Source organism: Dermacentor variabilis, chromosome 3 (genome assembly GCF_050947875.1).
Source record: "Dermacentor variabilis isolate Ectoservices chromosome 3, ASM5094787v1, whole genome shotgun sequence".
Taxonomy (NCBI): Eukaryota; Metazoa; Arthropoda; class Arachnida; order Ixodida; family Ixodidae; genus Dermacentor; species Dermacentor variabilis.
In genome coordinates this window covers 37,771,443-37,885,457 of record NC_134570.1, presented here as the reverse complement: position 1 = coordinate 37,885,457, position 114,015 = coordinate 37,771,443, and the positions used below count along the sequence as shown (strand labels likewise).

Below are 114,015 nucleotides of genomic sequence, written 5' to 3'. Positions count from 1 at the left end.
GCAAGCGCGCGTTTGTTATACGTGCCAGAAGCCGGGTCACTTTTCGGCGCAGTGTCCGGAAACAACACCAAAAGTTGTGTTTTTTTCAATAAGCAGCACTGACGAGAACATGAAGCTTCTCGAGCCTTACATGCGAGACCTCCTCGTGAACGGGAAAGAGTGCCGAGTGCTTCGCGATTCCGCAGCTACGATGGATGTAGTTCACCCGTCTTACGTAGAACCCCATATGTTCACGGGCGAGTGCGCGTGGATCAAGCAAGCCGTGGAAGCTCATAGCGTGTGTCTGCCGGTAGCAAAAGTGCTTATTGAAGGACCTTTCGGAGCGCTTGAGACGGAGGCGGCAGTGTCATCTATGCTGCCACCCCAGTACCCGTACCTATTTTCAAACAGGTCCGATCACCTCCTGCGCGAGAAGGGGCTTTTGTTTGGTGAAGCTAGTGTTCAGGCCTTAACCAGGTCGAAGGTTCGGGAGCTCGCTGCAAAGGCGGTAGTTGCGAGGCCGACGTTATCAAACAACGAAAAAGGGTCAGAGGCGCAGCAAGCTGATATTCAGAGCACGCCCGAACTGAATAAACTTGAGTCTGTAACGTTAAAGGCGCCAGATACTGGAGAGGAAACGCCCGACACGGGAAAGTTAGAAGAGCTATCTACTGATTTGCTCATCGCGCCTACGTCAGACGGACTTGATAGGTTGCTAAAAGTCAGCCGGTCGGCTTTGATAGCCGAGCAAAAAAAGGATGGCAGCCTGGAAAACGTGCGCTGCAATGTCAAAGAAGGTATCGCCAGGAAAACTGCGCGTTTTGTGGAAAGAGGTGGAGTCCTGTACCGGAAGTATCTAGACCGCCGAGGAGTGGAGTTCGATCAGCTGATCGTGCCTCAATGCTATCGTCAGGATCTGTTGCGCTTGTCGCATGGGGGTTCGTGGTCCGGACACCTAGGAGTTAAGAAAACTAAGGACCGTCTCTTGCAAGAGTACTATTGGCCAGGGTGTTTTCGGGACGCAGACCACTTCGTGAGGACATGTGACACTTGTCAGCGGGTGGGCAAACCAGGGGACAAATCAAGGGCGCCGTTGAAATTGGTACCTATCATAACGGAGCCTTTTAGACGGCTCGTTATTGATACAGTGGGACCTCTGCCGGTAACAGCCACGGGGTACAGACACATTTTGACTGTGATCTGCCCAGCGACAAAGTTCCCTGAAGCAGTGCCGCTTAAAGAACTCAGCTCAGTTGACATAGTCAATGCACTACTGTCCATATTTGCGCGAGTTGGTTTTCCTGCGGAAATCCAATCAGATCAGGGCACAGTGTTTACTAGCGCTTTGACGACAACTTTTCTCGAAAGGTGTGGGGTAAAGCTGCTACACAGCTCAGTGTACCACCCACAGTCGAATTCCGTTGAGAAGCTCCACTCCGTCATGAAGCGCGTGTTGAGAGCGTTGTGTTTTGAACATCGAACTGACTGGGAGCTGTGTCTGCCTGGGGTGATGTTTGCTTTAAGGACCGCGCCGCATGCAGCTACGGGGTTTTCGCCAGCTGAACTGGTGTACGGTCGCTCGCTTCGATCTCCGCTTCGCATGCTTCGAGAATCGTGGGAAGGTAGGGGCGACGACCCAGTCGTGGTGGAGTACGTGCTTAAGCTCCTCGAACGCTTAAGAAGGGCACAGGAGTTGTCAGGTGAAGCAATGACAAAGGCCCAGCAGAGGGCCAAGGTTTATTATGATCGGACAGCCAGGGCCCGTCGTTTTGAGGTGGGCGATGAGGTCATGATATTGCGCACATCGCTAAACAACAAACTAGACGTGCAGTGGGAGGGCCCAGCACGAATTGTTCAGAAACTGTCGGACGTTAACTACGTGGTAAGTCTGCCAGGAAAGCGGAAAGCACAGCAAGTTTACCACTGTAATCTGCTCAAACCTTATAGACAAAGGGAAGCAGTGGTGTGCATGATGGTAAACGTTCCTGAAGAGCTTCCGGTCGAGCTTCCGGGACTAGGCTCAGTGACGAACAGGGAAGACACCGGTCAAGTCATTAGTGACCTTATCAGTAAAGCACCGCTGTCGCCCGAGCAGAAAACCGAACTACACCAGCTATTACAAGAGTTTCAAGGTCGGTTCTCTGAGAGGCCTGGTAGGACTTCTGTACTTACTCATGATATAGAACTTACCTCCCCAGAGCCAGTGCGATCCAAGGCGTATCGGGTGTCACCCCGCCAGAGCGATATTATGGAGGCTGAGGTAAAGAAAATGCTACAGCTCGGTGTTATTGAGGCAGGTGAGAGTGATTATACCTCCCCTTTGATTTTAGTTGAGGTACCGGGCAAGGAACCTCGTCCTTGCGTCGACTACCGCAGGCTTAATTCCTTCACTAAGGATCAAATTTATCCGATCCCTAACATCGAGGAGCGCCTTGAGAAAGTTAGTAGCGCTCAGTTTATTTCCACCCTAGATCTTGTCAGGGGTTATTGGCAGGTTCCACTTACAGAAGAGGCTAGTAGGTATGCGGCGTTCATTTCACCAATGGGAACATTCCGTCCTAAAGTGTTGAGTTTTGGTTTGAAGAACGCGCCATACTGTTTTTCAAGCCTCATGGATAAAGTGTTGCGGGGACAGCAAGAATTCGCTTTACCGTATCTAGACGACGTAGCGATATTCTCCGCATCCTGGTCTGAGCATATGGCACACTTGCGGGCAGTGCTAACCCGCCTGCGCGAAGCGGACTTGACAGTAAAGGCTCCTAAGTGCCAGTTAGCACAGGCCGAGGTTGTCTACCTCGGTCACGTGATTGGTCAGGGTCGTCGCCGCCCCTCTGAAATAAAAGTGGCCGCTGTGCGAGACTTTCCGCAACCGCGCACAAAGACCGATATTCGGTCGTTCTTAGGTGTCGCCGGCTACTATCAGAGGTACATCCCCAGGTACTCTGATATCGCGGCTCCCCTGACGGATGCTCTAAGAAAGACAGAGCCTCAAACAGTCGTCTGGGACGAGACAAAGGAAAGAGCTTTTAGCGCCCTAAAGAGTGCCCTAACAAGCCAGCCTGTGCTACGATCGCCAGACTATACAAAAGGGTTCATTGTTCAGTGCGATGCTAGTGAGCGAGGCATGGGCGTTGTACTGTGCCAACGGGAAAAGGGAGAAGTAGAACACCCCGTCCTGTATGCTAGTCGTAAGCTGACCAGTCGTGAGCAGGCGTATAGCGCCACCGAGAAAGAGTGTGCATGTCTCGTGTGCGCCGTTCAGAAATTGTCATGCTATCTAGCCGGCTCGAGGTTTATCATTGAGACGGATCACTGCCCTCTCCAATGGCTGCAGACCATCTCTCCCAAAAATGGCCGCCTCCTGCGCTGGAGCCTCGCTTTACAACAATATTCCTTTGAGGTGCGTTACAAAAAGGGGAGTCTCAACGGTAACGCCGATGGCTTAAGTCGAAGCCCCTAACGTAGGAATCAGCCTCAAAATTGTTGGTTACTGATGTTTTTCTTCCTGAGGCAGGATTTTTTTTTAACATATTGCTTTTGTTTAGTGTTTCAAAGTGATGATATGCTTTCTAGTGCAATTTTTCAATTTGTGGACGCGTTCTGAGTGATGCTAGACTACTGTAAGGAACTAGGCAGTGGTATAAAAAGGGGAAAGAGCCTGGCAGGGCTTAGTGAGGGTTGTGCCGTGCTTGCTGACTGAGCGGTGGAGTTTCAGCGTAGTTCTAACGCTTGCCGGGAACGAGAACAAAAATGTGAACTCTCCCGAAGTCACTTTGCAGTGTCCCGTGCGAACCTGAACGAGAGAACGAGGCCTTCTCTGTGCGCTGCGCTCAAGAAACGTCGAGGGACGCCCGACTTCGGTTATGAGCATCATCGAGCGACATCCCTCCGGACAGCGGATGCAGTCCCCTGTCCATCGGGATCTCCTTTCCCCGGCGGGGCGGTCTGTTGCGTTTCGCCTGCGACACGTGGTTTTGCCGGCGCGACTGCGGCGGGGCGGCAGACATTTTGGCCCGATCGTCGTCGCCGCAACGCTCATCGCCAGGTGTTTCCAGGCGCGACTGCGGCGATGCGACCGCAAAGGATCACCCTCTCCTTCCAGTCATTGTGCCCGAACCAGGCGATGCGAAAGCAGGGATCATCCTCTCATTACAGTCATTGTGCCCGACCGGCAGCGCTACGACAGTGTGCTACGACATTGTGCTACGACATTGTGCTACGACATTGTGCTACGGCAGCGCTACGACAGTGTGCGTCACCATTAGCCCATTGTACATTCACGTGCTCGTCTATTGAGGGGTTCCTTCTTGCCCTCAACTGCGAGAGTATAAAAACAGCTGCCCCCGGATGCCAAAAGGGGGGCTCCGATTTCTTCTGCTGAGTAAAGTGCTCTCCCGTCTCTCTTCTTCGGTCAACCTGACCGCCAACTCTTTGCGATGTTAAAATAAACAAGTTGTTTTGTTGTTACCAGTCGACTCATGCTTTGCCGGGACCTTCGGATGCTTCCAGTTGTACCCCAGGCCGCCAGGCCAACGCTACCCTTGGGGCTTGCGACCCAGGTACAACCACGGGCGTCAGCGCCGAGTTCCCAACAGATCGTACCAGCGGTGCGATCCAAACACCTGCCTGCGCCACAGCACCATCGCTACCGGCATGAGCTCGTGGTTGCTGTCTTTCGCCGAACGCTTGTGACGGCTACCCGTTCGCGCCCGTTGCTAATAAATCTCTTAGCTATATATATATATATATATATATATATATATATAATTGCATCGCGATCACCAGCAATCTCCTTTCATCCTCTCTGCTTCATGCAATAGAAATAACCAAATACTGCTACTACGAGCACGTGCAGTGAGTGAGTGAGTGAGTGAGTGAATAAACTTTTATTTGGTCCAGCAAAGCGCGATAAAACGCGCACCCGGCTAATCCCACGACGTGACTGACAGATATAGTCTGCTGGCCCGATCGCGGGCGCTCTGGACGGCCAGGATTTGGTCCTCAAAGACAGGACTTCGCAGGAGCGCGTCCCACTCTTCCTTGGTGAACTTCGGGCCCAGCGACCCGCACTCCCAGAGCATATGAGGCAACGTAGCAACCTCACCACAGGCCACGCAAGAACAATTCGGATAAATCTCGGGATATATGCTATTAAGGGACGCCGGATTTGGGTACGAGTTCGTTTGCAGAAGTCTTAGTGTGACCGCCTGCGGCCTGCTTAGCTTGGAGCGAGGCGGGGGGAAAATCCTTCTCTCTAAGTAAAAGAATTTAGTGATTTCTCACACACAACGAAATCACGTGCAGTGTCTTTCGTTGGTTTATATGCACAGAGGGAAAGAAAGCCTCTTGTTTACACACACACACACGACTTCCTCCACACGCTTGTGATCTGCGCCATCTGAGCTGAATGATGAGCCGTACGCTGTTTACATGTACCACGGTCTCTGAATTGCAATACGGCACCGCACGGTATAATGAATATACGGCACGGTATATATTTCAGAATGCTTAGTGTTACATTCATTCTTCCACAAATTTATTCGCGTGGACATTTAACATTTATTCCTATATGCACAGGAAACTGCGTAGAACATTCAGTTAGATTAATCTTGGCACAACATTTATGCACCAGCTCCTCTCCCAATACTTAAAAATTAGATTCTGGGGTTTTACGTGCCAAAACCACGACTTGATTAATGAGGCATGACGCCGTGGTGGGGGACTCCGGATTAATTTTGACCACAGGGAAACCTTAACGTGCCCCCGATGCACGGGGCCCACGAGCGTTATTGCATTTCGCCCCCATCGAAATGCGGCAGCCGCGATTCGCTCCTGCGACTTCGTGCTTAGCTGTGCAACACCATGGCCGCTAAGCCCCCGTGGCGGGTCTCCCCAATACTTAATTAAGCAGTATACATGTTTCGGAAATTAACAGCGCCAAACAGACGAGGACGAAGGAAAAGAACACGACACTAGCGCTGGGGTAGCGCAGTGCCGCGTTCTTTTCTTTCGTCCTCGTGTGTATGGTATGGTATGATGAACTTTATTTAATGTCCTGAAGATCAACCCTTAGGTTGACGCAGGCGGCTCCCACGTCGGGACAGTAAGGTTTAACTTTACCGCCGTATCATGGGCCTTCTGGACGGCCTGTACTTGATCGAAAAGACCTCCACTGTGTAGGACTCGCTGCCACCAGTCTCTCTCCTTGTCACAGTCTGTGAAAGTCACAGGACACTGCCAAAGCATGTGATCCAGAGTAATGATGCCATACACTTCTCGCAATTGATTGGTATCTCTCTTTCAGGATATATCTTGTTAATAAAGTTTGGACTTGGATAAGTTCCTGTTTGCAACAATCTCAGAGTCACCGCTTGAGCTCTATTGAGCTTAGCGTGTGGCACTGGGAATTCCCTTCTGTTGATGTAATAATGCCTCGTGATTTCATTATATGTTAGTAATTGGTCCCTGTTCTCCTCCTGTATATTATTAAGGTTCTGGTCGCGTAGTGCACGGATAGTAAGTCCTCGTGCAGCTGCGTTAGCCATCTCGTTTAAATTCTTCCGAGATGGATCGACAGACCCCATGTGCGCAGGAAACCAGCGGATTTCGATCTCTTGGCTGTCCAACTCACCGATCAGCTGGGCAGCCCTTTTGGTTACGAAGCCATTGGTAAAGTGTCTAATAGCCATCTTAGAGTCACTGTAAATCTTCGTCCACTTATTATTCCTTAAAGCCAATGCTATCGCTACTTGTTCCGCGACTGTCGTGTCTTTAGTCATGATTGTAATAGCATCCCGAGTGAGACCATCTGCATCTACTACTACTGCCGTAAAGGCTTTCTTTCCTCTGACCCACGCAGCATCTACAAATGCCGCATGTTCTCTGTCGTGTTCTATCTCTTGCAGGAGAGCTTTGGCCCTTGCCTTTCGTCTTTCCAGGTTGTGCACCGGGTGCATATTTCTGGGGAAAGGAGTCGTCTTGATTACCTTTCTTATGCTATCTTTTAGTTCTACTGTGCCTTCACCTGAAATTTTGGATTCGGTTGGGCACCATCCTACCTCTTCTAGTATTGCTCTACCTGGCCTTGTTCCAGAGAGCCTCTCTCTGTGGGCAATTTGCTGAGCTTCAATTATCTCGGCTATTGTGTTGTGGAGCCCGAGTTTCATTAATTTGTTATCCGGAGTGTTAATCGGTAACCCCACTGTTGTTTTGACTAGCCTTTTAATTAATCTGTTCAACTTGTTTATCTCTGTCTGTGTCCAAGTGAGCATCCCAGCTACATATGAGAAGTGACACAAGGCGAAAGCGTGGACCAGTCTCATGGCGCTCTCCTCTCCCAGCCCTCTGTGTCTGTTAGTGATTCTCCTTAGCAGTCTTATTACCTCCACAGTCTTGCTTGTGATGTGTCGTATTGTTCTTCCATTTGCCCCGTTTGCCTCCAGGAATAACCCTAAGACTCTAATGGATTCTACTTGCTTAATAGATTCGCCTGCCTTCGTGGTCAGTACTAACCTGGGTTCTTCCTCGGGAACGTATCCCCTCGGTTTTCTACCCCTTCTTCTGTTCTTGAGTACAAGGAGTTCAGACTTATTAGCAGAGCATTTGAGTCCCATGCCTTCTAAAATAGACTCTACCTCATAAATGCTCTTCTGAAGTCTGCTTTCCGCATGTCCCATACTTCCTTCAGCGGTCCATATAGTCACGTCGTCTGCATAAATGGTAAAGTGAATGCCCTCTATCCCTTTTAGTCCCTTTGCCACTTTTGACATGGCCAGGTTGAAAAGCATAGGTGACAAGACCGACCCTTGTGGCGTCCCTCTGTCACCGAGATCCATCTTCTTTGATTTAATATCCCCGAATCTAAGGTGAGCTGAACGATTGCCAAGAAAGGTTTTGACCACTTCGTAGAGTTTTCTCCCCAATCCCAGTTCGGAAATCACTTCAAGTATTGCTCTATGCTTAATTCTGTCAAAAGCTTTTTCGACATCCAACCCCAAGAGAGCTCGAGTGTTTTTTGGTTTAGCTAATAGCAGTTGATGTTTGATTAACAACATGGCATCTTGTGTGGACAAGCCTGATCTGAAACCAATCAGATTGTACGGTAGGATGTCATTGTCCTCCACATATTTCGTTAACCTGTTCAATATGACATGCTCCATTGTCTTCCCTAGACATGATGTTAACGAAATTGGCCTCAGATTATCCAAGTTGAGTTGCTTGCCCGGCTTTGGTATTAAAATAGTACTGGCCGTCTTCCATTCTTCTGGATATACCCCATTTTTCCATAGGTCATTAATGTATGTGGTCAGATATTTTATTGAATCGTCGTCCAAATTCTTAAGCAATCTGTTAGAGATGCCATCCGGGCCAGCTGCTGACCTACTATTCAGATCATACAGTGCCGTGCGTACCTCACTTTCGGTGAATTCCTGATCCATATATTTGCATTCTACCCCTAAGTAATCGGGATAACTCACATCCTGATCTTCTTTCCTGAGAGGCAAGTATTTAGTAGCCAATCGCTCCATTATGCTCTCTGCGCTTGCAGTTTGACTCTCCTGGTGTACCAGTTTCGCCACTGCCGTACGTCTATTCGATTTAGTGCCTTTTTCGTTGAGCAGATGCCTCAGCAGACTCCAATTGCCTCCACGTTTTATCCTTCCGTCTAGACATTTACACACCTCATCCCATTTTTGTTTCTGCAAATATCGTGCGTGTTCCTCTATACTCTTATTGAGCTGAGCAATTCGTTTTCTAAGTCTCCTGTTTAGGCGTTGTGATTTCCATCTTTGTAAAATCGATTGCTTGGCTTCGATCAAATGCGCCAATCTACTATCAATTTGTTCAACCTCTTCCTCTGTCTCTATAGCCTTAGTTGCTGCATTCAAGTCGTCCCTAAGCTGACCCACCCACTCTTGTAGTGTGATGCGCCCCTTTCTATCTGTGTCTGCTCTGTCTTTTCTGATTTTTCTAAAGTGCTCCCAGTCTGTGTAAGTGAAATGCTTTACCTCCCCCCCTGTCGTTTCGACCATTATGTGTAGTATGTAATGGTCGCTTCCTAGGTCCGTACCAGAGTTGATCCAGTCTGCCCTGGGTAAGTTATAAGTGAAGGATAAGTCCGGGGTAGTGTCCCTACACGTGGAACTGCCACACCTGGTAGGAAAGGCTGGGTCCGTGATAAGAGAAAGGCCTAAATCTGTGGCGAGATGCCAGATTCCTTCCCCTTTTTTACTACTCCAGCGGTAACCCCAAGATTGGTGTGGGGCGTTGAAGTCCCCTCCTATTATGAGTGGCGCAGTTTTGGCTACCCTCATGGCCTTATTAAAAATTGCTCTGAAGCTCTGTCTCATCTCTCTGGGACTGCTATATATGTTGAGGCAGAACAAGCTTTGCGCTTTACCTCTGTGCCTTTTTAGGACCATTTCTATCAATATGTATTCAATTTTACTCGCCCCTAATTTTAGATCGTGCTCTATGTAGGGAATTTTCTTGTCAATTAGGGTGGCAATTCCTCTGCCTGGTTCTTTGCCTTTGCAGACCGAGTTGAAGCCGGACAGCCCGATCTCCTCCGCTAGAGTTTCCTGCAACATTATTAATTTCGGCCTATTTTCAACCGTTTTGATTATCTGTGCTAGTGACGCTCTTTTTTGCTGAAATCCTCTGCAGTTCCACTGCCACACACTAAGTCTATTTCTATTATCCATTATTATTGTCGCTGCTCCCTGACTTGCTACCCCCTGTCACTGTTCGCTTGACTGTACCACCTACCGCTCCTGGGGGTATTCTAGCGCTTTCTGCTTCCAAGGGCAGATATTCTTCATCCTCTCCTTGGGCCTCTAGCCTTTTCAACCTTTTCTCGGCTATTAACTTCCACTTCCATGTTTTATCCACCTTAAGGTTAACGCTGTCTACCGTGTCCTTTAGGTCCCTAATCGCATTCCTAATCTCTGCCAGAACCGAGCACATCGATTCTGCCTCCGGAACTACAGCTCTCTTTTTGGGCGCCGGTGTGTCTTCTTCCTGGCTGTTACTTCTACACACCGGCTTAGCTATTGCCACACTGCCGCTTTCTGTCCTCAACCCTTTTTTCATTTCCTGAATCTGCTGCTTAAGTTCTTCATTTGCTTTCTTTAGTGATATAACCTCTCTGATCAGCTGTTCTACTCTGGCATCATTACTTTGTTCCTGCGAGGCTAGCGCATCTGTGACTTTCACAGTACCTTTGACTTTCTCGGCCCAGGTCGCTCCTGGCTCCTTTTTCTTGTTTGTCTTCAGCTCCTGCTCCTTGAAGCGCACCTGCGCCTCCCGAGACCTGGAACGGTTTCGTCCCCTCGATGTTGAGCGCTGTCTTGATCTTGATGTGCTTCTGGAGCGTGAGCGCCTTCCGGCGCCTGGAGGGGTTGCCTTTGTCGGTTGGGCCGATTCCATCTCGGTCTCCACTTTGGAGCGTTGTCTTCTTCTTATTCTTACTACATATGGTATTTGGTACCGCTGCTTGCAAGCCCTGTCACCTGTGGGGTGATCTTCACCGCAGAACTTGCATTTGGGAGAGCAGATATGAGCCTCACCTGGGTCTTGCATACCACATCCCCTGCACTGCACAACATCAGGTGTTGGACAAACGTCTGATCTGTGTCCGATTCTTCCACATGCGTAACATACGTCAAATTGCTTCCTGTACAGATAGCACCTCACGAGGGTTGACCCATATTTGATGAAGTTGGGCACCCTGAATCCGTCGAAAAGCACAATAACCGATCCCGTAGCTTTGATACGTTGTGCAGCCAACGCCGTTGGGTTGTATTCATGCACAATCTTTTTCGTGATCACACTCTGACTGTCATTGAGGTTCACTCTTCTAATAACCCCCTTGCACGTAGAGTGGGGGGCTGTTTCATAAGCACTCACTTCATATTCTGCCTCCATGATCGTAATGGACTTGATTCTCACATACCTTTCAGCATGAGAGGAGTCCGGTGTACTAACCACCACAATATTCTGTGTGAAGTTGGGGCAGACGATGTCTTCCTTCGCTTGGTCTGCTGTAAGCCCGGCTGCCTCGACGACCGCTTCTCCAATAGCTGTGCTGACCTTGTTCAGGTTGAGGCCTCCTCGAGGCCTAACGATGATTTTCCTGTGCTCCTCCGGCAGTTGCGGCATTCTTGACGCCTTCACAATCCGGCGTTTGAGCTTGTCGGCCCCGGCAGCACCTTTGTTGGCGATCTCCTTTCCTTGTGATTCTTGGATCAAATTGGCGGCTCCACCAGCTCCCCAGGTCTTTTTCGCAGATCGCGATCTTCGGTTGGTGACCACCTGCCAACCCATTCTTTCCTCGCCGTCTTCCGTCTCCGAGGAGAGTTCGTCGTCCATGCGCATATCGGCCATGCCGGCTTGGCGGGCTCGCTAGACCTACGTGGCGTTAGGCCCAGCGTGGCGCCCACTTGCGATGCACAGAAAAGAGGCTATAGAAGTCCAAAAAATGCTGGCCCACCTTGTCCAAAGGTGTCCACCGATTCGGGTTAACCTCACGAATCCGATGATGAGCTTCAATGCGTGGTCCTGCCAAAAGTGCCGGGAGAATCATTCAAAAAGACGGAGCCGATGCGGGGCACGTCCGCTTTCTTCAGCTTCTTCTTCTTTCCTCTCCCCTCGTGTGTATTGCGCTGTTTATTTCTGAAACACGAATCACCACTAACTCGCCCAAGTTTCTCCTCTAGTAAGCAGGATACATAATTGGGTACCAGTGGCGTAGCCAGGAATCTTTTCCGGGAGGGGGAGGGGGGGCAAGAGGACTGGACAGGTGGCATCCTGGTACGTCGAAATTTTGAGCAGCAGTGGGGGGGGGGGGGATTGGAGGCACGTGTCCGGTGTGCCCCACTCCCGGCTACGTCCCTGATGAGCATTACACCACTCAAGATGTGTGCCAGGAGCAGCCTCGTCCATTACCAGAAAGCGCGTGAACGATGCATACATTTTGTGTGCGATATATGACAATATCTGACATATTAATGCATTGCCTCAAGAAATTTGAACAGATCGTACTCAGAAAATTGGCATGTAATTTATTTCGACAAAGGTAAGCAAATAATCTAGCCACAGACAGACCTACCAGCAGCAACGAAATTGGTAGGTCCGGGCAGGTGAGAAATCTGCGGTGGCAGGGGCATGAAATCACACTTTGACCAGCATGGGCGGAATGAGTTTTTCTGCAGCTGCTTTGTTCTCCAGCTTCTCAACAATGGCCAAGGCAAACTCAAAGGCTGTGCCCGGGCCACGGCTTGTAATCAGTTGACCGTCAATCACGACTCTATCCTCGCAGTACTTGTAGTCACCTGCAAGGTGAATTGTAGTAAACGGCAGCGGAAACACATTAGGGAGTTTTAGAATAGGGGCCCCAATAGTTTGGGGCCCCAAAGAGCTTTGCGGGTGTTAGCGTTGGGGCACGCAGGATTGAAGAGTTTTAGAATAGGGTTTTACGTTTGCGGATAGCGTCTTGCGCTGACAGCGCCACTACGGCGTCAAAGAAAAGCTATTAGAAATAATTAAATAAAATATACCATTTTATGATAGGAATAATAATTTTGACTTGCGTGTATTCGCATTTAATTACAATTTAGAGGCTATTCTGTAAGCAGCAAACAAGTTGCGCTTAGTTTTGAGCAAACAAAACTTTACTAGCCTTCACCAGCCTAGCTAAGCCGTGTTAGGCCTACGAGCCATAAAATCCACAATCGAATTCAAAATCAGCGGCGTCTAATGAGTCAATCTTCATAACACACGCTAGTTGAGAGAAAGCGATAACCGCAGTCACTTCTCCTAGCTTGCGAACTTCACGCGTTACCGCGAATCGAACCCAGTTTGGTGCTAGGTTAGAGCCGTCGCTTCGATGGGTGCCGCCATGTTTGCCGACGCAAAACTTTTGGGGCCGCTATTTGGGCTCCCGCTAAATCGGTGAAATAGCGTTCCCAACGGAAAACCCAAAGGCAGTTTGCGTCTTGCGCATGCGCAGTGGCTTCGACGCTATTTCTTTGGGGCCCCAAAACGTTTGGGGCCCCTATTCTAAAGCTCTCTATTAAGTGGGAAGATGAGAGAAAAAAAGCACAGGAAAACTTCATAGTCATAAGGGACCAAGTTCCTTGTTACCCACCCTTAGAAATGTCTTCTTTCTTGCTTGGGTGTGATGTGACTAGCTTTCCTTGACCAATGCCATGACTCTTCAGAGCAATAGGAGCTACATGAAGGTGAAAAAAAAAAGAAAAAAAAAAGGGAGGCCACCAAACTTGCATAGTCATCAACGGCACAGATTCCTGCATGGGTACTGCCCCATCGAGTTATCTACAACTGGGATAAATGTGCTGTCGATCAGTTTTTAGTTACAATTTGAAGGCTCGCAGGGTGAACAATACAGTATTTTGTGATGATGCGTCGATGTTTATAGCGCAAGGGCCAGTTATGGCCAAAGAGCGCCAAGACGGTACAACATTTTGCAAATTGTTCCTGTTAGCTGCCACAGTGCATAGGGATAATTTTATGGATATTACAGTAATCCTAACATGCGGCATCAATGTCAAAAGTTGATAAAGTGTTGACCATCTGACTGCTGTAATGTTCCTATTACAGACATTATAAGCTGTTGTTGCAAAAAAATTGGCAAATTTTTAACTCTGTCCTCAGTCTGTGGCTACGTCATTTTAACCAATGCAAGATCACCACGAATTCAGCAACTCGGTGGCGGAAGTTGGGGCCGGTGCATGAGCCAAATGGATGGCGGTGCATCCTATGAAGTTTGTAAATATGTCTTGTTGTTACCTGCACAAATTGCAGCAACGAGTCGTCCACTTTTTTCTTGCTCCTTCAGCAACTTGCCAACTGCTGGACTCTATATAGACAGTCATAAAAGTACACAAATTAATTGTGGATAACGACTGTGCACCATTTATAGTGAATGAATGGTGATTTTGCGATCCCGCAATGACAGTTTTCGAGACAATGTTCTCGCAAAAAGAGGGGTCACTGCCACTGTGGCCAGGTAATTCTTGTTAACTACTGCGAGCGAAAACACTAACAACGGTTCTGCCAAAAAAAAAAAAAAGTGCAGTGTAATACTTTCAAACAAACTGAGCCCATTCAACAAGCGACAGCAAAGGCATTTCACAAGAAATCTTCTCAGAGATAACGCGCGCAGGCCAAACGATGACCGATTAGGAAGGCGCATGCTCACCGCTGCCAAGCTTTCTGCTCCTTTGAGCCCGCCGGGTAGAACGATTACATCGTACGGAGCCTGCAACGCAGCTTGTTCCAAACTCATGTCGGGTACAACCACGACGTTTCGGCTGCACTTCACGGGGCTGGAGCCGGTGAGGCCAGCGATGTTAACGTCGACCTAAAAGGAAATACGACGCCACTGTGAACCAAACAAAAACACGACCGCAGAAAACTGACCCAGCCAGCGGCTTTACGTCGTAGTACAAGCGGTTTCGTGAAGAAAAACTGCAATACTCACGCCAGCTCTTCGCAATACATCGGCTGCGATAATCGCTTCCATCTCTTCCGCACCTTCGGCGAGGATGAGGAGAGCTTTTTTGACCATACTCGAATTTGAATAGTTCCGACGCCGGCGAGACAGCACACACGCACAACGAGAAAGCATAAAACTTGCTTTCGTTTTGAGACCTTGAGGGGCACATGGTTAGCAACTGCTTGTTTGTAAATCGACATAAAGTGCCGTTAAACTGTTACATTTATTGCAAGACAAGCACGTAAAAACAGAAATACACAGTCTAAAATAATAATTCAGGTAAAAGTATAATGCTACTTACGTCGCGTTGTGTTTGTCTGAACTGTTTTTATGATGATACAAATCAGAACAGCTGTTGCATGTTGTGTTTGTGGTTGGCTTCAATGTTGCGCGGTGAAGCAGCTCTTGTCTACTCACAGAATACACTTCCGTATTGAGGCTGAAACTGAAATTCGTCGCTGAATTTAGGCGAGCGAAACGATTGTTAGTCATGATGCGTGCAATTTAGGCCGTCTGGGAACAGCTGACTGCTGTATTATGCCCAGGATTAGGATCAGAGGCACAGTTCAAGCGTTACAGTACCGGGAAATTGGCATCGGGAAGTCTCCGTACAGGTCCAGTTTGAAAATACTGCGGCTACTAATATGTGACGTGAGTACGCTACAGCACTTCACACATTTTTTTTATGCTTTCGCGTACTTTCAGCCTGTAGTCGCTTAGTGAAAACAGAATCTTTTTTTCTGTGCGTTGCCGACGTTCTACTGCGCCAATGTGCGTGTCGCATCATGGAACGACAGCTCTAGCTGTAATCAATTTAGAACGCTGCCCGCTGTAGCTGAAATCCGAGGCTGTATATTCAGATTTATCTTTTCGCATCAAAAGCTAAGAGCATTTCTGTGATGTTTTTTGTCTTACGCCACGCAGCAACGTTCAACATTCACGAAGATCTGGGAAACGCATTCGAAGTCCCCCATTGCATTTGAAGAGTAAGCACGAAATAACTGGTTCTTTCTAGTGTCTGATACGTATATGTCTGGCTTTTAACGAGTGGCCGATGTTTCATTCTATTCCTCTAGTGGCCACATCTACCTTGACAACTACAGGACCTGCTTGGCTTTGTAAGTTTGTAACTTTCGCTTTCGTAATTAATTCAGCGTACTAGTCATGCCAAAGAAAAGCTTATTATTATTTTTTTTTCATATAACAGGTGTGGTATTAACGCCCTCCCAAGTCCACTCTACAAGCTCCCACAGGAGCCGAAAAACAAGAAAATCGAAGATGCTTTGGTGTACACAGGGCCACTGGTTAGTATTCTGGAGTGTGTGTAGTACTGCTTAAGTACATTTTGAATTTCAGTGCATCTATCTTATTTGCTGTACCTAGTCTACTCCGCGTAATGAAACACTCAAGACAAAAATGTATGTTTGATGGGTGCGTAACTGCATTTACATCGAGCTGTAGTGCTGTATTATGTTGGAAAGTTATGCCACTTTCGTCTGCCATACATATTCCGCCAATCGAACTTGAGAACACTGGCAAACAATAGCATTAGGGAGTTCTAGCTTTTGCACAGCCAAATTTTGGGGACACAAACTACTGAACATACACTCCTAAGCAAATGCAGATACTTTGGCTCGTATCTTGCCACACTCTTGAAAACGCTGCGCTCGCTACTTTCCTGTCGAGAATGCTATGTCTTGCTGATAACGCGCATGCTGTTCATGACTTGGAAGTACCGGGCTCGCAGCATTAAAGAAAGGAAAAGCGCACAAGGCAGGCGACGATTATTGTTGTGTGGCAAGCTTGTCTGGCAAGATACGACCCAAAGGGTGTAATTTAGTTTAAGAGTGTATAAAAGAAAGCAAAAAAAGTACAAAAAATGCAAGCATGGTGTGCAGCTTTGAGTATACAAAGGCACTTACGTGCACTATTTCTAAAACTCCCTATTGGCTCTACTGACCGTTATCGATGCTAGCAAAATTATTATAGCATCATATGGAATAACATTTACTCCAGTCTGCTATCATAGCTCAGATTAGATAACTTGTAGCTGCTATGTTTCTGCATAATTTTTCTTAATGACGCTTTTAGAATGTGCCATCTAGCTCATAGTGGCCTGGCTTCATTATTATCAGCCTATTTTATGCGCACTGTGGAACGATGTACTTCATTCCACTTATGACATTGTCAACTGCATCAGACATAGCCCATTATATTGCATTGGACATCTTACGTTCATTGCGGTTTGGTGTGCTACCAGCATAACCATAACATGAATGAGAAGATCTAAATTGGAACAGCTTTTATGCATGAATACATGAGGATGTGATGTGGAATTGGCTGAAATGCTGTCATGTGCTGTGATAAAGAAATGCAGTGACTCCTGCTAGTCCATTTTTAATTGTTGGTGTCACAGTTCATGCCTTTGGTACTAACATCACTGCTGCAATATGTCTAGCACCGATTGCCTAAACTGGCAAAGGACTGCCGGGCACTGTTCCTGTCACTGACGGCTGACAATTGGGTCTACTGCCATGACAAGATGAATGGCAAGGTCCATCAGGAAATCTACCTGGGATCACCCAGCCGCTACAAGTTCAAACACATCGACTGGGAGACTCATGGCGAAACCATCATTTTGCAGTCCCTGCATAACCACAGCCATCCACAGCTTACACAGCCAGTGAGTTGGGCTTCTTTTCTTGTTTGATCACTTCGGTGACATGACATCAACCTGCAGTAAGGTAGTATCTTTGGCTAGTTGGAATGAATGCCTACTTTGAACCAGCATAGGAAACGATGGTCACATAAAGAGAAGGGTACAAGATGAATGCTTGTCCTATGTTTGCTTTGTGCTGCCATCCTTTTTTCTGTGCCTATTCCGAGTGGATGTCGACCCATGCGAAACATTTGGCCGCATATTTAATTCACAGCCACAACAGCTGCACTTCAAATGGGGCATAATTTAAAAAGATAGAGAAGTTTAAGCGAAATAAACATAAGTGCCACATGGCTAAAATGTATTGTGTGCCAATGGAGGCATTGTAGACAAGGTGCAGTGTTATCTCTCTGGTCTCTGGTTGATTAATTTGCACTGAAGTCTCAATGAGAATAATTTTCGCATTACGCATGCTCAACTTATGCATGCTCAGCTGTGGAATGAGATAGCCACTGAATCATCATGCCAGGCAAGTCATAAGAAGCCAACAAACACTGACACTAAGGAAAACATAGAGGAAATTACTTGTGCTTAATAAATTAGATAAAGAAACGATAAATTAATGGAAATGAAAGTGGATTAAGAAACAACTTGCTGAAGGTGGGGAACAATCCCACAACCTTTGCACTTCGTGTGCAATGCTCTACCAATTGAGCTACCGCGGTGCCGTTTCCCCATTCACTTTCTTGGGTATTTATGTTTCCTAGTAGAACCCTGGGAGTGTTAGCCAGCGCCTCCACTCACAAACTTTGCCGGTCGACGTGGAACATCCTTTCTTGCAGCAGGTGTCACGAGAACGTGATATTTTTCGGTGAAGGCAACCGGTCAATAAACCCACACATGCTACCTGAAGGCATCAATGTTGCCGGATTCGAGACCCTTGTTATGTAATGAACGAGAAGAAAGGGGTTAACCGAGGGGCCCGATTTTTTGTTAGTCCTATCATAAGAAGCCAACAAACAGTGACAGTAAGGACAACATAGGGGAAATTACACCCACCGTGGTTGCTCAGTGGCTATGGTGTTGGGCTGCTGAGCATGAGGTCGCGGGATCGAATCCCGGCCACGGCGGCCGTATTTCGATGGGGGCAAAATGCGAAAACACCCGTATGCTTAGATTTAGGTGCACGTTAAAGAACCCCAGGTGGTCGAAATTTCCAGAGTCCTCCACTACGGTGTGCCTCATAATCAGGAAGTGGTTTTGGCACGTAAAACCCCATAATATTTTTTTAGGGGAAATTACTTGTGGTTAATAAATGAAATAAAGAAACAATACATTACTGGCAATGAAAGTGGATGAAAAAACAGCCGCAAGTGGGATCGTTCCCCACCTGCGGCAAGTTGTTTTTTCATCCACTTGCATTTCCATTAATTTATCGTTTCTTTATTTAATTTATTAAGCACAAGCAATTTTCCCTATGTTGTCCTTGGTGTCAGTGTTTGTTGGCTTCTTATGATATGACTAATAAAAAATTGGGCTCCTCAGTTAACCCCCTTTCTTCTCGTTCATGCCAGGCAAGTTGTTTCATTTGGTTCGGTGCCCCTAATTATGTCATTATTCAAAGACAACAGTGTGCATTTAGTGTGAATCTGCCAGAGAATACAGGTTCTTCAATTTTCTTGATTGATTATTGAGCATTTCAGTTCAGAAGCAAGGTTATATCGATTGCTGAGGATCGATTTTTGTTGTCAGCATACTTCAGACTGATGTTGAAAGGCCTGCACAGCTTCTGGTGCGGACATTCAAGAAGTTGTGTGTGATCTGCCTTGTGACATCTAGAGTTCACTGATGCAGTATTATAAATGTGTTCCACAATTAAAGCTGTACATTAGAAAATAACTGTATGAGAAATGTGCAACAGTAAGCTGTTATAATGATCACACTTTTGTTTTGGTTTAAAATTATGGATATGCGATTTTTCAAATGATCAAGTTATCTGCCTAATGACATTGCATTATCTGCTTAATGACATACCAGAGTTCTGTTTATCCATGTTGCAAGAGGCTTTGCTTTTTCATGCTTGTCTAGGCAGCAAGGAGCAAACCAAGGGTTCTGATCACCATAGCAGTGTTTGCCATGTTTCCCCTTCAGTTCAAAGGGATGTTGGAGATTGACAGAGCTGTAAGTTGCATCCCTTCAATGCTCCGTGTGCTTTGGTAGTGGTTGCCATACTCGACAACCATGCAGTTGAAGGACTCAATTATTTTTCATGTTCTCTTGCAGATCTTTGGAAAAGAATGCAACCATGCCAATGTTTCAGAGGGCCTTCTTATTGTTGGAACAGGCAGCACCTTGACTGGGGCAGTAAGATTGTACAACTTCAGGAACATTCTTGAAGAAGTGAGCCACTCTTTTTTTTTTCACAGTTTGTCATCATCACTTTTGCTTAGTGTCTAGAGTTCACTGGCACTGGAAACATTATGTTCAGGAAATATTTGTGTGGAAAATGTGCAGTAGTAAGGTATTGTAGCGATCATACTTTTGTTTCAATTTAAAGCTATAATGATGTGATTTTTCAAGTGGGACCTTGTTTCATATATTTAGCACTGGATATGTGAAAATAGCCTAGGTTTTAATATACATAGTCTACATATGCATAATCTACATATATATAGTCAACATATACATAGTATACATCCCACTTCTTTCGAGGTAGTATTGCTTTGTAATAATGATGCAAAAAAAAATAAATAAAGATGCTGGTTGTTAGAATAAGGATAAGTATTAGAATGTGCTACTTGGGCTGGAGTGTCAGAATGAAAACCTGTGCTGGGCATCAGTGCAAAATCCTAGCTTAAATAACTGTCAGCCCTAAGTTAATTTCTTGGTTGATTTGATTTATGTAGATCACATAGAAAAAAATAAAATAATTTTACATAATGCAGTTATAATTTGTCAGGTCACTAAGAGTGCGGATTTGTAATCAATGCAGGACATCGAGAGGATACGTACCTTAAAAAATATAATCACTTTCTCTTTCTTTTTCAGCATTTTGGCATTAAGCTTTAATGGTTACATTTCTATTGGTTCATTGATCAGACAAGGGTAATGACTACACTTGATAAGCTGCTGTTCTTAGAAGGTTACCTATGCGATCGTGGAAACTGTATCAACCCTTGGAGGCATATGCAGGATTTGAAAGATCCTATTTGTTTTGCCCTGTTTGGTTCGTGTGGCATCAAACAATTATCTGATTTTAAGTTTGATTTATGACTACACCATCAATTCCTCAATTGGAGAATTTGTTTGCACAACCTTTTCACAAATATGTTCAGTTGCTTCAAAGTAATAAAACTGAAGGTACTTTCTACAAAAATTAATGATGCTCATTGGCACCTCTAGAAATTCAGAAAACATTTTTTGGCAACATATAATATTACTACATATAGACTGTTGTGAAAAACTTTTTGTTAGCTTTTCTACCAAGTTTTGTGGCCTCTAACACAGCAGCCAGAACTTTGTCAAAATTACCAAAATTAATGTTCACCGCACATGCATTGTTCTTGATCTCAGGGTGTGTACACAGTTCTCAAACCCACTTTTCAAGTAATTTACCAACACGTGCCTTACACATAAGCCTTATGGTGAGCTCTACTGCTTTTGTTTTAAGCACTATATGCTGCTTAAAATTTTCGAAAAAGGTGTGGTAAGGGCATTGTCCAGCCAATTTGAGCTGGAAAAAAGTTGTTTTCATTTCAATTCATTACTTTTAAGGCCAATCACCAGGCATTACAGAGAGGGTGGGTTTAGATCTGATACAAAGCAAAGTTATATTACATGTTAATTTACAAAAGGTGACCAAAATGTGCCGTTTTGAATTTTGGAGGACCTGTGAGACAGGTGGTAGAAGGCGGGCAGGTGCTTCCAGTTGGATTTTGTCTTCAGAACAAGTTAGTTATTGTTCTGGTGAGTTAAATCAAAATTTGGTTTAGGAAGCTTTGACTGCCCTAAGGAGCTACACATAAGGGTGTAACTTGATAATTAGTTAATAAAGGTGCCTTACATAAACCAAGTTCATTCTGCAGAGATCCACAAGGTGGAGTAACTTTTGTGTAGTGCAATATTGCCGTGCACCTGACTGTAGCGGAATGTTGTAAGGAGAGTCAACCACTCGGGTCAACAGTATTGCAGGTGCTTTAACAGTGCAGCATTCCAGAAACAAAGCTAAGATTGCTGCTGTCGGACAGAGGAAATGGCTCACTCTTAGGAACTAATTACGAGGCTAGACAGACGACAGTGCAAGGCTGGAAAAATTCATGCACGACTTGGAGCTTCGTGTTGTTTATTTTGTTAATTAGCCCCATCGCTAGTTGACTTAAACAGAAATGGTTTATCTCCTATTTTGCTTTTATTTAATTCAACATCTCTTGTCCTTACATGCTTATCAAGTGAACACGACACGTGATCATTTGAAACACTGGAAGGGTGATCGTATGGCCTGACAATTCTTTTATTAAATTTTTGGTCCAGGCATGCATGTTTCCAGCTAAACTTTATCAGCCTTGCTCAGCGCTGGATGGTGCTAAAGTCGGAACCTATCCTGCTGGCCTACCTTTGAACTGCAAGCTCAAAGGTATGTATTAATTTTATTTGATCTTTGTCTGCACTTAACACAGTGAAAGGTATTGTGCTGCATGTTTATGCGACACACTGTATTTTGTACAGGAAGAAAAGCCTGCATTTCCCAGATCTTGGCAATACAGTGAACTCCCACTTGAGTGAACTTCAAGGGATGCAAGGAAATAGTTCACTTAACTGAAAGTTCACTAAACTGAATATTCACTAGAATATGGGACATCATAGGGCAGAGCAGCCATAGTGTCAAAAGCGTGAAGTACAATTTATAGAGTTATGTAAATCATAATATATGAAGTGCTTAACAGTTACGTTGCTGCCTATCTCATTTTGAAAAATAAGAAAATATATATAATTTTCATTTGTCCTGATGCTCTTAAAGTGCAAGAAATAACAAAGCTGTCCAGAGAGTCTGTCTCTTTGTGCACTTCCTCTGGCACAGCTTGTTGCTGAGACACGAATTCTTGAAACTTTCCAAGGCATCCTACAGCCTCCGCTAGAGTTACAGGATTTGAATCTGGCTCTGCCATTGCTTGTTCCTTGTCACACTCTTCTTCTTCGGGATGAACACTGGAAAGAATTTGCGGTTCTGATAGTTCAGCACAGGTAACGAACTCACTTTCACATAGTCTTCAAGCGAAGTGCTGCTGTCAACATTCAGCTGGTGGCAGACCCCTGTCCACATTCCGAGGTCAATTGCATCATTGCGCTGTTCTCCTTGCTTGCTTTCATCACACACGAGGTAAAGGCAGGATTTATGCCAGCAGTTTCTAATTGTAGCCAATGTTACGGGTATGCTGCTGGAAGGGTGATTTGGGGGCGGCGAGCATCACCTTTGCCAGCACTGCAGAGCGCAAAGCTTCTAGAACTGATTTTAAAAATGAGCCCATGTCCACTGATCAAATTTGGTCAGCTGAAATATTCACTGTTCAGAAATTCATATAACTGAAAGATTTTTGCATAGAATACATAGGAAAATTGCCGGGGATTTTCTAAAAAGTTCCCTGCAGGGGCGCCTGCGTCAGCGGGCATTTGGTGTGTGGCAACACCACGTACCTGAGCACACAAGGGTTGGATCTTCCCGCGTGCAGCCATGCGCGGCTTAGCCATGTCCGAAGAAAGGGGGATCCTGGGAGTTGAGCTGATGCCCGGTGTTCGGACCGTTAAGGCCCTCGGCGGAGGCAACACGCCTCTTTGGCATCTGCTTCACGTAGACGGCACCTGCAGACTGACCCACCTGGAGGAAACCTGCAGTCATCTTTTCCTGTCCCCCTCTTCAATCTTTTTTTCTCCTATCTTATTGCTTTTACTGTCCTATCATCTCTTCTCTTCCATCACTTCCTAATTTTCCTAGGCGGCTTAAGTTAACCTTGTGTATGTGCCCTCCCTTGGGTATAATATATTAGGTTATAGTGGCAATGTACGGTTGGCGCCTGCAGCCTTATGCGCTAAGTGCTGCAGCGTCCCCAAGTTGGGCTCCGTGGGGGCTGGCCGCCATTGCTGCCGAAAAAAAACTGAAGTACAATGGGAACATCAGCATTTCCCTACATACTTGATCGTCACCCTCAAAAGAGGGGATGCACCGATGAGCTAAGCACATGTTTCAACCGAACAAAAAAGACCTATCCAAAATTCCATGTTGTGCGCAGTGAGAACTGAAAAACAGGCCAGATTAATTTCACCATTCATATTTGCAAAATCTTAGACTGAAGCCTTAGGGTCAGGTTATAAAGTGACGAAAATGGCTAGTGGAGACCTTCTTCTTGAGATCCCTCAGAAACAAGAAGCTAGGCAGTCTTGTGACATTTGGTAATATACCAGTTTCTATTACACCACACTGATCAATGAATAGCTCATGAGGAATCGTGTTAGAGGCAAACCTCCAAGATTTGACAGAAGATAAAATCCTGGAAGGGTGGAAAGATCAAAATGTCACCAATGTAAAAAGTATTATCCTTAGAAGGGACAACAAAGAAATCCCTACCAAACATCTTGTCCTAACATTTGCATCCAGCGTACTGCCGGAAACCATCGAAACAGGATGCATCAGGTTAAATGTGCGACCATGTATTCCAAACCCTAGACGTTGTTTCCAATGCCAAAGGTTTGGCCATGGCTCGCAGAGCTGCCATGGTCAAATAACTTGTGCAAAGTGTGGAGTGCAGGGCCACCCCTCCGACAATTGCAGTAGCACACCTCACTGTGTGAACTGCAGTGGTGACCATCCAGCATATTCACACTCCTGTCCAAATTGGAAGAAAGAAAAAGAAGTAATAACCCTCAAAGTCAAGGAAAACATATCATTTAAGGAAGCCCGTAAGAAGTGCGCTCACCTTTCCACAGCACACCTTATGCTGATGCGGCGCATCGAGGGGCAGCGTCGCAGCGGTCAATGCCAAGTGCCCATCCCGCACGCAGCGAGCTGCTACTTTTGACTCCTGCTCCCAGGGTGGAAGTAGGTAAGCCTACTCCACCCAACCAGCAAGCAGGCCAGGCTACCCTTGGGTTGCTGACCCCACAAAAGTTATCTGCGGCAGGACTGTTAGCGGCCCCGAAGGCGGGCGCAGTCAAGGCTGCCTCGACCTCCCCAGCCCCTTCCAGCACTGGCAACAGCCAGCACAGCTCAGACCTAAAGGCAGCCCCATCGACCTCCGGGCTAGTGGGCGCAGGGGTCTCGCCCTCCGACACGGGACTCTCTCGCGGAACTTCTCGCTCGCAAGAGCGTGCGTCCGGCGCCTCACAAGAGGCAATGGACACTCCACCTGTCCTGATGGCGCAGCCTAAGGAGCGGCGAGGCTCCCTCAATTGGTCCAGAAAGGACAAAACCCACATCACAGGGCCTCGAAAAAGCTCTGTAATCCAAGGCACCACTTCCGTTTATGTACATGCAGCACCAATTTACTTTCAGTATGGATACACAAATTATTTAATGGAACGTCAGAAGTCTTCTTAGAAACCTTGATGATGTGCAAGAACTTATCCATGAACACAATGCAAAAGTGCTGTGTTTACAGGAAATGCACTTAAAATCGAAACACACAAACTTTCTCCGACAGTAAGTTACATTTTGCGAAGATGGCGATGATGCAAAAGCATCATCGGGCAGTGTTGCCATTGTAATTCATAAAAGCATAGCATGTGAACGTTTACAGCTACAAATGCTCCTTGAAGCAGTGGCAGTTCGAGTTGTTCTCCTAAACAAACTTGTCACCATCTGCTCACTTTACATACCCCCACATTAGCACTTACAAACATGAAATTCGGTCCTTTATAGATGAATTGCTAGGGCCTTATCTTGTCCTTGGCAATTTCAATGCACACAGCAGCCTGTGGGGTGACTCTGGTGTAGATGAGCGAGGTCGTCTTGTTGAACAGTTTCTTTTCTACTCTGGTGCATGTCTCTTCAATAAGAAGGAACCTACATATTACTGTCTTGCAAGCAGATTCTTTTCTTCAATTTACCTTAGCATAGTTTCCCCGTCTACATTGCCTGAACTTGAATGGGTAGTTACCAAAAATTCTTACGGAAGCGACCATTTCCCCATACTGCTGAGAACATCCAAAGAAAATAAATCTCCACCACAAGTTCCTCGGTGGAAGATTAATACAGCCGATTGGGAGAAATTCTGAACTATTGTTAATATCTCATGGGCTGACATGTATTCGTTAGGAATTGATGCTGATGTTGAGTATTTTGCAACCTTCATAATAGATGCCGCTTCTAAATGCATGTCGGAAGTAAGTGGTGTGGCATGCAAACGGCATGTCCCATGGTGGAACGACGATTGTGGGAACGCTCGTAGGAAACAGAACAAAGCGTGGGGGTTGCTGTGCGCTTCTCCCACTGCAGAGAATCTTATTAACTTTAAGAAAGTAAAGTCCCAAGGCAGGAGAACGTGCTGACAGGCCAGAAGAGAGAGTTGGCAAAAGTTTTTATTGGGTATCAATTTGTGTACAGACGAGGCCAAAGTCTGGAATAGGGTTAATAGGGTAAGAGGGCGACAAACATATTCACTCCCTTTGGTAAACACACAGGGCGATGATACCTTGCAAGGCCAGGCATACTCACTTGGGGAGCACTTTGAAAGGGTGTCAAGTTCAACTTTTCAAGTTCACAATTCTTTCTCAAATATAAATAAATAGGAGAATGTAAGGAATTCATAACAAAATGCCGACAGAATGAACCGTATAACCATCCTTTTAGTATTGCCGAGTTGAGAGCTGCCTTGATCGCATGCAAGAGCTCTGTACCGGCATCTGACAGAGTCATGTATAAAGTTATCAAAAACTTACACACTGACACACAAGTTACACTACTTGCACTTTTCAACATTATTTGGGCTGTCGGACACTTTGCAACCACATGGAAAGAAGCCATTGTGGTCCCTGTTTTGAAACAGGGCAAAGAGCCTTCCACTGTGGCAAGCTACCGCCAGATAGCTCCCAAAGTTGCCTTTGTAAGGTATTTGAAAAAATATGATTAATCGGCGACTCATCCATTTCTTTAAACTGAGCAAAATGCTTGATCCCTATCAGTGTGGCTTCAGAGAAGGACAGTCCACAACCGATCATCTTGTATGTATTGAAGGAAATATCCGTGATGAATTCGTCCTAAAAAATTTTTTTTATCCATATTCCTCTATATGGAGAAGGCGTACGATGCAATGTGGTGCTACGGAATCTTCAGAGACTTGTCTGAAATGGGCATCCGTGGAAATATGCTAAATCTAATAGAAAGCTATTTGTCCAATCGTACCTTCCGGGTAAAAATTGACAATGTACTGTCACGTCCATTTATGCAAGAAACTGGCATACCCTAGGGATGCGTGCTAGCTGCACACTCTTTATCGTGAAGATGACCATGCTTCATGCTTCATTACCACCGGCCATTTTTTATTCTATGTGGACGACATTCAAATAGGTTTCAAATCCTGGAACCTCGCAGTGTGCGAGAGGCAGGTACAGCATGGCTTGAACAAGGTGTCCAAGTCGGCAGGCACAAATGGATTTAAAATCAACCCTCACAAAAGTTCCTGTGTTATTTTTACGAGAAAGAGAGGCCTTGTTCCAGATCCTTCTGTAGAACTGTGTGGACAACAAATACCTGTCAACAAAGAGCATAAATTTCAAGGTATTATACTTGACTCCAGGCTCTCTTTTATTTGACACATTAAATATCTTAAAGGAAGATTTCTAAAAACGATGAACTTACTGAAACTTCTATACCACACTGCATGGGGTAGTGACAGGAAGAGTCTAATGAACCTTTACAAGAGCCTAATTCAGTCACGATTGGACTATGGTGTCATCGTATATAACTCTGCCACTCCGAGTGTGCTAAAGATGCTAGATCCTGTGCACCATCTAGGTATCCGCTTAGCCACTGGCACTTTCAGGACAAGCCCGATTGAAAGCTTGTACACAGAATCAGATGAGTGGTCACTCCACCAGCAGAGAACATACATCAGCCTCACATATTTTCTCAAAATACGCTCTAATCATGAACATCCATGCTTTAAGACCATTACCGATATGACATGTGCCATACTTTTCCGCAATCATCCATCTGTAAGACAGCCTTTCTCGCTGCGCGTGAGGGAGCTTAGTGATGAAATGCATGCCCCACTCCTCGAGCATCGCTTAATGCATCCAACCAAGCTCTCACCTCCTTGGGAGTGGCAGGTGGTAGAATGCGACATATCCTTTCTAGAAGTTACAAAGCACACTCCAGAGGTCGAAATCCGAACGCATTTCCTAGAATTGCACAAGCACTCGTGCACAGAGTTGTATACAGACGCTTCCAAGTCACATGCCGGGATGTCCTACGCAGCCATCGGTCCATCCTTCTCGAAATACAATGTCCTGCATCCAGAAACAACTATCTTTACGGCTGAGGCCTACGCAGTATTGTCAGCTGTGAAGCATATAAGGAAATTAAAATTCCAAAATGCAGTTATATATACAGATTCGCTAACTGTCGTGAAGGCAGTGATGTCACTCTGCAAGCACAAAAATCCAGTACTTAATGAACTCTATTCCTACCTGTGTAAAGCATATCTATCTAATCAGCACATCATTATATGCTGGGTGCCTGGCCATAGGGGCATCGAGGGTAACGCTCTGGCGGACGAGATGGCCACTTAATTGCATTGCTTGCTTCTAATCCTACCGCTGCTGTCCCTGTCACAGATCTTAAACCTTTCTTACGAAAGAAACTCTGAGATCATTGGCAACGCATGTGGGACGGAGAAACAAATAAGCTGTGCGTGATAAAGCCACAGTTAGGTTATTGGCCCTCCACAACAAAATCATGGCGAACAGATGTCCTATTCTGTCGTCTCAGAATAGGACACACATTTGGCACTCATAATTGTCTACTTACTGGAAATGAACCTCCAACGTGTGGTAGATGTGATGAGAGGCAGACCGACCTTCACGTTTTCCTAGAGTGTTGTTAGGGTGAAGCTAAGAGAAAGAAACATTTTCTTCTGGCATACCGTGTGTCCCTCTTCACCCGGCTATGTTTCTTGGCCAAGAATCGCTCTTTAACACCAAACCAGTCATCATTTTCTTGAATGATGTTATGTTGCAAGTTATAACTCCCATTAAATTTGTAGAGCATCCTTGTTCCAGAGGATGCCGCTGCGATAGTTGTTTTGCATAGCACATGCCTCCAGGTCCTTGTGTTTCAAGGGCTCTAACGAGGCAGTAGTGGTCTAGCCAGTTTTAGAATCTGATATAATTTATATACATAGTATCATTCTTTTGCAATGCACCTTAATGCTCGTTGTACACGTCATATGCCATTGCCATAATCTTATTACAGATAGATTTTATGCATTCTATAGCGACTATTTTTAAGGCCCCTTTGCAGCCGTGTCACATCAACTTCATAGAACTCATAACTACACGGCGAACCCATTACCACGACAGTGGCGCTCTTTCGCCATATATGGCCCTTGCACCAATAAACACCACATATTCATTCATTTATAAATGTTTGTTATTCTGAGGTATTTATTAAACTAATGTTCGTGCAACTGAGAGTTTACTGTATTTCACTTTCCTTGCCTTTCTCGTTGCAGAACCCCCTCCAGTTCTCTTTGAGGTTAAGTGCTCAGAGTTCATGCTACACTTTGGGTGCTACCCCTGGCATTACATCTGCAGCCCGCCATCAAAGGAAGGTGTCTTTCAGGTGAGGCGAGTGTGATCCAGTGTCTGGACATCTTCAGGAAAGTTGCTTTTCGTAAGCCTTGAAGGTGGGTCTTATTGGTGCTCGCCAGATAAAATCAGTGGAGTCTGATGAACTGGCTGAGAATGGACTCTTGGACTTTCCCAATTCAAGCACAGAGCCGGACTCCATTGCATTTCATCCTGATGACTCGGGAAGGATAGTCTACAACTCTTCGCATTTCATCAAGTAAGACCGAGGTGCATTTTGTGTAAGGTGCGTGATATTGTGCCACAATGCTATTATAAGCTATACCAATGCCATAAGTGACATTTAAATAGAGCTAAAGTAAAACTAATAGCCTATTAGTGCTACCTTGGCTCAGTTTAAATGTCAGTTGTGGCATTGGTATAGTTTGATAGCGGCTAATGAATTTGCCAATGCATTAGCAGTTGTACAGTCACCAGTAATGTCATTCTTGTGCTCAAGCCATCAATGTCCAATGTTACTCATTGAAAATATTATTGCATTTGAAGCTTTGTAAGTGTACACATGGTGGTCTAGATGTTTATTGTTTTAAAAATTTGGCCCTGAAACTTTTTTATTGAGCAAGCAAACGAAAATACTTTTGCAGTCCTGTCCCCAGTATGATCACGACAATATCAAATCACTGTCTGCCCTTGTGTAAAAGGGAACAAGTTGAATGAGGGTGAAATATGTCAAATTGGAAGATACAGAGCAATAGAGCACTTTGAGGATTGTTGCAGCAGAACTTGAGGAACACGGACACAGAAGGAACGAATAGACGAGGACGCAGCTGCACTGTCAACTGATTTCTTTATTCAAGTTCCCGCATCTTATTTATTTCGTCGCCGTATCTTCCCTCTTATCTATCTGAGGCTATCTCAAAAAGGTGACTTTCTTTCTTGTCAAGGCCACTGATGGAGTGCTTACACATTGCACTCCTGTTTTACTTATCTCAAGTGCCTCAAGAATCTCCTGAGTTAGCCTATCATCGTTCCTTTTCAGGACTTGCACTTCATGAAATTTGGGGGTGCATGTGCTTGCTTGGCTATCTTGTCCCTTCTTGTTCATTTCGCAATGTTTGCAGTGCAAGGCCAGATAGCTGCCAGGGGTCCCTGAAAGTGATGATGCGTGCTCTCTTGTTCGATCATTAAGGCATCTTCCTGTTTGTCCTATGTATTGTTTTCCACAGGACAGGAGCATGGTGTACATTACTCCCTTGATGCAATCGCAGTATCTGTTCTGGTGGGCGATCTGGCATTGTGGTTTCTTCTTTTCCTGGTTCACTTGTGCGTATATACCTTTTCCCATGTTCGGTGCTCAGCACACTACTTGGACGCCATGTCCTTTACCAGTCTTGATGAGATTGTGGGTCAGTCTGTGCACATATGGAATTTTTTCACATTTATTTTTTGCATTGTCATCTTCAAGTCCGCTTCTTCCTTCTTGTTTTCTTTTAATCTTCTCTACGGGGCCTTCAGCTATGCTACATACCATCGACACGGGGTACCCTGCATTCTTCAAATTCCATATGTGCACGGACTGACCCACAATCTCATCAAGATTGGTAAAAGACACGGTGTCCGAGTCGTGTGCTCAGCACCAAACAAGGGAAAGAATTAGCAGTGGCTCAGCTCGGCTATGCCAGGATATACGTAGCATGAGCTAAAATTGCCGCTTTGCTAGACGTTCGTCCCTTTGCTCCGGTGTCTCCGCAGCACGTTTAGCCTTCTTCTGTTGATTCTTCCTACGCTCAACCACTAATTACCAGGCAACTATTTTAGGATCCGATGAGTTAAGCTTCTCCGCTCTTCTGCACCACTGAGCAGCAGTTTCGCCCTCCTTCTCCATGGCTATACCACACTGGCAAACGCCCCGCTATATGTATACCCCCACTGATACCTCTGCGCATACGCACAAAATGAGAGGCGCTATCAAGCGGCTCCGGTGCAACATCAGACTTGGCTACCGCGCAACAGAGGCGCACAGCTGGGCACACACCGGTGCCAGTGCATCTGCCGCGGCTATGACGTCACTCCTCTGGAATGCGCAGACCGGCGAGACACACCAACTGTGAGCCGTGTGACGTCACTGCTCCTCACGCATGCGCAGCACGGCTCTATAGGAGCCACGCGAAACTGCTTAACCTCGGCCAGTATAGCTCATGCTACAAAAATTTGTGGACCAGGAAAAAGAGTGGACCAGGAAAAGAAGAAACCACAATGCCAGATCACCCACCAGAACAGATATTGCGATTGCATCAAAGGAGTAGTGTACACCATCCCCCTGTCCTGTGGAAAACAATACATAAGGCAAACAGGAACATGCCATAATGATCAAACAAGAGAGCACGCATCATCACTTTCAGGGACTCCTGGCAGCGATCTGGCCTTGCACTGCAGATGTTGCGAAACAAACAAGAAGAGACAAGATAGCCAAGCAAGCATGTGCACTCCAAATTTCATGAAGTGCAAGTCCTAAAAAGGAATGATGATAGGCTAACTCGGGAGATTCTTGAGGCACTTGAGATAAGTAAAACAGGAGTGCAACGTGTAAGCACTCCATCAGTGGCCTTGACAAGAAAGGAAGTCACCTTTTTGAGACTGCCTCAGATAGATAAGAGAGGAGATACGGCAACGAAATAACTAGGAGGGGGGTGGGAATTTCAATAAAGAAATCAGTTGACAGTGCAGCTGCGTCCTCGTGTAGTCGTTCCTTTGTGTCCGTGTTCCTTAAGTTCTGCTGCAACAATCCTTGAAGAATGAACCAACTAGCCCAGTTAAACACCCTTTTGAAATAGAGAGCTATTACTGACTTGTCTGACAGCTGTAATTATCTGTGACCATTTGTGATGCAAATGCATCACAGAAACTGTAGCTCTTACCTTTCTACTAACGTGCAGCAGTCCAGAAGGGAGGTAGGTAGAATTGAAGAGAGGAGGTAGGGAGAGGAGGCATAAAATGTGTAGAACCAACGTAACCAAGAAACTAGTGAATCACAGCCTGCCACTCTTCACTCGCAGTTCCCACGCATAGGAGGGTGGGAAAGGGAAAAGCGACATGAGGAGGCAAGGAAACGTTACTATTAGACACCACAGCAGTTGTGGACAAACTGGATACATTTAAAGAGGCCCTGAACCATTTTTTATCGAAGCGGAGAAGGGCATTTGAAGTGAAAATGGGCTATTTCAGAAATACTTTGTCGCAAAAATTACTTCAATGAATTCAGCAGAAGTGGAGTTATGTATTGGCAATCAAACACGGCCTGTACTGGGGTCCCATTGCTTCTTCAATACCTTGCACTGTGAAGGCTATGGCAGAGCGGGGCACGCCCACAACACTCCACCTTCTGAATGTCACCGTGGCGCGGTTCAAATTTCCTTTTGGATGTTAACATAGATGCCGCAACTTGCGACTTTGGTGCCTACGATGTGCTAAACATAAGCCAAACACGGTTGTCCACAGTGAGCCGCAGTACGTTTAGCCAGTGAACTCATGGTGGCACATCACAGGGGTCGCAGTACCTACACTATGTGGAAACCAACAGCTACCAATGGCAGCTGCATATGCGAATCCACTTTATTACTAAATAAAGCATCCAGAAGAGAATGAGGAACAGACTTTCATTGAAAAGATAGCGTTTGAGACAAAGGTGACTTTGCTTGCGAGCTCCATGCACCGCGTACGGCAGCAAAACTTGGCTGAGGTGTTCACCAGCGTATGCTACCCGCGGTCTGTGTTAGTTCACCAAGCCTAAGGGCTGGTTCAGGGAAGGTATGGTACAGTACAAGTCTGCTATTCCTGAAAAATAAATACCATGCATACAATGCAACTGTGGCATGGTGTGCAGTTGCAAAGCCGCATTAAAGCACCATAGTGCCTAGGCAACAATATGGCAGCAGTTGCACGTCAAATCAACACTTCTGTGCCAGCCAGGGTAGCTTTGTGGCTACGAAATGCACGAGGTCGCGTGTTTCATCCGGACCGCAGTAGCCACATTCTGACGGGGGCAAAATACAAAAACACTTGTGTACTTAGATATAGGTGTCCGTTGAAGAACCCCAGAGGGTCAAAATTAATCCAGAGTTCACCACTACCGCATGCCTCATAATTCGATGGGGGTTTTGGCACGTACAGCCCCATATAATTCAATGAATGTTTAACATTTCTGCCACACTGCGCAACAGCAGCAGTGCATGCAAATTAACATTTAACATCAACTCACCGATTTTTTTGTATTTGAGTGAACGCCAAAGAAATTAAACATTAGCCATATATATCACCGGTAATTATTGTCAGTCAAAGCAAACAGCATAGAAAGCTTCGCTTAGGTTGATTCCCACAGTGAATGAGATTCATATAATTTTTTTTATCCATGATGTTGCACAAACATATCATTGTTGTGGTTTGTGTGTGACATGTAAGATGCGAAACTTTGTGTTCACGAAGTTGATGAATGCACATTCGGTCTTGCGAAAATACTTCACTTGAATAAACTAACATTGTGCTGCTCTTTGATGTTTCTGTAAGGTTTTTACTTTTTCACTTATCTGTAAATTCCTTGTTACTTGAAAGGCATATAACCATAGATGGAGTGTCATTTGCTATCAGTTGCTTCCAGAGATAAAACATTAATTAATGGCACTCTAGGAGGAGCACAAATGACCACTTGTGTTCCTTTTTGCTAGTAGTAGTAGTAGTAGTAGTAGTAGTAGTAGTAGTAGTAGTAGTAGTAGTAGTAGTAGTAGTAGTAGTTCCTTGACTCCATGTACTGAGGTGTAGTAGTACTTGAAGTAATCAGGGTACTTATTCACCTTAATCTGTCCACTTTTTCCCTTTCTTTTTAGGGTTTTCCGGTTGATCACAAACAAGAAAAACAAACCATCGCTCAAGGAATGCTTTGAGATCACCTTTCGCGAGCAGCCAGCTCGAACTCGCGAGGAGACAAACAACAACAAGCCACCTCGACGCAAGTGCAAAACCCTATACGACATGCACAGCTCTCAGTGTGTAGAGGTAAGGGAATTTTTTTAATTCAATATTTTTACAAGGTGGCGTGGTCATTTGTTAATTTTAGAGACCCGCCACAGTAGCTTAGTGGCTATGGCATTGCACAGCTGAGATTGAGGTTGTGGGTTTAAGGCAAAACGCAAGAACGCTCCTTTACTTAGATTTAGGTGCACATTAAAGACCTCCAGGTGGTCAATACTCGTCCATAGTCCCCTGCTACGGCATACCTTATAATCATATTGGGATTTTGCTACGTGAAATCCCAAAATTTAATTTAGAGTTTTTTGCTATATGTATTGGGCAAAGAGTAGCAGTGAAGACAGTGCCTCAATGGAAACTATACTCAGTGGTGATTTAAGAATTTAATGTGAGCGCCTCCCACAACATTACAGTGCATGTGCCCTCTATGCATATGCGCTAGAAAATAAGGTTCCATTGAGACGCTGATATTGAAGGAAGTTCTTCACCTCTGTGACATCACGCAAGGGGTGCGAATGTAATTGGCTGGTGCATCTGTGCAAATTCTCTTTGAGTTGGACCAACTTGTGTTTTCCACAACATTCTTGTATTGTCATTTACTATAGGACAACACATGAATACCCCAGATAATTGAACATGCTGGTGCTTGTGGAGTGGTAAGCAGCTAACAGCTTCATATCATGGCATCTCTGTGCAGTGATGTGCCTGTCTTATACAAAACCAACCTAACCTTGTGCGTTCATGTTTGAAGAACTAAAAGCACAGCACTCCAGCGTGCTGTGATCTAAAATTGCCAGTGCTTTGTCTTCTTGCATTGCTTTGCTGAAATATTTTAAAGAGAAGCAACTTAAAGCGAGACAGGTTTGCCAAGGCATTTTGCTGACAGCATGCACCTGTGATCTAATTGATACCTTTCTGTCCTATTGTCTTAGCCAATGATCAAGAGTATGATATAATTCGCACACGCATAGAGAAACAAAGAGCTGCTCGATGAAGACAGAACAGCTGTTTGCACCAACAGTTTCCTTTGTATGCGCTTTTTTCAAACAGATAAAAGCTGAATACTTGCCTAAGCGTCAACTAAAGTATGGTATTATGCAATTGTATCTCAAGAAATTAGAATGTCACTTTGTACTGTCAGTGTTAATGCCACTCACTGGGTAATGCTCAAAGTTTGTAACTTATCCTACTTTATAAATTCAGAAATTTACTATTTTGTCCCGGTTACCTGAGAGTTTAGCTTTTCTACATGCTTTTGTTTCTATATGCTATAACTGCAGTACTTAGCGGATAAGTGGCATTTTTACATTGTAGAGGGGTATCGGGGGCGCAATACGATGATGTGCCTTGGCACTCCAGCAATGTAGCTCAATGGGCCATAGCACTCTGCACGCTGAGGTTGCCACATGCCTATTCAAAAGCCACAGTCTGCTTCAAGCTCAAGGAAACAATGGATGCCAGCAACTTGAACACTTGGAAGGCATTCATAGGTTTTGCTGCTAATGAATTCAAGCAGGCCAGCCAGCTTTGCAGTAGACCATTGAGTGATTTTTCTAGGAGAATGCAATAGTGAAAGAATGATTTTCACCTCAGGAGCGCCTACCAAAAGTATATTATTGGGAAACATTTCTTTTGGCAATCACTGTGCTGATTTTGATTAGGTTTGTAAGAGGTGAAATCTACCAACTGTAACAAGCAAATATTTTACAGCCACGCTGCTAGCCTCTTGTTGGTTGGCATTTTTCGCGTCCTTGTCCATTGGCAAAAATGTGGGCTGATCCTGGAGGTAGTGTAATACCGGGCCAACCCACAGCGGAGGTGGAGCAGGCTTGAACATGAACAGAGAAGGCTTTTTTAAGTATCAAATTCAGATCACTCTCTTGCAAGAATTTCATGAGAGCCTTTAGAATATCATGCCAATGACAATGGTGTGGCCAAGGTCCCAACTGAAATTTTTAGACAGAGGTTGATTGATGAACTTTGACAAAGGTTTTGCCGCGATTGTCATTACAGAGCATATTGGGGGCAGATGTATAAGACGTGTTCTGTAGTCTCAAGTATATTGCACTTGTTGCAGTTTGAACCGTCTATCCTAGATATTACCTACGACGCTATTACCTAGGACGTTATCCTAGGTAATAATAGTATGCTAGGTCATACTAGTATGCTAGATTATCCTAGGTAAAATGGTGTAAGCAACTTTTTTAGCTATCTACAACTTTCTCACTGAAGCGAAAGTCGAAAGCCAGGTGCTTAAAAAGAAGTTTAGGAAAGCCTCTGTTGCTTTGCGCAAAAAGGACATTTAAGAAATTTGCAGCCCAATTTGAAGTTGTCAAAATTTTGCTTCTTTTACTCTTTTACAGAAAAGCCTCTTGTCAGACGACTACGAGAATGAGCTGGAGCTGTACAGTGTGCTTGGCTTTGACCCAAGGGATGAGAGCTGCATGGGGAAAGTGGGTATATATGACAATGAGACGGGCCAGCGGATCAAGTCTTTCGAGCTCGGGATGAGCCTTGATGAGGTGAGTGACGAGCAATCATGGATCCAGGGGGATGTTCAGGTGTCCTGACTCCTACTCCCTCAAAATTTGTGTGCACAGTGTCAGCGCACAGTACGTGACAAACTAATGTTATTCTCAGCTGTCACTCCTGTTTTACCCTGGAGAGACAAGAAAGGCTTAATGATTATTGAAGAGAACCCACCAGCATGTAAAAAAAAAACTTGTTGTAAAGATAGCTGGCACGGATGTCAAAGTTGGCTCAAATTGCCAACCTACAAGGAAAAAAAGAAAAAAGGGAGAGGCAAAGAGGGAAGGGGCTGCAAGGTGGACATGGCACACCTTGGTGTTACGGAACACTCAGCAGGGTGTCCCTTGCTGTATGACCACTAGAATACTGGTAGTAGCCTTTCTGGCAGGCCTGTTTGGTGCCTGTAGAACGCATGTGAGTGGACACTTGGTGGACCTACCAAATGTACCTGTACGTTTTAGCATGAATGTCTGCTTTAGGTGAGTGGGAAAAAGTGGCCACCTCACTCAGTTATTATTATTATTATTATTATTATTATTATTATTATTATTATTATTATTATTATAAGCATCTGTGCAGTCATCATATGATCAATCACCATCTCAGTCAGACCTCCTGCTTGAACCATATGCTGCCTGCACTCTGATGTTTTGGTATTTTCTGCAATGCATAGTGATGTGTTTGTATTGCGTACTCAAAAAGCTTACACTAAGGAGTGAAATACATGCTCGCAATATTCAAACGACACGACAGACGAACCCTGTAATGCTGTTGTGTCTTGCTGTTGGACTACATATACGCGAGTGCGAGATTGCAAAAAAGTGCCCCTGTGCAAGCTATTGCGCGCCGTTTTACTCACTGATGGCAGTAAATGGCGGTGATGGCATATGCAACATCACGCCTCCTCGCTTGTGTGGGGTGATTTGAATTGCGCTGGAGGAATGTGAATGCTTCAGGAGTGATTTATTCTTAAACTAAGCATTTCCTGGCATAAGGCATGTGCTGTGAGATTTCTGGAATGGCAATTTAACAGTCCGTGTTGACATATTTGCCTCTAGTGTCCCTTTAGATACATGCACGGTGTAGCTTAAGGTGGCAGAACGAAATGATACTCCTTTGTTTAGATGCATGTTAAAGGAACTCCAGTCATGCAAAATTTAACCTGGAGGTTTCCATTATAGCACTCCGAATAGCCCACGAACACTACATGCATGTGATTGTGAAATAAAAATGATTTAATAAAAATAAAATAATTTGAGTCGGCACTCAACCAGCCTCCACCTCTCACATTTTTTTTTTTTTTTGCTGTCTTCGTTTATATGATGGAAAGTTATGTAGCTGTGTTGCAGGATAGTTCAGGGTTAATGCCTCAATTACCATGACAATTTCCCCCAAAAATGTTTAGAAGTGCAAAAAAATAAATAAATTGTCAAAAGTCATGTATTATTTTCTTGTCAAAATTACAAGAAACTGAATGCCTACACAGTGCAAAAATTGCTAAAAATTCGTTGTGATGGCGAGTTATTTCGTCATTGGCTGTTAAAGGGATAAAATTTTAAAAAAGTAAATGAAAGGTCTCATGTCTATTTATTTATTATATCCTCAAGGTTAAAAGACATTACAGAGGAGAGTGGTTATGTAAAATAGTTGCGTGTTCAGATAAGGGCAGTCACAGAGGGGCTCTCAACTATAATTCTATTTCAACAATTCTTATATGAGATGGTGAAATGTCCGTACATTGGAGCTGACATTAATTTTTTATGTAAATGCATGGTTTTGTTTCAGCATGAAAGAAAACCTAAACTGAGACAAGGTGGGAAATGCAGCTTATGCAATGCCTTATGGTTGACCTTGGTGGCCATTCAGAGTGCTCTGTTTACCTTAGAACAATGAGGTTGGCCTGATTCAGTATTTTAAATCATGCATAGCCCATTGATATCCTGCTTAGCGAATTCTGAAGAACTAATTTCTTTCAAATTTTGCCAAAAATTGAAGTTGGAACTAAATGAGAAAAACAAGAATTTGATCTCATGTTGGAGATAAGCAACTGTAGTTGCCTATAGTATCTGCACATTTCCAATTCCATAACTTGAAGAACAAATATCTTTTTTAAATATTGGGTCCAAGACCAACTTGCCCATTCAGCACTTTGTATGTACAGTGCTCACGGAATGAAACACACCAATTAAGGGCTAACTAATGTGCATACTTTAGTTTCCACCATCTGCTTTTCAGTGACATTGGCTTAATTTTGGCTCGTACACTTAGGTCAGAGCCCGCATTACCTTTAGTAACCAGATTCATAGTGACATGGCATGGTACTTTTGAGTAATTGCACATGTAGAGTGTTCTCCCCAAGGTTCTATCACGTTTCATTCTGTGAGGCCTGTACTAGCACTGCCTGCACCAAGCTTTATGCGGAGCCAGAGTTTTAAAATCTTATTCGTTTTTTGTTTAATATTGAAAACGACAAGAGCCGATGTCCACAAGGATAGACACTAGGTCTGAGCAGGCGAAACACAGTTGTAAGTTGCCCGTCGCGCATAGTCACACATTCTCCTTTCAATGTCCTCCCACAGCTCTGCGACTACACTCTGACGCTGGACTTGGACACTGTGGTAGTCCTTGTCAAGGATGAACGGCGCAACTTCTCCTGCTACCTGTACCGGCTGCACTATCCAGGACTTGTTGACGTGCCTCGCTCCAGGCGCTACACCACAAGAAACACAGTCCTACGGAGATCTCAGCGAAGCAGGGCCACCAGGATCACTAGCAATAACGGCGTCGTTCATGATGACGACGAAGATGTAGCCGTCCCTTCGTCATCACGCAGTGACAGAGTGTTGCGATCTTCAAGACGCTGAACGTTCATTTTACTGTGGCGAGCAGTTGCAGTTGTTTTGTCTCATGTTCATCTTAATGCCGCAGAGCACCGCAGTCTGTGGAACGCCCAATGTGGGTTCGACCCCTGAAGGTGGTTGTCATTTCATCTTGTGTTCGTGTCAACGTGGCAGGGAATTTGCAATCCACGGGATGTTGAATGAACCCCTGATGAGATTGCTGCTGGCAGTTGCATTTTGTTTGTTACATAGGGTCGGACTGCAGTGAAAGCTGATTTCTTTTTAATGCTCTTTGCGTTGCGTGTACAGTGTACAGACAGTTGTCAGAGACTGTTCCTGTCGTTATGCACCTAGTTATATTTTTCCCTGTCAGGGCACACGGCCTGACTTTGGGGAGGTATTCAGTTTTGTGACTTTGTCATAGTTGCAAGTGTTGTGTTGATACAGTGTGTGTTGCTTCTGTTTGTTGACAGTGTAGTATTTTGAGATAATTGTTTTGGTTTCTTGGACGTGTCGTTCAGTACATTGTACTTCAGTTTGCGAAAACTTCAGGCCAACATTGCATTTACTAACATTTACAATAGTTGTAAGCATACTCCCCAAAAACAACTCTGTCAGAATGTTTGGTTTGGTTAATGTCTAGTACCAGTACATATAGCTTACGAATGTATTGTTTACTTATAAAAATGAGATGGGAGTAGATTAAGTTGTCAGGTGATGGATGAAAATTAAGTGCTTGAGCCACTGCTAGAGATATCTTGGACTGGTGTCGTTGACTCCTGATAATTTTATAGGCATTTAAAATCTTGTTGAATGGTTTAACCTTATTTACAGTGCCAAATTTCAGTAATAAATGCCTTTGAAAATTAGCATAGTTAGCACTGCGAGTGTTTAATTCAGTGGCTTGCCTGTAAAATACGCACATCAACCTAAAATACCAAGGCTGTTATGCTGAAAACTTTGTCGCTCATGAATTTTTTGTTGTTGTTTCTATAGCATTTTCATCCTTTTTTCTCAATGCTCCATCACAGGTATGTTGTTTGTTGTGGTCACTGAAATTAAATCTTGTTTCTCAAGTCTTTTGTAATATTGTAATTGCTTACACTTGCCTTTATGCATTTGTAAATTTCATATTTATTGCATGCAGAGGCCCTGCAATGCTTCCGAGAAAGCCTGTTTGGTGGCACCAATAGCAGGATCATGATGCGGCGATTTCGTGCGACAGACGAGATGTTGGAAAGTGGCACTTTGATCATTGGTTAAAAATGTAATGTGTGATTTATGTTCGTACAATATCGTGGGTACTGTGAAAGAAACGACAGCATTAAGTTTTACAACCATTTTAAGTATACTGCCTGATTATCAACCCGCCATGGTGGCTATGGCATTGCACTACTAAGCCTGAGGGCACAGGATCGAATGACTGGCTGCGGCGGCTGCATTGTGATGGGGGCGAAATGCAAAAACGTCCATGTACGGTGGCATTGGGTGCATATTGAAAAACCCCAGGTGGTCAAAATTAATCTAGAGCCGTTCATTACGGCATGCCTCGTAACCAAATCGTGGTTTTGGCACGTAAAACTCCAGAATTCATTTTTCCTTTTGCCTAATTATCACGCAGCCACGAGCAAGGTGTTACAACCATGAGAATGACGCATCAACATGCCGGACACATTATGTACCAACAGCCGCCTCGCGGAAGCTGTTGCCGCCATAGCAGTGACACCATGGCCTTCGAGATCGTACCGCGTGCTGCTGCTATTGGCACCACCCTATGATGTCATGGGATGTCAGGCTTAGAGAGTGAAATCTGACAGCTAGAACCATGAAAATTTGAGTTGAGGGCAACTCTCACTCTGGTTGTATTTTGCAATTTCTCTGATCGGCAACTTGGGTTTGGTTGCAGTGATCATCATAATTCTTACGATATGGTGACCTGAAAGAAGTGTTGCAGGTCCCCTTTAATGTTGTTTCATTTTTATATGGGAAAAAACAGTATAGCAGTGAACTTTAGCCCAGCGAAAATGCATAAAAAGGCTATGAACCTTAACATAGTGTTGTTCATTTTATGTTGTAAATAAAGCTGACAATATTTCAGTTTGAAGGGGCACTCAAGAAAAATAAACTGTGTTGATAGAATATGCTTCTGGAATTTCACCCAAGGCAGTAAGTAGTACATATTAGCAGGAGTGAACGCATTGTGAGCCACTGTCAAATCTCTCTGTCAGACTCTTTGTGATGTCACAAATTTTGGCGTCGCTTGGGAAATAGTTAATTGTTCATTCGAAAAAAGAAAACCAGAGAAAGAGAAAGGATTATATTGTATTTCAATGTAACTGCACAATCTACTGTGTACGTTTTGTTGATTTTCGATTCGTACTGCATAAAAACAGCCAAAACACGTGACTACGGTCCTGAAAATTCATGTCTACATTGATACGGCGATGCAACTTGGATGCATTTCAAAAAGGAAAAGATTGTGCCTTCATTTTCTCGACTAATGACAAAGCGTATTCCATTGAAGAACTGCAAACAAGAGTTTTTGTTGAACCACTAATCCAAATAGTAAATTGATTGTCTCTTATTGTCCAAGTTGAAGCCTCTGGTTCTATGGCAATTTATTGACTAACATGTACTTTTATACCTTGTTTCATTCAATGCTGTTATCTATTAGTCATTTAGGACAAGACATTTACAATGGACATTTTCTTAGAGTAAATGTGTTGTATTATGACGCAAAAGAGCGCTTGCTTAACGATGCATGCATCACGTGCATGGTGTAACAGCAAGACTCGTCGCCGCAAAAGAGCAACGCGAGATGATTCTGAAAAATTTTTTATTTGTGGCACATTTACAAAGCAAGAATATCATCGTTGTGCAAGTCCCGCGTAGTCACAATCAAAAGTTGCCTCGAGATTTCCAAGGGGAAATGACAGAAAATAAATATAAAAGCCGCTGCGTAAAAACTAATGCATTTGCGATGCGAACCTCCAGGCAGTTATCTAAAGGGCATGCTTAGTAGTAGCAGTACAACCTGCACAGGTGCACACAGGCAAGTTTAATTGTGCATTGTGGCACCGTAATCTTGGGCTATTGAAAATTTTCTAACCACTTCACTGCATGCAGGGCGACTATGGCAAGTCTAGAAATAGCTAAAGACGGGCCAAGATGCATCACGCACTGCGTTAGTACACCTATGCTGATAACCATGTGTAAAAACGAACTACTTGTATTAGCAGGCAAGCGTGTTCAATACAGCAGCACATACCAGCCGAAGGTGAAACAGTCTGCTTTTAAGGTTCTTTTCTAGCAAAGTTGGCTAGCAAAGTTTTTGACATGCTTGTAGGTAAATGGCGCACAGATAAAGTCTAAATCATAGCAGAAATGAGACCAGCAAAGCTGCAAGGGTTATAAGTTTTCATAGCTGTAAATACAAGAAAAGGTTTATGGCAGGCATGTACTACTGGGCCAGAATGAAACGCGAACGAGTAAAGCAACGCTCATGCAATTTTTTTGATGCCAAGTTTTGTGGCTGCAAATTGTTTAAATGGCTGAATATGCAGTGAACAGACATTGTATTTGCAAGTGATTATGTGAAGTAGCAATAAGCATTCCAAGACTGTACTATGACGATTCTCCTGCTTAGATTCCATTATCTGTTGCACAGAGTGGCTGACCTTCGTGATAGCGGTGCTGTGACAGCACATTAGCCACTGGCGAAGGGTAAAAAAGAATAGAAAATGAAAGAATCCTTACGAAATACGGCCCTCATGCTTTTTCATCCCACTGATGTTTTCTGACTTAGTAATGCTTTCAGTTGCAGGCATAGCGCAAGGAGCTTGGTTTACAGGAACAGGCTCGTGAAATGGTAAGGTGGAACCTAAAGTCCTGGGATGATATAGTGAAGCAATTCCTTTTGCTCGATTCTATTCCTATTATCCACTGCTCACGACCGGCTGATCCTGGTGATAATGCAGGTGGAGCGCTATTTCGACCACTGACGAAAAACACAAAGGAAAAGAATTGGAATAGAATTGTTACATTAGCCCGGCCCTGTGCTCTTTCACCACTGCATCAACAGCAGTGAAAATTTTGACATGAACATCACTCTATTGACTCAGCATTGTATACACCGAAGTACAAACATTCAGGTGTCAATCGTGGACCACCAAGACCACCTACATGATGGTGCGCTCACCCTATGTTTGTTGAAAATGTGAAAAATAACCTAGACAAAGGTAGGGTTCAAAGGGAAGCCTTAGCTAAGACTTAGCATTTCAACAGGACGACTTTCCTTTGTCAGGACCCGCTGTGGTTGCTTAGTGGCTATGGTGTTGGGGCTGCTAAGCACGAGATCGCAGTATCGAATTCCGGCCACGGTGGTCGCATTTCTATGCTGGTGAAACACGAAAACATCGATGTACTTGGATTTAGGTGCACGTTAAGGTAACCGAGGGGGCCGAAATTTTTTTGAAATCCCCCACTACGGCATGCCTCATAATCCGATCATGGTGTTGGCATGTAAAACCCCATAACTTAATTTTTTTTCCTTCGTCAGTGTCTCAGGTGGGGTTTATGCATGGGCCCCTCTCTCCCTTAGCCCTGCCAATGAAAAGCTGCTGTTGCCTTGTAAATGACAGGGCCCCACACTGAAGCAGGCTCTGGGTGGAGACTTCCCTTGTTCATGCATCATTTATCGAAGCATAATTAATAGGCACCTGCAGCATTCACTAGAGTCACTTAACGTTTTTACCTTGGCACACTTCAAGCAGCGAGAGACATGAAAGTTTCAAGTTGAAATGCTGAACAAAGCTAAAATAAAAGATCTGCATGTGCACTATAATGCGGCTTTTCTGATTCTACTGTAGACTGTTGAAACTAAGCATTATTGTGCCACATGTGCCGTAATGCGTGAAACAGAACACCATGTGCAAGTTATGTTGTGCCCGAGTGTATACATAAAAAGTGCTTTAACCCACGCTATTTTCCGACATCAATGTGAAGATTCACGACATTTCCACAATTCAGTAAGGTGCAACACAGCAGCCTGCGTTCAGCGAGATTCAAAAGACATTGCAACAAACTATTCGCTGATGTCAACTCTCGTAGCACTGACAGCATCAGCTTGCCCTATTCATCATCGATCGCCCTGAATGCTTTTGCATGATGGAACATCCCTCATTAACTCTCTAGTGGTCAGCATTTCATCAGTGTCACGCACACTGCTGCTCAGGAATTTCCCTTATGGAGGTTTAGCCAATTGGTGTACAGTGTACATGACACCACTAAATGTGACTGAGCATATGGCTATGGCTTGAACTTGTAGTAAGCTTAGTAAAATTTGAGTGAATATAATCTCATAGCCACATTGGAGCCAGAAAAGTTTCAATAGCTATGCTTCAGCATAGGCCTCCCAATAGAGGTGCATCATAAAGGCGGCTCGTGTGTGGCCGTGCTCTAATGTGAGCACTGATGGGGAAAGGAGCAGTGTGCTGCCGCTACATTCAGAACACCAGTGGGAAAATGACACTTTCTGGTAATAAAACAAAGAAATGCATGCCCAATATTCATAAATGTGCAGCTATGTGTAAGTATGCAATACCAAAACAATGTATTTCACAGCTACTACTATTATAGAAAGTGCGCTAGGTCTCTTAAGCACTGTTGAATTCATACTCCAGTATCCTCAGCTATCAGCGATTCTTAAAAATCTACAAAGATGGAGTAAGCGTACATGTTTTAAAGCTGGCTACAAGTGTCTGGCAGCTTCCTGTCAATCTCTAGAAGGGCCACAAATGTTATTTTCTAAATCTGTTGAGAACTTCAGTGCGAATTGCTGTTTGCCTGGAAGACAGCTTGGGTGCAATATCCGGTATTCCCCCATAAAAGTGCAACAAGTTTGCTAAAATCAAACAATGCTGCCTGTGGATACATGACTTTTTTTTTCTTTTTCTTTTTTTTTTTTGCTGTAGAAGAACTATTTTCCTTCTTTAAAAAGACATTATCATGTTGTTGGCTTGCATTATCGCTAAGAAGGAAGAAAATATATCTTGTTGATCAAAAGAAAACCGACCTCCTACATTTACAAGCCACGCACCACTTTGTTCCAGTGTATTCGGTGCTTCTACAGCTTTTACGTGAGGAGTAACAGTATATATGAAAGAACCAGAAAGTTTTTCTTTCATTCATGACAGAGAAACTAGACGACATGTCAGTTCACACACACAGTTAACTGTCCAAGTTGTCCGAGTTAAGTGACTGAAGGAACTGGGAAATGGCAACTTGGAAGGATTCAGCAAATGACTGCATGAGACGTCTTCGCTCATCCTCAAGCAGAGATTTCTGTTGCGTTGACTGCCTGCGTAGAGCCTCCTGCACTGCTTGTGTTACCTCGTCCTTTGTAAGCGACTGGACAGCAGGGGTGGGGACGTCTGATCCTGGAACAATGTCTGTGCGACCAGAAAGACTTGACATTCTCGAGCAAAGTCTGTCTAGAGAAGTTTCGATGCTGGACAGCCGGTCTTCAACACAGGATCCGCGAGGCGCGTCGAGGCCGGTCGCCTTGGCGCTTGCGGTAGCTGCACCGCCCCCGATGTTCGCTTCGAATCTTTCGGCAAGAGACCTAGACGAATGCTCGAGGGCCATCAGCGATTCACGAACAACGTGCAACTCGTTCACGACGAGTTGAAAGTTGCGTTCGCTACGCGTTTCACGTTCGCGCAAGTCTCGCAGCTGGTTTTCAAGGTCGCGGACTCTGCTCTCGCTTGTGGACAAACGGCGCGTCAGCGCGGCGTTGGACTCTCGCAACGCGGCCGCGTCCACGGCATCGGGGCAATTGTCTCGGCCACAGGACGGTCGGCCGCTGCGGCAGATCGCCGAACTTCTTTGGACATTAGCAGCCATGCTGGCCAACGTGCCAGGCTGGTCGCTGCCGCCCCTGCGCGACGACGACCCGGCGTCGTGCGGCGAGCCGCGCAGAGTAGGGCGCACTTCGGCGATGTGCTCGCGCGCCGCAGGCGAAAGCGACGACGAAGCTTGCATGGTGTGTCTGAGTTCCGATTCCGCAGCCATGTCGGGAAGTGCGCCCCCAACTCGCTGGTGGGAGCTAGGTATGAAATTAAGAAGGTTGACGTCGTCGCTTGGCGCACCTTCGCGAGCGTGAAGTGAAACGTCAGGTGGGTTCGCATTTCTGACGCGGGAGCCTGAGGGGTTGTCGCCTTGCCCTTCGCCGTGTTGGAGATTTCCTTCGCTTCCCATGCTGCCTGTTCCTCCTGGGCTCGTGCGGACTCTGATGAGATCGGGGAATGCAGCCCATGGAGACGGCGCTGGGTGTGCCGCCACGCCGCCGACGGCGCCTTCAAATTCCCCGGACTCGTTGTCGTCGCTGTCTGCCACATGCGGACTGCTTGCGGCGTCGTCAGAGTCTCGTCGTGACATATCGAGCTTTTGCGCTTCTTTTTTTTCGAGTACGGACGGAGAGGCCGCTTTAACACAGGGCCAGTAGCACGTCGGTGAAGTCGACTACGCAGTTTTGAACCCCAAAGTTGTTTCCACAACGTGCCCTGTTAGCGTTAATGCATCCGACGCGTACAAAGGGCTTGCGGAGGGAGCGTCGACCGAAGCTTCATTGACCGTCTTCACACGGAAATTTACAATGTATCTACTTATGTACTGTACTACACTCGTGCCATTACATAACTACCGACGACGTCTTGCAGCACACACCGCTGTAAACGCACCCACCTTCCCTCCACTGCGCGAGGCTTCAGTAAACTTCAATGCAGAATTAATAAGTTTTTACACAAATTTTCCACAAGGAACGCGAGTTCGTCTTCATTCAGTCAAAGCAGCTGGCATCACTTACTAATCAAACGACTGTGATGTCTTTCAAAGCACCATTGGATACGAACGAAAAATAAAAAATATTGCGGTTCCGATCGCAGCGCCTCCACACGGTTGCGGGTAGTGTATTTATTTACCTTTTATTTCTTTTACCACGCCGTTGCTGTTTTAGCGGGTGCGCGAAGCCGGCAAGTTGGAAACTCGTGTTAATCCGGAATAGTGGAAAATGCGTGCAAGTTGACATATTTGCCTGTTGTGTTATGCAAGCGTAAAACCCAGCATGGTTATGAGAGTTCCAGGTAAGTGGTTTCGTCTGTGCCATTCACCGGTGCCACGGTAGCCGGCTGTTGCTCGGCCAGACCACACGCGACTAAGCCTAACGTTGAAGAGCTATCATACTTGTGGGTTGGATGTCCAGCCGATAGTTCACCTCTAAAAAAAAATTTTAAAATGTGCGTGAAGGTACGCCGTTTCGCTCTGAAAAGACGAATACTTGTTGCCAACCGCGTAGCACTTTTACAAAAGTTTAGTTTCGCCTCTAGATTACGGAGCCTTTCACTTGTTCTTCCCAAGCATGATTGATTTCTCCCTTGGCTACACAAATCGTGCAGCACGAACAATCACGTCCGTGATACATTATTCTGAGCCGCAATACAGCACGCTTACCACTACAACGCTCCCGCGGCAAGCGAGGTGTGTCACCTGCGTCGGACCCCTTCTCTGCTGTCATTCATCCGCGTTTTATACGTTCGATTTGCGAGCGTCGTGGTTAAAGCCACTCGGCCGTTAAATACCATCGGAGAGTTTGGTTCCGCGCATGGTGTGTCTTTGAGATCCGGTTCCTGTCTCTCGAAGCGGTGGGAATGGCGCGCGAATGCTTTATTATATTTTTTTGTTGCAACTCTGCGAGTCGAATTCGTGAGTCGCTGTACGCTGTATGAGCTTCCTCTTGAAATGTGACTGCACAAAACATTTCATTTCCACTTCTGACTGCCTTGAGCACCAAGAGTAATGACTGGCATTCGTTTTCGCAATTCGTTAGTTACGCCATAACCGCCGTGTTCACCGGCATGTTTCATTACGTACTACCTGTATGGGGAACCGCCTGATTTTTTTTCTCAGTTACTTCCTGACCTCGCAGCCCAAGTTATTTTTGATCACCGAGAGCCTCATCCAAGACCACACTGGGCGCGTCCGCAAAACTCCACTTTGAAGTAATCCTCAAAAAAGTTTCTAAGGGAGCGAAAAACGGCCGACAAGAAATAATACGCAAATGAAAGACCTGCATTTTGAGTGGTGCATAGGCTGAGGCGACAGATGTGCATCGTCGAGATGAAGAGGGCCAGATAAATATAGCTGCGTCCTCCCCTTTTCCCCCTGCCAAAGTGCGGCAAAGATAACACTTTTGACAGATTGCGCCTCACATATGCACCACGACTGGGCGGCAGGAACAAAATCTAGGTTATTTGTGTGTCCTCAAGTGAAGCCGTTGGTAAGTTGCGCCACACTTGCTAGCAGCATGTGGCCGTGTGCCACCCACGTCATGTTGCAGCCCCTGCTGTGGTGCTTGGGGCGTTAGAAGCGTAGTGCCAGTCTTCTGGTAGCAGTAACATTTCTTAAGCCACATTACTTAAGTACTGCTTGTGCAAGTCACGACAACCGTTGGACAAAGCGGGGTGTGCATCTGTGGTTGCTTCTGTTTGTGCTTCTTTCATTGACTGCCATCATTTGCTGTTTAAGCCAAATGTAAGTGCGAGAGTTTCTGTTTCTTTTCTCGACAACACAGCTTTGGACGTAAGTGGGACAGTTTTTGTTTCTGGATGATGTAGCTTTTGTTGTGACGATGCAGCTTTTATTGTAAATAAAGCAATTTGTGTTTTTTCTTGACAGATTTGCAGGACATATTTTGTTTCTTGATTGGAATATTCAAACAAATATTGAATGCTTTTTGAATAATGGACAGCCATTTTCATGATTACTACGAGGACAAGTCAGAAAGTCTTCGTCCCTATTTTTTTTTTTTTTTTTAGCCAAATTACGGCTGTAAATGCGAAGTCAACATATCCATTCCCAGTAGTGGTCCTTTCTTGGACCTGCCCGGCCTTGTCTGCCGGTAGCTCCATGGCACTATGCAGTTGTCAGTTAAAGATGGCAGTTGTGCTTCACACGTCGAAGGCATACAAGCAACAAAGTCTAATTCATTTTCTATGTAGCAAGGGACGAACGCCCATCAAAATCCACAGGGAAATACAGCCTACGTATGGGGAAAGATGTCTCCCTGAATAAGTTCCTAGCAGGACAGTGTTTCATGTGCAACAGTGAAGCCAAGACAGCAGTCCGACGACAGTTCCACAGTCAGCCGAATGAATTCTACAAGTACTACACGGGCATCTCAAATTTAGTGCTTCGATGGCACAAACGTCTCAACTGGTTTGGAGACTATGTGAAAAAATAGTGTAAGGTACGTAGATAGCATGTATATTTGTAATTACCTTTTGTTTCTTATTTTAGCTAATAAAAAATAAGGGCAAAAACTTTCTGATTCGTCCTGGTATAAACAGTTTTAGCAAGTTCTTGTCATTACATTGCCCATTTTGTAGCGAGGTATATTAAAAGCACAAATGGACTGGTAGGAACAAAAAGGCAATTTGTTCCCTTGTGCAGGACTCTTCAGAGCTTATAGGGTCATGCATTATTGCAAGCTTAAAAAGGTAGTCTTGCGGGCCACTTAGCATATATGCATACATTTGAGACTAAACCGGAGTTATCTGTACTAATGGCACAGCAAAAAAACTTTTTTGTTAGTCAATATGGTCGGAGTTTATGGAGATGCCATTACATTTGACCATTTCATGTATTTGAAGGCGATTTGAAAAATATTCATATTTTGTGAATAGTGACTGTTCTATTCAAAGACGGAATTAGAACAGGACAGTGTTCAATTTGTTATTAGAAAGTTTCAAATACCCACATTCCCCAACATTTCAGCAGAAACACAGGATAGGGCTAATGCAACAATTCTGTTCAATACATTTTCCATGTTGAGCTTAACAGAATAAGCCAGGGGGTGAATATGAAGCAAATAAGGTTGTTTCAAAATTAATTGTTGCATTATATTTGCTTAGGCCTCTTTGCATGTCCCTCTATGGTGGTGTTCATCATGTGGTTTTGAATTATTCAGGTTCTGATAGATAAATTTCATTAGCATTATTTTTAAAGCACTTTAGTGGATAGTGCCATGAAACATGTTATTTCTAATTTTCTGCTGTGTCTATTCTCAGCTTGTAAGATTCATGATTCATGCTAATGAGCCATGGAATCGTGGAGTATTTTATTGCTTTAAAAAAGTAATGTTCTTCTCATGGTGTCTTTTTACTACTTTTATACCACCAGCCATGTTTTAATATTACCTGCAGCAGGTTGAGTAATGTTTTTCTATACTATTTTTAAAAGCCAAGGTCTTGGGCAGGGTTACTATGCTATTAAGCATGTTACTATGTTACGAGTTAGTTTCTTTTTCTATGCTACGAGTTTAGTTTACAAGTTTAGGGTCTCGAATCCGGCAACATTGATGCCTTCAGGTAGCATGTGTGGGTTTATTGACCAGTTGCCTTCACCAAAAAAGATCACGTTCTCGTGACACCTGCGGCAAAAAGGACGTTCCACATCCGCCGCCACGGTCTATGAGTGTTGGCGCTGGCTAACACTCCCAGGGTTCTACTAGGACATAAATACCCAAGAAAGTGGATGGGGAAACTGCGCCACGGTAGCTCAATTGGTAGAGCATCGCACGCGAAATGCGAAGGTTGTGGGTTCGGTTCCCACCGGCGGCAAGTTGTTTTTTCATCCACTTTAATTTCCATTAATTCATTTAATAAGCACAAGCAATTTCCCCTATGTTGTCCTTGGTGTCAAGTGTTTGTTGGCTTCTTATGATATGACTAATAAAAATCGGGCCCCTCGGTTAACCCCCTTTCTTCTCGAGATTAGTTTCTGCCACGTTTGTCCACTTTATCTGCTTTTATGTGCTTTAAGTTCTTCTGTCGGTGCAATACAATCATGTGCTATGTTATAGCTTGTTTATTTTCAGAGGTTCATTTTAAAATCCAAATTTTGCTGTAGCCCAAGCCACAACAAACAATGTAGCATGGAACTGCAGTCAGTTTTCAGTGAATTGATATACCATATTTGTTACATTTTTTTTTATCAACTCTGTTCGAATCTCCCAGAACAGCAGCATTCTATTTCAAAAACTTTGCTTAATTTGACTGTGAGATCACCTGCATAACTCTGCATCATCCAAGGATGTGAAACTATGAAAACTTTGACTGCATAAACTCATGTTATTTTTCAAAAATATTTATTAATTGGAATTGTCTAAGTGCTGCAACCTCCTGGTATTATTCAGCAACCTCCTGGTATTAGCTGAAGAGAGTAAATTGCTATTGAATACTCACAAAAAGTTCGATTATGATCACTGCCCTGTTTGCCTCTGGATTGCAGGGGTACATGTTCATAAAACTAAAGAGCACTTAGGCATGAAGCTTCCATGGCATGCTGCCAACACTTCGAAACCAGTCGTTGTTTTCACGGTGTGAAAAGTGTACACAACTGCGGTAAAAATCAGTAGGGAGTGAGTCCCCCTCAGCAGCTTGTCAACGAACTTGCTTTATGGCTGGATCTAGCCTTAGCAACTGGTTTGCTCCCTTAGATATAAGTGAAAGAAAAAGGAAATCTGAGTGAAGACTACATCATCTTGTATAGAAAGTGTAAAGCCAGTATAAAATAATTGAACAAGGTGTTTCACATGTGAAATCCGTACGCTGAATTTAGAAGAAAAGTCTTTTAGTTAAACTCTGAAAAAGTCGGTTGTCAGTTGGCTCAGTTGAAATTGGTTTTGATCATCATTGTTGAAGTCGGCATTTTGGTGACACTTGTGTAACTCCTCAATTTATTTCAATGTGGCCTTACAAGCCTGTTACGCATTTGCTGGTTTGGGCTTTCCTCATATTTCTAGCTGGCTTTTACATTGTTGCCGCCAAGTGCTGGATTTGTCCTCACACTTGCATTGCGTTCCTGCACGTACGCAGCCTTCCCACGGCCTGCGCGGCCCCCGCGCCCAATGTTTCGAGGAGTGATGCCTCCACCACCACCACCACCACCGCCCCCTGGTGGACCCTACGGCCAGTTCCCACCAGGGCCACCATGCTTCTCTCCTGGAGGTAGGCCGCCCATGCCTCCTGGGGGACCTGGTACCTTTCGGGGTGCAGACCACATGAGGCCTATGAGACCCCCCCTGCGGGTGTTTGGGCCCCCTCCTCCTCCTCCTCCGCCGCCACACTTCATGCGAGGTCCCGGTGCCATGCGCTCTCGCCCACTCTTCCGGCCGCCTAAGTTCAGCCCGTACCCAGTTGGGGTCAAGGTCAAGAAGGAGCCTCTCAGTCCTAGCAAAACCAATGCTGCCAACAGCACCACAAACGTCACCCAGAATTCGGGCTCTGATGGCACGAATTCAACGCCAGGTAAGCGCTGCAGTTGTGGACTGCCCTTCTAGCATGTTGTAGAGTTGTGAGAATATGAGATGGAACTCCAAATTTGTGTTAAGCAATGGTTACACGTGATGTGTGATTTCTGATTTGACTTCTAGTATTGTAGGGGTCACTTCACACAAGGACAAAATATACTTATATATCGGCCATTGCCTCTAACGTAGCTGCTGTTGGTGCTTCATCTTACTTGTCTTTCATCCCTGTGAGGCACATGTCTTTGGCTCTTAGTCTATTTATACATGCAGTGTGTCTCACTAATATGCCATCTGTCTCACAAATATGACACCAGGTGACACCGTCACCTGGTGACCGTCACCGTCACCGGTGCCTTTGTGTGCTAAACCGATGGCAAGCCTGGAGGCTGCGTTGCTGACTGCTGTGCATGGGAGGTTGTCTTGACCTTTGGTATTGAATGTTTGATGTCAGTTACCGATGCAGAATCCGCCTCTTTCACGGCGCGACGGTGCATGCGCCCTGCCCTAGCGGATTAGTCGCGAAACGTTTTGGAAGGGACGCGCGTGCGCGGCCGAACGGCCAGATATTGGGGGAAAGTACCCCTGAAAAAAAAAAAAAATAAAAAGCGCTTGGACGCGCGCTGTTGCAAACGCTCGTGCCATCTACCGCGTTGAAACTCTACTGGTAGCTCGGCGTCGGTGCGGTGCGGTGCGGTGCCGAAAACGTGCGTAAGACTGCAACTCCACTTTGAAACTGAAAAGGGCCAGGGCTTGGTCCGAACTGCACCATTAAACACGTAGTTGCCGCCTTGCATTGACGGCTGTCAAATTTATCGATAAACCCCTGCGTTACACTTGGGCGACACTTCAAAAACACGTTGCTGACGCATTCTTCTTACAGCGTCGGCCCACTGTTGGTGGTGGCAGCACGTGCCTGACTTCATGTACTGTTTTAAGGCGTGGTAACATTGGGTCGATACAAGACCGACAGGACGCTGACACCGACGATTGGCCGACTATTCAGCACTGTGTCACTGAGATCATTTGATCGTAACAGGCCAACAACGACGCAACCGATGGGTACGAGTTGTCATATAGCGCGACGGGCTTTCGTGTCGACAGCACCGACAAAATCAGAGTGTCGACCGTGATAGCTTGACAGAACCCTACGTGATTAGCCGTCGAACCGAGAACGCGATAGCTGCAGCTCATTCACTTGTACATATAATTATTCGCGCTCAAAATGCGTCGACATGCCTTCGAAGTTGAAATGCACGAGCTTCAGTCCTCTCAAGCCGTGCATGTGAAGTTTGAGTCAATGTTGATCCTGTTTAGCGAAGTTTGGGTTAGGCCTGAGCCCGTCGAGTTCGTGTACCCGCTACCGATGGAGCTGGACTTAAAGAAATAAGCAGTCTGGACGAAGGAAACCGCTCTTATAGTTAGGTTGCGGCCCTATAGCGATTTGATAACTACTCATTTCGCACGGCACGTACACAGTAAGCGGCAAGCGGCGACACAGCGCTGTGCCAACATCTTGTATTTTGGTCATCGTTCCCGATCGCTACCGGTCGCATTCCCATAAATGGTGGGTCTGTGTGGGTTTTTGTGCTGACATTTCTTAATTCCAAAGAAGCATTGTTTACCTCTGCGTCAAAAAGGAAAGAGGAGACAGTGCATTCGATACAGCAGCAAAAACTCGCTCAGTTGCCAACGGTGTCAGCGATGGCAGCCGCCTTCTCGCGAGAAAAGTGCACGGCATATAAGTGGGGAATTATATCGAGCACAGTTGTCTCTAATAATACTTTATAGCATGCGCAAACTGTAAGTATGATGAAGTTAAACAAAACCGAGAATCAGTAGCAACAGTCCGTGATATATATGCGTCTTGATCGCAGTAGCAGTTTAAGGAACTCGGCTGTTCATACTGACACGTCTGTATGTTTGGTACATTTTGAGATTATTTCACATTAGCGATGCGCCGTTTTTACAATATTCGAAGAGCTAACAGCGATCTGAAGCTGTAGATGTAAACAAATGCACCGCTTTGGCAAGGCTGCGCTCGAAGGCTTCTTGAATATGCTAAATGTTTAGTGAATGTGTAAAAGCAATACAAAAAGCGATGTGCAATCGCAGACATCAGCGACAACGAACTCAAGGCAGCCGCGTCGGCAGGAACTCAGCGTGCCTTTATCGGCCCGCGCTGTTACCACACCAGCGCACTCGGGCCTGTTCACACACTATACTCGATGGGCGAACGAAATGCTGCCCCGGAGGAATCGTTATTAATTAATCGCGATCCACGAACCGCACAACCGACGCACACTCAACATGGGCGCAGGTACACAAATCAACTGGCGAAATCCCCGACACCCTTCCAAAACGTTTCCAGCGGCGTGCGTCAGAGGGCAGCACAGGAACATGAAAGAGGCGGATTATACCCACAACGACAAAAGCAGGCCTGGCAGGGGGTCTGCTGTGGACCTCTTTGTCGGAGTGCTAGAGGGCACACCTGCTTCAGCATCGAAGCGGTAACTCTAAGGAGCACCGCGCACTGAATTCGGCTAGTAAAACTCACCGTTGGCAAAAGGAAGCTGGTCGAAAGCAGCTGTAAGAGCTGCACACCATTCAGACCGGGACATCTGCTTGATACCTTCTCATTTGTCCCATTCTTTGGTGGCACTACGTCATTCTGCTGCAATCAGCCATCTTTCTTGGTCTGACCAAGCATGACGATCAACCACTGCATTGATAGCGTGAACCCAAAGGATGGCATCGTCTTGAAAGCCATGAAATGCTGGTGTTTCCACGAAAGCCTGCTACTGAAAGTTGCAGTGCCTCACCTCCGCCAAGCTGCCTGTCAAGCTGCCAGGGAAACCGGGGCAGCTGGACAGGCAGCTGCCCTAGTTTGGAGGGTGCACTGTCCATGGGCAGTGCGGTCGTTGTGGTAGTCATGGCAGTCGGTTCTACCACCAAGGAAGTATCAACGGCATATCTTGGGGGCTTGGAGGTCGAAGGATATCCTTGCCAAGGGATGCATGGACAACGTTCCCAGGCAGGATGGATCGAAGACAGTGGGTCTGAAGTGCTGTTTCAGTGTGAGCTCAAGGTATGGCACAACCACTGACGGATGTGAAGGCACTTATTATAACCTGGAAGCTGTTGTGTCATCTTGATGATGGCTTGGAAAAAAATTATTGGTAGAGTCCTGCCCTAGAGCCTCTGAGGAGGCTTCGACACTGTCCTTGGTTGGTACGGTGGCTACTTGCGATGGTGGTAGGGTAGCGGGCTCCATAAACGAGGAAGTGTGTACGGCATTACTTGGCAGTAGGGACCCAGAACACCACAGAACCACAAGGTTGCACTTAACGCTGGAACGCCTTATGGTAGGTTTGTTGTAGATCGCACGATTGTGAAGGAGAGAAGCAGACAAGAGGCCATCACCAAGATTGCCTGCTTTAAGGCACATTCACACCGAAAGCGGAGCGTCTAAGCGGACAAGCGGATTTTCAAAGCGGCGAGGCGGCGAGCACCCGCGCCTGTCCAGACCGGCCGCGTTGTCTGGCTATCCGCGCCGCCGGGAAGGCGGGGCATCTCGCAATTTCTTTAGCAATTTCAGGGACGTGTCGCCATCTTGCGGCACTTTGGGTTTGTGCGCGCACTTTCAATATTTTTTTCTTCGTGGGTCGGCGCGCTCCCGTCCGCTATCTACTTTTGCAAAATGATGAGCTCAGACGAAGAAGACGAGATCGTTGGCATTTTACTCGCCACTTGTCTAGTTGATTTTCAAGATTTGTTACAGCACAACACAAGACAAGGACAAAAGAAGGTATAAAGCGACGACACGGCGCCGTGTAGTCGTTTTATACCTTCTTTTGTCCTTGTCTTGTGTTGCCCTGTAACTAACCTTACTATGAATCCCAACCAACTAGCCCAACTTGCCGTTTTGACGCTCTTGAATAACAGAAACGAAAAGCCCAGAGAAAGACATTCGTTTACATTCCTTTACCAGCGCTTCCGCAGTGTCGGGCTCTGATTGGCTGCGGCCAAAGCGGCCAACTTATCCGCGCGGAAAAAATCGGTCCGGGCGCGATCCGGCCAAGCGGCAGCGTATTTTCCGCAAAGCGGAAAATCTGCGGCCGCTTGGCTGGATCCGCTTGTAGGCTTGTCCACTCCACCTTCGGTGTGAACGTGCCTTTACTCTGCTTCTTCTTCTCTTCTCGCACCCTCAGTCCGAGCACCCGAGCCCAAGTGCCTCTTTGTCTTCTTGCGAATCATTACAGCATATGTAAATCGTGCCATTGTATAAGGTGCATTGGCAACCAATGCTGGAAAGAAAACACTAACTTATAAATCGCAGAAAATACTCTTGTTTCTTTCTTTTCTCTGTGCACATAGCCGCATACCTTAGGAACTTCGTCATCACCATATGTGATCATGTTGATAGTGACCACAGTGGTTGCAGCAAGCAGTAGCTTTGTTTTGGTTCACTGCAGTGCGTGCACAATGCTGCAAACACTGCAGAAGCTGTTGAGGATGAAGAGCAGTTCTACAGTGGCCCCGCTTCAACCTGCTGGCTACATTGTGAGGGACAAACTATGTTGCTGAGCAGACCACTGCTGAAAAAATAAGCATGTGCACTGGTTGTTTTTGAAAAGCATGTCTTGAATAAAGACATGGGTCTTGCACTGCGATCACACTGCGAAGGAAGTTGAGGCCTTTGCTGCTCTGAGCGCTAATCAGTCACAAAATGACAAGAGTTGCAGCGTCCACACTGCTTTTGTACAAAATAGAAACAAGATTTGCTGATTGATCTAAGTAAATTAAAGCTTGTTGATGTAGCAAGCATTTATATTCAAAAGTAAACCGGACGCCGACCAAAAACATTAAAAAAAAGAAACTAAGACATTGCGGCTCCCATAGGGGGACTTTGTTTACAATCTGTGAGCTATCCCGACAACACAAGTTTTTGTCGAACCCCTGATTTCCGTAGTAAGCATTTGTTTATTGTTCTCTTGATACCCTCGTTAATTCAACATTCGGTTAATATAGGCATTTATTTTCAGTGTAGTGAAATCCGAATTCATTAGGTTTTACTGTAGTACATATTACGTACTTGGGCTGTTGTACAGTAAAGGTTCTTTAATCTTGCTGAGTTCAGTATTTAGCTCTTTTACGATACAATGTGGTCCCCCTTTACCGGTAAAAATTTAAATAAGCTAGAGCCTTGTTCTCGCTGTGGGCTCGGTGGCTGTGCCATGACATGGCTTAACCCACTTCTGTTCACCATGCAGGTCAGTAACCAGTGTCGCCTTTTCGCTAAAAAATCGAGCAGTAGATGCCTTATTCAGCTACCGGGCCCTCAGTGCTGTGTTTGTATCATGTCTGATTGTATTAACAGTGTTTGTTCTTTGCTACTTATGTTATCCGGAGACATTGAAACTAACCCAGGACCCCCCACCCTAACTGAAATACTAAACGAACTAAAAGGCTTGTCTTCTGGTCAAGCCCAGCTCATTGGAGACGTGCAGAGCCTAAAGAGCCAGCTCTCAAGCACCAATAAAACCATTTCTGAACTAGGCAAAAGAATGGACAGTTTAGAATCTCACTACCACCAGCTTCAAACGCTCCGAACGGAATTAGACACCATTGCAACCACCACCTCCCAGACTACTCGACAGGTCTCGGTATTGTAGACTCGGCTGGACAACATTGAAAACCGCTCCCGACGAAACAACTTGTTGTTTTATGGCATAGCGGACGACACGCCATCCGAGACCAACGCTCAGTCTGAGGAGCTAATCACTGCGTTTTGCAGGGACCATTTCAATGTAGCCATTGAATCTAAGGAAATAGAGCGTGCCCACCATCTTGGTCGCCACTTGCGAGACCGGTGCCGCCCCATAATAGTAAAATTTACCTCTTTTAAAACCAAGGAAACTGTTCTCGCTAATGGCTCTCAACTCAAAAATACACATTTTAGCATTGGGGAAGATTTCTCGCCTCACGTTCGGGACGCACGGAAGCACCTTCTCGCTTTTGCTAAAGAAAAATCTGGTCCTTTTCTTTTACGATATAAAACATTATTTATGGGCTCCAAATGCTACATATTCGACGATACAACCGAAACTGTCGAAGAAAAATCATAGCTACCCCCTCCCCACCCCAAATCATTAAATGGTTCCGTTCCTGGTCACAAAGCTCTCTCTTTTTCGATTATTTTCACAAACATTCGCAGCTTTCTTTCTAAATGCCACCACGTGTCAAGCCTTGTAGCTTCATCCAGTAGCAATTTACTTATTCTAACTGAAACGTGGTTGACCTCTGACGTCACCGATGGCGAAGTTTTATCTGACTTGCCCAACTTTAATCTTTTTAGAAAGGATCATCTCTGCACACGCGGCGGGGGCATCCTCATTGCTGCAAACAAACAGCTTTCGTGCTCTGTTATCAAAATATCCTCCGACCTTGAAATATTATGGTTAATCTGTCGTTCCGCACCACAGTCGGTGCTCTTAGGTGTTTTCTACAGGCCTCCTAGATACACTCCAGATTTTACACGCGAACTTAATATTTTAACCAAACTTTCGACTAAATACCCTAATGCTCGCGTCGTTCTCTTTGGTGACTTTAACTTTCCGAATATCGATTGGATGACCCTAATCTCGTCAGCACCCAATGCGAAAGAAGCTAAAGAATTTCTTCACGTTTGCCTAAACTTTAATCTTACTCAGCTGATATCACAACCTACACGAGTCACTTCCGATACCGCCAATATTCTTGACATAAGCTTAACAACAGATCCAGGGAGCCTGTCTTCTATAACATTTCTAAAAGAAATAAGTGACCACAAAGTAATTCATGCTAATTTTTCCTTTGGTCCCGAAATGCACCAAGCTTGCAGGAAAACAATTCGACTAATATGACAAGGGGAACTATGGGGCCATCATTAGTGAACTTAATGCCTTTTTTCCCATCGTTTCAAGACGGTTTTTGGGAATGACCTATTAACGAAAACTGGTCACTCTTCAAAAACAAAATGAACCGGTTAGCTGATGACTTCATCCCTAAGGTAACTTTCTGTCCCACCCGCCAAAAACCTTGGTTTACTAAGTCATTAAAATCGCTTGAAAACAAGAAGAAACGTCTTTTTCGTGTCGCCAAGACTAGAAACAGTGTTTGCGCATGGGACAAATACAACATTGCAGAAAAAGCATACTTAACAGAAGTGCGCAATGTTAATACTCATTCTTTCACACTGAGCTACCAAAAACCCTTGCTGATTCACCCAAACGTTTCTGGCAAATTCTATACCCACATGACACCCCTCCTGTTATCCTTACTAATCAATCTGGTCAAGAAGCAAGTTGTTCAGAAAGTGCCAATATATTTAATATAGCCTTTTCATCTGTCTTTACGAATGAACCTAACCCTACTGAAACAGAACTGTTTTCCGTTAGTTTGCCTGAAATGCCACCCATAAGCATTAGTTTCTCTGGTATCCTGTCCTTAATTGAAAAAATGAAATTGTCATCTTCTACTGGTACGGACGAAATAAATTCCAAGCTTTTAAAAAACACTAAGCACATATCTGCCGAATGTTTACTGTTAATGTTTTCCCAGTCACTCTCCTCGGGAATTCTCCCTTACGACTGGAAGTGTGGGAAGGTCATTCCAGTTCACAAAGCAGGCAACAGAGACTGTCCGTTAAATTACCGCCCCATATCTCTAACCAGTGTGTGCTACAAACTCATGGAACATATCATATACTCTCAGGTCATGCAGTTCCTTGATTCTAACAGCTTTTTTAATCCCTCTCAACACGGCTTTCGAAAAGGCCTCTCATGCGAATCCCAACTAGCCCTTTTTCTTCACGACCTGAATGCTAACCTCGACACTAACCTACAAACAGATGCTATTTTTCTTGACTTCACCAAGGCTTTCGATAAAGTACCACACAAGCATCTACTAATGAAGCTCTCTCAACTAAATCTGCCACACGACATTCTAAACTGGATCGCCCAATTTCTGACTAACCGCTCTCAGTTTGTTTCCCTTAACAATGTCAAGTCTGACTCGCTCCCTGTAACGTCCGGCGTGCCGCAGGGATCTGTCCTCGGCCCACTTTTATTTCTAATATATATCAACGACTTGCCTAATAATTTATGTAACATCCACATGTTCGCTGACGACTGTGTTATCTACGGCAAAATAACTAACATATCTGACTAAACAGCCCTACAGAATGATCTTAATAAAGTGTTCGACTGGTGTAACCGCTGCCTAATGACCCTTATTCCTAACAAATGTAAATTAGTTTCCTTCCACCGCCGCAAAAACCCGCTCCAATTTCCCTATAAAATCGCTAACATACCAGTTGAAACAAGTGAATCCTATAAATAACTTGGTGTAACACTAACCCCTGATCTTTCCTGGCGCACCCATGTCACGAATATAATTTCATCGGCTAACCGATCATTAGGATTTCTAAAACGTCATCTGCGTCACTCACCCTACCACGTAAGACTTTTGGCTTGCCAATCGCTAATTCGACCCAAACTTGAGTACGCATCACCAATCTGGAGCCCTCACCAAGTTTATTTAACGCTATCGAAGCAGTGCAAAATCGTGCTGCTCGCTTCATTCATTCTTCTTATTCATATGATATCAGCGTGTCATCCCTTAAGAATGACTCTGGTCTGCCCACTCTTTCGTCTCGCCGCAGGATCGCCACACTATCACTTTACCACAAGTTTTATCACAGTTCTTTCAGCCATCCACCTTACATCGCTCCTGCCGCTCGCACATCTCCCCGCACGGGCCATCCACTTCAAGTCATCCGACCCCGTTCTGGCACCACTACTTTTTCTGCATCATTTTTTTGCCGCGCAGCTTCAGAATGGAATGGCCTTCCCCACGACATTGTTTCAATCGCCTGTCCATCACGTTTTATTCAAAGTATATCCATATACCTGTCTTGTTAAAAACCTGTGGCATTTGTAGCATCTCTGTACAACCCACCCCTTATGTAACACCCCCTTGTGGGGTCTTTAAGGAAATAAAGTGAAGCAGACATTGCGAAAATCCACTGTCACGGCAAGCTTGCATGGGAACTTAAAAATGTGATTGTCATCCTTCCTTTGCTTTTACGTTTTTTCTGGCTTACTAAGCCTCTCGTTATGGGGAGAGAGGTCTGGTGCTTTTTTTTTTTTTTCAGAAAGGCCATTCAGCAGTAGTGGTCAAATTATTTTTCACTTTAGCGTCCTTTGGGCAATCCCTGTGGCTCCATGGGAAGGATGGCATATGGGCAGTTTGGCTTAGCACTGTGTTTCACTACCTCTGCAGTGAATGACGGCACTTCCCAGACCACTGCAACAGCGAATGGCACTGTCACGACCTCATCTGCTACAGCCTCCGTCAAGGTTGAAGCAACTGCAGCCACAACCACAAATGCAAACAGTGGCAGCGGTGCGAGAAATGGCCTGGCTGCAGCGATTGAGGCAGCCAAGCGGGACGGCATTCCAGTGGAGATGATCCAGGCACTGTACTGCAAGCTGTGTGATGCCAAGCTCAACGGTAGCCTTCAGGCGACGGCCCACTACGTTGGCAAAAGCCATGCCAAGCGAGTCAAGCAGTACCAGCAGGGCCAGGGCCGCGTGGGGCAGCAGCGGCTTAATGCTGCCGCAGCAGCTGGCGGGGATGCCAGCAAGGGAGCAGCAACGGTGAGTGCCCTGAGCTGCCGCAGATGAGTTTAAACCTTTTCAGTGCTGTGCCCAAACATACCTATTAGTCTGACCGCCGATGCACACCCCTGGTCATGTGCAAGCAAGGTCCTGTCACACTTTCTGCATGCTCCCAGCCTTTTCTGAGATAACTTGCAAATGTGAAACAGTCGTAGATGGATTGTGCCATCTACTTGGAAGTTGGTTAAACTGAAATTCCATGGTAGGCATTGTTTTTATGTGGCAGATAGCATGAAAAAGCTAGAAGAAATACTAGATGTAGGACCTCATTCATTCATTCATTCATTCATTCATTCATTCATTCATTCATTCACGGCAGCTTACAGGCTCCTCATTGGAGTAATGTGTAGGGAGGGTTACATGGCTAATATACATGTGGTGGCAAATACACTAACAAAACTCGATACATACTATGTATTGAGAAGTGCATTGTAACACAACAAAGACACAAGGCATTGTAACACGGTGATAATATGACGACAACATGCTCTAAAGCGCTAATGTGAAAAGCTGATTATACACACAAAGCGTGCGGTTCAATTTTCTACTGTATTACTATCTAAAGTCGAACCTTGATATATCGAACACAGATGTATCGAATTATTGCTTATATCACATGGGGTCAGATGTAAAAAGTATATATCGAACTCCGCTGCCAACTACAGTGAAAGCTCGTTAATTCGAACTTCAATAATTCGAACTTATGGACAATTTGAACTGTGCGATTTGGTCCAGCCAAGTTCCACAGAAGTCTATGCATAAAAAAGCCCGTTAATTCGAACGCGAGAAGGTTCCACCACAAATAATTCAAACTACGCGCCATAGCGCCAGCGGCTTGGCACCTGGCACACGGCCAGAGAAGCATGCATACTGCCTACACACAAGGCTATGTCGCCTCCGGAACGGAGAGAATGGCGAGAGAAGGAGAAGTCTGGAAAAATATAACCGGCGCAGCGTCGGCCAGAATGCAGCGGCGGCTGCCTTCTCTCCATTCTACGTTGACCTCCAAGACTTCTTGCCCATCGCGCATCTCGGGGGCTTTGCAAATCTCCTTTGCTATGTCGACGTGGACGAGGGTGCAGTGGTGTGTGGTGCTGAAAGATGAGGACATAATTTCTCAGGTCAAAAGCGCTGAACCTGTTGCTGCCAGTGATGATGAAGAAGAGGAAGACGAAGCGCCAGTGCAGCCCTCCGTTGTGGAGGTCATGGCTGGATTGAATGCTGCCCGTCTCTTCTTCAGTTTTGAAGAAGGCGAAGAGGAGGCCTTCTGCCACATTCGCTCATTGGAGCAAAAGTGCTAGCTGTCGGCTTCAAGGAAAAAAGGCAGACTACGGTCACGGATGTTTTCAAGCATTAAATTTCTGGCATGCCCTACTGCTTCCAAATCGCAGTGTACTGTTGTTCTTTTTCACTTTCGTTAGTTCGAACTTTCGTTAATTCGAACTCAAGCAGCTTCCCCTTACGGTTCGAATTAACAAGCTTTTACTGTATGTGCCCTCTCGTGAGAGGCGGTAGTCTTTTTCCTACTGCTACACACTAGGCTACACGCATGTGTCCACCATGCCGGAAACACCATTTGACCGTATGTGCAATCATGATAGGCGGCAGGCTTTTCTGCAACAGGCTTCGAAGACAGGGGTGGCATGGTTAGCATTTCTGATTGTTACACGCTCGCATAGATCAAGCCAGAAGCGCCATTTGGACGTAGTGGTGCACTCAGGCGGCAGCTTGGCTCGTTTGACAGTGCAGCACATTTAATTCCTCCTCGATGCTGCTGCCAGGCCAGTTGTGGTTATCGTGGTATGGTCTGTGCTGCATACGATGTTGCAATAGTTGCACATGTGAAGAAGCAAACGTCGCTGACATTTGCCATGAAATTGGCGGTTATACAGCATGTAGAGAATGGAAAGAAAAAGTCGATCATCGCCAAAGTTTTCGGCATGCTGCGGAGCACAAACATTTGACACCTGTGGGAACAAGTGCCATGGCAGCAAGCAAGTGCAAGGCTCACATAACAGTTCTGCTTTCGGCCAATATGGATGATAGCATGCAGCTGCAGCCCCTTGTGATAGGGAAGTTTAAAACGCCTAAGTGCATGCACAACTGCCCCAATATTTCTGTGACAACGCCTGGAATCGGAAGTCACGGATGGCTTGCAATAGCTCTGGAAAATAGCTGAAGGACTGGGACTCCGAGCTGGCGAGTCAGGGCTGCAATGTGTGCCACATCCTTGATAACTGCACGGCACACCACACTGATGTCCCACTTAGCAGCATAGGAATGAAGTTTTTGCCACCAAGCACTGCATCAAAACTCGAGCCATTGGACCAGGGCATCAGATGCATGATCAAGTCAATCTACGAGCGACGGTTACTGGCAAGTGGTGTAATGAAGAAGCTGCTGAACACAATCCCACAAGCACAGATGTTACCCTGCTCCCGACCTTGAGTGAGGCTGTGGCTGCCTTGGCCCGTGTACACCACTAGTTTGGTGTTACAGAAGGCAGTGAGTGGTTGGGCAAGCGGTTGCCAATAAATAAGCAAGCTACGTTGCTGCAGTTCTTTAACCCAAGGCAATAAATTGTTTGTTTGGCGCTTTAAGTGAGTATTCGCCGTGCCGGGAGTGATTTATTCATAACTTGCACAGGACTTTGACGTGTTTCTTACGTCATTTTATATATCGAATTCTGGCTATGTCGAACTATTTCGCGATCACTGCGCTGCTCGATATATCGAGGTTCAACTGTATTATACTATAGTACAATATGCTTAGTTGTACTATGTTAGTAAAAACCATTGTACAATACCAAAAAGCCACTCTGTGAGAGAACGGTTGGTAAGCTAAAAAGTATGAAATAAAAAATGAACAACCAGTGGCTCATCTGTTAAATTTCAAGTGCTGAGAACATTCATGTGCACCAGTACGGGTGAAACCAATGGACGTACCACATCTGCCGGCAGTATAGTGGCGAAGAGGCCACAAGTTGTTGAATAGGGTGCACCAAGATAGGCTTCCTTTTTTTCTACTGCTGATCGTGCCATATGTGCAGGTTAAAAGAAGGAACGTAGGACCGGGGGGGCACCCACCAGCTGCGGAACTAATGTGTGCCACCGTCAGTCAGGCCGCTTCTTTGTTTGGAGCACAGGGGAGGCCAGCAGAAAGCAGATTGTCCCGAGTTGCATCCTTCCCAGTGTGGAAGGGTGGGAGGCCATTTCTCTTGATGACTGGAAACGCCCTGGTCGGCAGTCTCGCTTAGTCTCTCTTCACATGCTGCGCCATGCTCCCTCAAGGGTTGCAGAATTAAGCGTCATTTCCTCCTATAGATTGCGATCACTATCATCACACTGTTTGCATTTGTTGGATCCTCGCTGTTCCCCGCATCTCGCGTCATTTTCTAATTGTTATTGCATCAAGCTAAATGGATGCGTGCACAAGGGTAGGTCAGCATGTCTAGGAAGTGAGAATCTTTTTTTTTTTTTTTTTTTTTTGAGAAGCTAGATATATTAAAGAAGCTTGATGAGGACATGGAAGAAAATGGAGTGGCGTGACCAAAGAGCTAGGCTTAGTGCCATTTATTGTGTCCAATATTGTTGGTCAGAGGGACCAAAATGTGCATTGTGCAATGCTTCAGCACAGATGCAAAGGCAAGGCTCACATAACAGTTCTGCTGGCTGCCAATATAGATGGTAGCACTAAGCTGTGGCCCCCTTGTGATGGGGTGAAGACTGCAAACTATGTCAAGGTGAAGGATGCCCTCTTAACATGCTTTAGACAGGTCACTGCTGCCGGGGTGAATTTTGATGGTTAGCTTCTTTGCCAGAAAGCCTCAGACATCGAATTATCACTCGGTGTGGATGGTTTTCAGTCTTCAGGTGGTTGGATACACCGTTTTAAGGGTAGGTGTAGCCTTGCGTACAAAACTGTTAGTGGTTAAGGCAACAAAGTCTATGAGTCAGTCATTAGTGACTGGATGTCAAATGTACTGCTGTCACTCATTGCAGGCTATGACGCTCATAATATTTTGAATGCTGACCAGTGGCCAGTCTCTCTCTACAATTGGCAGTCCGAGAAAAGCCTTTGCTTCAAAGGCAGACCTTGCCTAGCCGTTCAGAAAAGCAAACAAAGAGTAACAGTTCTATTCTGCTGCAATGCTGACAACTTGTAGAAAATGAAGCTGACCCTGATCAGCCCGACCCCTATGGTGACCCCAATAGCGACCCCTTTAGTGGCAGCGACTCTCTCTTAGCGGAAATTAGAGGGCAGTGAATCTGTTTAACATGCGTCATAGCCCTTTAAAAAGCCTATATTCAAATAGGCCTCAGGCAGGCCTATTGTTGGCCTGCCCGAGGAGGATTTTCAAGCAATAACTGTTGCTCAAAATCCCTGATTACGGTATTTACCCGATTCTAACAAACGCAGACACAATGTCAACATTGCCTGTATGGTGGTCGTATGCTTTATTACATGATATGGATGTATTGCTGCGAAGCTGACTTTATGAAACCAGCCACCATTGTGCAACAAAAATTAGATTCTTGCCCATTTTCCTTGCTAAAAAATCAGGTGCGTGTTAGATTTCTACAATATTTAGAAGCTTTGATGTAATTTCTTTATTCAAGTCTTCTTCTTTAATTGGAAGGTGCACTGAACTTTTGTTGTTGCAGGACGGAGGCAAGCGGCCCGTGCCAGATACCTTGGAGAAGTTCTGCAAGCTCTGTGATGTGGCATTTACCTCGGAGATCCAGGCAAAACAGCACTACGATGGACGTAACCATCAGAGGCGAATGCGGGGAGAGCCTCCTCTTCCCAAGGGCTTCTACAACCCAGCCACAGGGCGCTGGCAGAGGCAGTGAGTTGATCATTTCCCTTTGTGGCTGTGATTTTGAGGTTGCCAGAGTTTGAGCTAGTTTTTACATGTTGCAACAAGATAAAAAAAATTAGCGATACAGTCCCCCACCGATAATTTGGACTTCATGTGTACCGCTCAATAGTCCGACTGATCAGGAACCTAAAATAGTGTATTCACCGGAAATTGACTTTACTCCTCAAGTGGCCAAAAAAGCTTTTCGTGTTGCTGCATGCACGTACGTTTGCCTGCAACCTGATGAGTTCCTATTTAGACTCACATTATTTAGTGCAAAAATGGTGAAACGTGGAGACACATGAATAACGCAGGATGATGCACCACTTCCAAATGTAACTTCTTTGAAACAGCAATTGCAGCACTGTAGATGCACATGGCATAACCATCACTTCCATCACCAACTAAACATCGCCATGTAGAAAGTTAATCTGTTTATCCTGGAGGACTTTGGAAGCTATGCTTACACACGTGTGCTCTTATTGATAAAGTAAGCTTCTACCATTTTCTTGCTCCAGTTTACTTGTGAAATTTCTTAAGCTTTGTTTGCTTGTGAAGCGGCGTGCACTGGCAAACCATTGTAAGAGGTGCCATATTATTTAACAATTTTTTTATTCAGTTATTTTCATTTCTTATCATTTATTCTGATGAACGGCTGATCTCAGCAAAAAGAATGGAAAATGTGAATAATCTTTACACATTGCAGGCTCAGCTGTCTCAGCTTTCGGCTAGTGATAAAGTTAATGTAAAGGATTTTGAAGGTTGCTGCTTGTGGTGCCAAGCATGTCTGACTTTCAAAACAGGTTACTATTTTTGTGCTTTTTCTTTTTAATCGTGTGGGCTGTACCCATTTAAATAAGAAGTACTCTTACATGATATAGCAAGCAAGGACAATGCTAAAAATTTTATGACAGCATACCACTGTTATCTCACAGTCTGCTTTGAGCCTTCCGCACTACATCTATATCAAATAAGAAAATATACTGAGCTGTATCAGTAAATTACTTTTCTGAGATGCCAAAGAAGCCACTGTCATCACAACAAGAAATTAGTGCTGAATTCCAAATGGTAGGTCCCGGAGCAATCGCGGATCAAAACTTACTGCTCTTTTTGGAGCAAGTCTGTTGCAATGGCAGATCGGGAGCGGATTTCAATCCGAGATTGCCATGCGAAGCAATCCAAACCCCTCTGTCAAGATTGGCAGATTTTTCTGTGTGACGTAGTTCCTCCAGCAACTGCTCACTGGATTGTCCATGTAACAGACGACATACATTAGACAGCAAACAAAACACGAATAGAGACAGCACATAAGCAATTGGTTGTTTGGGCAGCGATGGATAATGATAAACATCATGCTGTTGTCACGCGATATCTTACGAAAATCACTATGCAGCCAAAGTGTCCCCAAACTGTTTTGGACGAACAGAGTTCGTGCTACCAGAATAGGTTCTCCTCTTGAGCGTTCAGGATGGGAAGCGCTCGCCTATGGCTTACGTGGTGTATTGCCCACCAGATGGAAGCACTTACTTGACGATTTCGGTTTCTCCTGCAGCAGGAGCGCGGTTATTGTGCTCCTGACACCTAACACTTTCCTCACTAATATCAGCAGGTAGCAAATGTGCTTGGAGCATATATGAGATATATTGTAGGTATATTAATTTCACGTGCAGCTTCGCTATGACGATGTATCACATTGTTTGACTGCAGACCGCCTCCAGGAATGGCCCTCAAGCCCCCAACACCAAGAAAGCCACCAGCCCCTGGGAACCAGTTCTACTGCGAGCCGTGCCACTCATCGCTGACCTCTGAGCAGCAGCTGCAGTCACACCTGCAGGGCGCCAAGCACAAGGCGCGGGTGGGCGGCCTGTCCACTGCAGTCACAGCGCAGGTGGTGACGGCGAATGCTGCTGCAGCCATGGCTGCGGCTACGGCTGCAGGCACAGTGTCCACTGCTGGAGGCCGGCCCTCCCAGCTACCACAACCGTATGTGGCCTTTGTGCCTGGGCCTACCATGACCTGTGGTGAGCAAGTTTCAATCTCTGCTGATGCTTTTTCTCTGTTCTTGGCTGCACTGTAACTGAAAGCAAGCTTATATTTTACTTGCTCCATCCAGGGCTGGTCAGTATCGATGACAAATACTTAAAAGGGGACGCTTCACTTACGAAAAAGCTTTAGTTTGAGGCAAACTCCGATTTCCCTTTTCAAGCAGGGTAAAACATAGAACATTTTCTCTGCTAGTCTGCCTCAGAAACATGGGAATGTGCACGCAGTGTTTCGTGCAACCTCTTCGTATGGCTTCGTACACGGCAGCCACACGTCTCACCAGGCCCAATCTATTTAAAGAGAAAACTGCACGTCAAATTTCTGTTGTGCGATTATAAGGTCATTACGTATTTAAGAAAAAGTTAATGTTAGGCATCTTGTACTTCTGGACTTGCATTGTTTAAAAACAATTAACTTTACTTGTAGGTGAATAGCATATTTAAAATAATGATAAATGATATTTGTTTTGATGACGGCTATGAGCAACCAACCCTTATATATAGCTTTCATTGGTTACGAGAAAGCGTTTGATTCAGTCGAAACCTCAGCAGTCATGCAGGCATTACGGAATCAGGGAGTAGACGAGCCATATGTAAAAATACTGAAAGATATCTATAGCGGCTCCACAGCCACCGTAGTCCTCCATAAAGAAAGCAACAAAATCCCGATAATGAAAGGCATCAGGCAGGGAGATATGATCTCTCCAATGCTATTCACAGCGTGTTTACAGGAGGTATTCAGAGACCTGGATTGGGAAGAATTGGGGATAAGAGTTAATGGAGAATACCTTAGTAACTTGCGATTCGCTGATGATATTGCCTTGCTTAGTAACTCAGGGGACCAACTGCAATGCATGCTCATTGACCTGGAGAGGCAAAGCGGAAGGGTGGGTCTAAGAATTAATCTGCAGAAAACTAAAGTAATGTTTAACAGTCTCGGAAGAGAACAGCAGTTTACGATAGGTAGCGAGGCACTGGAAGTGGTAAGGGAATACATCTACTTAAGGCAGGTAGTGACCGTGGATCCATATCATGAGACTGAAATAATCAGAAGAATAAGAATGGGCTGGGGTGCATTTGGCAGGCATTCTCAGATCATGAACAGCAGGTTGCCATTATCCCTCAAGAGAAAAGTGTATAACAGCTGTGTCTTACCAGTACTCACGTATGGGGCAGAAACCTGGAGGCTTACGAAAATAATAATAATATTTGGGGTTTTACGTGCCAAAACCACTTTCTGATTATGAGGCACGCCGTAGTGGATGACTCCGGAAATTTTGACCACCTGGGGTTCTTTAACGTGCACCTAAATCTAAACACACGCATGTTTTCGCATTTCGCACCCATCGAAATGCGGCCGCCGTGGCCGGGATTTGATCCCGCGACCTCGTGCTCAGCAGCCCAACACCATAGCCACTGAGCAACCACGGCGGGTGGCTTAGGAAAAGCGTTCTACTTAAATTGAGGACGACGCAACGAGCAATGGAAAGAATAATGATGGGATAAGAAAAGAGCAGATTGGGTGAGGGAACAAACGCGAGGTAATGACATCTTAGCTGAAATCAAGAAAAAGAAATGGGCATGGGCAGCACATGTAATGAGGAGGGAAGATAACCGATTGTCATTAAGGGTTACTGACTGTATTCCAAAGGAAGGGCAGCGCAGCAGGGGGCGGCAGAAAGTTAGGTGGGCGGATGAGATTAAGAAGTTTGCAGGCAAGGCATGGCCACAATTAGTACATGACCGGGGTTGTTGGAGAAGTATGGGAGAGGCCTTTGCCCTGCAGTGGGCGTAACCAGGCTGATGATGATGATGATGAGCAAATATTAATAGTGGCGTGCGAATATTCAAAACTTTGAATTGGCTGGTTGGCTGGCATTTGATTCGATTCGAAAGACTTTTACTATACGAAATATTCGAACCCCCCAAAAATTGCTGTCAGGTCTATAGTCAGCTTTGCTGTGATACACCTGTGTTATGTGGTGAAGCATACAGTATTCTTGAGGTGAAGCATATTAAGAGCAAGAAGGGCACGGTCACAGGGCTTCTGCTGGTGCTTATCGCTACCCAACACTGTCAGCTCAAGTACCTACACTGTACTACCTCTTCACACATGTGGACGGCACCAGCTTCCAAGTGGAAACCTCTGCGTCTGCTACAAATCTGGCTAAGTACCTTAAAACTCTGTTTCCAAACTACCAATTTGTCGAAGTAGCAAGCCTGGCAATGTTTGTAGACCCTCATTCTAAAGTACTTGTGTACCATTAGGATGCTGCAATGGCAAACTGGGTTAAAAACCTGACTTTAGAAGAAGCAAGGAAAATTTCATCACTAAGGAACCCAGAGGTGTTCTCAACAATGAAGCTCCTGAAGAGGCTCCTTCCCAGTCAGCACTTTGGAAAGGCGTTGTAAGCTTGCAAACCAGAACATGCACAGGTTGGAAGATATGTGCGTAAGGGAACTTTGGGCCAAAAATAAGATCTGTGTTAGTGGTGGTGCATGTCAATACGGTGAGACGGGCTAGTTGGTTGTTGAAGCTTGCATTCACATTCTCAGCATAAACTCAATACACACACCCACAGAAAGAAAACATGGCATAAGCTTGGTGCCTACAGTTGTCTCAGCTCGTGAAGAGATCCATTACCAGGCACTAGTGTGTTCAGTGAGCGGCTGTTTTGGGTGTCTGAAGGAATTGAGATGTGCAGAAGGGTGTCACTGCTCCCATAACATGTTGAGCAGCTATCCTCCCTTCATGACAACATTAAATAACTGCTGTTGTGATACTGTAAGCAAAAGTGCTGCATTAGAAAATTTTGCTGACTGCAAAGTATAATTTTCTTGTATATTATTTGCTGTGCAACTAACACTTATTTTGTAGCTCTGGTTGGTGAAAATAATTGTGTTTTCACATAACCAATAGTAGTTGTATTAAAAAGATATTCAGTTCAATTCACACTTCGTTTTCATTATTCCAATTCGCTTTGAAACTGAAATTTTGATATTTGCCTACCCCTAATTAGTAATGCAAAGTCTTGCAAATTCTTGCAAAGAATAAACTGAGGGTCTTATGATGAACAGTGCAATTGCCATTTGTGTAAACTGCTTTGGCTGTCGTCCCGTCATGCAGCCGTCTCACAGGTTTTCAGACCTCGGGTAGAACTTCATGAAACACCCATGAGATTTGCTGTTTTCTTGCTGCCAAAACATGCTATTGTATTTACTGCATTTTCATGTTGTGCACTTAACCATGACAATGTTTCTCATCAGCTGGTCCTGCAGCGCGCTTCTTTCCAAAAGGAGTCAGCATTGCATGAACATACCTGTATGTACGAAACTTACTAAACTTTATTACTCTGTGCCTAAGGGTCACTCGATTTCAAGAGAAGGCATGAGAGCAGAAAAATGCGCAATTTCACTCTCTGTACAGCACCTTGCTTCTCTCATCTCCGAATTTCCCTGAAATAGGCAATTTCACGGACCAGTCTCGCTATTTTGTATTTTCGAGGCTGTTGTGGCACTGAGCCACATCAAAATACCGTGAACCGAACTTGCAGGATGATGAGGCCACACTTGCCAAAGTGTTAACACAGCCACTGGTAGCATGTGCACCAAGCAACCAGGTGCGCGTTTCCTCCGACGGAAAAAGAGGTGACCGCCAACATTTGAATCTGCACGCTAGAGGAACAGTCAGTGCTGATGTTGCGGGTGGAAACTTGAGGTTGCCCTGTCCGTAAGCTAATACTCTGCAGCACTCGGAAACAATACCTTCAAAAAAGTCAATATTAAAAGAATACTGCATTGCAGATGCCAATTGTGCATTATTGGATAAATTTAGCAGACCGTGTACCATGATCCATGCCCACCAGCATCCTAAAACGTGCTTTTCTCATTTACAGACTTCAAAAAATTGGACAATTTCTTTTAGACTTTCTTTGAGCCACGCAGCAAGAGGTGTTCTTCAAGCGCAATAATATCTGCATGAGGTTAACTTACGGCAGTGGTGCCCGCACAGATGAAACTCCAAATGTTGTCAACGCTATGGAGAACATCCACGAATGCAGACACAGGCATGGCAGTACAGTAAAACCTCGTTAAACCGTACCCGCTTAAACAGTAGTTTCGTTTCAAAAGTAGTAAAGTCAAATCCCCGACTCAGCGGCAATTGAACATAATATGTTTTGTATCCGCATAAACCGTACCAGCTTATTGCGTACGCATCGGTTAAAACGTAGCATTTCCACTTTTCGTCGCGCAAACACGGCGGTGCGTCATCTCCATCGGGCGACCCGGCAGAACAACAAGCCTCACAGGTCGGAACAGCAGCCTCCAAGCGCCCTATGCGTTTGCGCCTGAAGCCATATCAACATCAACATCATTTCGACTTCGTGCAAGCGAGGACTCGCGTCATGCCGAATCTCGCATAAAAAAGATGCTGGGTTCTCAGCATAGAAGAAAAATTAGACATCGTCTGTGCTATTGAACGTGACACGAAGTAGGCGCTGGCATGCGACGGGGATCTGCTGTTGACTACAGTGTGTGGCATTTGGAATGCGAAGGAGTTGCTCAGCAGCGCTGCTGCGACGGCGAAGAGATGTCAGCCACAAGGTTCGACTTTTCGCCATCGTTGCCTCTGTTGTTGCTGAAGTGTCGACTAGCGACAGTGATGAGGACGACACGGAAAGCGACAGCACGCCGATTCAGGCCCAACAGTGGCAGAAGCTGCGCATTAAGTCAGCCTCATGAATGCAATTGTCGCGACGAGAACAGGGCACGATAACGTAACTATTCCAAACGAAAAGTATTCCGAACTCCAGTATCCGGCAATGAAAAAGGCTCCCCGGGACTTCTGCAGCACTACTGCGCGCTTGCACGGAGAATACGTCACGCCAACGAGGAATCCTTCTATGCGAGTGTTTGCCGAGAAGAGGGTGCTGGCTGGAAAGGTGGCTCGTAGCTTCGGTTAGTTTGAGGCCGCCATCATTGAAGTTAGGCCGCTGCGGCATCAAACGAAAATAACACTTTTGTTGAACAAAGTGAATAAATGCTGCATGTTTCTTCCCCTTTCATTGCACTCTCTCTGAGTTCCATTTTCGACAGGTAAGTGGGCGATCTCATGCTAATTCGGTTAAATAGTACGACCGTGTACTAGTACATACTTTTTCCGAGCTCCAGCCAACTACGGTTTAACGAGGTTTGACTATATATCTGGCGTTTTTCTTCTCCTAGGTGGTAGCCCGCAGTGTCACCATGATATTGTTGCGGGGAGATCTGAAAAAAAGTTTTATCTACAATATTTATCCAGTGCGCACGAGTGGCATCACAACAACAAAGATGACAGGCCAGGGCACATCTCGTCCTTTTATCTGCTATGCAACGTCTCAGTGGGTATGCGCCAGCGTTTGTAAATGAAATGAAACGTCTTCTTCGTCCGCATGATAAGTGGCTCGTAACATTACCCTCCAGTGGCGAAAGCATCGACTCGGTGCAGTCAAAATATGATACAGAAGAGGTTCACTGCACACAGGGTTAAGCAGTGTCTGAGACATGATAGGGCTTCACGTGGACGACGTGCACAATGTCGGCGCAAGGTTGAGCCAGTGGGGACGAAGACAGTGAAGCGATTTCATAAGTTGCGTTGGTGACTTGGCGGGACATTCGATATGGGCTGGTGGACGGGAATAGCAGCTTTTCAGAAAGGGTGACACGGTGCTCTGGGGACCAGAGGAGGACAAGGGACCCAAGGGCAAAGTGGGTATTCCTGTGATGGCTATTGTACTGAGATTACTGGTGGACCTGGGATTCGCTGAAGCGAGTGTGGATAACTTGACCTGCATGGTCAGCACAAGCAATGGCCTCTCGAGCATACCTGGTAGAGGGACACACAGAAGGCACCAATGTGTCCGTGGGCAATGTAAGATTTCAGCCGAATAAGAGAAAGAAAGGCGAATAACCATCGGTGTCATGTCTTGACCTGTTATGTGGGAATGTCAGGAACGGCAATGCAGTGCCCAATCCTGGTGATCAGCAGACACATACATTGCCAGCATGTTGGTAATTGTTTGCTTCAGTTGTTCCGTCAGACTATTTGTCTGTGGATGGTACACCGTGGTCAGCTTGCGTTGTGTCGAGCAAGACCATAGAATGTCCTCGATCACCTTCAAAAGAAACAGTCTGCCCTGGTCGGTTAGGAGTTGCCGAGGTGCCCCATACTGGAGAATGACATTGTGGAGTAAGAAGTCTGCAACATCGGTCGCGCAGCTGGTGGATAGAGCATAGGTGATCCCGAATCGCATCACATAGCCTTTAGCGACGACAATTAATTGGCTCATATGAAACATCGAGGGGCAGGCAATGGTCAGCAGGCGGGAGTAGTGGCATTTTCCAGCACTGACAAAGGTCACAAGAGGCCACGTAATGACGCACCGAGCGGGACATGCCCGGCCAGTATAACCAATGGCGTGTGCGATCATATGTGTGCGAAATGCCGAGGTGCCTGCTGTTGGCACATCATGAAGCTGGGACCGAACATTTCAGTGGAGGTGTGTTGGGATCACAAATAAGAGGTCAGGGCCATCAGAAAGCAAACTGCGGCAATGTAAAATGTCATCGTGCACCATAAAGAGGTGGAGAGAGGCATCAGGAGCCTGGAAGTTGGGACGATCGATAATCGTACGTAGGACCGGGTCAGAGCAATGTTCAGCAGTATTGTTAAAGAATTCAGAGATGGACATACCAGGACCTACCATCAAAAGGGTCATTAAGCATAATGCAGTCATATCTCGATGTAACGAATCACGCTGGACCGCAGAAAATCATTTGTTATTTTGAAATATCGTTGTAATGAAAAACTTGCAGTTAGAAGCCAGTGGACAAACCTAGGAATGAAAATGACTTACCTTGGAAGTAGATGTGTGTGTGCAGACAAGCGTACTCTCAAATAAAAATGTTTCACTCACTTCAAAGCTGCGTTATTGAAGAAATCAGTGATTTTCCTCTGGTGCGTGCAATACGCACGACTGATTAGGAATGCGTCTACATCTTCCACTTTGCGCAGTACCTCATCGAATACGTAACTGCACCAAGCGGTAAAAGTGCGGCCTTTGTTCATGTGCACTAAAACATCAATTTTCGACACGATCTCACCTTCTGTGTTTGGTGACCTACAGTCGTCTTCCTTCGGGTCGTCATTGTCACTGGAGACGTCGCGAACGCAGTTAGCAATCTCTTCGGTTGTCAGGTCTGCCGCCGTTAGTGCTGCGCTGTCGCTTTCCACGTAGTCATTGAAGGAAGAGACAGCGGACAGCAGTTCCACAATCTCGGTCCATAGGTCTCCTGGGTTGTCTGTCACCTCCAGGTCGTCTTCAAGCTGCACAGGCGCTTTGACAGGCCCGGCTTTTCGCCAGCAGTTGCTAATGGTGGTCGTCCTCAAGTTCCACCAAGCACCTGTGAGCATTTCCGCTGCTTGAAGAATATGGATTTGGAATATGGAATATGGAGCTTTAGGTGGAGATTGATAATAAACCGCTTCTCTAGGTGCGTACAAAATTCTGCTTTCACCCTCTTAATGCCCTGGTGTACGGGCTGCAGCAAGGACGTGTTGTTTGGCAGCAGAAACTCCTAGCCAACGTGTGTCAAGCAAACTGTTACATTCACAATGTGAGTAGAGCAGTTGTCAACAACCAGTAGAATTCGTCAGTCATCCCTCCTCATTTGGTCGTTGAGTTTGATGAGCCACTCAGAAAAGCGTTCTCTGGTCATCCAGGCTCATTTGTTGGCGCGGTAGTCGTATGGTAACGACATGACGTTTTTCATGTAGCAAGGCTTCGCGTACTTGCCCTATATACCTTTGCGTTCCACTATATATGAATTTACTACGTAAATCATACTTTGCAATGCCTATAAGGACTTTGCAAAGGTCCTACTGAAAGTAGGACGTTGAAATTCTTACTCTTGAAATACTCTTGAAATATCATAGTTTTCTTAAATATTTGTTTTAAAGACTTGACAACCTGAATAAAAGATTTGCTTGCTGCAATTGATAGATTTTACCTTTTTATTTGAAATGCAACAAATCTAATTAAATTTGGTGCAATGATTGCCAGAAAAACTATTTCACCATTATGATGTACAGTTAAACCTCGATATAATGAGCTTCAATATAACAAAATTCTCAATACAACATAGTATTTAACTTTTATTAACCCCTTGTTCATAGAACACCATGTATTTTGAACTTCAATATAACAAAGTGTGTTTGTTGCGATTTCAATATAACGAAATTACTGCCGCCACAAAGGAATGCCGAGACAGTAACTGGAAACTTCCGTGGATGCAAATGGTCAAATTATTGAATTACAAGCGACTGCTTGCCAAACACACCTCTCAAATCGTGCACTGCACAACAAGAGCAGCTGCCGAAGTGGAGCCGCGTCATGCTCCATACAAAGTCCAAGTGCGATGATATCCCATCGCACCCCGGGCACTTTGTGCTTTAGGTGCGAGTGTAAGTGTGCGAGGGTGAGACAAGGAAGATGGTGGCTTACCAAGTGCCGCCTTCCCACGCGAGCAAAGGGAAGAAAGGGGAGGCCAACGAGCTTGCGGTAACGCGATCAAGCGCACGCGAAGGTGGCGGAGTGGTGGGTAAGTTGGCGCTAACCTCGATTCCTGGTGTACGTCTCAGTTGTGGCTACGCATGGCTCTAAGCGTGGCTGAGCACATACGCAGCCACGCACCCTGCTTTAGAGACAATCTGCCGCGTGTGCAAAGAGGGGGCATGCCAAGATGGCGTGGCAGCATGTAAGCTGTCCTCCCGCACATATAGTATTAGAGGTTGCGTAATCTTGGTTGCTAATCGTAATAAGCAAGAGACAGACGAAGCATTCGCTCTCTGCTGTTGGCACTTTTCATGATAGCGTCGTCCCAGTGTGGGTGATGCTCGCGGGGCGGAGTGTACGCAAAGGTGTGGCTGGCTTCGCTTAATTCGTACTGCTGATGTGAAGATATCGTCGATGTGGCATGAAACTATAATTCATCGTCAACTTACAAATTCATCAAAATTGAACTGTTTCCTCATTCAAATTTACTTTTTTCGGTTGCCCGATAATTCGGATTATTCCGTGACCCTTTTCTGTGTGAGAAGAATCGGTCGGCAGCTGTACTTATTTGCATAAAAGATTGAATTTCAATACAACAAAATTTTTATATAACAAAGCAAATTGCCATTTTACCGACTTCGTTATATCGAGGTTTAACTGTAACTATAGTTGGCACAAAAACTGTATTGTCAGTGTTCTCATTTTTGTGCTCATGAGACCCTTTCTGCACCAGTTCTGGCTTTAAGATTAAGTTTATTTTATGTGTTTATTTCATGCAATTTAAAGCTCCTCATGTGGACCATTATATTGAGGTCTAAACTCACTCTGCTGGCGTTATTTTGGTCGTGTTTGAAAATCAATGTTTACAGATCCCCTCCCCTGCCCCCCTTTTGTTTACAAGCGATTTTGAATTGCACACAGAAGCAACAAAAAGCAGTGACAAAAATGACGTGCAGTGCATTTTTGTCACACATTTATCGGTATGTATTCGTAAGAGTATAATGACATCCCGAACACTGCCAATGTAGTCTCTATGTATTGTATTTCTTTTCTCGTTTGCTGTTTCATTTCCCTTTCCAAAATTTCTGCCTAATTACTGTTGAATGAGCTGACTTCTTCATTCTGCATCAAAGCATATTGCCCACCGCACAGTGTAGGTTACACTACTGTTCGGTCAAAATGGTGGTGTATGCAGCACATGGACAGTGTGCGTGTGTCGCAGCATTTACAGCAAAAAAGAAGGAAAGGAGCTTGCCTGTGGCATCATCAAATGGATAAATGCAGTTCGCAATATTGGTATTGGAAAATATAAGCACCTCTAATTAGGGATTTCAGGAGGAGACGAAGTAACATTAACTTTACCAGACATCTCACAAGTCAATGCCGCAAACTCCGTAATGTAGTCGGTTGGAGCAGGGAACCAGCTATACTGTTAAAATGGATTTCCATGATCTCTTCTCCGCAGGAACTGAATTTTGCTATGTTCGACCTTACAAGGTGCAAGGAAAACGCTTCATGGTAAAAACGTCAACGCCATTACTGTGTCGCGACGAAAATTAACACCTGTAACATGCATTGCATGTATTTACTTTGTGATTGTGACGTCCCCTACAGCGACTTTCTTTTTTCGTGCTGTCAATGTTGCAGTGAGTTATTCTCACTGTTGCGTCGAAGGGCTTTAGTGAAGCTCTTTTATATATGTACGGACGTGCTGATGGGAATTTAACCCTTGACCTCAGGTTCAGCAGCAGAGCTGCTGTGGCAAAGACTTGTGATTGTCCTATTCAGTTTCACTTAAGGGGACACTGCACAGAAACATTTAATCAGCTTAAATTCATAATGTATACACATTCAAAACTCTGATCATTCCACACCAAATGCACGAAGGGGAAACTTGAAGCTCCCAATGTTATTCTTTTTTTTTTAATTTTCAGAATTTTGTAGGTTTAATAACTTGCATGCCCAAGACATAGTGTGTGGAGAAAGATGTACTGCCTGGCCGAGCACCCTTTGAATTCTCTTCTCAAAATCAGAACATGATGTATAAGAAAACAAAAATTCCCAAAATGGAAGCTTAATTCTAAGAAAGTGGCAGTGCCAAGGTGTACATTGCAGCGACGATGCACCACTATTCAACTGTACAATATAGTGTAGAGACCTGTCTTTAAAAAAATTTTCTCAACTGAAACACAGTTTACTTCAATAAAGTTTTGTAAAACAAATTGTTAACTGACCTTCTGTGAAATACTTCACCTTTCATATATTTCAAATGGACCGCCATTTCCCGATGCTAATAATGCCTTTCGGCACTTTTCGCGTTCGTGAGTGGCCGGGCTAGACGCTGCGCCCGGTGCGGAGCGTCTCTCGACGACTCACAAATATGAAACGCACGAAAGGCATTTGCGTCAGAAAAAGGCATCGCTGCAAAATCGTTGCCCTACAAAATTCTGACAATTCTTAAAAAAAAAAAAAAGAAGAAAAAAAATCTGGAGAGCATCATGTTTCCGGGTGGTGCATATCGGTCGGCACACTCACTCGCGAGTACACTGATTCATACTTGCTTCCGGACTCACTTCACAGGTGTGATACTGAGTGTCAGTGTGTGTCTGAGAGTGTGAGTTTATGTGAGTTTTAACGGGAGTGCGTGCCAGTGAATTCGAGCAGATGTGAGTATGAAATGGAGCGAGCACCAACTAACATGAATACAAAGGTTAGAATAAACAATGGTGACTATCAATGAGTGAGTGTCTGTGAGTGGGTGTAGACGAGAGTGTACATGTGAATGAATGGTGGTAAATGTGAATGGGCGGTGGTAAGTGTGAATGGAAGCAACTATGAACTTAGTGACAGTTGGCTAGTACGAGTGGAAAGGCATAGGAACTGGAGTGGGTGCATAGCCTGCGTAAGTATTAGTGAATGAGTGTGTGATGACCTGTGCTCGTGTGCTTGGCTTGGAATGACCCCATTATAATCAGTTTTTACACTAATAGGTTAGTTATTAAAAAAAGAAAAACAAAGGTCAGGTTTTTTTTTTATTTTTGGTATGTCACTGTGACATCACAGGTTTGAGAGTTTTCTTGTACATGGGCTGTTGTGGCCCAGTAATAGTTCTTGCTAAGTGCAGCCTTGGTTTCTTTAAGAATACACTCTTGTCTGTCTTTATTGATACGAAGTTTGCTGGGCTCGAGCAGATGCCGTCTAAATTCACGACGCCATGGTGAGCTGTTGTAAAAACTTAGTATGGCATCACTACCCGTTTATTGTATTTTCTGGCTCACCAAACCTCCTCTCACAGTAAGAGTGGATTGTTTTTTTTTGTATTGCAGAAGGGTAATTTACTGATACAGCTCAAATTACTGCTGTCTTCAGTGTCCCTTTAATAGAAATTGACTGCAGTAGGCCTTAACAGTGTGGGCTGTTTGGTTCATACTTTATACGATTTGTATCAATCTAACAAAGACGACACCACAGCAAAGCATACAGGACAAGCACATCCCGTTTCTTTTCACACATGTCTAGCCTCCTTCTCTGTGGTGTCGTCTTCGTTAGCACAATGTAAATTTCAGTGCAGGAGGTCTGTGTAGCATGCATTGAAATGCTGTGCCTCTTCCCTTTGCAGGGACCTGCTAAATCTGTGGGCAATAGGTCCCTCGGCAACAGGAGTGACTGCAGGTTCTCAACATCATCACCTCGACACTCAACCAGCAGGGTCTTTCTTGGAAGTTGGTGCCTCTGTCCATACTGTTATAAATACTACAGTCGCATTGCTACTAGACAGCTTGGTTGTGTCATGTGTCTACAGCGACAGAATCCGTGCTCATACACCCATTCGCATTTGGACACACATTGGCGATGAACGCCACCTGTTGGTTCTTTAGTGACAGCCACTGCTGACAGTCCCACGGCCCTGTCACGGAGCACTGCAGTAGTCATGTGTAAAGAAAGCATGGATAATAATCATAAACTCACACCCATGAGCATGTCTGTGGCTTCCCCTTCTTGTTTTTAAAAATTTATTCTATTGTGATCTCCTTGTTGTCTCTTACTTCAAGCAAAGAGAGACTGCACCATTTCTTTTGCTAAGGTATCTATGAGCAGCCATCACTGAGGTGAAAGCATTCAGCATGAGTGTCAGTTGTGGAAGAGGCCTTTAGAGCTGGGGGGCTGAAGGGGCATCTTTACTGTGAGTTGTTCTTGCAGTTTCTGCTGGCTGGCGAGAAGCAGTTGCGTGTCAGCACTTTGCTTGCTTGGGATCAGTGGGTCATGTTTTGCCCAAAGATAATTGCCTGTCTGGGATAATGAATTCATATATTGATTGCAAATGTGGTTTTTGTGCCAGCATTATTCGTGAGATTTTGGGGTTTTTGAGCACTTGAAACTGGTTGACAACATTTTGCCATACATATTTTCATCATTAGGATTGGTTGGTGAGGAGGCTTTGTAAGAGAATCTTTCACTTTTTTTTTTTAATGTAATGAGTGCAAACATTCTTTGAACCATTCAATCAATTTAGTATACCAAAGCCTTGCTTATCGTCTATACATAGGCCATCGCATTTGTCCAGTGTTGTTTGTGGGCATTCCTACTCGTAGCGTTCTAAGTGCAGCATCATTCTGTGGATTTGCTTGTTGGGAGCAGCGTTATTGGTTTGTCATAATAAAAAAGGGATTAATGATCACAGTGCTTTCTGGTTGTTATATAAGCATCATGTCTTTTTCTCTCTGCACTCTACTCTGCAGGGAGCTTATTTTTGTATGAGTGTGGATGAGATTGTGTGGATGTTTATCTCCGAGTGAACCATAAGATTCAATGTTTCCTTTTGTTTATTCCTGATGTTCATCATTTTTTATGCTGGCATTACATCGGGGAATGTTATTGCATGTCGACATATGTGCAGGAATTGTTGCTTCTAATGCAGGTTTGTTAACTGTGTTAGGCTAGAATGGCTTGTTTCGTTGATAGCTCAGCTTTCTGTTTTTATGGGTCAATTTCAATCTGATCAGCGTGCGTATGCATGGTGTAGTCTTATGCATAGCCTGCTGGGTTGAATTGCAGCAGCACTATATGTTCACATAGCTGTTGATCTGATGTAGAGCTGTTTGTCTAGTTCCTGGCCCATTATCTTCACTGCAGCTGCGTCTTCTGGTCATATTTTAGCATGGCACGACGGTGTTGATTGTGTTGCGGTGCAACATGTTTTAAGGCATTATTGCTATTATTATTTTTAACCTTTTCAACTCGTGAAGTGCAAAGTTGTGGTGTTCCATCATGTATACTCTCTCCCCTATTTGAGAGGCGTTGATTGCCAGAGCTTTTATGGGTAATTTTTTTCTTCGTGTGTGGTTTGGGTTTTGCTGTTCTGTGATAAGTGCAGTGACGAGCTTGTATACAGCAAACGGGGCTTTTTAGCTCTTCAATTTCTGCAGAATATCTGTATGAACGCCTTTGCTATTTGCCGGTGCTCTGGGAGACTTGTACTGCTGTCTCGTGTGGCACGCTGGATTAGGCTGGCAGGAAAGTATTTAGCAGGCTGCTGTATTCCACAAATATATAAGCCTCTACCTGCTTGACAAATTTGCTCTTCAGCCATATGGCAGTTCTATAGAAATGCATTGTCTAAAGAATGCACAAGAAATTGCATATACATCTTGTTGAGAGTAGCTGCCTGTATCTTTACAATGCGTGCTTAGTGGCACCAAAACTGAGGGATCACATGAACTTCTCAAGTGGAAGTTACAGTACCGGCTGTTTCAGGAAAGGCTTTGTCATTACTGAACACTGCGGAGCAGAGATTAACTTTATCAGCACTAATGTGTTTTAGGTGACGAGTGTGGGGGCTTACGCGGCAATCAATGATGGGTCACTTAAATTTAAATGTTATTGAGTCAACTCTAGCGGCCATGTGTACAGGGCATGTCGTTATTGCAAAATTAGGGCCAGCCAGTTTACAAAGCATGTTTATTTGTAAGGAGTATTATGACTAGAAATAGATTTAAAAGAAATGATGGTGACCAGCCAAATCTCAATATTTACTTGGCTAAATCTGTTAATTCGTTAAATCAGTGTTCGTTAATTAGAGGTTCGATGTTTCTCTACAGGCCTGTTGTTTGTGACAACTGCCTGCACAGAACTAAGAATCTAGTGTATTGCATTATACAGAGAAAAAGTAATAACTTAATCATTTGAAAACTACAAACCATAGCAGGATGCGGTTTTTCACATAAATACACAGGAAAACATAGGAATTCTGTTCCGTAAAAAATGTTATAGCCAGAGTAGTTACAGTTGAGAGTTCCTAGTGGTCCTTGAAACTGCCATTTTCAAGGCCTTGAATGCCCTTAATGTAAGTTTACAGAGCATAAAAATCCTTGAATATTGCTTTTTTTCTAGGTTTGTGGAGTTTTATTTGTGTACTTGACCATGGAGGCTCTTGCAAGCCCAGAGTCTAGGGAACTTGATTTCATTTTTGTGGTGGAAGCCATCTTGTTTGGGGTGGCTAGTGATGGTTAACCCTTTCAGACACCACTTTATCTCATTGACCGAAAACTTGCTTTCACCACACCTCCTGCATCTTCGGAGTTATAGAAAGTATACAGCTACAGAAAAGATTAAGAATTGTCAATTGTTTATTGAGTTGTGTCATGTTTACAGAATTCCGACTCCATGCGAAAACTCGCTACAGGAACATCAAATATGAGAACATAAAATATTTCTTCTGTTGAAGAGCACTTATCCAGGCAATTAAAAATTGTGCCTGGCGCATGGCATTCTGAAAAACAATGAAAGAAGTGAACCCGCTACATACAGCATACTGACAACGAGTAAAAATACCCAACCATCTAGGTTCCCACTCATATTGCTAAAACATTCTGCACGTTATTCAAAATTCAGCTCAGTGTTTCAAGACGTATGCAACACATTTTATGTGCGTTCCAAAGGACCAGAATAAGGTTTTACCATGCCATACCATACTTTCATCAGTGCTTTTGCTTTTGATGCACTATCTTGCTGTACACAATTGTTTACACAACGTCTGAAAGGGTTAATGTGAAAAAGGCTTAGCGAGTACCTTTTCTTTCATTTCTTGCGTAATAAAAAAAAGCTTGCTCTTTGTTTAAGGCAGGCTTTTGTTTTCAAGGTGTTTGGTATCACAGTGCTTTTATACTTGAAATTGCTTTGCAATAGCCTCAGTATTCCTTGATAACCCCTAAATGATTTTCCAAAGAGGCTTCTACAGACCTAGTTACATTTGTAACAATGGGTTACGCTTCAGTTTGGTCAACAGCATCACCGTTTGGTGGCAAGTGCAGCTCATGACTACTGATTTTTTTTGTTCCGAGAAACAAAATACATTTTTCTTTGTGAAACTGCAGCTTGCTAGGGTCTGTATGTATGGCCAACACGATGCTCAAATTATTAAATTTTTTCTTTCTTGTTTCACTGTATATATCTGAGCAAATGAGCCCCGCTTGCCTTACAAGCTCAAGAGTGAGTAAAGATGCTTGTTATGTGATATGAACAGGGGTTATGTTGTGCATGAAGAGCTTATGGGGGGGAGCTGCAGGTGTATGGCAGCCGGTCTTGCTTGCTGCTGGTCTCAGTTGCTGGAACTGTGTGCCGTGTTTCTGCAGACGCGTGTATTAAGATTGTAAGAATAGTGCTGTATGCACATTGTCCTTAGCATGCCGTTTTTTGCCTGTGTACTTTACTATGTGTGTTATTACTCATAGGGCGAGATGGATCTCTTGATACCTGCATCTATTTGCGATGCATTTTTGTCATGTTAGCAGTAAAATAGTGTGTACGTGAGTGAGTGGGCAAGTGTTCATATAATGTGTGAAACTGTGAGGATAAGGACTGTGTGTGTGTTAGTTCTCATTTGCTGGTGTTGTTGGGAGATTCATTTTGCACCTACTGGGTAAGAAGTGTAAAACAAAAGCTGAAGGCAATTTGGTGCTTCGGTACACTACTTTTGGCTAGTTGCCATGCTCTATTACTTGCCTTTGTGGTTCAGTGCTAGCAAATTTACCAACCGAAACTGACTGAATGATTTCTTCTTTTTTACTTTGTCATAGAAACCACTAGTTTCAACTCTTAAGCTATCAAAAGGTGTGTAAGTATAGTTATAAGTCTGACTTAAAAAAGAAAATACTTTTTGAAATTCATTGTCTGTCAAGAATCAAGGAATAACATGCAACATCCATTGCCACTTTGCGGAGCTCCAAGAAAACTTTTGGTAACCACCTTTATTTGAAGTTCTGATTACTAGAATCGTTTTCTCTAGCAGTAATTAAGCTGGCACTTCTTTCCACTTCAGACGTGCTGTACTTTCATAGGAAGAGACACCTCACCAGAAGTAGAGATGTAGCTTGCACTGTTACATTGGCTTTCAGAGCTAAGGTCTAACGAAGTAAAGCAGTCGCAATAATGGCAGAGTGACCCAACTGGGCATGTGAAGAGCATTGCAGTTAGTCAACAAAATGTTGCTACTCCTTGAACCATAAGGTTGTAGCCTAGTCTTGCACTGTGCTTTTGATAGACTAATCTCACAGTGGAGTTGCACTGTCCCACTGCTGCTGCGAAGAATGCCGGTAGCGAAAGCCTTCAGCAGATGGGACAGCAACTGTCTTTCGGTATGTGTTCTTACTGGCTTGCCAAGTGCCCACTCACTGTGAGGCTGACATATTTGGTAATCATAATTCCTAAGTGTATTTCAGTCTAGCCTGTCGAGTTTCTCTTTAGTGTCTTCCCAAAGAGATAAGGACAAGGCTTCTTATCGTTCTGCATCCCTCCATCTCCTTCCTGTGGCCAGCCAATTGGACACCATCATGGTTAACCTTCATGCCTTTCCTTCTCTCCCTCTTGGGTAGTAATCTCAGTTGTTCACTGAGATGCAATCACTTTCGTGAAATTTCGAATTTTGTGTGGCTTGCATTGGTAATGTTGGCGTTCAGGACGGACAGCATTGCACAGTGGCTAGCAAAAGCTGTCTTAGCACAAGACTAAGAATGCTGCCGCTAATAGAAGCAATGTGCAAAAATGATGGTGTCCTTGAAAGTTAGCAACTGAGAATACTGGCCCAGAATTTCACAGCTGGAGCATGGTTGAGAGGACTTGCTTACACAAAAATAATCTCCCTCTCTTTCTTTGAAACAGAGAAAATTTTAATGAGTATATTATTGTGACACAGCTGATCCAACATTCCAGTCAAGGTTGCCTTTAGTTTAAGTACAGCAGAAATGTGGAGATGACTACTGCTGTCATAGCATAAGCCAAGCAGGTATATGCCCTTTAAGCCTGATGAGATTGGTCTATGACTGGCTCTTACTTTTTAAGCCTCCTTTGTATTTTGAATAAAAACGAAAGAAAGCAATGCTTTGAAGAGAAGGGTTGTTGCATTGTAGTGAGTCATTGTAACTCTTGCATCATCTTTGATGCAGCTGTAAAGTGAAAAAAATTTTTACATACTAATAAGTTGTCTTGATGCAGGTCAATGCTCTGTGCATACATTGAAAGAGCTGGATGTGCAGTCAACAAAAATTTTATCTTCCCGTACAACGTCATGTACAGCACTTTGGCATGACTTGGAGAGTCATTGTAAAGCCCTTTTTGAGCACACAAGGTCCTAAATGAAAAGTTTGTTCAGTGAGGGAATTTTATTATGGAACTGTACAGTATTTCATGTATTGGTGCAGTCTGCTTTCATTGAATAAGATGCTATCAAGATAGAGATAAATACTCTACGTGCATCACACGGTGACTGTCCTTCAAAGAAAGGCAGTCCAATTTGTTCCAAAGCGACAAGTTGGCTCCCATACTTTTTTGTTTGGGTCGACTGCCTTGCTGGTGTTTGCAGACAATCAGGCCGACATAAATTCGCTTCCATTTTGGTATACCATGCTGTACTTCTTAAAAGGTGTACTTTTGAATATAGGGTGAGTGGATTGGTGGAAGCAGCGGCAGTTGGTCGCATTTGTATTTCCCCCGCTGCTACAGATCTCGTGTGTACAAGTACCTTAGATGAATGTAAGAGTTGATAATATTACAGAGACATTTGTAGTTTTGAGAAATGGGAAAATGGAATCCATTAAGGTGCACACAGGCACTGCGGGACTAATGCTTTTCACTAAAAGCATCACTGTCAATTTTGGGAGCATCTTCAATCAGCACTGTGCCATTTCAGCCCACCAGAACTCGACAAAATCACTCATTGTAGGCTGTTGAATGAGAATGGACCTTTTGTGGTTCGAGTTCTGGTTTTTAGATTTATGTACAATTAGTAAGTGCAGGAAAATGATAACTTCATTAGTCTCTCGCCGAGCACTCCTCAACATAGTGTTCGGGCATTGTTGCCGCTCATAAGAGCATGCGTATAAGATATGTTGTGTAATACCACGAAGTCTTGTTCTGACAAAAAAAGAAATTGTAAGTGAATGCAATTCATTGTGCAAGCATCTTCTGTAAGCTTGAAAAAAAATCCTATAAACTGCATTTCTAGGTTAGCAGGTGAAATTGAGCGCTGTGTGTTGAAGTCCAAGTTTCAAGTTCAGATTGTGGTTTTATGGGGGGTTTTCATGAAGGGTGGTACATGTATACCTGTACAAGTAAAACTAAGCCTCATGTATTGCAAGTTGAGACAAGCCACTTTTGTCTGTTGTGGATTGTTTGTGTCATTGCTCTGTGAGTCAGCCATTTTGTGAGATTTTGAAGCATTTCATGGCCAACATACCAATGTTAGCCTACTATATTTAGCGTATTTCATGTGCTCTGCTTGGGAGGATTTGGATAGGGCAGACATTTAAAGAAGGTACTGACATGGACTTGTGAAGCGTTGCTGGTGCTTGCGAAATTGGCAAGAAGGTCAACACCATTCTATTGGTTATTACATGGCTGAGCCTTGCCCGGCTGCTAAGCATTGCACATCATGGGAACTTTGAACATGTTATTGTTACTGAAGACAGTACAGTTGTTTTGTGGAAGGTGCGCTGATATCTGGATGGATAATATGTAACGATTCCTTTGGCTTTATTCTATTGCTTGTCCACTGCTCACCACTGGTGAAGCCTGCTAATAAGTGTGGGTTTCAGCTATATGGTAACCTGTTTTAACTGATGAACAGCGTAAGTGAAAGATGCAGGACAAAAAGGAGGTGGCGTATGTCATATGTTCTCTTTTTTTTTTTTTTTTTTTGTTCTTCATATTTTGCTTGTGCTGTGAGTCTGTTACTGGTAGTAATGTAGGCATAGCACTATTTGGAAAAGGAAAAGGATTGATATTGGAGTCATTGCAGTATCCTGGCCTAAACAGTAAACGGACATAATATGTTTGTTTTATGCTTCTTCATTGTCCAATATTGCTTTAGGGTTTCTTGATTTTTGAGCCTTGTGGAGGGAAAACAAAAGGAAAGGCACGGAGATTAACCGAATTCTTAGATTTTGTCCATTTGGCTGCTCTTCCCACGGGAAAGGAAGCTGGAATGCAAAAGAAAGAAGCTGCAAGCATTTAGACAGATCTGGTGAGCCTAGTGGAATTGTGTAAACTTCTATAAAGTGTGGGATGATATTGGCTTGTTTCTGTTACTGTGTGTAGTTCACTTTTTGTAGTGGCTATACTGAAAATTTGGTACTTGCGAAGGGGTGGTACTTGGTAGATTCACCCAACTGTGCTGTTGTCGCGGCAGCAGACTAGCTCTGCACCATGCCATGTTTCACATGTCCTTGACTGTGCCTAGATGCACGTTTTGGTTAAGCAGGCATAGGCTATATAGGATATTTAACACAAGAGGACCAGGACCACTATTTCGAGTATATGTGCTGCGGGCCACTTTTCGGTACATCCGAGCGTGTTTGAATAAAAAGCAGGTTACTCTCTGGCTCTTGCAGAAAAGTATTTTTCCAACCCCCTGTCCGGGCAGAATGTGTGCTCGTAGTGCTTTTCTCACTCTGTCAACCCGTCGCAAAGAGTTTTCAAAGTATATCGGCATTGTCAGTGTTCTGCAATCTATATTTAGAGTTTAGTGAAATAGTCCTTGTTCCAGACTTGCCTGATCTTTTAAAGGGGTTCCGACGCCCCTCTTTGACCGACAGCCATAGAGTTTCTCACTATAACACCTAGAGGGTAATCTGGCACCACCGTCTATGGGAGTTTAAGGGGGCACCGTGCCATCATGGGAATGACGGTATATGTGTCTGCGAGGCTCGTGTTGACTGGTGTTCTAAGAGGCTTTGTCTAAAACGTGGCTATGGCTACGCAAATAACGCATTCTCAACGTAAAATCTTCATAAAATGATTCCATTCACGCGTATTACATCTTTACTCACCCACAATGCATGACCAAGTGAAGAAAAGCAAGAACAGACGACCAACTGTTTCAAAGCGAGCGCGAACATTGTCGTCTGTCCTACAACTTTAGCAGCCCGCTGATACTTTTTACGTAACATGTAGTCGTACACACAATAACAAGTTCTCATAGTTAAACAAAACATGTTTTCGCATAATAATAAAGCTAAAACAGCTTTTCACATGCTGTTTTAGTAGAAAGTTAATCGTTGTGGCAGACTGAACGGTATTTGCCAAGCGCGTCTTCAAGGTGTCCTGTCTCTACGAGAACGATGCCAATCCGAAGTCACACTATACCGGCATTCCCATGCATACCACAGCGCAGCAGCGCCAGATTTCCCTCGAGGTAATGTAGTGAGAAACTCTATGCCAACAACCATAGACGCTACTGGAATGGTTGGAGGTAGCATGTGAAAACTCAGCGAAAGAGTTGTCACAAGTTGTTGGATATGGAGTGTCTTTCTGTTGTCATAACATCGTTGGACCTCTGTGAAATCTGGAATGATGGGTCATCCGCCACCTTCCATATTTTGTAATTTCATCTATTTTTCTGCACTGCACATTTCTGCAAATTTCTACCTGTGGCATGTCTTTTCCTCTTCTAGGCTCTTGCAAAGTGATGTTATGTACGATGGGAATGTACGTCGCTGCATTCCTTTTGCACTGAAGGGTAGTATAATACTTGGCTGGGTATTTAAGCTGCATTGAAAGAGTTGCTCGGAGCCCCTTTAGTGTGCTGCTATATAGTGGATGCTGTCAGAATGAGTTGCGGTTTTTAAGTAATATATGACTGGTTTTGGGAAGTGACTGGACGCTTCCATTGCACCTGTCTTGTTTTTATTTTTCTGATCCTGAAGGCTTCACTTCAGCTGCAGTCACTGATCCAGTGTCTCCATGCAGGATTATGATAGATCATACTGCAGCTGAAGTCTGGGCTTCATATGTGTAGCTTTAGAAGTGCTTGCACCGTTCTGTTTGTTAGCACTTATGCGACCACTTTTCTTGAATGCTATGCTGCAATGTTCAGTGTGCTGATGCTGGCCATAGTGCATTTGGTGAAGTGAAGTTGACTCACTGTACTGTTTTCTTTGTTCACAACAATAAAAAAACAAGGAAAGATACTTGGTGCACTTTTGTTATCTATCTGCTAGGATTGGCACACTAGAGTGGAGAGACTGCTAACTGTAAAATTCATGATGTCAAATGCAAGTTTTACAGGAAACATGCATTAGAGGTTAAATGTAAGGAAAAACAATTGGCTGTAGTTGGCTAATTCAGATCTGGAGTATGCAAGTATGCAAGCTGTGTGCGATGGGTTTATTTCATCATGATACATCGTTATGCAAATGTGTGAAGTAGGGAGGAGGTCAAAAATACTTGGGAGGAGATATGTCAGTTTTGGGGGCCTAGCCATAAAAGAAAAAGGGAACACTGAAAATGCTCCTTAAGCACATTACCACACCGTGTGATAAACAAGCAGTATTGTTCAGTTTGTGTGGCCAGAGGCTTCATAAGCGTTATTTAGGGGGAGGGGGGGGGGGAGTAGCTTAAAACACTTGAAGCTGAAAGAAGGGGGGGGGGGGGTTGCCGGAGCCCCTTCGTTCCCGAGGACTGGGGTACCGCGGAGCTCTCTTTTACGCAGAGCCCTGTGAGGAAGCAATGAAGCCACTTCTATGTGATGTGTAGTGGTTCTACATTTTTCATGGCTAACACACTGCAGGCGTCTAGGAAAGAAGACGGTGCATTAAGTTACTGCATAGATTCTTGTGCTTGCTTTAAGTGGGCGACATTCCTTTGTGCAGGGATTAAACGGTTGGCGTAGATATTGGGTCTGCCCTGTGTAAGGATAACGAAAGTTGAAGGTCAGGGAAAAGCGGGCTGTGAGCCCCTCCGCTTCCGAAACTCCTATGTTTGGCTATCATTTTTGCCAGTTGTGGAGAAGAAGTAGGGTAGCTTCACCTGCTGCACAGCTCTCAACTCCGTTGGCTGGTACCACAGAGTTTCCTACAAAAGTTACTATAAGTGTTTCTGGTGCTGCGATTGTTTAGCTACCATAGGAGTGAAGGGCAGTAGATGGATTTGTCTTGTCTTTGAGCTTGTGGCTTCATAAGTTCTTGTGGCATTATTTATCATCCTTTATCTTTCTAAATTTCCAGGCAATTTATCTCTAAACACAGCAAGGCAACAAGTCTCTGCACGCATGCATAATCATTGTGAAGTGCTTCAATTATGACACAATGTGTTGTTTAATATGACCTACTTGTTAAGTTGCAAAGCTGTTTGAAGCCACATGGACATGGTTTAGGCAAGTTTTCCCATGCTGGCAGATGGCTGAGGCACCATACTTGCAGCTATAGTAGACAACAGCACAACAGTTCCTTCCATTTTTGTATGAAAGCATACGTGCTGCCAAACCTGTGTGTGCACTGTGGAAGCACTTTTACCATGGAATGTCTAGCCCGAGGTGTCATGAGAAGGATAAAAATGGTGTCCAAGTAGCCTGACTTGCAAAGTCTGCCTACCTAAGCCTTCCCCAGCTGCCTATGTCGTGTTGCTTTATTCAGTCAACGGCCAAGAAGATTGAATGTTCATTAAGGAGTTGCACTTGCTTGACATTATTGATAGGACTAGTCCAAATGAGGCGAATCCACGGGAAGGAGGAGGCAAAGGGATTCACAACAATCCAACAAGACCTGTCGCTATAGCTCGTGTCGGCAAGGGTACCTATCTTGATGAAATGTTGTAGGTTGACGTAACGTCCGTTGTTGGACTACTCTTGATAAATTGAATTTTGATCAATAACATCAGGGAAGTAGCCAGGAGGGGGAGGAGGCACACTGAACACATGCCCCCCCTCCCCCCCTCCCCGAAGTTTGTGTATGCTAGGAACACCTAGGCATGAAACGAGGTGCGACGACACCTGCCTGCCCCATTTTTGAAAAAGTGCCTGGCTTAACGCAGTCCAGAGCTTATTAGCAGAGAACTCCATTAAAGAGATTTTCATATATTCACATCTGTAAAAGCAGCTTTTGCTCACGCTCTACTAACGGTTCTATCATCAGATTCGTCTCCCCTTATTACTTATGCCAAAATATGTGAGGCATCTACATTAACATGCATGCCACACTGCGCTGGAATGATGGAACACACTTCTGAGACCATGTGAAACGGGATAACTGCGTAGTGGTGACAACAGCTACGAGACTATCCTCAGATAATCAGTTATGTTCCATAGATTTCCATATAACATTGTTCTAAACATTGCACACATCCTATAGATGGCTAAATTTGTCTGTGGTCTGAAAAAAATATTTTTGTCGTGTTACAACATACATTAGATGTCATATGGTCGGCAGCTCTATGTCATAGCAATGGGCAGCCATGTTTCAGAACGAAAATTATCTGAAACTGTTTGACTCGCTTTCACTCTTTAAACTAAGCCTATGGTTCCACCTTTTATTTCTGCAAAATTTAACCCCACAAAGCTCGAATGACATTTTACGTCAAAGAAAGTTGAAAAAACTTGCTCACTTGTATTTCTGGCCACTGAGAGTATATCGGAGTCAAGAAAACAGAGAAATTATAAATGTATTAAAATAGATTCAGTAATTACCATATTAATTAGTAATTCATTTGCTGAACTATACACAACTGAACACTCCATCCAAAATTTCAAAAACGCTAACATGAGCTGTACATTGGGTTTACAGCACTAAATCAGATTTTTCAAGCATCAAATTCAGTGTGTCAGAAATGATATGTTGGGCTTTGTGGGGTTGTACCAGATTCAATGTGAATGGCATTTCATTCTCAATAAATTTCGGGGAAGTTAGTGTTTTCAAAGATGTGGTTGCATAAAAGTTTTACTACAAGACTTTAGTTACACGCCCAACCGATATGGCATTTTAGGTATATCTTCAAGAAGACATTTAAATGCAGCCTACCAATATGATGTGGCGCGTCCATCTCTACTACTTCGATAAGCAACATCCATTAATGTCCATTAATAGTCGAATTCTAAAGTAGAATGAACGTCAAGACATCAGCTACTTGATATTTGCAAAATACATGTTAGCAGAATGTCTTTTAGATGTTATGAGCAAAACGAGAACAAGGTGAAAGCAGGAGCCAACGTTTCGACACGTGGACTTGTCTTCCTTGAAGAAGACAAGTCCACTTGTCGAAACGTTGGCTCCTGCTTTCACCTTGTTCTCATTCTGCTCATTGTTTTGAATTTCCATCTCCCGCATTCACCATGTTTTCCCTTGTTTTAGATGTTACGGCGAGACGTGGATGGAATCGTACCTGAACCAGTAGATGTTGATAGGATATCAGTGGATCACTGGCTCAACTCAACAGGTCTAAAAAGTGTTGCTATGTGACTGCAGGAGCCCACTTGGCTAGCATCAAGGGGCTTCGTAAGTGTATTTTGAGCGCAGGAACAAGCTGGGAAGGAGGGCTCATATATTGCTTATATACAATGTTTTTTTGTTGTTGTTGTTATTGGCAATTGTTAAAGTAATGCCTAATTACTATATGAAAGACGAGTCGGCCTTTCTTTTTTGAGGGCAAGGGGGTGAGCTTGTGCCTCCTTGCAGTGGAACCTGCTGAGCTGCTTAACCTCGCTGCCTCCCCTTGCTTTCGGAGTCCCTGGCTTGCACTGGTCACTGCATTCGTGCCGTTGGTCGCATATATATATATATATATATATATATTTAGCACCTGCCTAGACACTTCTGCTAGGTGACGCCACTGTGATGTCTTGGAATGATATTTCTTGAAGATAGGAAACGATGGAGCCGACACTGCGAGATGCTCACCTTGGAGTGCGTATATTTTCTTCTGTTGAATATGCAGAACAAAGTGGTATGCACTCAAGCAGGTAAAATTTACTTGATGGGCACATACACCCTGAACGTGTGGTGAACACTTGATCTTCCTGGCCTGCGTTCGTTCTCTGTTGCTTTTCCTTCTCATATTTACGATCCCTCGAGTCTCTTCCCTAAGTAACGCATCAAGGCAGGCGTGGTTTTGATTTACCTAGTACCTCATACTCTCGTGTCTAAGAACTTGGGAAGACGCTTAAGCTTCGCCTTTAAGAGCTTCGCCAAGATCCCTGACTGCTTCCCACACTTCCCGGCAACTGCAGCTTATGTAACCGTAATGTTTACTGGGAAATGCTGGTGGCGAACGCTATGCATGAAGGCGAGCTTTATAGCAGAAACGTGGTCTCTTGCGTGGACCACGATGCAGGATGGAAGGATGGATGGATGTTATGAGCGTCCCCTTTGGAACGGGCCAGTGGGTTGCACCACCAAGCTCTTGCTATTATACTGCTTAATGTCCTACCTAGGATAAAAAAGGGGAAAAAAAAAAAACTCACGACGAATTCTCATAACCAAGTTTTCTTACCCTCTATTGCGAACTTTGTTTTTGTACGTCACCATTTTTTTTTGTTTCTCTACTTCCACCAATCTTCCAATCGCCTCTTACTAATCTCTATTGCGGACATGTTTACTTTCCCCCTACTCTCACTGAACCCAAGGGCTTCAAAGAGGCTAGAGGTGCCTAAATAGACTGCTGGGCAGCTATCTTCACATTCTAATAAAACATGCTCAATAGTTTCCCCAGCTTTACCGCAGCAAGCACATGCTTCCTCATCCTTATATCTCGCATGTTCTAAGGCATGCTGATCTTTCTTTGAAAAAAAATGAGCTTCCCTATAAGTTATCATAAATGGTTTCTTTCCTGATTTTGCTTTTTCCTCTTAAGTAGTTACTCATGGCAAGTTTCTTTTCCATCGCCGCCACCCATGAGATTATTTCAGCCTCTCTGACTTTCAGCTTGACCTTCTTTGTTGCTGTGTTGCCCACTCTACAGGCCGCATGCTTGCTGGTAAGCTTCCTAGTTTTTTTCGTCCACTGTGAATTAATGTTTTCCCGTACAGATACCTCAACACTCTCCCAGCACATTTACTTCCTTCCATATTCCTCAGCTGTTCTTCATACTCAATTTTACTGTGAGTTTCCCTCACTTCAAAACTAGTCCAGCTCATATCACCCTGCACAGCTTCGTTTGTAGTCTTTCCGTGAGCACCCAATGTGAGGCGACCCTCTGACCTTTGGTTCCTGTCAAGTCCTGATTGTACCCCTGATTTCAAGCAAACCGCATTTCCAAAAGTAAGTCCTGGAACATTTACACCTTTCCACATACCCCAGAGCACCTCGTATCTATTGTGTCCCCATAGCGCTCTGTGCTTCATTATGGCTGTATTTCTCTTCCCCTTTACTGTTATTGTTTTTTCTTGTGTTTCCATATATCTATTGCCTTCGTTTATCCATATACCAAGGTATTTATATTCTCTTACTTGTGATATTTCCTGGCCCTGTATTGCCACTGTCTGTTCACTGTTTTCATTGAATACCATAACACGTGATTTTCTAACACTAATTTTCAAGCCTAAATTCTTGCCTTCCTGTCCACAGATATTAGCCAGACGCAAATCACTTTGCTTGTTAGCTAGCAAAACAATGTCGTCCGCATAAAATAAACCTGGGAACTGCTGCTCTACTACTGTACCCGCCTATTTGTATGAGAGATTAAACCCGATATTTCTTCCTTCTAGCGCCTCTCTGTCCTCAAAATGTACATCATAAACAGCAGCAGGGATAAAGGGCACCCCTGCCTCAGTCCCTTGTTGATGTCAACTTTCTCCTTGCTCGCTCATCATCCCTTCCCATTCAACGCAAATGGTATCTTCTAGGTAAATCTCTCTCGAAAGCTGCAGACAATCGTCACCTAAGCCTTCCCCTTCCAAAATATCCCACAAAATGTTGCGGTCTACGTTGTCATAAGCTCCTGTAATGTTGAAAAAGGTCACATATAACGGTCTGCTTTCTACTCTTGATATTTCAATACACTGAGTAAGAACAAAAGTTATCCATACACCTGCGTATCCTGAAGCCATCCTGAAGTTCTTCCAAAACGCCATTAGTTTCTGCCCATGCTTGCAGCTTTAATTTGATTGCCTGCATTGCTAGCTTGTAGATTACCGATGTAATGGTCAACAGTCTATACAAATGAATTCTATGTTTCTCCCCCTTACCTTTATAAATTAAATTCATTCTACATTGTCGCCAACTGTCTGGTATTCTTCTATCTTTTAAAGTTTTTTCCACTGTTTTCACCAGAGCTTCCTACTTATTGGTCCTAGTTCATTAATCAGCATAACGGGAACCTCGTCTAGCCGTGTGGCTGTGCACTCAGGAATTTTCTCTTCGGCTTTCTTCCAGTTGAAATTTGTCAGCACCAGCTCCTTTTCCATCTGGTTCTCTATCATGCTCTTTTTTTCTTCGAATACAACGTTGTCATTGCCTTGGAAAGATTCGGCTATTATTTTTTGGATGTAATTTAAAGCCGCTTCTCCTTCCAGTCTGTTTCCATCTTCGTTTAGGATAGGATATGTTGTTGTATTGTTGTTGACTTCCTGCCTAATAACTTTATGTGGTTCCAAAATATTCTAAGTGCGGCCTTCTTTTTCTCGCGTATTTCTGACAACCAACGTTCACTTTCACCTTTTTCTTCGCTTGCACCAGTATTTGAACCAGAGACTTTTTCTCCCGTTATATATTTCCCATTTACTGGTTACTTCATCCTGCGGTAACTGCGCCTTCTTTGCCTGCCTGTGTGCTCTGTCGTTCGCCGATCACTTCTCGTATCTCCCTGTTCCACCAGCTTTTCGTTTTTTCCCTTTCCAACGAACATGTTGTTTCTCTTTCCATATTGCTGTCGTTATTACACTTAGAAGCTCACCATATTCCCACTCTTTACTTGGCCATTTGCCAAGTTCTTCCTCGACTCTAGTTTATTTGTTCAGCGTTCAAATTTGGACTGGCCATTTTTGCACTCCTTGCTCTCTTTCCCAACTACATATCCTATTTTCAATATGATGCATTCATGGTCACTCCCTATGCTGCTATACCCTTCCTCATCAATGACCATTTCTCTCAACTTATCATGAATTCCTTCTGTCATCAGACAGTAATCAATGGTTTTCGGATGGATGGATGGATGGTTGGATGGATGCTATGAGCGTCCTCTTTGGAACGGGGTGGTGGGTTGCGCCACCAAGCTCTTGCTATTATACTGCTTAATGTCCTACCTAGGTTCATTGGCGGAAGCGAGCGCCATCTAGAGGTGTTTGCAAGAAACCGGGCGCGCCGCTTTAGGGCCTCCGAGACTTGCATGCGCCGGCGCGCGCAAAACTCGGCGGCCGTAGCTGTTCTATGAATGATAGAAATGCTGGAAATGGGTTAGTGTTCGAGTTTCCACGTTACAGAATTATGTTTCCTGGTATATTCAAATTACAATACGACGCTATCCTGTCTCTAGGTTGTGTTTAGGTTGTGTTTTACGATTTTTATTCCGCATTTCACTTTGAGGAATTTAACTAGTACAGTAACATCTCTGCGCCACCAAGAGAACCTGGGTAGTTGTGGTACGGAATGATTTTCGCCTATCGCCGGCATCGGATTTTTCGCGGCACCGGAGCGACCCTCCACGTCCGGTATTCGGGCAAGCGCGGGCGGTTTTCCAGTTTAGCGGGGGCGCCAACGTGAGCGACCAGATTGGTGGCGCCAGCTGGTGGCGCAAAGTTCAACCACACAAACACAGAGCTAATTACTATATTCTGTTTAGCTGCTGCCGTAAATTTTCGACAGTGGCGTAATCGTGTTCACAATTACGCCGCTGCCAAAAATTTGCACGAGTGGCGAAGCAGGATATGGTGAGTTACTGCAGTCTTAGCTATGCGTTTGTCTGGTTGAGCTCTACAACACCAGGCGGCTTCACCGCTCCGGCCGCTCACACTTACGCCCCGACCATCCGGTAATCCGCCCAAACCGCTCCCGTTTACCGGAATAGCGTACAAGCTAAAAGTCTCTAATATTGGGAGACGCTGGCTGAACAGAAATTCATCGTCAGGGAAATCTATCTACTACGCGGAAAGTGTAGGGAAATGCGAACTTCGCAGCGTTCGCGTGCGTGCACCTGCGCACCGCGCGTGTCCGGCCGTGGATTTATCTCGCTGTTCTCCGTTTCATCACCGCAAGGCCTGCACCGAGTGCGATAGCCCATACACATAGCTTATGCTCCATTCGCTAAAAATATTGCCAAGGGCACCTCTCTCTCTCTCTCTCTCTCTCTCTCTCTCTCTCTCTCTCTCTCTCTCTCTCTCTCTCTCTCTCTTTATTAACAGTAGGCGCTGATTGTGGCATCTCCCGAGCAGCTCTGTTTATGGGCCCCTCACCAGGTCTGGCCATTTTGACCTGACAAGCGCAGTGCATACAATGTGCGCCAACGATCGTCTCTGCGAAGTATTACACCGCTACGCGCCGCGAGAAGAGCTGAAATTTCAAACCAAACGCCGTGTGCGATTCTCGTGGGCACTCGAGGGCGCCGCGCTCCCAGCCGCAAATTCGACGTCAATCGCTCAAGTGCGCAGTGCTGTGACGTCACTCGTAGTTGCACGTGACTTTGAGAATGATTCGATGCAACGTCAGTTATTTGTTGGATGAGTTGCTTCAATAGACATTGAAAGTTTAGAGAAATGAAAACGAAAAAAAATACATATTTATGCGAGTCTCTTTTCATTCCGTGCCGCAGCAAGAGAGGTGTACATCCCGTTTCGTCTGCTTCTTCCCACGTCGCGCGCGCAGAAAACGAAACTATCTGCAATCTTCTACCGGGTTCCAGCGCATGATTTTGCTCTGTCCACTGACTTATACAGCGAATCAGGCGTTCTCGTGCAGAGCGTGCAAGATCTGCCTCTGCGCAAAACGAGACAAAAGGCAGCAAGCACCTCGTGCGCGAGACCGTAAGCGAAAATGCCTCGCAGCGAAAACGCGAAAAAAAAAATCTTACATCCGAAGCACGCCTGCGCGCTTTACTGCAGGCTCAATAAACGTTTTCCCATTCCAATCCAATTAGAAGACAAGACGAGGCCCGTGAGGTATCCGTCGCGTGATTCTCCGTGTCCGGCATTGGAAAACGCAGGGAAGGAATTTCGCTTGCGGAGGCTAGACGGACGAAAGTGGAAAGCGCCATCTTGGCGGTGAAGCTCGCCTCCTGATATCATGGGTTCAAGGAATTTCGCTTGCGGAGGCTAGACGGACGAAAGTGGAAAGCGCCATCTTGGCGGTGAAGCTCGCCTCCTGATATCATGGGTTCGCGGTGCTTCAACTATTTCTATCTCTGCTGCTGATACAAAAATTTGACAAATTTTTGGGGTAGAACACTCCTCAGAGGGCACGCAACAACTTGCAGCATATAACCAAAATTTACTGTCTGACCTGATGAGGGGTCTTTCAGAAATGTCGCTGGTGTGCAAGAGGTAAGCGAGCGCAGCCGACACAAGGAGCATTGAGATAAAGCTGTAGAGACATGGGGGGGGGGGGGTTGCGGAGAGGGAGATGTAGAGGTCGATATAGCCGCCCAAGAGAAATCACATTAATAGGAGCGCAAAGCAGCGGTGGATGGCTTGACCACAACGAGGACGATGACGGTACGACGACGGAACACGCTTAGTGTGCTCAGAACGTGGTGGATAACATTTTCTCTTTTTTTTTCTGGCTTCTTGTTTTGCCAAGCAAACATGGTGATGATGGTCATGATGAAGCCTCAATTAATGGCACAAACCCACTATGAGGGATAGGCCACGAATCGGGTGGTAATATGATTGAAAAATAAAATAAATTGGTTCATAAATAACACAAAAAAGGGAAAATAAATGAATAAACGAAGATGAAAAATGAAAACATGGTGCACGATGATACCTGCGGGAGAAGCAAGAGATTGTTGCGTACCTTAACATTGGTCAATAAAAATATACACTGTCCCAGAGCTACAAAGCTGCAGTCCCGGCGCTGTTAACCACAAAATGTCTATTATCTTTAAAGCTCATACATTCTGGATGAAAGCTATATGTGCTAACAAAACAAGCTCAATTGTTCTCGCGCTTTCTCTTTCCTTTGTTTCCTACATCTAAAAGAAAAAATCGCACGGACGGCGGCAAATGCTCACCCTGACCTTATTTAAAACAAAATAGTGCACCGCCTTTTGAATGGATTGGATTGGATTGGATTTCCTTCTTCGATGGCGCTACCCACTGCGGGGGATTGGCCAAGATTTGAGTGGCATTAGGAAGATGTTGGTAGTACAAAAACTCGTAAAAGTGTCACGTGGAAACGGATAAAAATAATGTTTGAACAATGGCCATAAAACAACTCTTTCTTTTTTATTTGTTGGACACAATTCGACCTAGGCGGTTGAACGACTGCAGCGCCCCATTAGGATTCAGCATAATTTTATTAGGAAGCAGGCTTTAAGTACCCAACAGCGCGTTTATCATTTTGTGTTTATTAAACTGAAAATACAAACAGTTCTCGCGATACTACGTTTTTTACTGCTTGCTGACAATGTCCGCAAAGTTAAAATGTTTTCTTCGTCTCTTCATATTCGCCCACACGCAGCGCGAGATCCTCGGAGCACGTTTGAGAGCACGTGCTGCTTTCGAATGTGTCGGCCGCAACCTAGCCAGCCATGTCCACACCATAACTTGTCCACGTCTACAGTCAGCAGCACCTGCCTCGTATCTCTTTCGGCAACACCCAAAGGGCCCGGGCTACGAAGAGCTAGAATACTATCCTCCTTCGCAGGAGAGCTGCAGCTACCGTCTGTTCCGTCACCGTCGTAACTATTCATATGCGAACACAGAGACGCAATATGACTCCATCGGAGTGCTTGGTCAGGGAAGAACCCGACATAGAGGAGACTTCGCTTGATTGGGCCAAGCTGCTTGCCAAGAGCGACGATGAGAAAACAACGTGCTGGGCCAATTTCCGACCCGTCGGAAAACGTTTCCACACCGAACAAGCCGAACTTGAACGTTTGACTACCGAGGACGTGGGTGAATTCAGCGTCTTTACGGTACGCTCCGCTCCGAGCTGCCCCGCTAAGCCACAGCGGAGGGGCGGGCGATTTTCACGTTTTATGGAGTTTTTCACTGGTCGATTCGGAGCAGGATTTCTTGCTCCGTGGCAACGAATCCGAATTTCACTGGTCGATCTAGAGCGGGTTCGCGCGTTCCACTGGTCGTTTCGGATCAACTCGCTCCGCGGCGGATCGTTCTGACTTGCTCCGCCGCCGAGGCGCGGATTCGGGCGGAAATAGTTCGCGTCACTTCCGGCTTCAAGCGAAATCGGTACCCGGTTGGTGCGCACAACATTGTGTTGCTTCGCAAGATGGCTGCGTTCGGTGCTGCTGCAGCGCTCGCGTTTAGCGACGAGAGCGCGGACAACAGCGATTACAAAGTGACGCAGGTGCTGTACGAAGACTTATATGCACGTTGTCCATGCACAATCCCTGCTGGCGCGACATGGAAATGACGGGCTATGCGACTGCCACGGTCAAATTACACACGGGGGACGGCGAGTTTGGTTGCCGTGGAAACGTACAGAACGGAAGTAGGGCATGGTTTTCAGAACCGGTTCGTGCGACGTGTACACAGACTTCCTGTGTGATCCGCCGCGGAGCGTTTTTGCGCTCCGCTGGCCGATTCGGATTCCTGAAACCCGAGCGCTCGCTCCAGGATTTCGGCGGCCGCTCCAGATTTACCAGTGAAAAACGCCATTAGTTATACGTTTAGCGTAGCGGAGCGGACCTTTCGTAGTTGCAGTGACCTCTGGCTAAATTCAGGGTAATGAAAGAAAATAAACACACTTTATGATCACTCTTATACAGTAAAACGTATATATGTATAACTTATTTCTCCATGAAGTATCTAGACGTGCGCTTGTAATGCGTTACCGGTCCATTTTATCCAATGGAAAATAAAGCGCCGTCTTGGGGAACGCCACGTGTTAGCCAGCGCGCTTACTTTCTGCATCCAATCCAATCCGTTATGACGCCAACTCTAGCCAAAGTGCTGCGCGGCACGCTCCGCTCAGGCAGCTTCTAAGCGGACCGTGTTCCTCGCTCCGCTATCCCGCTAACGGCTAAGCGGACGGCGCATGCGCATTCGCGCTTCCGCTCCGCTTAACTGCTTAGCGGAGCGTAAGCACGCTCAACTAAAACACTCTAATAACTATGCAGTTGTCAGGTATCCGGGAGCGCCGGAACGTCGACTCCCAGGCGTCGCAACCGATCCCGTGACATCATTCGAGGCGGCTTTCGCAAAATACCCAGAAATCTTAAGGAAAGTCTACAAGAACGGTCTCAAGATATTGTCTGAAATTCACAACCAAGCCCGAGCAATCTTCACTCAAGGTCACGACCTCATTAGTATTGGACGAACAGGTGCAAGCAAAGGCTTCGCATTTTCCTCACTTGCTGCCTTGGTCTACGTCGACAACCAGGCTCTTCCAAGGGAGGAGAGGAAAAGGCCTACCTGTATCGTCCTGGTCCCGACACGAGAACTAGCCCAACAAATTGTGCGGGAAGGGAAGAGCTACCGAGGCATAAAGTCTGTGTGCATTTATGGAGGTGGCAGTAGGCGATAGTAGATCGACTCTTTAAAGCAAGGTGTGCAGATAGTCGTCGTAGCTCCTGGCCGGCGAACGACCTAGCCATGAACAAGTTCATCGACCTCAGATACGTGACTTTTCTTGTTATGAAGCGGACCGCAGTGGAGGCCGGGTCGTCACAGTAATGACAAGTTTGAGTTTTCCTTGACCAGAAGGCGTGTGTCTTCTCCTCTGAATATGGATGGATCCCTTCCAGCTGTTCAGCCAGAGAAGCCCTTTCTTGGTTTTCAGTCCCCCGTGATCAGCTCTTTCTCTGCATCTAAGTATTTTGATATTTTTGCGTATTTGCGTTTCTTTCATATGTTGTGAAGTTCGCGTTTTCTTTTTTTGTATTTATGCGTGTCATTTATTGCCGGTTGTCATTCTGCACAGTTATTCTAAATGGCGCTGCGAGTACCTGGACAATGAGAATAACAAACAAAAAATAAAGCGACAGCACCTTCTAACTTCGGCTCCATGCTCCCTCAAGGCTGTCTTTAGGCACAGAAGCAATTGTGAATAGCTGGATGCATGAATATTTGTCTAATATCGGCTCGCCGACTGGAAGCAGTGTGACCTCGAGTGAGTGCTTGGTGTTAGCTTTTCCACTGAAGTATTTGTTCAGACGTCAATTTACATACCGCTGCTTGTGCCCATGGACCGCGTGCCACCATCACCGTCCTCGTATTCTATTGTTCTTCTTTTCATAGTCGTGTTGACTACACTGCATTTAGCAGCTTAGTGGTGGCGCTAGAGGTCAACTAACATTAGGGCCCCTAGATAAAACAAGATTAACTAACATAACTTCTAGCACTAGGGCATCCTGACTTAGCGCCCTCGTTAAGCGTTGCGCCAGCATGTACATCACAAAGTTTGCTTTCACACTTCACAGAATAAGAAGAACCAGAAAGCTCGCCTTCTTGCATAGCGTTCGCCGCAAGCGTTTCCCGGTAAAGATTACGGTTGCATAAGTTGCAGTTGTCGGGAAGCGTTAGAAGTCAATGACCCGTTAATGTTATCGTGTTTACTCCGGTGTCGTGTCGGCGTCGGCGGAGTTGTCCGTGAGCGAAAACTACCGTATAGATTAAGGTATATGCATATGACACGCCTTGTTATATGACATGCGGTATATTCGGGTTATATTGCCACACCATTCTATCACTAAAGTTGCTCATACCTTGTCTTACATTCTTGGCAAAGTTGTCCGGAATTTTGAGAATGGGGGGACATGCCCACATACAAATGTCATGAAACAAAACACCGACAGCGCATGCCTTCTTATGTTAAATATTCTCAGACTTAAATATAAAAAGTGCAAAACAATAACAGAAAGCTGAAAAATGATCGACTTTCTTTTTTTTGGCGCGGCCGTGTGCTACTTCCGGGATCGGTCCACGCATGAGGCCGCGTTTCTACCAGAAAGCTTGCCTTCGTGCATAGCGCTCGCAGCCAGCGTTTCCCGGTAAACATTGCGGCTGCATAAGCTGCAGCTAATCTACAAAAAGGGAGACGTTAAATAATTGAAAATTTATAGGCCCATTAGCATACTTTCAGTATTGTATAAAATATTCACCAATTTCCAATAGAATAAGGGCAACATTTGACTTCAGTAAACCAAGAGAACAGGCTAGCTTCAGGAAAGGATACTTTACAGTGGATAATATCCATGTCATCAATCAGGTAATCGAGAAATCTGCACAATACAATTAACCTTTCTAAGTGGCTTTCATAGATTATGAAAAGGCATTTGATACAGTTGAGACAACAGCTGCAATAGAGGAATTGCGTAATGAAAGAGCCTAGGAGGTATACGCGAATGTCTGCAAATATCTACAGGGATTCTACAGCTACTTTGGTCCTCCACAAGGAAAGTAGGAAGATACCTATAAAGACAGGGGAAAGTGAAGGGGGCACAATCTCTGCAATGCTATTCACTGCAGCTTTGGAAGAAGTGTTGAAGCTATTAAACTGGGAAGGCTCAGGAGGGAGGATCAACGGCGAATATCTCAGCAACCTTCGGTTTGCAGATGACATTGTCCTGTTCAGTAACACTAGGGACAAATTACAACAAATGATTGAGGACCTTAACAGAGAGAGTGTAAGAGTGGGGTCGAAGATTAATATGCAGAAGACAAAGATAATGATGAATAACCGGGCTAGGGAACACGAGTTCAGAATCGCCAGTCAGCCTCTAGGGTCTGTGAAGGAGTACGCTTACCTAGGTCAATTAATCACAGGGAACACTGATAACGAGAAGAAAATTCATAGAATAAGAAAAAATGGGTCGGATAGCATACGGCAGACATTGTCAGCTCCTGTCTGGACACTTACCATTAACATTGAAAAAGAAGGTATACAATCAGTGCATTTTACCGGTGCTGACATATGGAGCAGAGACTTGGAGACCGATAAAGAAGCTCGAGAACAAGTTAAGGACCGCGCAAAGAGCGATGGAACGAAAAATGTTAAGTGTAACGTTGAAATACACGAAGAGAGTGGTGCGGGATCAGAGAGCAAACGGGGATAGCCGATATTCTTACTGACAATAAAAGAAAAAATGGAGCTGGGCAGGCCATCTAATGCGTAGGGTGGACAACCGGTGGTCCATTAGAATTACAGAATGGGTGCCAAGAGAAGGGAAGCGCAGTCGTAGACGGCAGAAAATCAGGTGGGGTGATGAAATTAGGAAATACGCAGGCGCAAGTTGGAATCAGTTGGAACAGGATAGGGGTGATTGGAGATCGCAAGGAGAGGTCTTCGTCCTGCAGTGGACATAAACATAGGCTGACGATGATGATGATGACGCTGCAGTTGACGGGAAACGCTAGAAGTAGTCAGCGATCATTGAATGCTATCGCGTTCTACTCTTGAAGACGAAGCTTAAGCGTCCTCAAATTTTTTTCTTCTTTTCATCACCATCCTTTTTGTTTTGTTTAGGGGGGTCCCTTGCTGTGTTTCTTGTTTAAGTTTCTTTCCTATGCTCCACTTTTCTTTGCCATGCAAACAAATTATCCAACCGCTCCATACCGATGGACCTATATAAGAAGCATTTGTTTGAACATATATAATACTTCCGCCACTCTTTTTCGTTTTTCTGATTGCATTTCCGTTTTCCTGAGGGCGACGGACGGTGTCGAAATGCCACAAGCTCACTCTTCTTTTCGAGCTTCATGATCATTTCCTTTGGTGTATTGCACTCCAGATCCGCCATACTGTTTCCGAAGCAGTCACGGTGTTCTTGACTTTGTTAAATCAATTCTTGACTTTGTTTCGGGGCTATTTCAGGCTCTGTTTGCACGGTCCACCTATTCAAGAAGCGGCTTTCCAGATGTGACACTTGCATTGCTGGCTTCCTCCAATGGGTTGTTTATGTCTTCTGCCCACGCGCACAAAAGGTGGTGTCAACTGTTTCCACAGGCTCAACTCGCGCAAGTCTCTTCCTCTCTTCGATATCCAGTTTGCTTCCTAATGAGGAAGTCAACCTAGCTCTCATTGCTCCATCAGCGATCTCAAGGAGTAACTCTTCACTACAGTTCATGAAAGACTACTGGCCCTTTGTACTCGGCTTCAGCCTGCGAGGTCACCCAATTAATTTCAGTTCTGTTTACCTCAGCCGCGCCTATTGCTCGTGTTGTAAATGTTACGCTGTCGTTTCCACTTACTGGCGGGCTCTTTGTTCCTGTGTCCGTGGAAATGCTAAGTGAGGCAGCTCTGTGTATCTTCTTCCAACGATGAGCTCCACTGCTACGAATGCATCCGGTACGATGAGGACATCACTGTTGCTACCCTCAACTTCAGTGGTCGCGAGATCGGCAACACACTTGGTCATCGTTGCATACACGTCCTTGTTGCCGAATGTAAAGCGCCGAATGTAATGCGACACTGCTTCCACGTTGCATTACTCAGTCGCCGTCACCTGAAACAAGCAGCCAGAGCTACCGGTGTCGATCATCGCGATTAGCGAGGCCTTTCCGTTCCACAACGCGCTCTTCAAGCGCACTTCCATCACCTTGGTTTGTGTCAGCATTCGACTCCGGCCGCCGTCCCACCTCGCTGCAGTAGCGCATGATGTGCCCTTCCTTCCAGCACTGTCGACACACGACAGCAAGCCGCAGTTGCATACAGTTTCACGCCAAGTGTCCGACGCGGGAGCCCTTTGTCTCGTCTTGCTCCCTCTAGCCAACGCATCCTATATATAAGGCCTGTGCACTCTGCTTTATGACGTCATGCTACGTGGACTGACATTTCCATTCCCAAGCCCGGCGTGACGAAAGCGGTGACAGATTTTGCTCCCTTTTCAATTACGCTCAGGACAAATCTTCCCTCTGTCGGGGAAACTTTCCACGTCGAGGATTCCGAAGTTGTATGCGTGACTGCTGAGAAGGCGGATGGATTCAGGTCAGCTAACAACGGTGCACTTGTCAAGTATCCAAGAGCGGAGGAACGTCCACCCCAAGGCGTAGAATTCAACCCAGTGATATAATTCGAGAAGACATTTTCAAAGTATTTAGAAATATCATGCGGCGTCTATTAGAAGAACTTCAAAAAAATGTCTGATTCGGAGCCAAGTCTAGTCAATCTTGCTTAAAGGTTATTATCTTATTGGTGTTACATAAACGGGTACAGACAAGACCCTGGCCTTCCTCATACCTGCTGCCTTGGTCTACGTCGACAGCCGCGGGCTCTTCTAAGGCAAGAGTGGAAAGGTCCGAAGGATCAAGTTCGTGTGCGTTTATGGAGGTGACAGTCAGCGAGAGTGGATTGACGCTTTCAAGCAAATTGAGGAGGCAGTTATCGCGACTCCTGGTCGGCTCAACGACCTAGCCACGTACAAGGTCAACGCCTTCAGATACGCGATTTTTCTGGTTATGGATGAAGCGCACCGCATACAGTTTGTTGGACAACAAACTGGACCGTCAGACAGTGATGACAAGTGCCACTTGGCCAGATGGCGGGCATCGTCTCTTCGAAAAATACATAAACAATACCTTCCATTGTTCATCTGATCGCTGGACTTAACTGCCGAACACATTGTAAGCCGGAAGATGATCCTTTGTGATGAGAGCAAAAGATCGGAGCAAAACACTTTTCTTAATCTTACCACGCAGCCTCAATACAAAGTGATTGTCTTTTTAGGCACAGAGACTATGTTAGATCGCCCGACATGTGAATCTGACCTGTCGTGTCTGGTATCGACTGCGATTCCAGCTTCGGAGATCTCCTGGCCGCTCCCTCGCCTGAAGCGTGGAAAGCAAACACATCCACAGCACTTCGCACGGAATATATTCGCACGGAATAAGGTGCGAATATTAAGGGTCGCCGACGTTACGGCGCGAGGGCTATATTTAGAAGACGCGAAGTACATCCTCAATTACGACATCCCTTGCAATGTTCAACAATACGTGCTTCGGATCGGACGGACTGCTCGCTTCACGGCTAGTCACTGACGGGACATTCATGTGAGCTCGTTAATTCTGCGGAAAACGCAAACCAAGGCACGTTGCTCGACCTCTGCGGAATGCCTGATAGCTTGGACAGTCGCGGTAGACTTCGCGGTAGACGTCGCACTGAAGAAAAGATAACGTACTTTTGCAGTATTCTTGCTTACTTCATTTTTGAAAATAAAATAAAATTCGTCAAGCATGATTGTCAGTGACTCATTATCTTTGTGCTGTGGGATTCTCAACCGTACTCTTGGGACAAAGGAACGACAACACAGTAGTGCAAACAATCACAAGGGCATTTATTGCACCTTTCAAAGATCAACGCCTGCTAACCGAGTTGCTATCTCCAAAACATGCCGATGGGCGCGCGAAAAATTTCGGAAGTCCGACTCACCGCGACCAGATAGCGAGCGAATATGTTCGCCCCATGCTGGATCCCAACGCCTGGTCGTTCGCGCGCACGGTCACGCGAACGGTGGCGCGTTCGAACGAGGCCTCACGAGACGGTCTCGCAGACCATGGATCGGCGCACGCGCGGAACTTCCGCGCCACTTGACGATCTCGAACCAAAAAGATAGCGTGTTCTCCCTTGCGCCGCCAAGTAACCCACCCGTGAGGCGCCGTTAGCAGCGCAACACTCGTGCCATCTCTCGTACTGCGCTTCAACCACGCCGACCGCCGCGGGCCCCAGGCCACGCGGCGAAGCCGCACTGCAGGAGACGGAAGCTTTGCGGGAAAAACAACATATCAGGGGACGCGTGAGCGTCGCGCATCACCACAGTGCTCATCCCTCACTCGTTCTGATCATTAATGCTTGGATAGTTGAAGAATGTACGTTTTAATTGAGGTACCTTGGTAGAAAGTGTAATTTCTCAACGAAATGAGATATTCTTTAGCTAATCGCCGGCCCATGTCTTACTACATTTCTTTTTCTTTGGAGGACCATTTCCTGAAGTCATAGTAAAAAAATTACAGCGGAATTGTCCGACTTAGCATAATCGCAACCCGATTTCCAGCAATACTCTTTATTTCGAGCAGTTTCAATGTCAGCAGCCTGTAATTTAATCCCGTGCTTGAATCCCATGCATGACTATTCCGCTTGAAACTTTTGCCGCATATAATGCTTTCCATCAGACTTGAGGAATTTTCACAAAGGTAGTAATTCATGCACACACAATTTACTTTGCCAGAACATTGGTCATAGTTGGCCATTGGCCATTGGCCACTGGCCATTGGCCATAGCAGCAGCAGCAGCAGCGGTGGCGGCAGCGGCGGCGGCGGCAGCGGCAGCAGCAGCAGCACCAGCAGCAGCACGATGTCAACGAAAACGACGAATTTATAGGCTGTCAAAATTTTGGAACACCAATAGATAGAAGACAACAAGGGTGCTTCACTACCAACATAAGAGTACTTGAAGGGTGCATGACTCCAGTGTTTCTCTTCAAGATGTATACCACACAATTACAGACATTCTTGTTCTAATTTTAAGTGTAGAAAATAGGAAGTTAGGCCTCCAAAGTTGGCTATTCCAAATACCCTACTTAGGCTAGAGTAAAGAAGGAAAGCAAAAACAAGAAGAAAACATTGTAACATAATATATTACCTACCACGATAACGCACGAACAACGTCATGTAAGCGAGTTGTTTCTACAGTGTGCTCCCTCCCTCTCTGTCTCTCTCTCTTTCTGTACCGATGTTTTCTCGCCACATTCTCTCCCGAGACGACATGCTGTATCCCGTCCTTCTAATCTACGGCGCTCGCACCAACGGGCGCGCGAGCCTGACGCAACAATCGACGGCCATTATTCGCTACTCTCCGCCCGCTTGTCCTCGCTTCTCCTGCGGGCAAGTGTATAGAGAACGACGACACCGCCACCACCGCGCGGCGGTCGCATTATTTCCTCGCCTCGAGCTCCTCCGTTGGCGCGAGTAAGGTCCGAGGTCCGCGACAACAGCCTCGGGCAGGCTGTACTGCCAAAATGGCGGCCTGTTCGCGTTTTCGCGTGGTTTTGTCCGCCCCATAAACGAGAGGGCTCGCTTATGTGACGCGAGCCTTCGCGTGCCCTTGTCCTCTGTTCAGTGCGCGTTTCTTCGCGAGGTTTCTATGTAAAAAAGATGCGGATGAGGACCGAGGAAACGACGGTGCGGCGACAACAAAATAAGAAGCGAATAAATAAGGAAGGGCGGCGCTAAGGCAAGGACAGGGAACAGGCGAAGAAGCTTGCAGTCAGATTTGTCTCCCTATTTCATCCAGCGCTCGCCTCTGCTTCCTGCTTGGCTCTGTCGCCTCTTTTTTTAAAGAATGGTGGCTCTCTTGGATCAAGCAGAGGCCCCCGTCGCCCCGGGCTATTTCCTTGATGCCGCTCCGGGAACACGCGTGCTTTACTTAATATTTCTTTTTTTTTAGCCTGGGAGATTTAGAGCTCGTCTCTGTTTACGTCCGTTTTCCTTGGTGGCCGTTACGTGTGTACGCATGTGTGCACAACGGGAGAATACGACCGCGCTAGGCCACGAGATGGCTTCTATTTCTCCACTCTCAATCTTACGCGGCAATTTTCGTTTTCCTCTGGTCTTTCTTTTCTCTTCTACCCTCGCTCAGTACGCACGCTCCAGGAGTGCGCAAAGCAAACGAAGCTGCGGTATTTCGTTTGACGCAAGCGCTGTGTTTAGATAACGCTGAAGGAGTGGGCTAGAAGAAGAAGTGCTTTTTAAACTTGTGCTCTGATTCCATTTTTGAAACATTTACATATCTTACCGTAGCATAAAAAAGTAATAAGAGTAGAAAACAGCGACTTTGGCAATGCGATCTGAATGCATAATCCGAGGAATGCACATTGTAAAATGTGTAAGCCTTCTCTGAGGTTGTTTGATTCCGGCCCGTCAGAAGGGCTTGGTAGGATATGGGACGAGACCTAGTGGGGTGCGCGAAGGTCACTTGCTCGTCTATGCACAGTCCGTTTAGAGAGAGAGAGAGACGTTTTTTTAATTCCCGCTAGAGAAGTTTGCCTAACCTTATGCCCAGTGTGTGCTACTCGACATAACATAATAGATGGCCGATGAAACGATATACACATCCGAGACTATGGCAGTTAACTATAGTGGCACTTCCAAAACTCGCTGCTCTGTCCGCGGGCATAGAGCGGCATTGTAAATTGCACATTACATGCAGAAGAACAGTGACGATCGTGTCAAGTGCAACTTCAACAAGAAGTGATTCGTATGAGCGTCACTCAGTCGGATAAGGCGCAGGCACGTACGATTATTTCTATCAAGGCCACCACTATCAAGGCCCTCCGCGTTGGTGTTCAGATGCTGAGAACTCACGCACGCACGCACGCACGCACGCACGCACGCACGCACGCACGCACGCACGCACGCACGCACGCACGCACGCACGTTGGTTCCTGTGGGCTTCACTGCAGAGAGACTATTTTTGCGGAGAAGCTAGATTTCACGGGGCCTACCTATCAAGCGCAGAGTTCTTCGGAATATTTTTACAAGTCAGAGTACAACGTGGTGAAATTGACGCCCTTTTTACGCGAAAGTTCTTACAACTTTCTTTAAACCTACGTGCCCAACCCTCAGTGAAGAACACAGGGGCCCACAAACGCCCCGCCAAGGAGGAATGATGTTATGACTTAGATATAACAGTCAACCATGAGCTTTTTGTCGAGATGTTTACACCGGACCGGCGCGGTTGCTTCACTCAGTAACTCCGTGAACATACGGTGATGAATCATGTTTCGTGTTGGTGTTGCCACACGTTTAGTGAACTCACTCCGATTTCTTCATCGCGTCGTTTTCTCACTGTTAGCGGCAGGTGCGGCATGGATGTCTGGCACAACTCCTTTTGCTTCCCCACCCCCCCCCATCCCCTACACTTCTTTAAAAATCGAGAGCCAGGATTTAAACAGTTCTTTTTTTTACTGAATAAGCATGTCTTATTTAGCTTATTAAACTATTTAAAGTGCAGAAAATAGGTCATCTTACATTTTGGCTGGTAATCTTTCTCACAAAATGTGGTAAAAGTGCTACTCGCGGAACCGGTGATAAGTAACTAATGAATAGCTGAATTGAGTAAAGCGTCAATGTTCATGTAGCTAAGCGGAAGATCTGTGCAATGAAGAAGGATAAATTCAATGTGATAAATATTGAGAAAATAATTTTCGAAAAACTAACCAAATTCATTTGCAAAATGAGCCATAAATTAAATAAATATATTGTTTCAATTTTTTTTTGTTCTAGTTAGTTACACACATCTCTATGTGAAGAATTAGTGTGCAAAATTTCAAACAAGAATCTTGCTTTGAGGAAAACGTAAACAAATGTTCAAACTATGTGAAAGCTGTCAAAACTATACAGATGCCTAAAACACACCAGCTTCATAGCTGACGCCCCCATGAGATGCACGCGAGTTTCGGTTTGATCGTGTGGCTGCTCGGCGACAACATAAAATGAAAAAGAAAACGTATTTCGAATATTATTTATATAAAAGAAATAGTGCTGATTTTCGGTTTCGCTACACAAGGGTATGAGTTGGAAAACTCACTGTAACTCCAAAACTAACGATGACAGGAAGATAATTTTTGCAACATATTGCTAAATGTTTGGGCATACATAAAATGTAAAAAAGAAAACAAACTTGTGAGAAAAATTGACTTTTGAATGTGGGCTGTCACCTTAATGAAAAAGTGAACTAGAAAGCAACCTGTTCACACAGTTGTTTTTTAGCTTTAGGCATAAACCCT

The 114,015-nt window shown here is 45.0% G+C and overlaps 4 protein-coding genes across 7 annotated transcripts; 2 read left to right on the top strand and 2 right to left on the bottom strand.

Moving 5' to 3' along the window:
* Positions 1-12,018: 12,018 nt before the first annotated feature.
* Positions 12,019-14,660, bottom strand: LOC142575427 (Parkinson disease protein 7 homolog). Its single transcript, XM_075684794.1, has 5 exons — positions 14,483-14,660; positions 14,201-14,362; positions 13,789-13,858; positions 13,127-13,210; positions 12,019-12,311 (listed from the first exon to the last, which is right to left on the bottom strand). Exons 1-5 carry the CDS (start codon positions 14,627-14,629, stop codon positions 12,151-12,153), a joined length of 624 nt encoding a protein of 207 aa, XP_075540909.1. The 5' UTR covers positions 14,630-14,660; the 3' UTR covers positions 12,019-12,150.
* A 199-nt stretch (positions 14,661-14,859) lies between these two features.
* LOC142575423 (DDB1- and CUL4-associated factor 17-like) lies at positions 14,860-40,422 on the top strand. 2 transcript variants are annotated; one of them, XM_075684788.1, is made up of 13 exons: positions 14,860-15,148; positions 15,422-15,483; positions 15,574-15,615; positions 15,705-15,801; positions 16,956-17,180; positions 19,245-19,337; positions 19,440-19,556; positions 21,687-21,789; positions 28,877-28,986; positions 29,075-29,211; positions 33,833-34,001; positions 36,338-36,496; positions 39,083-40,422. In XM_075684788.1, the coding sequence occupies exons 1-13, from the start codon at positions 15,035-15,037 to the stop codon at positions 39,365-39,367; spliced, it is 1,713 nt and encodes a 570-aa protein (XP_075540903.1). In that variant the 5' UTR covers positions 14,860-15,034; the 3' UTR covers positions 39,368-40,422. The 2 variants fall into 2 exon arrangements, with proteins under 2 accessions (XP_075540903.1, XP_075540904.1); XM_075684789.1 differs by lacking the exon at positions 19,245-19,337.
* Positions 40,423-42,162: 1,740 nt separating this feature from the next.
* Positions 42,163-47,233, bottom strand: LOC142575426 (uncharacterized). The gene has a single exon (XM_075684793.1). It carries the CDS (start codon positions 46,778-46,780, stop codon positions 45,572-45,574), a length of 1,209 nt encoding a protein of 402 aa, XP_075540908.1. The 5' UTR covers positions 46,781-47,233; the 3' UTR covers positions 42,163-45,571.
* Positions 47,234-47,323: 90 nt separating this feature from the next.
* On the top strand, positions 47,324-91,385 carry LOC142575425 (uncharacterized). Of its 3 annotated transcripts, XR_012826643.1 has the most exons (8): positions 47,324-47,484; positions 52,276-52,707; positions 62,031-62,407; positions 67,093-67,277; positions 68,997-69,310; positions 79,391-79,443; positions 81,545-91,121; positions 91,194-91,385. XR_012826643.1 is itself a non-coding variant. In XM_075684790.1 (7 exons), exons 1-7 carry the CDS (start codon positions 47,466-47,468, stop codon positions 81,779-81,781), a joined length of 1,617 nt encoding a protein of 538 aa, XP_075540905.1. In that variant the 5' UTR covers positions 47,324-47,465; the 3' UTR covers positions 81,782-91,385. The 3 variants fall into 3 exon arrangements, 2 of the variants coding, with proteins under 2 accessions (XP_075540905.1, XP_075540906.1); XM_075684790.1 differs by having other exon boundaries at positions 81,545-91,385; XM_075684791.1 differs by lacking the exons at positions 79,391-79,443; positions 91,194-91,385 and having other exon boundaries at positions 81,545-81,687.
* The last annotated feature ends 22,630 nt before the right edge of the window (positions 91,386-114,015 follow it).

Bases quoted from the DNA above. Each gene is read 5' to 3' on its own strand.
- LOC142575427 (XM_075684794.1), bottom strand. From the start codon at position 14,629: ATGCTTTCTCGTTGTGCGTGTGTGCTGTCTCGCCGGCGTCGGAACTAT. The intron at 13,859-14,200 runs GTGAGCATGCGC...CTGTCTATATAG, and splicing joins GAGCAGAAAGCTTGGCAGCG to AGTCCAGCAGTTGGCAAGTT. The intron at 12,312-13,126 runs GTGGGTAACAAG...TTCACCTTGCAG, and splicing joins GAAAGAAGACATTTCTAAGG to GTGACTACAAGTACTGCGAG.
- LOC142575423 (XM_075684788.1), top strand. From the start codon at position 15,035: ATGCCCAGGATTAGGATCAGAGGCACAGTTCAAGCGTTACAGTACCGG. The intron at 28,987-29,074 runs GTGAGGCGAGTG...GGTGCTCGCCAG, and splicing joins CAAAGGAAGGTGTCTTTCAG to ATAAAATCAGTGGAGTCTGA. The intron at 34,002-36,337 runs GTAAGGGAATTT...ACTCTTTTACAG, and splicing joins ACAGCTCTCAGTGTGTAGAG to AAAAGCCTCTTGTCAGACGA.
- LOC142575426 (XM_075684793.1), bottom strand. From the start codon at position 46,780: ATGTCACGACGAGACTCTGACGACGCCGCAAGCAGTCCGCATGTGGCA.
- LOC142575425 (XM_075684790.1), top strand. The intron at 52,708-62,030 runs GTAAGCGCTGCA...CTACCTCTGCAG, and splicing joins TGGCACGAATTCAACGCCAG to TGAATGACGGCACTTCCCAG. The intron at 69,311-79,390 runs GTGAGCAAGTTT...TCTTCTCCGCAG, and splicing joins TGGGCCTACCATGACCTGTG to GAACTGAATTTTGCTATGTT.